General features: G+C 43.8%; 1 protein-coding gene across 1 annotated transcript; it reads right to left on the bottom strand.

The window, feature by feature from the left end:
* Positions 1–10,789: 10,789 nt before the first annotated feature.
* On the bottom strand, positions 10,790–123,346 carry ELAVL1 (ELAV like RNA binding protein 1). Its single transcript, XM_073324407.1, has 6 exons — positions 123,239–123,346; positions 68,043–68,226; positions 49,969–50,072; positions 43,166–43,319; positions 37,280–37,505; positions 10,790–22,417 (listed from the first exon to the last, which is right to left on the bottom strand). The coding sequence occupies exons 2-6, from the start codon at positions 68,212–68,214 to the stop codon at positions 22,093–22,095; spliced, it is 981 nt and encodes a 326-aa protein (XP_073180508.1). The 5' UTR covers positions 68,215–68,226; positions 123,239–123,346; the 3' UTR covers positions 10,790–22,092.
* Positions 123,347–131,413: the final 8,067 nt, after the last annotated feature.

The following is a 131,413-nucleotide window of genomic DNA, read 5'->3' as shown; positions in this document are numbered from 1 at the left end:
CATGAATGTCCTTGTGAGAGAGAAACCTGAAAGGTACAAATTAGCCCATGGAATGAGATGCACTGTCCTAGGGATGGGGGTTCCACGACCACCGCTCCCAAGAGAAGGAGGCGGGTGGTGGTGGTCGGGGACTCTCTCCTCAGGGGGACTGAGTCATCTATCTGCCACCCCGACTGGGAAAACCGAGAAGTCTGCTGCTTGCCAGGAGCTAGGATTCACGATGTGACGGAGAGACTGCTGAGACTCATCAAGCCCTCGGATCGCTACCCCGTCCTGCTTCTCCACGTGGGCACCAATGATACTGCCAAGAATCATAGAATATCAGGGTTGGAAGGGACCCCAGAAGGTCATCTAGTCCAACCCCCTGCTCAAAGCAGGACCAATTCCCAGTTAAATCATCCCAGCCAGGGCTTTGTCAAGCCTGACCTTAAAAACCTTTAAGGAAGGAGATTCTACCACCTCCCTAGGTAATGCATTCCAGTGTTTCACCACCCTCTTAGTGAAAAAGTTTTTCCTAATATCCAATCTAAACCTCCCCCACTGCAACTTGAGACCATTACTCCTCGTTCTGTCATCTGCTACCATTGAGAACAGCCTAGAGCCATCCTCTTTGGAACCCCCTTTCAGGTAGTTGAAAGCAGCTATCAAATCCCCCCTCATTCTTCTCTTCTGCAGGCTAAACAATCCCAGCTCCCTCAGCCTCTCCTCATAACTCATGTGTTCCAGTCCCCTAATCATTTTTGTTGCCCTTCGCTGGACTCTCTCCAATTTATCCACATCCTTCTTGAAGTGTGGGGCCCAAAACTGGACACAGTACTCCAGATGAGGCCTCACCAATGTCGAATAGAGGGGAACGATCACGTCCCTCGATCTGCTCGCTATGCCCCTACTTATACATCCCAAAATGCCATTGGCCTTCTTGGCAACAAGGGCACACTGCTGACTCATATCCAGCTTCTCGTCCACTGTCACCCCTAGATCCTTTTCCACAGAACTGCTGCCTAGCCATTCGGTCCCTAGTCTGTAGCTGTGCATTGGGTTCTTCCGTCCCAAGTGCAGGACCCTGCACTTATCCTTATTGAACCTCATCAGATTTCTTTTGGCCCAATCCTCCAATTTGTCTAGGTCTTTCTGTATCCTATCCCTCCGCTCCAGCGTATCTACCACTCCTCCCAGTTTAGTATCATCCGCAAATTTGCTGGGAGTGCAATCCACACCATCCTCCAGATCATTTACGAAGATATTGAACAAAACCGGCCCCAGGACCGACCCTTGGGGTACTCCACTTGATACCGGCTGCCAACTAGATATGGAGCCATTGATCACTACCCGTTGAGCCCGACAATCTAGCCAGCTTTCTACCCACCTTGTAGTGCATTCATCCAGCCCATACTTCCTTAACTTGCTGACAAGAATACTGTGGGAGACCGTGTCAAAAGCTTGGCTAAAGTCAAGAAACAATACATCCACTGCTTTCCCTTCATCCACAGAACCAGTAATCTCATCATAAAAGGCGATTAGATTAGTCAGGCATGACCTTCCCTTGGTGAATCCATGCTGGCTGTTCCTGATCACTTTCCTCTCATGCAAGTGCTTCAGGATTGATTCCTTGAGGACCTGCTCCATGATTTTTCCAGGGACTGAAGTGAGGCTGACTGGCCTGTAGTTCCCAGGAACCTCCTTCTTCCCTTTTTTAAAGATTGGCACTACATTAGCCTTTTTCCAGTCACCCGGGACTTCCCCGGTTCGCCACGAGTTTTCAAAGATATGACCTTGAGTGAATCACTGTGGACTACGTGGCTCTGGGAAGAAGGATAAAGGAGTTTGAGGCGCAAGTAGTGTTCTCGTCCATCCTCCCCGTGGAAAGAAAAGGCCTGGGTAGAGACTGTCGAATTGTGGAAGACAACGAATGGCTATGCAGGTGGTGTCGGAGAGAAGGCTTTGGATTCTTTGACCATGGGATGGTGTTCCAAGAAGGAGGAATGCTACGCAGAGAGGGGCTCCACCTAACAAAGAGAGGGAAGAGCATCTTCGCAAGCAGGCTGCCTAACCCAGTGAGGAGGGCTTTAAACTAGGTTCACTGGGGGAAGGAGACCAAAGCCCTGAGGTAAGTGGGGAAGTGGGATACCGGGAGGAAGCACAAGCAGGAGAGTGAGAAAGGGGAGGGCTCCTGCCTCATACTGAGAAAGAAGGACGATCAGCGAGTTATCTCAAGTGCCTATACACAAATGCAAGAAGCCTGGGAAACAAGCAGGGAGAACTAGAAGTTTGGCACAGTCAAGAAATTATGATGTGATTGGAACAACAGAGACTTGGTGGGATAACTCACATGACTGGAGTACTGTCGTGGATGGATATGAACTGTTCAGGAAGGACAGGCAGGGCAAAAAAGGTGGCAGAGTTGCACTGTATGTAAGAGAGCAGTATGAATGCTCAGAGCTCCGGTATGAAACTGCAGAAAAACCTGAGTGTCTCTGGATTAAGTTTAGAAGTGTGAGCAACAAGGGTGATGTCATGGTGGGAGTCTGCTATAGACCACCGGACCAGGGGAATGAGGTGGACGAGGCTTTCTTCTGGCAACTCATGGAAGTTACTAGATCGCAGGCCATGGTTTTTATGGGAGACTTCAATCACCCTGATATCTGCTGGGAGAGCAATACAGCGGTGCACAGACAATCCAAGAAGTTTTTGGAAAGGGTAGGGGACAATTTCCTGGTGCAGGTGCTGGAGGAACCAACTAGGGGCAGAGCTCTTCTTGATCTGCTGCTCACAAACCGGGAAGAATTAGTAGGGGAAGCTAAAGTGGATGGGAACCTGGGAGACAGTGACCATGAGATGGTTGAGTTCAGGAACCTGACACAAGGAAGAAAGGAGAGCAGCAGAACATGGACCCTGGACTTCAGAAAAGCAGACTTTGACTCCCACAGGGAGCTGATGGCCAGGATCCCCTGGGAGAATAACATGAGGGGGAAAGGAGTCCAGGAGAGCTGGCTGTATTTTAAAGAAGCCTTATTGAGGTTACAGGAACAAACCATCCCGATGTGTAGAAAAAATAGTAAATATGGCAGGCGACCAGCTTGGCTTAACAGTGAAATCCTCGCTGATCTTAAACACAAAAAAGAAGCTTACAAGAAATGGAAGATTGGACAAATGACCAGGGAAGAGTATAAAAATATTGCTCGGGCATGCAGGAGTGAAATCAGGAAGGCCAAATCACAATTGGAGTTGCAGCTAGCAAGAGATGTTAAGAGTAATAAGAAGGGTTACTTCAGGTATGTTAGCAAGAAGAAGAGAGTCAAGGAAAGTGTGGGCCCCTTACTGAATGAGGGAGGCAACCTAGTGACAGAGGATGTGGAAAAAGCCAATAAAAAGGGCTTTTTTTGCCTCTGTCTTCACGAACAAGGTCAGCTCCCAGACTACTGCACTGGGCAGCACAGCATGGGGAGGAGGTGACCAGCCCTCTGTGGAGAAAGAAGTGGTTCGGGACTATTTAGAAAAGCTGGATGAGCACAAGTCCATGAGGCTGGATGCGCTGCGTCCGAGAGTGCTAAAGGAGTTGGCGGATATGACTGCAGAGCCATCGGCCATTATCTTTGAAAACTCACGGTGATCCAGGGAAGTCCCGGACGACTGGAAAAAGGCTAATGCAGTGCCCATCTTTAAAAAAGGGAAGGAGGAGGATCCGGGATACTACAGGCCAATCAGCCTCACCTCAGTCCCTGGAAAAATCATGGAGCAGGTCCTCAAGGAATCAATTGGGAAGCACTTAGAGGAGAGGAAAGTGATCAGGAACAGTCAGCATGGATTCACCAAGGGCAAGTCATGCCTGACTAATCTAATTGCCTTCTAAGATGAGGCAACTGGCTCTGTGGATGAGGGGAAAGCAGTGGACATGTTGTTCCTTGACTTTAGCAAAGCTTTTAACACAGGCTCCCACAGTATTCTTGCCAACAAGTTAAAGAAGTATGGGCTGGATGAATGGACGATAAGGTGGATAGAAAGCTGGGTAGATTGTCAGGCTCAACAGGAAGTGACCAATGGCTCCATGTCTAGTTGGCAGCCGGTATCAAGTGGAGTGCCCCAAGGGTTGGTCCTGGGGCCTGTTTTGTTCAATATCTTCATTAATCATCTGGAGGATGGCATGGCTTGCACCCTCAGCAAGTTTGCAGATGACACCAAACTGGGAGGAGAGGTAGATATGCTGGAGGGTAGAGACAGGATACAGAGGGACCTAGACAAATTAGAGGATTGGGCCAACAGAAATCTGATGAGGTTCAACAAGGACAAGTGCAGAGTCCTGCACTTAGGACGGAAGAACCCCATGCACCGCTACAGACTAGGGACCAAATGGCTCAGCAGCAGTTCTGCAGAAAAGGACCTAGGGGTTACAGTGGACGAGAAGTTGATATGAGTCAACAGTGTGCCCTTGTTGCCAAGAAGGCCAATGGCATTTTGGGCTGTATATGTAGGGGCATTGCCAGCAGATTGAGGGACGTGATTGTTCCCCTCTATTTGACATTGGTGAGGCCTCATCTGGAGTACTGTGTCCAGTTTTGGGCCCCACACTACAAGAAGGATGTGGAAAAATTAAAAGACGTCCAGCGGAGGGCAACAAAAATGATTAAGGGACTGGAACACAACGTATGAGGAGAAGCTGAGGGAACTGGGATTGTTTAGTCTGCAGAAGAGAAGAAAGAGGGGGGATTTGATAGCTGCTTTCAACTACCTGAAAGCGGGTTCCAAAGAGGATGGATCTAGACTGTTCTCAGTGGTAGCAGACGACAGAACAAGTAGTAATGGTCTCAAGTTGCAGTGGGGGAGGTTTAGGTTGGATATTAGGAAAAAAAATTTCACTAGGAGGGTGGTGAAACAGTGGAATGCGTTACCTACGGAGGTGGTGGAATCTCCTTCCTTAGATATTTTTAAGGTCAGGCTTGACAAAGCCCTGGCTGGGATGATTTAGTTGGGGATTGATCCTGCTTTGAACAGGGGGTTGGACTAGATGACCTCCTAAGGTCCCTTCCAACCCTGATATTCTATGATTCTATGAATGTTCCTCTGGATTAAATCTGTTCACGGTTACCGGAGGAGGTACCAGTCAGTTTTGGAGAGATCTAGGTGCTGGTGGATGGTACCAGGTAAGAACTTCTTTAAAAGAGGCCTTAGTCTTTAAAAAGTCCAGTTTTGGTACTGATGGGTCCAAAGCTTGGGGCTCCTGAACAGCAAACTTCTTGGTACTCAGATTCTCTGTATCTGGTTTCTTGGCTTGCACCTAAGAAGTCTTTTACAGCCATGCTGACACCTTCGTACCGTGTCCAGTGAGAGCCGTGGTGGTACCTGCAGAGGGATGTGAAGTCTCCCTGCTTCCAGATCTAAGTGGAGACTCCTCTCTCCGTTTAGACTCTGTTAGGAGAGTGGGGTCTCTTATGTTTGGTTGCTTTCAGCAAGACCAAAGTTGCCCCCTGATTTTTGTAGGTTGAAGCCGGAGCTGATGACGTCTCTGGAGAACTTTACATAGCTCAGTCTGATTTACCTGCAGGTGGGGCATGGCAACTCAGATCCTGCGGGTCTAAGGGAATGCTCCATGAGGAGCGGTTTCAGGTGGTTTACCCTCCATTTTCAAGATCTGCTCTTAAAGAGACAGCAGATCTTACACTTGGACAGGATGTGAGGACAGCAGAGGCAGCTGGAGTGCCCATCGCTGAGGGGAAAAAGACCTGTGGCAAGTCTAGCAGGGCTTGAAACATGGGATCTTGGCCATACTGCTAGGAAAGACAAACAAAAAGGCCTGAGAGAGAAAGGGGCGCCCCAAAGGAGAGGGGGAAAGCAGGAACGGAGAACCCCCCTTTCAAAGCACAAACTAAGAATAAACTAACAACCAAAAAACCTAATTATAAAACAGAGTAAAAGGTGCAAAAGAATAACTGCATCAGCTAGATACTGGACGTTACAGAACTCTACAAGCTGCAGGTCATTGAGAAGCAACTGGAGTGGCACAGGTCCATTCCTCTTCATGTGCGCTCTCATCAGAGCACAGGGTGCTGTATAGAGCAGGCACAGACCCGAGGGTACTACGAGCATAAAAATCTCAGAGTGCACAGGCACGCATACATCCTCAAGGGGAGCACCCATAGGGGCGATAACTTGGAAGATATGAAATGTTAGGTGGTTTAACTTGACATTTCCTTACTTTTGAGAGTTCACGTCAGGTATGCAGTGTGTTGCTTCACAACAAAGTGTTTTCTGTATTATTCATATAAATCCTTTCAACCTCATCCCAGTCTCTCTTTGGTTTATTCTCAATCCTCACTTTTTACATGATACCTACATTTTTATTGTAAGTTCTTCAGGACAGGGATCTATTTTATTTTGCAAGGTGCCCAATGAATGAGATATTAACTACTCCTGGGGGAATACTGAACCACTGTGCATGCGCATAATTCACAGGAAAAGGTACAAAAAAGGGCAACAAAAATTATTAGGGGTATGAAACAGCTTCCATATGAGGAGAGATTAAAAAGACTGGGACTGTTCAGCTTGGAAAAGAGAAAACTAAGCAGTGGGGGGAACATGACATTGGTCTTTAATATCACGAATGGGTGGAGAAAGTGACTACGGAAGTGTTATTTACCCCTTCCTGTAACCAGGATCCACCCAATGAAATTAATAGTCAGCAGATTTAAAACATAAGGAAGTACTTTGGCATGCAACCGACAGTCAGCCTATGGAACTCATTGTCAGGGGACGCTGTGAAGGTTGAAACTATAACTGGCTTCGAAAAAAGAATTAGTTCATCAGCCATGATGGTCCGGGATGCAACCCCATGCTCAGGGTGTTCCTAGCCTCTGACTGCCAGAAGCTGGGCATGGACAACAGGGTATGGATCAGCTGATAATTGCCCTGTCCTGTTCATTCTCTCTGAAGAACCTGGCATTGGCCACCATCAGAAGACAGGAAATTTGTCTAGATGGACCACAGGTCTGACAAAGTATGGCCGTTTTTATGTTATTTTAAAAGACGGAGAGGGGCTGGAATGGATTCTCCAACACAGACTCAGTGCCTTCCCGTTCCTCTGCTGCAAGAGGTATTAATTCCTCTGCATCAGTGACTATACAGAAATCACACTCCCAGTGCTTCCAAATTACTCAGCATGGTGCTTTTCATAGAATCATAGAATATCAGGGTTGGAAGGGACCTCAGGAGGTCATCTAGTCCAACCCCCTGCTCAAAGCAGGACCAATCCCCAATTTTTGCCCCAGATCCCTAAATGGCCCCCTTAAGGATTGAGCTCACAATCCTGGGTTTAGCAGGCCAATGCTCAAACTACTGAGCTATCTCTCCCCCACACAGGAATGGAAGCGACACCAGCTGAGCGACTGTATGGGTAGTCGTAGGGGTCTTCATGCTGAGACTAGTGTAGCAAGTGCTGAGGCTTACTTCTGAACTGCACGTACTCTCCTCAGATCAAATAACACCCTTACTATACCAAGAGGTGAAAGAGCTCTGCCTACAGCTACCACCCAGGCAATCTCAGCACCACCCAGGGTAGGCAATGCCTCTTGGAAGCAACGCCTCATCAGATGAGCCAGAATTCATCACCAACATCTTGCAGTCTATTTTGAGACAGAACTAAGGTTGAAGTAGAGGTAACAGCTGGCAGGATCAAAAGGCACTTGCTATGAGAAGCTTTGTGTCTGGCTGGCTCCAACAAGGAGTTTGGGGTAAGGTTCTGGTAGGGCTATGGTGTGACAACTGCTGGGGCACAACTGACCAGCAAGGTGAGGGTGTCTCACGCTAGCCTTTATTACCTCAGCGAGCCAAAAATAATTTGGGGTAACGTATTTCTGCCTTGCCCATATGGGGAGCACAAGACAAGGGTGAGAATCCCTGGTATCTTGAACAGAAGCTACTTACTTACTTTCCAACGATATAAACTGCAATAGAATCACATGCATCTTCACCTTTCCCATTAAGTGAGGGATACATGGTGGCAAGGGTCCTTCACTCAAAAAAGAATTAACAGCTGGAGCTCTACTGTCGGCCACTCCCACTGAGCAGGGATGATGTCCATCACTCGCTGCTCTTAATACTCTATAGCTATGGAAATTGTTGCTGAGTTATGCATTGCAGAAGAATTGCTCCATGAATTTATTATATACCTTAAAAGAACAAGAACAAAAAGACAAGTCATTTTCTTTTCCCAAACATCCTGGTGGCTGCCAGAATGAGGATGCTGCTGAACCCATTTCACTAAATGGCCCATAATGGGTGGCAAGACTATTGCAGCCCTTTTAGAAGGTGGAATTATGATGCAAATATCTATTAATCCCAGTTCCTGTAATCTTCTGGATAAAAAGCAAATTAAGCCAGCTTTAGCAACAGTCCCACAAACTGGAGAAAGACTGGCTTTTCCCTGGTATACTCTTTGTCCTTCTCAGTCAGGGGCCTAAGAAAAATCACCATTCTCTTCCTTGCCTAACACCCCCAACCCAATAACTCCTGATCCAAAGCAGGAGTTGGAGATCAGATGCTCAAGCAGGCATTAGTTACATCAAATCCACCATTACAGATAGTGACACTGGTAACTGTCAGGACTGGTGCAATGTATAGTGAGGGTGCTGAAGTCCAGATCAAAGGCTTCTACATCAAAGAAGACAGCAGCACAATAGCACTCAAGGTTACAACCTGCCTAGATGACAATTTGATGCTTTGAGGCATTGAGGGTATGTAAAAACCCAAGACAAAATTGAAAACATATGCTCATGAGATCAGATCAGACAATATCTCCTGCTGTTGCCTTTGAGAAACCCCATGTTGAGGTAACATCAAACATAATTCAAAGAAGAGTAATTGGAGGTCTCAACAGGGGAATACAGAAGTGCTTAGCAATAGCCATGAATAAAGAGATGACTGATGCCCGCTTGGTGTAGACTCTGAGGTATTTAGTAGATGATGCCATAACTGAAGTCCATTTTCTTAAGTTACCTGTGTGGCTGGTGGATGCACTGAGGGTCAACATGACTCAGGGACACCAACGGAGGGAGTCATATGACAGCAGTTGTCATGAATACAAACCCTCAGTATCTTGGTTAAACCTTAACTCTACCTGGTTGGGACTTGAAACTCTTGAGGCTCATTTGGGCCAGCCATAAGTCAACCTTAGTTAAGCTAATGCAGGCAGCCAGAATGCTCATTCTGGGATTCTTCGAGCACAAGGTGCACCCCAGTCAGTTATGTTCTGTGCCACGGCAGATGAGGTCAGTCAGGGTCACCATTACCTTCATGGTACTTCTGGAAGTTGTTGGGTTGTCTTCCTTGATCCATTCCTGCGGTAAGAAAGGATTAAAAAATTAAGACGGTCTAGGCAGCATTGGTAAAAATAGAAAGGGTCAAAGATAGGGAGAAGATGCCCAAAAGAGCCAAAAATAATTACGTTGAAGGCTGCCAACTCCCTGAGGAAACAACAGCACTTTCCTTTATGGGACAAGGACATGGATGAAAGGGAAGCCCCAAGAAAGTAATGACACTTTCCAGTGAGTCCCTTTAAAGCAAACTCACAGAAAGGTTATTTTTCTGCACCAATTAGTAGTTATTTTAGAGCAAATGCAGGGAGAGGAGGGATTTTAAATATTAATTTTTTATCCCACTGCCAATTCTCATTTGACATGCTCATTAACCAACACTGCTATGGTGTGAGAATGACTGACTACAATAGCTGAACCTACAGAAATAAAATAGGATTTTTTTAAGGGTATACAGTACATCTGCGGTAGCCTAGACTGAGCCTCCTGAGAGATACCGCACAGAACAAACAGTCTGGGAGAAAAAGTGATAGGGTGAGCAGGGAACTTTCGAATTCAGGGCACCTGCAGACCAGAACTATCTCTGAAGTTAGAGTAGCCCAAACAGGCTGCTCTAATTTACAGCAGTTTTACCCGGGCTGACCTGCAGCCCACAATCTCTGGAGTAGCGAGTGTTACAAGCACATGCTTTCTTTCCGTGGCTCCCGACATCACCCCTATACCAGGGCCTCGGAAGGGGGGGCAGCCTTGGGCTTCTTTTATTTGCCCTATACGGTTCCTGTGCCAATAGAATTCTCTTCTGCATTCCTGCAGCCCCTTCATGGTCTTTATATGATGCCTAAGGAGCATTCAGATGCTGTAACAGGGGCCACAACTTATTCCAATATGTTTTAAAGGAGGATCAGTTGCAATCATAGAATCATAGAATATCAGGGTTGGAAGGGACCCCAGAAGGTCATCTAGTCCAACCCCCTGCTCAAAGCAGGACCAATTCCCAGTTAAATCATCCCAGCCAGGGCTTTGTCAAGCCTGACCTTAAAAACCTCTAAGGAAGGAGATTCTACCACCTCCCTAGGTAACGCATTCCAGTGTTTCACCACCCTCTTAGTGAAAAAGTTTTTCCTAATATCCAATCTAAACCTCCCCCACTGCAACTTGAGACCATTACTCCTCGTTCTGTCATCTGCTACCATTGAGAACAGTCTAGAGCCATCCTCTTTGGAACCCCCTTTCAGGTAGTTGAAAGCAGCTATCAAATCCCCCCTCATTCTTCTCTTCTGCAGGCTAAACAATCCCAGCTCCCTCAGCCTCTCCTCATAACTCATGTGTTCCAGTCCCCTAATCATTTTTGTTGCCCTTTGCTGGACTCTCTCCAATTTATCCACATCCTTCTTGAAGTGTGGGGCCCAAAACTGGACACAGTACTCCAGATGAGGCCTCACCAATGTCGAATAGAGGGGAACGATCACGTCCCTCGATCTGCTCGCTATGCCCCTACTTATACATCCCAAAATGCCATTGGCCTTCTTGGCAACAAGGGCACACTGCTGACTCATATCCAGCTTCTCGTCCACTGTCACCCCTAGGTCCTTTTCCGCAGAACTGCTGCCTAGCCATTCGGTCCCTAGTCTGTAGCTGTGCATTGGGTTCTTCCGTCCTAAGTGCAGGACCCTGCACTTATCCTTATTGAACCTCATCAGATTTCTTTTGGCCCAATCCTCCAATTTGTCTAGGTCCTTCAATGAAGTTAAAAAAAATTAAACATTAACAGATAGCTACATAAATAGCAATAGACTGAGGAATGCCCCAAATCCTATTTTTTTATTAGTCAATAACGTTTTCTATTATTCTAGTTCAGGGTGAAGCAGCACATTCTCTTTATTAAAGTGCTCCAGCTAGAGCTCCTGTAGAAATCCAAAATCTTATCTCAGATTTTACTTTTTTGCCTGCATAGTATATTGTTCTGAATTTTCCATTTTAACTGAAACAATCTAATTTTAACTCAAATGTGTCAAGTTTAGTTTGAAGAGTTTTTATTGTAAAGAAAATCTTCTCCAATGAGCTGTTAGTAGAGGAGCGTGGTGAAGAAATGGAATCAGATTTCTGTTACGCTAATTTAACAGCTTCTAAACCAGGCACAGGAAAAAGGTAATTGTAGTGGGAAGTGAAGAGAAAGAACATATCTACTCCTCAAATTAACAACTCACTTGTATTTACAGTAAGAAAATGTGAAAAAGTTATCCTACAACACAACACTTGTTCCCTTTCTGCCTGATTTTGGAAGCGAAATAATAAAAGGATAAGGTGTTTACAAGAAAAGAAAAGAGGTACTTCCTTAAAGTCAAGAAATTGGAGAGGGGAAAAAAATCTCTTAAAATAGAAGAAACTTCTCTAAGGCAGACCTTACTGCATGGGATTCCAAGTGAATACTTGGAAAAAAAAAGACACCAGGAGACTTGAGAAAACAAAAATATTTACCTCCCTTAAAACAAAGAAAATATTTATATATCTATACACACACACACGAGCAAGGTGACAAGAGCAATCAGGTGGGCAGGACCAGATGGAAATGTTCCTCAGCTGGTTTCTGAAGTAGCATTGGGTAGGAAATTAGTGGAGCTTCTAATGCTGTTCTCTTAGGGTCCTCTGGGCTAGAATCTAATGGAAGATGACCCCAGCTGATTCTCTGCAGTAGCTCAGATGGCATAGGCTCTGAAGAACCTAGAAAGGAGAAGCATGGCAAGTGTCTCCCTCTTCTGGGAACCCTGTATCAAGAGAAACTCCATTTTGGAGTTAGCCTCTTTATCTAGCCTAGAAGTCGTCTCTTCTTTGAGTCCAGCAGTACGCTGCCATTTGTGTGAGGAGGGGTATACTTGGCTTAACTGTTTTGTGTTAGCAACTAACGCGCAAGTAAGGTAAGTCATCAGCTCTCTGTCCTCCATGAATTTTTCCATTAAAAAAGGGCAGAAAACTCATCAGTTAAAATCAACCTGAGGAAGTGGAGTTTACCTCCTCAGTTCATTTTACAAGCTTAGTTCAATGTGTTGCAGTAAACAGAAGAAGCTTAGCTTAGGCTCTAAGCAGGTTAGAGCTCAGGGAAGATCTAAACCCCATTTAAATATACTACACCCAATAAATGGGATTTAGATTTGTTTCCAGTGTTGTCTTTGTATAACTTAAGTTGTATTCAGTATCTTGTTACTCTTTGGTTGTCAGTAGAAAATGCTTTCATAAGCATAGTGTGAAAAAGTTAATTTCAGCATGATCTACAGTTTGCCACACTAATCTGATCACCATCATAGGCAGGAACAACTCTGAAATCCATCTTCCAAACGGGTCCAAATTATCAAAAGCAACATGCCTGATTCTTTGTGTCCCTGCACGTTGTATAGTCATTAATAGAAAGTAAGTATAAAACAGTAAGATTCTGATGCAGCAGTGTTTACACCCACTTTCCACTGAGATAAATGATTACACAAGATGCAGGCCAATGGAGATTCAGAGTCTATGTCAAATGCACAGGTCTCAGAGAAGAAAACATTTTGTCTCAGAAAATCAAAAACAATGATTTCTCTGTCTGAAAAGCAACGTGAACGTAAGATGTATGCCAAATCTCACCAGATGCTGACTTCAAAGGGCAAGGCTTTCTGGCAGTGAAGTAATAAAAAAATGACTGTTCCAGTTGAACACACAGTATGTTCAGAGAAAAAAATGAAAGCAGGGTGATGTGACTTAACTGAAAAGAACACACACTGGTCTACTCAGTGAACCAAAACTTTCAGGGAAGACTGTATTAAGTGACCCCTTTGGAAAGAAAGGCCATGAGTGTGTAAAACCTAGATGTTACCACTGCCTCATAGAAAAGGCAACATTTAGAAGTGAGGCAGGGAAAGGGATCAATTGAAGTTCATTTCACCTTCCCATCTGATTTGAAGACGGGGTGGAAGGTTCTCATTTTCAGGTAGAAAGCTCCTCAAATTTTCAAACTTAGATTTGCAATTCAGACTATGATCTGGTTAAAATAAAAATCTTTCAGCCAAGGTAACCGCCATCATTTGGTAGAAAAACAACAACATTTTACCTGAAAAGTAAAAAGTAAACCAGGTGTCTTATTTTAATTCCCACTCTGTTGATAACATTACAAGTACTAAAAATCAAAAAACTGTGGTAACCCTGATTATCTCATTTCATGAATGAACATAATTCAAATGCTTCTGAAAAATGTCACTATTCCAATAAATTAAATTAATGTACAGTGTACAACAATAATCCAATTCCTGTGGAGAAAACAGGTAAGTATTTGAACAATTCACTAAATATTACATAAAAGCCTTAATTGTGATTTTATATTTGAAAATACATTAGTTTTCATTCCAGTTCACTTAATAACATAATGAAAACATTTTGAACAAGGGTTTAATAAAAATAGTAATGAACATGTGGTAAAAAAACAAAAAACCCTGTTACAGATAATTTACTTAATATTTTTAAAAATTCTGAAAATGGAGTAAAACATTTTTGTGTTTTGTTTTTATTAATTTTGAGAATACCATTTAGAAAACAGAATGCTGGTAACTCCACTCACACGGTTCCAGAAAATTGATTCTTCTTTCATAGGTCCTTTAAAGATTCAATGTTCTTGAATATCAAAACTCAGTTGTTTTGTTGTTTAAAAAACATTGCTAAGAACTTCCAAGAATATGAATCAAAATGCAAACAGAAGTTGGACTTTGCACATTTCTGCAACTACTACTAAAATAATTACATAAACACTCTCAAAATAACACAATGGGATTCAACTTCATTTTAGACATTTGGAAAGCAGTGTCATACTTTATTTTAAATAAACCCATGTAAAAACAAAGTTAAAATGAAAAATGGTACCTGAAAAATAAATTATTTGATATAAAACAAATCAATAACTTAAAAACATACTAATATACAAAATGATTAACGATATAGTGTACAGTATGGGAAACAATTGATAAAGCCTTCTGTCCCACAAACAGATTACTTTATAAACAAAAGGTTACATAAGTTAAGGGAAATGAAATCAGTAAATAGACTAGAAGTACAATGTTATTCAAACTTACTGGTCAAATAAAGGTTTATCCCAACTTATGATGCTTCAAATGTCTCAAGTCATTTTCTTCTTAATGACCAAGTGAAAAAGTTTAGCTTTATCACTGAAAGGTTGTTTAAAAATGTTTAAAAATAAACAATAGTTAATATGAGAATGAAATTTCTAAAATATGAACATAGTAACAATATTTCAAGATTTCAGGTGGCTGTTCCACTATTACTGAATTTCCATCATCAACAAAAGAATTTAGTGTTGAAAATTCCACTCAACAGAAAAATATTTCTAGTTAAAATTGTCCTTGTAAATCGTTTACCAAGTGTGATATACAACAGAGAATTGCAGCAAGATTGAACAAAGCAACAACAAGTTTTAAAGGCAAAGCCACTCACTGGATGCTTTGTGTTCTGTTTTAGAGATCATAAAAGCTTTAACATCAATTGTGTTTTTATCATGCACAGGGAAAAATATACACCTAACTTTTTATTAAATATATTTTACTACATATGAATGCTACAAAAAACCGTACAGAAAAAATAATGCTGTACCTGATTAGAACTAAGACAAGAAATTTAGAGAGAAGTTAAACTTCAATTTTCAATTCTATTGGTTATACTTTGGACACACTAAGTTGTGCATTACACAAGTACCTCAACTTAAAAATGGAAGTGGGGTCATTGTGTTTTCTTTGAAATCCATGTATTTTCATAATGTAGCAGAAACCCAGTAGCATATACTATAGATCACAATGCTTAGCCTTTTGATCAATATATTGATCTATCAATCCTACGGTGCTGGGATTTCCCAGCATTAACAGGAAGTGCAGACATAATGTTCAGGAACCTGCCTTCAGCACGGCAGAAGACTCTTCTGCCAACAAATATAGAGATTAAAGAAAATGTGGTACACACTAAGTGACAAATTCGGTCCTTGACTAAATGAATGCAACTCCACTGACTTAAAAGGAGATGTGCCTGTCCATAGTAGGCGTGAATTTGGTCCCTTCTCCCTAAAACTAATTGTTAGGAGCCCCCTCCCCCAAAAATTGAAATGGTGTAATAAGGTGCTTGTTCAACAACAATACAAACTTCCCATTTTGGAAGTCAAAATTCGGTAACCTTATCTCAGAGGTAGCATTATGACAGAAAGCCCTATGTGGAAGGTGCTCTGTGTTTTACTTTTGAGAATTACAGAAAACCATGACATCATCACCAATATTTCATTAAAAAGTTGTGCATTTTTAAAAAAAAGTTTCCACAAACTAACATTTTACAGGTAATTCTTAGAAGTCCTAATTCCAATAAGCAAATTTTTGTTAGAACTAATCAAGTACATTTGGGGACATCCTTATAAAATTAATTAGAAGTACATATTATTCAATTATAAACTGTACATATTTAACTTTAATCATTCCCGTTTAGCATATATGGAAGCCGAGACCCTTTTCTGAAATTTTTGAAGAACCTCCATTTTATTGCCTAACCAGAACATTAAACATAAAATTATGTAACTGCTTATAAGGAGGCTGGGAAATATTCACATTTGAAATTTAGCATTCACAAAGACTGGATTTCATTTTTACGAAAAAGTGACATTTTAGTTGAGGCTTAATTCAATTGCTGAAAGCTGTCTCTATAGTAATAGCTACAGTATCTTATTCTAAAACTTTGAATTGCTTTGTAAAAATGACATTGCTACAACTTTGCATGCTCCTATAAAAACAATGTTAAAAACAGCTGACTTACAAACCTTTTGGAGTAAAGGTATTCAAACTCATTTGGTCACCTGCAATAAAGTAAATGACCATACACTGACCACCTACAATTAACTGCAGTGAGAAATTCATATCCTATTCCAAGGACTTGAATACCTCAATATTTTCAGTGTGTTTTCTGATACTATCATGATGCAGATGTGCTGAAAAAAAACAAAAACAACCAAGGGGAAAGAAAAAAGTTTAGACATACACCACTGAGGGGATATTGCCCTGGAGAATGATTCCTCCTACTCTTCCCCTTCCATCCCCAGCATGATCTTGAAATTCTTCACAGTCCCAAACCAAAAGAATTGAAGAGGAGGGGTTGCCATAAGCTCAGGGGCAGGAGGCATCATGACTGTTTTGGCTCAGTACCACCCCCGTCCATACCTCATAGTAGAGTGGGGGCACAGGATCATAAATGAACCAAAATCTTATGATGCAACAGCTTCAAGGATAAAGATACCCTCCTGCTTACTTTAGTGCATGGGAATAGTTTGCAAATAGGAGAATCAAGGGGTCAATATATTTGGAACAGACTAAAAACCACTACGGGAAGTTGCTTTAATTCATCTCAGTTCATAGCTTTCATGATTCTCAGTATTATTCTGTTGCTGCCAGCTTATGTGAAAGAGTTGTATTTATTTTTGCATCTTGTACAAAAGCACATAGCAGCATTATAATTTTATGTATTTATTTTTTGCTTTTAAAGTGAAATTCCCTGTGCTACTGACCAACACAAGCCTATAGTGAAGGCTAAAGTGGCACACGGGCCTTGTTGTTAACCCTTGTACACAAGGGTGAATGCAATCCATAATGGGATCTTGTGAAGCAAACAAAAAGTGAATTGTTGGAGGGTTTAAGAAATATTACTTATATTAATATAAGTAGATGGACTGGGAAAAGCCAGTTTCTGAATACTTTTTCAATTCATTTGAATTCTTTTGAAAACATTGAATTTTACCAGATTAAAATATTTAATCTAATACTTTTAAAAAATGTCTTAACAATAGCTAAAGCCCAGAACATTTTAATGGAGTTTTAGAAGTCATTCCATGGTTATAATTAGGATAGTTTTGCCTTACCTATAAAATTGTCTCATCTTGGAGTGAAACTCCACCAGTCATGCAAGAACTGCCAGGTAGCCAGGCCCATATCAAATTCTGGAAGAAGCCCTATGCAGACAATGTGTTTAGTATCCAAACTCTGGCCGTACAAGAGCCTGATTGGAGCAAAAGCCCCAAGAAATGCTTGGAAAGATGAACAAATACAAAGAACAGGTAAACAGAAGGAATGATGCCAGACCGGCAAAGGTTCCCATCCAACTGAAATTCCAGGATGAAGGACAGAGTGGCATGAAGAGAAGTGTACACATCTATGAAAGAGCATTAATGCAAACAGCAAGATCAGTCATCCAACTCTGAGGGAAGGTCTTCCATGCCCTCTGTACGATTTCTATCAGCTGAGATGAGTACCCAAGGTTCTGAAGGATCATCCTTGTCAGTATCCAAACAGTCAAAAGAGTGTTACAGGAGCAAAGGCAAACAACTGTGCTTGATCAATAGGAAAAGGAATCCACCTTCCAAAACCCAGGAACCTCTGTTTGGGGAAGAATGGAGGTAGCTGAATATTGTTAAATGAAGCAAACAGATCCACTTGTGGGTAGACCCACATAAAAAAGGTCTGTAGTATCACTGATTTGTTCTATTGATGTTCTCACTTGTCAGTCCCTTTGAGTATGCAGGTTGCCTTGAACATAGGTGGATATGAATTAAAAATGGGCTCATTTTTGGAGATTATATAAACTGCAAAGATTCTGTTTTCACATTCAATCAGAATGGCTGGTGAGTAGAGGTAATGAAGAAAACCCTGTGCCCTCCAGACCTATTGTCCTTTGTTCCATGGAATTTAGATTCTTAGCTTCTTTGAACTAGAACCCTTGACACAGTCTGTGACCCAAGTGCACACTCCATCCTTTGAAACCTTGTAAATCTGGTGACAGAATTATCCTGGAAACAGATTACTCTAATAGCACATTGCCCTTTAATAGGGATTTCTTATGTAACACCACTGGAGTGATGTCTGGACCTGGAGAAAAAGTACATTAAGGATCCCAGGGAGTCTTTCCAACTATCTCAGAGAGAACGAAGGCCAGAAGAATTCTTATATGTAGTGCTACTCATTGTAGTTTGCCTGCTATAGAGACTGATCAGGATAAATTGGTTCAGCAGGCACGACCTGACAGTTTCCTTTATCTTACTTGCCTTCTGTGTCTGATGAGAAATGTATCATGCCTCTGGTGTGAAAACAGGCCCCTACATTAACAAGATTTTGAGAAGGAATAGGGAAGTTCATGAAGCCAGAATCACGGAAAACAGACAAAAGCAAATGGAAACATAGATGTGCCATCTGAAAGGTATCTGCATTACTTGGTCATCCAAATAATGAAATCTGTGGATGCCCTCTGTCTTAGGGATGGGTATGATGACGGTTATGATTTTTGTACACTCCCTGAGGGATAAGAGGCCAAAAAGTACAACTGCAATGCTGGAAGTGGTTGGTCCAGGTAGAAATGGAAGCGTGTGGTAGGCTGGATGACTGGGCACACCAAGGCATGCACACTTCTAAACCACCAAGCAGAAGAAATCATTGATTTACCTTATTAGAATGGAGAGTGTTAAGAGTGCAGGATTCAGGATGGAAACAGAGGGACTGAGAGAAAGCAGGTCTGGTATGGGTCAGAACTAGCCATCCGGTTAGTTATCAAAAAGTAATGTGAACACATGCCTCAATTTCTCTCCACCTGGGGAGTCAGATTGGAGTTGTTACGGACAGCGACAAAAAAGGACTTTGAGAACAGTCTCTCGCTAGATATAAAGTGGCCTATAGACTTGGAGGACTGAAAGGGAGATTTGTAGCTTTATCTGTCTCGCATTATCCCCAGAAAAATTAAATGAATGTACCTCTTCCTGATTTGCTCCTGCCTAGGTGAATGGTAGTTTGCTCAGGTGAATGGCCTCATTGACAGATTAAGGGTTCCCCCCAAAATTGCTAAAGGAAACTTGGACCAGATGCGTTCTAGAAACAGAGAGTCTGCATCCCCAAGTGTGAAACCAGGACGTTGTGTCTCAGTCTTACTGAGCAGAGGTGTATGGGAAGGAAAACATCAAAGCAGCCAACGAAGGAGAGCGATGTCAAAGTATTCGAGGATAGTGCAAAGAGTTGCCATTACTCTGTTTTAAGAGCAAGGTTTGGCAAGCTCACAACAGTGAAGCTTTTGATGTGGCTGCATGGGCCAATGCAGTTTTAATGATTTAATACCACAAAGGCATCAATCTCATTTTAAAGACTGGTCTGTGCAACTATCTACCATGCCCTTTACAGCAGCAGCCCTGCTCCCACTAAAATGTTTCTTAGTGAGCCATGAGATGAAGGGAATTACAAGGAAGGTTCTTGGATCTTTAAAAACTGCACTCTCGTGGAGGAGTCTAGGGCTGGTAAAAGAGTTGATGGGACACAGTGAGAGGACTTATTTAAATAAGAACTTCAGATTTAACATGGAGATAGGTGTAAAGTAATCCTGATACAGCTGCTGAACCCCCCAAAACTAGTATCTCGCCACAGGATACAGGAAAAGAAGGACTCATTGGAAGGAAACACGAGTGATGGAGAGGAAACACTGGAAATAGCAGCCTGCCCAAGGAGGAGCTCATAGAGGGCCCACTGTTTACCTTTTACCTGGTGGCAGCTGCTGGTTTTGGAGGACATTATCCTACAACTGTCTGATGCTGACTGTGCTTCTCAAAGGTTTGGGGCATGGAATAAATGGGAATGGCAAAAATGGAAAGATAGCACACATTAGGCAGCAGAAAGCACTTTAATATACTGCACTAGAGCTAAGGCAGCTCACTCAACATTGCTAGAGCTCTTGGAAAAGAGCTCTGCTCTTGCTGGGCTCTCCTGAAGCCAGCAGAGAGAGGCTGTGTACAACCACAAACAGCCAATCATTAGGGCAGTAAATGACCGGCTGCTGACAGCAAATAGTGCATGCTGCAGATTAAAGGAAAGGCCAACAGCTGACTGAAGAATGAGTAAAGAACCAAACAATGAAGTATAGGAAAGGAGAGCACAGAATTCCAGCGCCAGCACAGGACTGAAGGCCCTGATGTTGAAAAAAGAGAAATCATAGTTGTGATGCAAGATAGGATCTTAAAGAGCCAATGTTTGGGCACCATACAAACAAAAACAATTCTGCATGAGACTGCCTCCAGAATCTGAAATGACTACTCATTAGCTCTTTGGGATTGGCACAGGTTCACTCAAAAGAGAATTGCTGACAAGTTGTCCCAATTTCTGCATTTCCTCTGAACTCTGGTGACAGAACACAGATAATATTCTTGCAATAGTTTGTCAGGTGAAGTCCCTACTCATGCTCACTAACTATGTACCTACATGCCTTACATAGCACATTTTTAATAAAAGAAATATTGTTCAGTCTGTCTACAAAGCAACATATGTGTGTTTAACTCAGTGTCTGGCACATACTTTCTATGTGACACATTTATTGTAATGCTTTTGTTTTCACACAAATATTTTCTCCTACTGATCTGTCAAAAGGACAGATTAATGGATTTTAATTTTAATGAAGACTTGTAGTACTTTAAAGCAATACTCTTAATATTGGACACTTTGTGCAATACTTGGCAAAAAAAATAATATAAAATAAAAAACAAAACAAAATTCGAGCAAAACAAAATCAAATTTAATGGTCTTAAATGCAAAAGTAAAAACAAACAAACAAAAAACACAAAAAAGCAAAAGAAAATTAACAAACAGAACAACTCAAAGTTTCAAGGCAGTCTGCAGAAAACTTGGGGGATTAATCTTTAAATCTACAAATCAGTTTTTTGTTAATATCTAACTTGCAAGTAGTAAGTACTTTTCTGCTGAGTGTTCAATAAGTAAAGCTAGTTGTCAAAACAAAATCCTATTAAAATAGAAAAATCTAGCACTCGTTAGAAGGGATGCGAGAAATACAATGCTCAAATGTTTATAACTGTTTTTACAAAATGGAACTACCCTTAGGAATTCAAACTATAATGATCTTTGAAACTGAATAATTATCTTGCTGCATTACAATGTACCAGTAAGTAGTGCATCATGCATTAAATATTTGGACAGAAGAAATTCAGTTTGATAAAGTAAAAAACATATTCACACTGTTTTTGGAGTTTTGTTTTGACTCTGAAATCTTCCGAGTTTCTCTGAAACTCTTTGGTCCATTCCTATGAAAAACTGGGCTTAAAATTTTTTGTAAAACCTTTCGATTTGACAACTTGGCCACTGTTCAGTGCGCAACTTACCTCATCAATGGTGTTAAAAGTTATGCTGGCATGCTACTACTTACAAGACCTGCATGTTATGAAGTCTAATCCCCAACTAGATGTAGCAATGAAAATCACTTTAAAAAGCAATGTACTGCCAACATCAGTATTTCTCAACTTTTTTACCAGGCTATTGGGGACTGAGGGGAGGACCACACTAACAGTGTCCACTTGATAGTTTAAAATAAAAAAAAAAAAAAAATTAAAAAAAGTTCCAGTTTTTGCAGACAATGTTCAATAGAACAAATGTTAGTCTCATAAGTGAAAGCATGCTCCAATTTTACCACCATCCAGAGGGTCTAGTTAATGCAATCTACTTAAGATTTTATGGTTTTTTTAATATATATTTTTAATGAAATAACTTAAAGGAACTTAAAATTGGTCTAACATTGTGGGATTTCAAACATTTGAACATGTCAGTTGCATCCCAGAGTATAAAAACCTTTTTCACTTCTCATTTAGACTAAGACAAACACTTGTGAAAATTGGCGCAAAATGAGTTTTACACTAACAAAAATGTTTTAACTTCTGTCACTCAATTATCTATTCCATACAAAAAGCACGAGCAAGTTATTTGTGGGACTTGTTGGTTTTGAAGGAAACCTGTAAGATTTTGTCCCCCAGGCGGTAGCCATTAAGACTTGCTATGGCCATTGCAGCTTCTTCATAGTTTGTCATGGTCACAAAACCAAAACCTTTGCACTTGTTGGTGTTGAAATCTCGAATAACTTTCACATTGGTAACCGCACCAAAGGGGCCAAACATCTGCCAGAGGATTCCCTCATCAGCATCTTGACCAAGGTTGTAGATGAAGATACACCAGCCAGAAGATGCGTTTCCTGGAACATTTACACCAGAAAGCCCACTCATGTGATCTACACCCATAGGAGAGAACCTAGCAAATAAAAAGCACAATATTTCATGTAAAAGTTCAATACAATCAAGCAAATTAACTTGAAAGGGAAGCAACTGAATATTTTCTATATAAGCATCAAAACTTCTAGTCAGAGTGAAATGTTTCACCTTCCCCATTTATCATAGGACAATCAAACTGGCAGCTGATCGAGAGAAGAGTTAAATTCAGCAATGTGTCTACATTAATGGGTAACTACATAAGAACAGATAGGCAATGAAAGAGTTGCCTGGTGATGTGACAATCAAACAGGATATACAAGGCTGGTTTAGATACTCACATACACTATTAGGGATGACTTAGGGCAGCAATATGGAACTACTCAGTGCTTAAAAATAGGCCAAGAATCCCTCCCCTACGCCCCAACCAGCCTTAAATCAACTTATCTTTGTCTACAAGGGGCTTGTGCCCAATTCCCTCCTAGAGCTGATCCTGCCTTTACAGCAGTGTCTCGGGGTCTCGCCAATCAAAGGGGTTTCTGTGGCAGCAAACACAGCTTGAACCCTTCTCCACCATAAAGCAGCAGCGAAACACTCCTGCTCCCAACTGGCTGCAAAACTGACGACAGGCAGACACCTCGTAGTCCCTACCACAGTAGGCAGGGAACTACTAGAGTTTCCCTAGAAAGTGCACATTAGCTGGAATAAGCCCCAATTCCTAGGTACACCGTTAATGTCACTTCCAGTGTATTCTGATTTAATTTTGGTAACACATTTGCATAACTGATCATGTTTATTTCCAGTAACTAATCATTTCTAATTTATTAAATAGCCACTTCTGTTTTTAAATATTGATTGTAAAGTTTCTTCTGCCAAATATAGATTATCTATGAATGTATAATTTAAAAATAGTACTTCTTTTTTAAAATGTAAATCCAATAGGGTTGAGTCTACTTTCATTTACACCCATTTTACACGAGTAAAACTCCAGTGACTTCACTGGAGTGGACTCCTGATTTACACACACATGAGAACCAGACCCAATATGCCTGTCCTTCCTCACCCCCAATATACATTTCTCCCCTTCTTTCTCTCCCCCAGAATCCGGTCTTGACTCCTCCTGCACAATGAGCCAGAGGCATCTCAGAATTTCTGAACCTTTGCTCTTTTCTGTTTTGCTTTTTTCTTTCCCTCCCCAACCAACATCCCACACCTTTAGCTATTTCATCCCCCACTTCTATTCTGACTACCTAGGAAATTAAATCAATAAAATTATTTTAATGAAGCATTAGGGTTGCACAGTTAAGCACTCAAAAAAAATCAGCAAGTGTCAAAGTTAAGGCCAAAGGCACAATTTTAACTGTGATCCCATGCACTTATATATTTAACAATCTAAATTTGCGGTTCCATGTGACTCCAGAACTACTGTGTAGTATTATGCTATAGCTGAGAAAGTTGTTAACCTACTAAAAGCACGCTGAAGCATGCAAGGCTTCTGTACATTGGTAGTCCACACATTAAGTGCCCAAAACAAACTCTCTGATATACAAAAATTGCACTTCTTGTACAATTCTTTACTGAGCAGATCCAAGTGATCTGATGACTATCATCTTATATCCCATCAAGCAGTTCTCACTTTAAAAAAATAAAATAGTTTTTGTTTTCGTGTGTGTGTTACGTTTCTGGTTCTTCGAATGAGAACCTTGAGATTTCATTTGTTTATCCAAGTCTTACTTGGAAGGAGAAGCCTATTTTCCTATAAATCATTCTTTGAAGATACACAATCTTGGGTTCCTGCAGTCAGTGCTTTATTGCACCCCTTGCTGTCAAACTCAGATGCCTCCAACCCTCACCCAGCATTCTAACCATTGGTTATGGTCATGGCAACAAGTGAAAATACTCTAAAGAGGAGAAAAACCAACTTCCAGTGGTGAACAGGGTGGATAGGCTAATGTGTATATACGCAACAACACCCAGCTCAGATTCCTCACTCTTGAGACTAAAAAGCTACAGAGATGTTACTAAAGGAAACTACCAGGAGAACTGCAACAAGCATTTTCTGTAAACAAACATGGACAACATGTTTAAAATTAAGAAAAAGCAGAGTGGGATACGATGCACCCAAAACCACAAGAGAGTATAAACAGACACATTGCCAAACAAAGGCTATGCAGTGTTGTTGTAGCCGTGTTGGTCCCAGGATATTATAGAAACAATGTAGGGAAGGGAATATCTTTTACTGGAGCAACTTCTGCTGGTGAGAGAGAGAAGCTTTCGAGCATACAGTGACCTGCTAAGCTCACAGCTTTAATATTCTGTGGCCAAGACTTCCACCAGTGTACAAACAAGTATTTCTTTTTATCAGTGTTAAATTCGCTGGCTTTTAATTTTCCTGGTTGCTCTCTTGTTCTAATATTATGAGGCAGGATAAATATTAAAGCTTCACTTACCTTCTCTATACCATTCATTATTTTACATACCTCTGTCATGTCCTCTCAGTCTTGTTTCTAAACTAGAGATCTAATCTTTTCAACACCAAAATCCTTTCATACTTGCAAACATTTTACTTGTCCTTCCCTAGATCCTCCTATTCTAGTTGCATCTTTTTTGGGATGACATGACCAGAACTGTATATAGCATTCAATGTGAGAGTGTTCCCTCAGTTTACATAATGATGATACGATGGTTTCAAAATCACTCTATTCTTTTATCATAATTTAATGACTAGTTTGTTTTGACCTCATCTGCACACTGAGCAGAGGTTTTTATTGAGATGTCTCCAACGTCCAGATCTTTTCTTCTGAGTGGTTACAATTAGATTCTAGCCATGGGTAGGGAGGACAGTCCATCCTTTACCAGATGGGTGTTGACAAAACCTTCATGTTGCAGGCTTTCCAGCCTGAAACAGTGAACGATGGGTCAGAGAGCAGTACCAAGTGAAATAAGAGCATTCAGTAACAATGTGCTATTGCTTTGCCTAGAACAGCAGTTCTCAAACTATGGGGAGGGCCTCCCAAGGGAGGCACGAGCTGTGTGTTTTTTCTGATTTTTGTAGAGCTCTCGGTCGGCCCCAGGATGGCTGGGGTTTGTGCAGAAGGGCTGTATGCTCCTGGGAGATGGGGAAATGGGACAGCAAAGGGGCTAATAGGGCTCTCCTTTTCCCCGCCCCCCTCAGTCCCTCACCAGGAAGTAGCCCAGGCTATGGCTCTCTCCTCCTGCCCCCAATCTCTCACCTGAAGGTGGTGGGGCTCCAGCTGAGAGCCTAAGGTGGCAGCAGCAGCCGCGCAGAAGTAAGGGTGACAATGGGGCACTAAGTCTGCTGTGAAAAGTGATATTGACAAATATCACTTTTCACATTGCCAGCCTTACTTTTGTGCTGATGCTGGCGTGGCGCTGCCTTCAGAGCTGGGTGCCCGGCCAGCAGCCGCTGCTCTCCGCTCTGCCTTCAGAGCTGGGTTGCGGTATTTGTACTTGTGGGGGAGGGGAGGGGCCTAAACGACTACCGACAAAGACGGGGACGGGAGCTGATCAAGTAAGTTTGAGAACCACTGGCCTAGACAGACCAAGTTCTGTTGAAGTGAAGCTCTTCTCTGTGGGCTCTCCATTCCATGCAAGATGCATCCACAGTAAAAAATAGTTACTAACCTCGCATAACTGTTGTTCTTCGAGATGTGTTGCTCATGTTCATTCCAATGTAGGTGTGCACTCGCCACAAGCACTGCTGCCAGAACGTTTTTCCCCTCGGTGATATCTGTTGGGTCAGCTCTAGTGCCCCCCCATAGCACCAGTATATAGGGCCCCGCCACCCCTTCAGTTCCTTCTTGCTGGCCAACTCCAACAGAGGGGAAGGTGGGGTGATTTTGGAATGGACATGAGAAACATCTTGAAGAACAACAGTTACAGGAGGTTAGTAACTGTTTTTTCTTTGAGTGCTTGCTGACATTCATTCCAATGTAGGTGACTCCCAAGCAGTTGTGCAGGTGGAGGGATCAGAGTTGGTTGGCATGCTGATTGTAGCACCGCTCAGCCAAAGCCTGCACCATCTCTAGGTTGCTATATGATGATGTAGTGTGATGCAAACGCATGGACTGACCACATGTCACTGCTCTACAGATAATTGGAACCTGCATCAAACACAGTAGATGATGCCCGAGTTCTTGAAGAATTGGCTGTCAACTGAGGATTGGGACCTTCGCCAGGTCATAGCATGTGTGGATACAGGAAGTGATCCACGATATTCTCTGGGCCAAGACTGGATGGCCTTTCATTCTGTCTGCGATGGCTACAAACAGCTTTGTGGACTTCCTAAAGGGTTTAGTCCTTTCTATGAAAAACGCTTGCGCACATCTCACATCCAGTGAGTGGAGTCTCTGTTCATCCCTATTTGCATGTGGGTTAGAATAAAAGACTGGCAGAAAAATATCCTGCTTACTATGAAATTATGAGACAACCTTTTGCAGAAAGGACGGGTAAGGCCACAATTGTATCTTGTCCTTGAAGACCATGTAGGGTGGCTCAGAGGTATGAGCTCGGATCTCTGAAACCCTTCTGGTAGAAGTAATGGAGACTAGGAAGGCCACCTTTCAAGACAGATAAAGCAGAGAACACATTGCCAGCAGTTCAAATGGGGGTCCTGTTAGCCTTGCCAGCACCAAATTGAGGTCCCAAGGAGGTAGTGGCTGGCATACCTGTGGGTACAGCCATTCCAGCCACTTAAGGAAATGGCCACAGACTGAGTTTGAGAAGACTGACTGCTGTTCACCCACGGGCAAAAGGCTGAGATTGCAGCTAGATGGACCTATATGGATGACACCATTAGGCCATGCAGCTTTAGGTGGAGTAGATGTTCCAGAATGAAGGGCAGTGATGACTTGGTAGGTGAAACACCCTTTTGTGCTGACCAGATAGAGAAATCTCTTCCACTTTGCCAGATAAGTGGCTATATTAGATGGCTTTCTGCTCCCTAAAAAGCACCTAGCAAACACGCCCGGAGGAAGCCAGTTCTGCTGAGTTCAGCCATGGAGCTTCCATGTCGTGAGGTGAAGAGATCTGAGGTTCAGATACATAGATGTCCATGATCTTGAGAGATCAAATCTGGAAACAGTGACAAGCTGACTGGTGTATCCACCGAGAAATCTAGGCATGCGCTGAGCTAGTGTTGAAGCAGCTAGGCTATCAGGATCAGACGTGTCTTGTCACTTCTGGCCTTTAACAGGACCCGGTGTATGAGAGGGATGGAAGGGAAAGCGTAAAAGAGCTGATCCAAGGGATGAGAAAGGCATCTGTGAGCAAGCCTGGGCTTAGCCCTAGGAAGGAGCAGAACTGAAGACACCTCCTGTTGTACTTAGTTGTTTACAGGTCTAACTGGGGAGTTCTCCACGTCTGGAAAACAGCGTTCATGACATCTGGAAGAATTGACCACTCATGATGGTTGGAAAAGGATCTGCTCAGATGATTCGCTAACTCATTCTGCGACCGTGAGAGGTATGAGGTTTCGAGGTGGATCGAATAGGCTATACAGAATTCCCACAGCCTCCTGGTATAAGGGCGAAGAGTGCACTCCGCCCTGCTTGTTCATATAAAAAATTGCTGTTGTGTTGTCTTTGAGGAACACCACGCAGTTGCCCTACAGGTGGGGCTGGAAAGCCTGGCAGGCTAGGCACACCATCCCCAGTTCTCTCGTTGCTCATCAATATGAGGGTTCTTCTGGTGACCAGAGGCCTTGAGTTCTGAGTGTTCCCAAGTAAGCCCCGCATCCCACTGCGAACACCTTTGTGATGAGACACACTGACAGTGGGGATCTCGAGAATGGAATTCCCGCACATACCATCCCTGGGACCAGTCAGCAAATGAGGGAGGAAATCACCGACAGGGAAAGCGAGAACATCTTGTCCAGATGATGTCGACCCGGTATGTATACTGATGTTAACCAAGATTAGATCATAGAATATCATGGTTGGAAGGGACCTCAGAAGGTCATCTAGTCCAACCCCCTGCTCAAAGCAGGACCAATCCCCAATTTTTGCCCCAGATCCCTAAATGGTCCCCTCAAGGATTGAACTCACAACCCTGGGTTTAGCAGGCCAACGCTCAAACCACTGAGCTATCCCTCCCCCCAATAAGAAGAGACCTCCAGATACTTTCCCAACATAACACATGACTGTTTATCACTCACCTTTCTTTACAGCTTGTTTTCAATCCATGTGACTGAGCTCACATCCAGGCCAACTTGATTCCATTATGTAAGTAAGATTTCATAGAATCACAGAATATCAGGGTTGGAAGGGAGATCTAGTCCAACCCCCTGCTCAAAGCAGGACCAATCCCCAATTTTTGCCCCAGATCCCTAAATGGCCCCCTCAAGGACTGAACTCACAACCCTGGATTTAGCAGGCCAATGCTCAAACCACTGAGCTGGAGAGGTCTGAGTCACAGTCTTGCGTGTTGTACTACGTAGGTGCACGATGCCTTATGCCCCAAGAGCTTTAAGCAGTTTCTTACAGTGGTAATGGAGTGACCTCTCAGACTCTGAGTGTCCCTATAGCTCTGAACCTGTTTTCCTGGAGAAAAGCTCTGGCCTGGATCAAGTCGAGGACCTCCCCTATGAATTCTATCCTTGGAACCAGACAAAAGTTGGATTTTTGCATTTTTAATCAACAGTCCCAGGTCCTGGAAAGTTGACTTTACATTTGCCTGCACCTGGTCCTTGGTCCGACCTCTGATCAGCCAGTCGTCTAGGCAAGGAAAGACCTGAACCCCTTGTCTCCTCAGAAAGGCTGCAACGACTGTCAAGCACTTTGTGAACACAGAAGGAGCTGCTGACAGGCCGAAGAGTACTGTAAATTGGTAGTGTTTGTAGTTTACAACAAACCATAGGTACCTTCTGTAGCCCCAAAAAATAGCAATATGGAAATACGTATCCTTCAAAGGGAAAATTCACAAGCTAAAACAAAAGATAACCTAACGTGCCTTGCCTTGTTTACTTACACTTCTGGTAAAATCAGAGACTCGTTTCAGGATTGTTTGGAGGAGATGTATTTCCCTGACCTGGTGTGTCTCTGCCTCCTGAGAGAACACACAGAAACACAAAACAAAAACCTTCCCCCACAGATTTGAAAGTATCTTCTCCCCTTATTGGTCCTTTTGGTCAGGTGCCAACCAGGTTATCTGAGCTTCTTAGCCCTTTACAGGTAAAGGAGGGATTTTATGCTACCCTTAGCTGTATGTGTATGACAGGCGGGTGTATGCAGTCCTAGGGATTTAAGGATGACTATAGAGTCCTTTAAGCTATGCAGTTTCAAGTCTGTTTGCTTTGAAAAGAGGGATTTGCCTTCAAACTGAACGTCCTCAATTATCTGCTGTACCTCATAGGGCAACCCGAAGATTGAAGCCATGAGCTTCGCCTCTTGATCACTGCAGAAGCCATGGAGCAGGCTGCAGAGTCTGCCGTATTCAGTGCTTCCTAGAGGGATGCCTTGACTGCTAATTTCCCCTCCTCCACTCAAGCTCAGAACTCACCCCTGGAATCCTGCGGCAAGAGCTCCCTGAATTTTGCCATTACACTGCAGGAGTTGCAGTCAGACCAGTCCAGGAGCGCCTGAGGGCTGGCGATCCTGAGCTGGAGATCTCCTCTGTAGTAGATCATTCTGCCAAAAAGGTCAATTTTTTTGGCATCTTTAACCTTGTGAATTGGCCCTTGCTGTCCCTGTCTCTCCCTTTCATTCACTTCTGAAACAATCAGTGAGCCCACTGTGTGTAGGGGGGAGGGTGGTGGTGGTGGTGTGGTATGACCAAAATTCATACCCCTTGTCTCCATCCTCTTAGCAGTAGGTTGGCAGGATCCAGGAGTCTGCCATGGAGCATTTACAGGCTCCATGATGGCACTGTTCGATGGCAGGGCACCACCCATGACGGCCCTGAGGCTGCTAAAATATCCACTAGGGCGTGGGAGGATTCAAATCTCCTCTGCCTGGATACCCATCTGAGGATGGGTTTGGGCACCCATCCTCAGGAGGCTCCTGGTGCACCCTGTAATCATCTTGGGTGGACGCCATAGCTCCACCTCATCTAGAAAGCAGCAGCAGCCTGCACTGGCCCCTGTACTTCTCCCTCTGCCCCAGATGGGTCCCGTGGGGGAGAGTCCTGTAGTTCAGTACGGGCTCAGCACCGGGGACTGATCCCCGTTCTGATGAGGATGGTGGGGAAGCTCTTGACTCATACACCAGAGCTACCTTCTGGACTGGGGGCCCTGGATTGGCTGGAAAGCCCAGGGATTCCAGAATGGGCACTGCAATGGCATTTTCCACTGTACCAGCGGCCAGGCTATTGGCAGCATGCCGTGGTTCATGTCAGCGGTAGGGTGCTGCTGTTCGGAGTGGTGTCTGCTCCCACACAAGGCATAGGACTCCGCTTCTGAATTGGAGTCCGAGGAGTCATTTCTCAGCGACCGAGACGGAGCAGTACCAACTGGTGCCGAAGAACGGTGCCAGGAGGGAGGGAGGGATATCAGCTCTGCACTATCATGACTGGCTTGCCCTTCGACAGTCCTTGTTTCTAGTGCTGCTACTGTTAATTACTAAATGGCCGGGGATGGCAGCACCAGGACAGATAGTAAGTCACTTGCTGCCACAAATGCCCCCGGCCTTGATGGGTAGTGCCAGGGCTGTTGAACCCCAATGGCCTCCCTTGGCAGGGAATCCAATGGTATCGGATTCAATGGCTCCCTTCCCGGGGCCAGAGTCAATGGTACCGTTTACCCTGCTAGCGTCTGAGGGGACCAGCATAGGTCGCACTATCAACATTTCTATGGCCCATAGACCTTGCAGTTCGAGAACGCCCCAGTCTCTCTCTGCTTTTTCCTTGGCATCAGCGATACGAAGCAGTGGCAAGAGTCCCGTGCTGGAGTTGACTTCCTCGACGCCGGTGATGCGTGTTTGTGCCGGGAGTCCCGGGCCGTCAGTGCGGAGTCCTTCCTTGGTGCCGGGGAGGTGGAACAGCACTGTGCTTCCCTCAGAGACACCAGAGTACGTTTCACCAAAGTTTGAATGCTTGGTGCTGAGTCCCCAAGACTTGGCTCCAAAGGGGGACTGAGCGCTGCCTCCATGAGGAGGAACTTAAGCCCTGTCCTTCTCTGTTCTGGGTCTGAAACTCCTGCAGATCCTGCACGTGGGTCTCTCCCAGACACACAAGGCAGCTAGCATATGGATCGCTAACTGGCATTGATTTGTGGCACGATGCACATAGTTTGAACCCCTGGGACCAAGGCATATCCCGGTGCTCAGGGAAGGGCTAGCCCTGCTAAGCTGGGTTCGCTGACTACACTACGAAACAAACTGAACTTAACTCTAAAGGGTAACTATTTACAATTTTACAGAACCAGTCCTCTTAGAGCAGGTATTAACAGAACTGCAAGCGAGCAGAAGTTCCAGTGACCATCATGGGCGGTAAGAAGGAACTGAAGCGGCAGTGAGGCCCTATATACTGGCGCGACTCCAGGGGGCAACAGAGCTGACTCGATGGAGATCACTGAGGAAAAACACTTTCTGGAGCCAGCATTTGGGGTGAGCACACACCTACATTGGAATGGACATAAGCAAGCACTCAAATAAGAACTACACATTTGTTTAGATGAATTTGGAAGCCCTGACCAGATTTCTATTGTCCCTAGAATGGTATCAAGGACAGATGCCCTCCAGGCCTATGTGGCTTCCCACTGAGGTTGCAAAAACCAGTGTGTATGAATACTAATGCAGCCCTCAGTCCCAGCATTTATAACAGTTCCAGCTGATACTTGCTGGCTAAGGAAAACTGTTACACTTACAAGGTCATGCATCCCATGTTGGGACAGGAAAGATCCAACTCCAGAACTCAAGTGAAAGAGAAACAGATTCTTGGATCCCTTTCATAATGTTCTTTGATCAGATAATTGTCAATACGAAAAACAAACATGCACTCTCATCCTTATAACATTTTGGGCCCAACCAAACACCTACTGAAGTCAATGGAAGTTCTTTTATTGACTTTAACAGACATTGCATCAAGCACCATGAATGTACTCTGCATCAAAGGCAGCTCGTATACTCAGAACTAGTACCATTATTCTCCTAGAATAACTTTGATACAAATCTAGTGGTTGAGATGTAGCCCCTTTGTGCAAGTACATATCCGTAAGACTTTTCAACATACTCTATAGCCATTAAATTAACATGTCTACAATTAATCTGAATCAATAACTAAAGCTAATACTTCTGCAATTTAGGAACTACAGAACTTTACTGGCAATGTTGCTGTAGAAAATACTGATATCAGTGGATCTTAAGAGCTTAACAGAAATGCCAGCACCAGCCCCTGTGAAAGCTGCTACTTATCAGACTGCCAGGATTAAAAATGAAGCAACAGGATGGCCAGCTAGTCAGTAATTCTATTAGTTTCTGCTCTCTTTTTCTTTAGGTCCTTTTCCATTTTTGTTCTTCTGTCTCTGTCCTAGAATTCTGGTAATGCTGGAAAGTGCTTTGAATGAAAGAAAATTTACTCTAATTAAACTGAGAATGCAAATACAATTAGAAAAGGAGTACTTGGAGCACCTTAGACTAGACTAACAAATTTATTTGAGCATAAGCTTTCGTGAGCTACAGCTCATTTCATCGGATGCATGTAGTGGAAAATACAGTGGGAAGATTTTAATATACACAGAGAACAAGAAACAATGAGTGTTACCATACAGACTGTAACAAGAGTGATCAGGTAAGGTGAGCTATTACCAGCAGGAGAGCCGGGCGGGGGGTCGGATGGGAGGGAGGGAACCTTTTGTAGTAATAATCAAATCAGCGGCACTGCTATGGGTACCCACATGGCCCCACAGTATGCCAACATTTTTATGGCTGACTTAGAACAACGCTTCCTCAGCTCTCGTCCCCTAACGCCCCTACTCTACTTGCGCTACATTGATGACATCTTCATCATCTGGACCCATGGAAAAGAAGCCCTTGAGGAATTCCTCCATGATTTCAACAATTTCCATCCCACCATCAACTTCAGCCTGGACCAGTCCACACAAGAGATCCACTTCCTGGACACTACAGTGCTCATAAACGATGGTCACATAAATACCACCCTATACTGGAAACCTACTGACCGCTATTCCTACCTACATGCCTCCAGCTTTCACCCTGACCACACCACACGATCCATCATCTACAGCCAAGCTCTACGATACAACCGCATTTGCTCCAACCCCTCAGACAGAGACAAACACCTACAAGATCTCTATCAAGCACTCTTACAACTACAGTACTCACCTGCTGAAGTGAAGAAACAGATTGACAGAGCCAGAAGAGTACCCAGAAGTTACCTACTATGGGACAGGCCCAACAAAGAAAATAACAGGACGCCACTAGCTGTCACCTTCAGCCCCCAACTAAAACCTCTCCAACGCAACATCAAGGATCTACAACCTATCCTGAAGGACAACCCATCACTCTCAGATATTGGGAGACAGGCCAGTCCTTGCTTACAGACAGCCCCCCAACCTGAAGGAAATAGTCACCAGCAACCACACACCACACAACAGAACCACTAACCCAGGAACCTATCCTTGCAACAAAGCCCATTGCCAACTGTGTCCACATATCTATTCAGGGGACACTATCATAGGGCCTAATCACATCAGCCACACTATCAGAGGCTCGTTCACCTGCACATCCACCAATGTGATATATGCCATCATGTACCAGCAATGCCCCTCTGCCATGTACACTGGCCAAATTGGACAGTCTCTAAGTAAAAGAATAAATGGACACAAATCAGACGTCAAGAATTATAACATTCAAAAAAAGAAAAGGAATACTTGTGGCATCTTAGAGACTAACCAATTTATTTGAGCATGAGCTTTCGTGAGCTACCGCTCACTTCATCGATGAAGTGAGCTGTAGCTCACGAAAGCTCATGCTCAAATAAATTGGTTAGTCTCTAAGGTGCCACAAGTACTCCTTTTCTTTTTGCGAAGACAGACTAACACGGCTGTTACTCTGAAACATTCAAAAACCAGTCGGAGAACACTTCAATCTCTTTGGTCACTCGATTACAGACCTAAAAGTGGCAATTCTTCAACAAAAACACTTCAGAAACACTCCAACGAGAGATTGCTGAATTGGAATTAATTTGCAAACTGGATACAATTAACTTAGGCTTAAATAAAGACTGGGAGTGGATGTGTCATTACACAAAGTAAAACTATTTCCCCATGTTTATTTCCCAACACCCCTACTGTTCCTCACACGTTCTTGTCAACTGCTGGAAATGGCCCACCTTGATCATCACTACAGAAGCCCCCCCATCTGCTGGTAATAGCTCATCTTACCTGATCACTCTTGTTACAGTGTCTATGGTAACACCCATTGTTTCATGTTCTCTGTGAATATAGAATCTCCCCACTGTATTTTCCACTACATGCATCCGACGAAGTGAGCTGTAGCTCGCAAAAGCTTATGCTCAAATAAATTTGTTAGTCTAGTCTAAGGTGCCACAAGTACTCCTTTTCTTTTTGTGGATACAGACTAACATGGCTGCTACTCTGAAACCTGCAAATACAATTGTAATCCTGTTTCTTACCAAATGTTTTAACAAAGCAAGCAGTGTTTGTTTTTTAATTACTCTATGATCCAAATTTTTATCTATTAAATGCAGACAATTAACACAAGAGTGGCTTGTGCCTCAGATATCAGGTGAATAGAATTTTTTTTATCTCCAAGACATTTCCTCTATAATAATGCTGAATGTCCATCTGACGACATAATGAAAAAGACACAGTCATGAACACCTTCAAACATCACTTATGAAGGCAGATGCTCTTACTGTCATACTGATGACATCAAAGGACGCTCGTATGTGAGATCCAGCTACTCTTTGCTATAGCCCCTTCCTGCAACCGTGCTCTTGAGGTGAGGACGGAAAGAACAGTTACTGACATCTAGAGGCAGAGATATGTTCTATGTACCTGCCTTTGACAAAGATGGAATGCTGGAAGGAAGTGAAAATACCTCCTTTACTTCTGTTCCTAGAAGGAGATATCTTCCACTGTTGTTCACAGTGTTGGCCCCAGGACATTAAAGAGACAAGCTGAGTGAGCTAATATTTTTTTAGTGGACCAATTTCTGTTTGGGAAAGAAAAAAAGCTTGCAAAGCTTTTGTTCAGGTCCTGTGTAAGCTCAAAATTGTGTCTTTTACCAAGAGAAGTTAGTCCACTAAAGGATATTACCTCACCCACCCTGTCTCTAGAATAAGATAAAATTGTCCAGATACCTAAAGATGGGTCGCATTACAAATATGGTATCTCAGTTTGAGTCTTAAAAAGCCTCCAACAATAAAGGGGGTGGATTTAACCTCGGATCCTCTTATGGGCTTTGTTACCTCTCTGCTTCACAGTGAAGATACTCTGGTCTCAAAAGATTCCTTCACATCCCTTAGCCGAAGTTAGTCCTAATTGTTTTCATCCAATCCTTCAACTAGGTGCCCCATGTTATGATGTCAACTCAAGAGGTGGAAGCACTGAAGCTTCTGGGGCATATGTCCACATTAGCAGCACGAAAACCATGACATGCCATTAATTATTAAGACCAGTTCCAAGTGCAGTGCAGAGGAGTGCAGGAGCTTTGAGAACATGGATGACTCCAACTACTACTTGTGTCAAGACATTGCTTCATTACACCGGACTGACACAAAAACTTTAGTCCTGGACATAAGAGAAGAGGACTAAACTGAGAACAGCCTAAACACACAAATGTTGTTCAATCTTTAAGTAACACAACCTTTAAATAACACAATTATAATTCACTCAGATTAGAAACTCTTTAGGGCAGGGATCATTCTTTTATTAAGTATTTGTACCGTGCCTAGCACAGTGCAATTCTGGTCCACGACTGGGGCTCATAGGTGCTACCACAGTACAAATAACTAATAAAAATTGTTTAATAGTTCTAAGTTCAATGTCCTTGGGGGAAGGATCACACCAAAAACTAGTACAGTAACACTACATTTGAGGAGGGAAAGAAGGGAAATGTACTAAAAAAGAAGATCCTTAAAGAAACCCGCGAAAAAATTAAGGTTCTTAGACTCAACATAAAGGATACTTAATCACCTCTCAAGCAAAGGTAATAAAATAAAATGATAAAATAGTTTCTTTTCCAGAAGTAACTAAGGAAGATGCTTCTACAATTAAGCATTTTTAAATCAGCAGGTGCAGATAACTTGCATTTAAGAGTTTTAAAAGACTTGACAACCGATGTTAATTTTTAATAAAAATGTTGTAAAACTGGAGAAACTTCAGGACTGTCAATATTTTTAAAACAGAAAACAGGATGACTGATAATTATGGGCCAATTAACCTGATAATGATTCCCAGCAAAATAATGAAATGACTTATTAAGGATTCTAACATTAAAGAATTAGAAGATCTAAGTATAACTAACACCAATCAATATGGTTTAATGAGAAAATATGTTGTCAGACAAACATGATATAGTTCTTTGACAAGATTACAAGTCTTGTTAAAATATCAGCCTGCCAAGGTGTGATACAATGACAACAGAAGTTGGTCCATTACCCTGGGACCAATACGGCTACAACACTTCATACACTTTCTCACTATGTACTACTTTGTGGAACTAGAAACTTTACTTGATTAGTTGCAACACAGTTTTCTATATAGGTTATTACTTTGATCATACTCTACTTGAGCAATTTTTAGATACACACACACACACAGAGAAATACACAGTGCATTATTATTTATTCACACATGCTAGGACAAAGATATTTATTACTTTACAGTTGAAACAGTGCAACACTTTCCCCAGTGGAAATGAGTGTGACAGAATAGGCCTTAAATGGATTATTCTTCCTAACATACCTGAATCTTTGCGCCTGGTGATGAACTGGCCCTCCAAATCGTCTAGCTGGTGAATGATACAGCTGTGATAACAGTGCCACATTTTTGTTCTGGTTAGGATTGGCTGCAAACTTCACAGTAATGGGTTCAGAGGAACCTGGGGGTTTGTGACCATTGAAACTTGTAATTGCCTCTTCTGCTTCTGACCTTTTGTCAAACCGGATAAAAGCGACCCCCCTGGACAAACCTTTTAATCAAACAAACAAAAAATGCATTAAGGATAAGCTCAAAACAATTTTCCAAGTGAAAAAACAAAAATTAAAGTACTTCTAAGGTCATGGCTTTAAGTTCTACAGTTTTACTGGTGGTTCTTCAACAGGATGAAATCAAAATATTTAAAAATAATTACAAAATTAAACACAAATGAGCACATTTACTTCAAATATATAATGATGATGGTGGAGCAAAACACATTTATAACATGTTAGTTCATAGTCCAAAAAAAATCAAAAACTGTACAAAGTACAAGTGTTCTAGGAAACCCACTGTCAATTGACATTAAATGAAAAATATTTCAGATCAACTAAAACGTTTTCAAAGGAGAAATGCAAGGTGACTATTGGGCTAAAAATCATTTTTTATTTTTGCTCAGTTCTGTTACTCAAAATATCAAGAGACCTAAAACTGAAAAATAATTTCCAAACAGGAAATGAATGCATGCTGATGACACACCATTTCACAGATTCAAAGGCCAGAAGAGACCATTGTGATTGTCTAGTCTGATCTGCTGAACACATGCCACAGAATTTCACCCAAATCAAGTGCATTAGCTGATCGCCATATTTGGGGTTGGGAAGGAATTTTCCTCCAGGGCAGATTGGCAGAGGCCATGAGGGTTTTTCGCCTTCCTCTGCAGCATGGGGCACGGGTCACTTGCTGGAGGATTCTCTGCACCTTGAAGTCTTTAAATCATGATTTGAGGACCGCAATAGCTCAGACATAAGTTAGGGGTTTGTTAACAGGAGTTGATGGGTGAGATTCTCTGGCCTGCATTGTGCAGGTCGTCAGACTAGATTATCCTTATTTGTGGTTAAGCTAGAGCCTCTCTTAAGACATCCTATTGTGATTTAAAGACCTCAACTGATGTCAACTCCATCACACCCCCTCAGAAATTTTTCCAATGGTTAAATTACTCTCTTTCAAAAGTTTGCAATTAATTTCCAATTAGATTTTGTCTAGGTTCAACTTTCAGCCACTGGAGTTTGTTAGGCCTTTGGTAGATAAAAGAGCCCTGTAGTATCAGAAATCTTCTCCTAACAGTCATAAACTGTGATCAAGTCATCTCTTAACCCTCATGGTGGTAAGCTACATTGAATGAGCTTCTTAAGTCTCTCACTCTAAGGCAGGTTTGCCAGACTTAGAATCGTTCTACTGGCTCTTCTCTGAACCTCCCCCCCCCACTTTTTTAAAAATAAATGTGCACAGGTATAGTAACAATAAGAGTCTGAAACATTTATATAGCATTTATTATATGCAGACTGGAAAATGTTTTTTAAAAGGTGGGTATGCATTATCTCCATTTTACAGATGGAGGAAACGGAAGCGTAGAATGTTTAAGTGATGTAATCAAGGTCACGAAGCAAGTGAATGTGAGAGCTGGGTGGAATCCACATCTCCCGCTTCCTAGTACAGTTATGGTTACATTATTCTACTTGATGCATTCAGAGCCTTTCTATTCAGGAGCTTTTGCCGCATTCATTGATGATTTTAAGTACATGGGACTGAAACAGAGCATGGCCCTTACCTCAGTCTCTGCACTAAGGAAACACTGTGTAGCTTTGAAGTGCCTGAGTTAGGTATATGTTCTTGTTCTTTCCCGAGCGTAAAGACTCCACTTGGGTAGCACCAACAATGACACTAGCCTCTCCAGTTAGCTGTGAAGGAGCAGTGCCATGAACATGTTATGTTACTCTATGATCTTCCATTTGGGGGTTTCCTCGCACCTTCATGCATCTGGTACCAGTTATTGTCAAAAACAGGAGACTTGACCAGATGGACCATTAGTGAGATCTAATTTGGTTATGTTCCCACATACACCCTGCTCCAGCCAGAAAAGATATTCCTATGCTAGGGGAGGAAGAACACACTATATCCTCGCAAAGGGGGTCACAGCAGCTGCATCTCCTAGCTTCCAGCGGGCACTATACCAGTCTGATGCACAGTCTCACTTCTCTTCTACTCTGTGCTGTGCTCCTTTAGTCCTCTCTCCTGCCCTACCTAAGTTACCATTTGAAATAGATCACCTATAATTTACTTGCTGTATAAATGCACTTGGACTTTTATTATTTTTAATACATTGTTCAATTTCCCTTCTCTTGTTTATCTTCATATTACATGCTTGTCTAATTCAGTTTGTAAACACTTCAGGTCAGGGCCTTATCTTTTAATCTCTAAAGACCATGTAAAGTTATGGCACTATATACAGGTTTGCTAAAATTAACATTGTCCATACTGTTCTATGGGACATAGGAGAAGAAACTACACAGGAAAATTAAAGAATTACATCCTAAGGGACAAGGTCTTCTCATGAGAAAGATTAAAAATTGGTTATGTGACAACCAAGTTTAATACACAGCTGTTGCTTAAAGTGCAGAAAAGTTATTAATGAGGCACTATAAGAGCCAGTATTTAAGACCAACACGACAACTGCAACATTTATAACAGCTATAATTGAAAAGGCTGGCCATTTCTATGAGAAGCCCCTGTTTTCAAATACTCAACTTTGAGAAACTATTACACACTGGAATGAAGTTTTCTAGGACTGGTCTCTATTTCAGGGGATGTCAGATTAAATAGTTTCACTGTCTTTGTTTACAAGGAGAACGAGTGCATGGGGGAACCTCCTCCATTATCAAAATGTGACTATTTTTGGACAGATCTTGCTCCAAAACAACTGGGAGCAGAAAGCTGGAATTTGGCAAGAGAATGAGGCGCATCCGACTATTCTGATGAAAAATTATTTTGACTGGTCCAAGTTATGAGGATCAGAAAACTACATTTTTGTACAATTATTTAGCAAAGGTCTGCACGTGTAATTTTTACCCATATTTTAAAAGGGAAGGAAGGCTGTGCTGCACATGGCATGGCTAACTTAGTTGTACAATCTGTACAAGATATTTCCTGCGACAGCTATACAGTTAATGTCATTTAGGGTTCAAACGGTGCACTTGGGTAATCCTTCATGAGTTGCCATCTCCAAAATTCAACCTAGATGGAGCACTATAAGATGAGTGCAAAACTGGTCAGAAAACCATTCTGAGAGAGTAGTTATCAGTGGTTCACAGTCATGCTGGAAGGGCATAATGAGTGGGGTCCCGCAGGGATCAGTTCTGGGTCCAGTTCACCTCAATATCTTTATCAATGATTTAGATAATGGCATAAAGAGTACACTTATAAAGTTTGCAGACGATATCAAGCTGAGAGGGGTTGCAAGGGCTTTGGAGGATAGGATTAAAATTCAAAATGATCTGGACAAACTGGAGAAATGGTCTGAAGTAAATAAGATTAAATTCAATAAGGACAAATACAAAGTACTCCACTTAGGAAGGAACAATCTGTTGCACACATACAAAATGGGAAATGACTGCCTAGGAAGGAGTACTATGGAAAGGGGTCTGGTGGCGATAGTGGATTACAAGCTAAATATTAGTCAACAGTGTAACTCTGTTGCAAAAAAAAGCAAACATCATTCTGGGATGTATTAGCAGGAGTGTTGTAAGCAAGATACAAGAAGTAATTCTTCTGCTCTACTCCATGCTGATTAGGCCTCAACTGGAGTATTGTGTCCAGTTCTAGGCGCCACATTTCAGGAAAGATGTGGACAAATTGGAGAAAGTCCAGAGAAGAGCAACAAAAATTATTAAAGGTCTAGAAAACATGACCTACGAGGGAAGATTGAAAAAACTGGGTTTGTTTAGTCTGGAGAAGAGAAGACTGAGAGGGGACATGATAACAGTTTTCAAGCATGTAAAAGGTTGTTACAAGGAGGAGGAAGAAAAATTGTTTCTTAATCTCTGAGGATAGGACAAGAAGCAAGGGGCTTAAATTGCAGAAAGGGAGGTTTAGGTTGGACATTAGGAAAAACTTCTTAACTGTCAGAGTGGCTAAGCACTGGAATAAATTGCCTAGGGAGGTTGTGGAATCTCCATCATTTGAGATTTTTAAGTGAAGGTTAGACAAACACCTGTCAGGAATGGTCTAGGTAATACTTAGTCCTGCCATGAGTGCAGGGAACTTAAGGTTGTGTGAGCAACCCTTAACTTTGGCTATTCCTGACCTGAGTGTTGAACTAAGCAACGCTCAAAGAATAATAGAATATTAGGGTTGGAAGACACCTCAGGAGGTCATCTAGTTCGGCTCAAAGCAGGACCAACCCCAACTAAATCATGCCAGCCAGGGCTTTGTCAAGCCGGGCCTTAAAAACCTCTAAGGATGGAGATTCCACCACTTCCCTAGGGAACTCATTCCAGGGCTTCACCACCCTCCTAGTGAAATAGTGTTTACTAATATCCAACCTAGACCTCCCCCACTGCAACTTGAGATCATTGCTTCTTGTTGTGTCGTCTGCCATCACTGAGAACAGCCTAGCTCCATCCTCCTTGGAACCCCCCTTTGGGTAGTTAAGTCTGCAATCAAATCTCCCCTCACTCTTCTGCAGACTAAATAACCCCAGTTCCCTCAGCCTCTCCTCGTAAGTCATGTGCCCCAGCCCCCTAATAATTTTTGCTGCCCTCCACTGGACTCTCTCCAATTTGTTCACATCTCTTCCGTAGAGGGGGGGACCAAAATTGGACATATTTATCGTAACTTTCTCTCTTAAATCTCATTCAGTATATTCAGAAGTGACAAAGAAAACAGTTAGCAAGTTTGTGAAGCTTGTTGATAAAGCTTTTGGTTAGCAGTAACTGGAAAGGACCTTGAGAAACTCCAGATATACTAAAGTGCAATGAGAAATTATGAAGATCAATTTCAAGTTGATTACAGGTATTTAACGAACAAGTTATCCTCTCACATAAAATGATAGCTATTATTTAGCAGTAAAATCTAGACTATCTGTGAAAAGTGCTTTCTTGCTTCTCCTTGTCCAGCAGCTGGGGTCGGCAGTGCAGACTCACAGAGTGTGATTGGCACAACTTTTGCAAACCAGATAGCCACATCAGATGTTCTTGGGTTGAAACTGGAGTTTTCATTCTCTTAGGCAGGCTACCTGACACACCTGACAAGCCCCCATTGCCCAACAGAGGTACAGAGGTGAAGCAGTATGCCTAAGGTCAGCTGCAGAAATGGGAATAGAACTCAGGGCTCTCGTATCCCAATCCTATACCCTCTCCACTGTACCATGCTGCCTCCCTTGTGAAAAAGTAAAGGTAACAAAATCTGCTTCAGGTTGCAAGCTGATCTTCTACAGTGATGAAGTACTGCATAATCAGATAGTTGTATTGTTCTATGTCAAGCACCAGGAATGGACAATTGGTGGGGTCAAGATACTGAATTTGGCAGACCAAAGATCTGATCTGGTATAGCCAAAGATCTGATCTGGTAAAGATCTGATCTGGTATAAATCCTGTGTTTTTAATACCATTCTCAATTTACAGAGAATAATCTACAAAATGGACTCTAAGTCATGTGTTTCAGAAAAGCCCCCAAAACAGGGATGTTTGCCATTCTAGTTCTATATTTCTGGGACATAGTGATCAATACCAAATTCAACAATTAGTTTCTGAACATATATAAAAATTACCTGGAAAATTAAAAGTTAATTTTAAGCACCAATAATCTTTGAAAGAATGAACATTTCTGTGTATCCTATATAGTCAAGTTCTTAATATCTAACATCACTGTGCATACCTGTAGTTTGATCCACAAGTACACGCGAGTTGATGATGCGGCCAAAGCGTGAAAACATATCTTCTACATCTTTTTGTGTCATTGTCCTTGGTAGTCCACTAATATACAAGTTAGCATCTTTGATAACTTCAGAACTTGGACGAGCGTACGACACCTTCAAGAGAAATTTTTTTATGGTATGTGAAATTACATGAATGATTTGCTGTGTTATAAGACACCCACCTAAAATCCTTCTTTTGTAATATAGGCAATTTTCCTACAGTAGTTTCATAAAAGGAAAAAAAGATTGCCAGCATATAAAAAGCAAGCAACAAAAGTGTTTTTTTGTGTTTGATTTAAAAAAAAAAAAAAAGAAGATACACAATCCTCTTCACTATTTGACTCTACTGACAATGAAACCAAGGCCCTGTCTACACTGGGAAGTTTCTGCACAGTAAAGCAGCTTTCTGCACTGTAACTCCCGAAGTGTACACATTGCCAAGCCACTTAGTGCGCAGAAACTGCACAGTTGGAGCGCTTAAAAAAAACAAGCACTCCAACGAGAGGCATAGATCCTTCTGCACCAGAGAGAGCACTGCGGTACCACTATAGACACCATGGTTGATTACAATGCTGCGATTGGTCTCCGGGAGGTGTCCCACAATGCCTGTTCTCACCTCTCTGGTCATCAGTTTGAACTCTATTGCCCTCAAGTGACCAACCCTCATCCCCACCCCGTAAATTCTTCTGGTCTTAGCGTATCTTTCCAAGTGGCCATGCCTGCTCCATGCACCAGGGGATCCCCCGCTTGGTGCAATGCTGAGCTGCTGGACCTCATCAGCATTTGGGGAGAAAAGGCTGTCCAGACCCAGCTGTGCTCCACTCGTAGGAATTATGATACCTATGGACAGATTTCACAATGTAAGACAGAAAGAAGACATGACTGGGACACGCAGCAGTGTAGGGTAAAAGTGAAGGAGCTGCAGAATGCCTACCATAAGGCACAGAAGGCAAACCACCGCTCCAGTGCTGCCCCCACAAGCTGCCAGTTCTACAAAGAGCTGGACGCAATACTCGGCTGTGATTCTACCTCCACTGTGAAGACCATTGTGGATACTTCAGTGGGTCGTGTGCCAGTCGAGAGTGGACCGAGCCAGGAGGAGGAAATCTTGGACAAGGACATGGAGGGGGACCCAGAGGTTGAGGATGACTAGGAGGCCAGAGATGCATGCAGCCAGGAGCTCTTTTCTACCCTGGAGGAGGCTAGCCAGTCACAACTGTCATAGACTGGCAAAGCACAAACAGGAGAGGAGGCCCTTGGTAAGTGGATCTGATTATGGGAATCGCTGAAGCGAGTTGTTGGGGGCAGGAGGGTTGCAGTAAGCAGGCTTGTCTCCCACTGCATGCCTAGTCTCAGCTGCGGAACAGCCTGCTGATTGACTCCCTCACTTCATGGGAATCTGCCTCAGATCTTCAGGAAACTCTCGTGGAGATACTGGGCAATCCGCTGCCACAGGTTCTTCGGTAAAGCTGCTTTGTTTCTTGCCCCATTAATGGTCACTTTCCCACGCTCTGTGCCATCACGGGGGGGGGCGGGGGGGACCATTGCTGCACACAGGTTAGCTGCACAGGCACCAGGGAGGAAGCCGCAGGCTTGGAGAAGACCCCTCCCTTAATTCCCTGCTCACCCTCAGCCGTGAGATATCTTCCATAATGATCACATCCTGTGGAAAGTGTGGGGACAGGAATGATTATCAGGCCCCCCCTACAGTGCTGGCTCTCCAAGAGCCATATGCCCAGAATAGAGCAGGGTCCAGGACGAGTGATTTACCCTGCCCCTGTGGCTACTCACCATTCTGGGAGTCTTGTGGCTTGGCTTGTGTGTGCTTGCCTGGGGTCAGCCAGTTAGTGACAGGTGCGTGAGAGTACTGGCTTTGTTTTAAATCACTGAATTAGTGTTGTCTGTGTTGAAAACAATACTGTTTCTGTAAAATGTTCCGTTTAAACTTCACAAAGATGACCTTGGGAGCCTAGCCTCCCTCTTTGTTATTGGCGGCCGAACGGCTGCACAGAATTAGAAAGCAGCCAAGAAAAACTAAGGAAGATTTTCTGCGTGATGTTATGATGCACTCCACCGCCGAGAAACAGGAATTGAAGGAGTGGTGAAACAGCGCGAAGAGGGACCAAAAGGAGAACACAGAACGCCAGAATGAAGCCGCGGAGCGGCTCTGAAACATTATGGAGCACCAAGCAGACATGCTCCAGGCAATACTAGCTCTGCAAACCGAGCAACTCTGCGCGCGCCCGCCCTCCCCTACAGCCGCTGTCACAAAACTCTTTCCCATGCACTCCCCAGACATCGCCAACACACTCTTATCAACCTCCTCGCTCAAGTCTATACCCGCAGCATTCCACTCCTTCCCCTCACAGTCCAGCACTGTGGACTCCCACTACACACAGCACTCAAACACCCATCCCTCTGCAGTTTGGCCCTGCTGAAGTACAGCACCTACTTCATTGTACTCCAAAGGAGAAGGCTGGATATGATCCCTGGACATACTCAAATCTTTAGCTGTCCTGGGATGCCTCCTCCCCCTGGGACCTTCCCTTCCCCCATCCCCCACTCCTAATTTTTGCTTGTTTGACTCTCCTTTTAATAAAATAATTGTGATGGTTTGAAAGCAATCTTTATTCTATTAACTGAAAGCAAAAAGAGCACTGCAAAACAACATACAATTATGTTAAATCCCCTTATTGCATCATGTGCATTAGTCACCTCCGAGCATTAAAAGCATTACAAGCACTGCAATCCTGAGCATAGCAACAAATATTAGTGGCTTTCAGCTTCAAATTGCTGCCTCAAGACATCCCTGATCCTTATGGCCCTGCACTGTGCCTCTCTAATAGCCTTGGTGTCTGGTTGTTCAATCTCAGCCTCCAGGTGCTGAGCCTCTGTGGTACAACCCTGAGTGAAGTTTTCACCCTTCCCTTAACAAATATTCTGGAGCTGTGATAAATTAAGCAGGGGAGGGAGGGAGAGGAAGGGGGGGTGCTCCCTTTTATGGGCACCCAGCCAACCAGTTAGCTATTAAGTTCCTCTTGGTGGCTGTTCTCTGCTTGCTTTACCTGTAAAGGGTTAACAACGTCCCCCAGGTAAAGGAAAGGGAGTGGGCACCTGACCAAAAGAGCCAATGGGAAGGCTAGAACTTTTTAAAAATGGGAAAAAAAGCTTTCCCTTTGTCTCTCTGGTTGTTCTCTCTTGGCTGAAGAGACAGGGACAGCAGGAATGCTGTGTAAAGTTTGAACCATGTATGAAAAATGATCTTCCATACCTAGAAGGATTCATTGGGACAGGGAATGTTTAGATAGATGTGATCAGATTTATTTCTCTATTTTGGGTTGTGGATTTCCTCTGTGATAAGCTCAGATATTTTTGTTTTCTTTTGTAACGTTAAGCTGGCCTCCAGGGAGCCATTCCTGGTGTTTAACCCCTTTCCAGTTGCTTTATAAAATCAAGCAATAGCCTGATTTTCCAGATGTGTTTCCTTTCTTCTTTTTTAATAAAATTTACCTCTCTTAAAAAACCTGATTGAAAAACATATGCACAGACCTTACCCTTTAAGACACAAAACCAATTAGCTGGTGGCAACAGCTGGATTTCCCTTTTGTTTGTTTTCTCTCTCAGCTTTCCCAAGGGAGGGATGGAAAAGCCAAGGGGCCTTAGGGAAAACTTCAAGTGAGTTTTTCCGGGATTTGCAAGAGGCAGTTTTTCACTTGGGTGGTGGCACTGTTTACTGAGCCAAGGTCAGAGCAAAGCTGTAACCTTGGGAGTTTAAAACAAGCATGGGGTGACAAGTATTAATTTTTAGAATCCTTGCAGGCCCCTACCTTCTGCGCTCAAAGTGCTAGAATGGGGAATCAGCCTTGACAGAAGCGTATGGCACACGGCTATATGCATAGGAATATTGTCATTGGTCAGGAACAGCTTTCCATAGAGGCAGCGCCAGCGGGCTTTTAAATGGCCAAAAACACACTCCAGTGTCATTCTGCACTTGCTCAGCCTGTTGTTGAACTGCTCCTTGCTGCTGTCAAGTTGCCCCACGTATGGCTTCATAAGCCACGGCATTAAGGGTAGGTGGGGTCTCCCAGGATCACAATGGGCATTTCGACCTCCCCTACAGTGATTGTCTGGTCTGGGAAGAAAGTCCCTGCTTGCAGCTTCCTGAACAGGCCAGTGTTCCAAAAGATGCGTGCGTGATCCACAAAAGCGCCTGGAGAACCATTGAGAAATACCCCTTGCGATTAAAGTACTCGGTGGCTGGGCAGTCTGGTGCCAGAATTGGAATATGCATGCCATCTATCGCCCCTCTGCAGTTAGGGAAGTCCATTTGTGCAAAGCCATCCACAATGTCATGCACGTTACCCAGAGTCACCATCTTTCAGAGCAGGATGCGATTAATGGCCCTGCACACTTCAGTCAACATGAGTCCAATGGTAGACTTTCCCACTCCGAACTGATTAGCAACCAATCAGTAGCAGTCTGGAGTAGTCAGCTGCCACAGTGTGATTGCCACGCACTTCTCCATTGGGAGGGAAGCTCTCATTGTTGTGTCCTTGTGCTGCAGGGCTTGGGCGAGCTCATCACAGAGTCCCATGAATGTGGCTTTCCTCATCCGAAAGTTCTGCAGCCACTGCTCATCACCCCAGATGTGCATGATGATGTGATCCTAACATTCAGTGCTGGTTTCCCCAAGCATAAAAACGGCACTCCACTGTGGTCCTATACGAATACCACAAGCAATCTCATGTCATAGCTATTATGCGTGGTGAAATCAATGTCGCACTCCTCTTGCCTTTGTAGTTTAAGGAATAACTCCACTGCCACTCATGATGTGCTGGTCAGAGCAAGCAGCATACTGGTCAGCAGTGCGGGATCCATTCCTGCCCAAATAGGCAGGGCGTGCAGTACACAAACCGTTGAAAGACAGTGTTGAATGCGGACGGAAGCGCTGGGATGCGAAGCAATGCATCACGGGTCACTGGTACGGGACCCAGGATGCCCCACAACCCCCTCTACCTTCCCACAAGTCTTAGTAGCAGAAAAGAAAGAGGTGCTCTGTGGGATAGCTGCCCAGAGTGCACCGCTCCAAATACTGACGCAAGTGTGAACATGCTACTGCGCAGGCAGCTGACAGTGTGAGCACTCTCTGAGCGGCGCTGTAACTGCCGGCACTGTAACTTTGCCAGTGTAGACGTGCCCCTAAGTGGCATCATTACTCTGATGAGCCAACTACAGGCCCAGCATTGATCCTGCCAACTGACATATAATACACTGAGCAGCCCCAATGTGAGCTTTGCTTCGTGTATCATATCTTATTTTGTAATAATTTCAGTGCCTACTAAGAACCAGTAACTATATTCAAGCAAAAAGAAAAGGAATACTTGTGGCACCTTCGAGACTAACCAATTTATTTGAGCATAAGCTTTCGTGAGCTACAGCTCACTTATCGGATGAAGTGAGCTGTAGCTCACGAAAGCTTATGCTCAAATAAATTGGTTAGTCTCGAAGGTGCCACAAGTATTCCTTTTCTTTTTGCAAATACAGACTAATACGGCTGTTACTCTGAAACCTATATTCAAGCACAGAACATACCAATTGAAGAACTCATGACATCAATACAGGCTTTAGCACCTGAGTTAGGGACAGTTAACCAGCAAAAATACACCTTTTATCCTTCTTCAAACCTTCTAGTACAGAAAAAGAAAGTTACAGGCAAATATTTCAGCTGATCTGAGAGTCTATCCTTTTCAGGACAATGGTATATATACATTGTGCATGTCTTTCCTTTGTTTTAAGGCAGAGCTCATTGAGTACCTGAGATTCACATGAGTTCAATCCAAAAGCCAGGCAACAATCTGGAATAATCTTACCTACTGTGCACAGACACCACAGTCGTCACCATATGGCATTGAGATAGAACCCATGACCTGCCAGTAATTATGTACACCAGGGGTATGTAAATTGGCACCTAGATACTATAGTGATGGGTGCTCTAAAAATGGAGAGAGAGAGAGAGAGAGAGAGAGAGAGAATATCTTTGAAAATAAAGCTATTACAAAAGCTGAGGTGTTTGACAGCTCATTCCACTGCACGGTTCCCCTATAAACACCCTGTTCCCAGTTTCTGATGCTCTCTGATGCACAGCATTCACTCAAGAAAAGCAAATGACAAAACAAATATTTATCTGAGCATGGAATCTAAAACATCTCAGACTTATAAGAACTTCTTCCAATGTAAGTTACCAATATAATTGACAAATAGATTTGCAAAACAAATGGGCATGACTTGAGCTGCCTACTTGGGGTGGCTATTGTGCTTTAGAGTGGTATCAAAGAGACAGATACTTTGGGAACTCAGAGAAAAAAGTGCTGAATACTTGGCAATCCACACTTAATTCAGGGGCAGCTGCTGGGTGTCCAGCATTTATGAAAATCAGTCCAAAAGCCCTCAAAGCAGTTTTAAGACAGTAATGAAACAACAAAATGCTAATTATAAGTTTTCAAAATAATTTATCTCACCAGCTAAGCTTTTCAAACATTTTCTTACATCAAAAGAAGCACTGCTTTAAGTTATGCAAGATGCTAAACCAACATCCATTCTTGAGCTTTTAATCTTGCAAGGCATATAGAAGTCGAAAAGGAATTGGGGAGACAACTTACTAGGAGAATGCATTAAAGTTTTAGAAGACAGAGTTCCAGTTAACTGTTCTTTATGTATAAGTTACACTTTTACAATATTAAGCTTTAAAATCCATGCTTGTTACCTTGATTGTTTTTGACTGAAGTCTCAGGCCATTCAGTGTGTTTATTGCTCTTTCAGCATCTTTAGCACTCACATAGTTCACAAAGCCATAGCCTAAGCTGTGTCCTGCATGAAAGAACATTTTTTTACATTAATCCTGATGAATAAAAAGGTGTCACTGGTGAAATACAAGTATTTGGTCTACAGATGACAAAACTTCACCTAAATCATACAAAAACTTAAGAGCTTTTCCAACAACTCCAGGTTAAGTTACTCAGGTCTGTCACATATCATGTGGGAAAAAGAAAAGGAGTACTTGTGGCACCTTAGAGACTAACCAATTTATTTGAGCATGAGCTTTCACGAAAGCTCATGCTCAAATAAATTGGTTAGTCTCTAAGGTGCCACAAGTACTCCTTTTCTTTTTGCAAAGACAGACTAACACGGCTGTTACTCTGAAACCTATCATGTGGGGTGTCTGATGTAATGCTCACCCATTTGTCACTTCAGACGTGTGTCCTTGAGGCTAGTGCATCTCAGATGGCAAATGTAGAGCCTCAACAATACATTCAAGTCTGAAACAATGACTCAGTACCCTGTTTCATCTGCAATCACAATCAGCAACTATTTTGTCCCCTGGAACAGATCCTGACATGCAACATTTTCTGATTTCACTTCTTATTGTCTCCCCTCTACCCTTCAAAAGGGTGCTTCAAAATCTGTGAGAGAACAGTTAAACTTCATGCAAAAACAAATGAACCAAGTGCTAAACTAAGTTTATAAATATACAAAGTTTAAAAAAAAAAAAAGTAGCAAGTGAGAACGTTTGGCAAATGACCATGCACCAGAAAAGTCACAAGATTATCCGTTTCCCTGCTGCTGCAGCAACTCAATCCTCCATTCCTGGAGGCAAGAGTAGAGAAAGAGGGCTATCTTTCACACCACTCTTATTATTTCGTTAAATTTGTCATTCTCTGTATGTAAGGGTGGAGAAAACCTTAGGTCCAAGTTGGTTCATGCCCTGTCTCTTAAAACAAAAACAGCCGTACTTCTCTGCAGGTATATTACTGGATGTTCATGTCCATCCTTTTCTTAAATTATTCTTCACTCCCTCTTAAGTGTTTGAGAATAAAAATTCAATCTTTAAATCATCTCAGACAGTTACTCTGAAGAAATGTTTCAGAGTAGCAGCTGTGTTAGTCTGTATTCGAAAAAAGAAAAGGAGTACTTGCCACTGAATGCATCCGATGAAGTGAGCTGTAGCTCACGAAAGTTTATGCTCAAATAAATCTGCTAGTCTCTAAGGTGCCACAAGTCCTCCTTTTCTTTCTGAAGAAATGAATTCTCAGACAAACATTCTTTCTCCAATTTCCCCAAATGCCAGCTCCCAGCTGAAGTACCAAGTACCAAGCCTACTTTAGGGTGCAACATCCTTGTGGTTAGGGACTGCCACCAGATATATAACACTGTAGTGGGGCATCTGCCCCACTCCTGGAGAACAGGGGTTAAAAGCAGCCAAGCTAACCTGATTGGGGAAGCAGCCACAGCTGTGGCCTGCTCAATTAGCGCCCAGCTGGTCCTGATAAGAGGGCTGTGGGTAAGAAGCTGGAGGAGTCTCACTCTAGCCCTGGAGTAGGATGGGCTAGCTGCCTGAGAGGAAGGTACCTGAAGCAGAGCAGTATTGGGGCAGGGCAAGAGGAGCTAGGGAGCTCCAGCCTGGTAAAACCCCAGGCTGCAGGCCTTGTTGAAGGCCTACGAAGAGGTACTGGGGCCTCAGAGGTGCAGCCTAGGAATAGGCAGAGGCAGCTGGTCCTAACCCCTTGCCAATGATGCGTGGCCATTACAGACTGCTGTCTGCCCCAGTGAGCGGGAGCTAGATGACGACTGGCAGTAGCCACCGAGGCAAGGCGGGTTTAGAGGGTTGGGGATTCCCCTGGGATGGGAGACCCAGAGAGAGTGGGGGTACTGCTGGGGCAAAACCCTGAGGTAAAGGGGCACCGGAGTCCAGGAGGGACATGGGGCCTGAGGCAGGCAAGACACCGGCCTGCAGAGGGCGCTCTGGGCTGGACAAGAGCTAATCCCCAAGACGACCAGCAGGAAGCACCACACTGGTGAGTCGTCTCCTCGCTACAAACAAATTTTAAATTTTCTCAAATAATTTGACCTAAATACAGTGACTCTCCCTCAACAAAAATTCCCTCTCCCTGCTTCACAGTCAGAGCTGTGGGCTGTGATTAAGGACAACTAGGAAGAGATTGTATTATTTTATCTGACAGTCTAGAAGCTCTGCTTTGGTGGAAACAGTTTGGTTTGAGGTCACTGGGGAGAAGACATGGCTAAGAAAGTTGCCCCAGAGGACCTTCTTCTGAATCAGTCATTTTTGGTATGTGGGCTGGTTCCAAAGTAGCCATCACCAGGCAAAGAGGGAGCTCTGTACTGTCCCAAGGTGAGATCCCCTCCAGGACCCATGTATTATAGGAAAATTAAACCCTCTAGTATTATTTCAAAGTTGAATACACCAAAAGAATGCCATCTTCCTAGTACCTGCTCTGGACAATCTATGGATAATAGCAGTGGACTCTAAATCATCAATCCTCTCAAAAGTACCAGTACATCCACACAAGGATGCATGAGATGAACTAACAGCAATATCAAAGAACAGAAGGAATCTCGAGGGCTATAATGATTCAGTGATTATGAGGAGTGCTCGGAGTAACTATGTATGATATGGGGCTAAATGTAATATACAACTACAGCACGGGAGGATACAAAGATTTACAGTGGACCTGTGACAGAAAGCAGACAAGAGGACAGATGTTTTTAAATGTATATGGTGTGGCTATACAGATGGCAAAAAAATCTCTTGACTTCCACTATAGCATGTGCAAAGTCCTGATCAATGGATTCGGTCTGATTGCAGATAGACTGGTTAATGCAGACTGACTTCATCTGATTGCTGATGAGACTTTCTCTAATTTGGAGGTAACCTCTGGTTACTTTACAGATAAAAGTCAGAGGCAGACTGAAGTCTCCATATCTGAGATAGGGTCTGGGAAGAGATAAATACCAGGTTCTCTCTCTGGTTGAGTTTTGGTCTGTATCATGCACTGGTAGAACTTCATGCCACAACCTGTTATTTGGGTCTCAGTCCTTCTTGACTGGTACAGACCACCAGAGAGATAGGAAAGGCACACAACTGGATCCTTCACAACTGGAGCATGCTAACACCTCCTTTGAAGAGCAGAGTGTTTAATGCTCTATAGGAAGCATGTTTTCAGCTTCTGTCCAGAAACCCACCTCAAAGCAGACTATCAACTAGTACCTAATCTCTTACCTTTAGCAGAGATTATGGAAAAGGTTACAGTAAAACTAATTTCTCAGTATCTGGAGCTCCCTGCACCTTGCTGATCAGGGTTCCAACCTAGGTACAGAGATTGCACTTCTGGTGTTGGTTAGCAATTTTCTCTGGGCAAAGGATAAAAATCCGTAATCCTTGTTATCAGCTCTGCCTTCAGTACCACAGATCGTGAAGTGTTATGGCAAGTCAACAGGGCTGCTCTTTAATGGCTGTGTTACTTTTTGTGGCAAGATCCTGAGGGCTCTTTCATGTGAAGTATCGCAAAGTTCTATGATGTCAATCAATGAACATGCTAAATGAGTGGCAAAGTAATATGGCCCTAAATATTTCAATATATTGATGATAGATTTTTTGCCATTTCCTACAGCTCAGAGTGTGAAGTTCAGCATCTTCCCTAGCTCTGGACAAGATTGGCTATGGATGAGAGTGAGCTGGATGAGACCTATTACAGATAAAAATGGAATGATTATAGTGAGTTAAGGGAGGCAATTGGAAGGGGTGGCTTATGTCAGATCCTCTGAAGGTGTCTGGACATAACTGGTAGTAAAATTAAAAAATTAAGGGTCTGGTTAAATTTCCAACTGCTGCTAGATGCTCAAACAAAAGCAGTGACCAAGACACCCTTTTCCTACCACTGGCAATGGGGTTGCATCCTTCCCTCTCAGATGAAGACTTTGCCACTATAGTCCATGCCTTTGTCACCTTTAGATTGGACTTCTGCAATGTGCTATACACATAGGTTACATCTTAAATCATTCACAAGCTAAAGCTAGTGCAGAATGTTGCAACTCGTTTGTTAAATGGAGTATCTTGCTGCAAGTACATGATGACAGTGCTCCAGGACCTATCCCTTGGCTCCCAGTTGCTGATTTTGAGTTTTAATGCCATAAATGGGTTGGGATCATCCAACATAAAACACACTTCTTTCCTTGTGCAATCCTGCAGTAGTTGTGATCAGCAGAGGCATATGAACTAGAGCTCCCTAGGTACAGAAAAGGGAGCTGTTCACAGACCACCCGCTCTGAGGGGAGCGAATTACAATGTCAAACCATCTCCTAGTTCCAAACAGCCTAACTTAACTGACCTTTAGGGCATGCTGGAAAGTATACTTTGAGCAGGCATTTGGGGAGAGCTGAAGTGATTAGGGAAAGTGTTTATTTAGGGACAAGGAGAGGGATGGGGGACAATTTATTTAATTTATAATAGGTCTGCAGGTTGGTGATAGTATGTATGATATGGGGGAGGGGAGAATGACTAGAATAGAGAATACACTACTGTATTGATTTTGTAATGGTTTTCATAGTCTATTTGTAGTTGATGGAAAGGATAGCAAGACTCTGAATAGACCATCTTGTGTGTATAATTAAATCCAAATACATTAAAATTAAATAAAAAGCAAAAGCAAATATACCCTTTCTTCAGCTGAATCATTAGCCAAGCAGAGCATGCATGAAAGTTACAATTTTAGATAAAGTATTACACTCACAAACACCACACAGAATATCTTTTTTGTTGTTGTATTCATAACAAACTCTTTCATAAAGTGTCTTTCCTTTTGCTACATACAACTTCATTCCCTTCTACCCTAGGTATGCTGTCTAGGTACCTGTTTCTCTCCTCCCCCTCTTCACCCCCTGCTCTTCCTTGGATGCACTGCTTGAGTTACTACGTTCCTTCTCCCTTTTATATTTCTCTCCTGCTGTTGGTAGAAACTCCAGTCCCACAGGTGGCTCCAACAGGGGAATGGGGCTCGTGTTAGTTTTTCCTCTTATGTAGCAGAGGTCCCTAATAGAGGCATCTAGGTCAGATCCTTCTCTGCCCTCCTCCTCTCCATTTGCTTTTAAATGTCTCCTGGCTTCTCTCTTCAATGAGCAGCCTAGAAGTAAAGAGACAGTAGGATTTGTGACTAATCAATTCTTGCCAGAGCATTTGCCCAATAGTTCACGGGCTAGTTTGGGAACAGGTGATACAGATGTCTGGTAGTGATGCTTCCTTTAAATTAACAAACGTTAATGTCAGGTTTCAGAGTAGCAGCCGTGTTAGTCTGTATTCACGAAAAGAAAAGGAGGACTTGTGGCACCCTAGAGACTAACCAATTTATTTGAGCATAAGCTTTCGTGAGCTACAGCTCACTTCTTCGGATGCTTATGCTCAAATAAATTGGTTAGTCTCTAAGGTGCCACAAGTCCTCCTTTTCTTTTTGCAAATGTTAATGTGTGTGCTACATTAGTCATGAGTCCCTAACCAGAGAGGGCTCAACAGTGATGGATTTGTAGCTACCATTCGCTCTTCACCACGGGCCTCACAGGGTACATCCACACTGCAATAAGAGACTGGGGACATGGCCGCGACTGGCCCAGGTCAGATGACTCAGGCTATGGGGCTATAAAATTGCAGACGTCTGGGTTTGGGCTGGAGTCCGAGCTCCGAGACCCTGTGATGGGGGAGGGTCTCAGGGCCCAGACATCTAGGCTGCATTTTTTAGCTCCACAAGCACAAGTCATCTGACACAGGCTCAGAGACTTAGTGCTGTGGGTTTTTCATTACAGCGTAGACATACCCCTAGTGGTTACAAGTTCTGCTGGCAAGCATCTAACCAGCAGGAGTACTAAGGGGCAGGACTCACAGCTCCTCCTCCCTGTTATCTGCTCTTCTTGCCTCAAGTGAACCATAAGAAATATGACACTAAAGGCAATATTTAGGGGTTATAATTAATTATAAACAAACAGGTTATAAAAATAGGACTTACAATAGGTGCAAAGGAAGAAAATGTAAAATTTGTTCTATTTGACCAAGCATAAGCAACAGAGAAAAAAAACAACAAAATTTGCGCAGAAGAGAGTCTGCCCAATGCTTACTCATTGATTTCAACCACTACAGCTTCATGTAGGACACAGGCAAAAATAAATGCTGCCCACGCTTGCCAACACACCCTGGTAGAACCAGAACCATAGATATTAAGGTCAGAAGGGACCATTATGATCTAGCTGAAAGCCAGCAACTAGAAGCTATATACTCTTCACTTCACTAGTGAAGCGGCTCCACTTGGCCTGGAAGAAACGCCTAGTGGACTCCTTCCTGCTGCTCAAGAGGTTGTCTTGCACTTCTGATGAACACTCTCATTCTAGAGAAGATGCCCATCTAAATACCACACTGTGAGGTGAAGTGTCTGCTGATCAGGATGTCTGATCTTCCTATTATGTTGCGTTAGCAGCTCAGGGAAAGTGGGGATGGGAAGTGGAGGGCAAGCTGACATGGTTTCCCAACCTTCTCTGCAGAACTGTCTGGCTCACAGTAGGGCAATCAGGATTACCACTGCTCTCTCCTGCCCGATCTTGTGGAGTACCCATAGCAGGAATGGTGGTGGGGAAGATGTAGTTGATCTAGTCTGACCAGCAGAGAATGAGTGCATTGCAAGTGGAAACCAATACCTCTCTCAGTGCAGTATGTGCCTCGGGGGAGGCAAAGAGATCCCACGTTGCAGTCTCCCATTTGTTGAAGATGTCGCTTACTATGGTATCGTGGAGTTCCCACTTGTGATCGATCACGAATGGTCAGCTGAGCGAATCTGCAATCACTTTCTGAGTCCCTCGAAGATAGGCTGCAGATAAAAGGATCTTGTGGACGATGCACCAATATCACAGACTGACCACTTCACCAGAAACAGAGCCGTTAACTTCATGCCCCCTTGTTTGTTGATGTAGTAAACAGTGGCAGTGTTGTCCAGCATGATAAGACCGTGATGGGAACAAATGGATAGGAGAAATGCTTGGCATGCCTTCCTAACAGCTCAGAGTTCTAGAATGTTGACTTGCATCCTGAATTCTTGAGGGGTCAATGTTCCCTGCGTTATGCAATCTCCCACCCTATGCGGGATGTGTTGGTAATGACTGTATTGTCCGGGGAGGATGGGAGAAAGGGGACCCTCACACAGACCTGTTGGATATTAGGTAAACCTTTTTCACGAGGAGGGTGGTGAAGCACTGGAATGCGTTACCTAGGGAGGTGGTAGAATCTCCTTCCTTTGAGGTTTTTAAGGTCGAGCTTGACAAAGCCCTGGCTGGGATGATTTAGTTGCGGATTGGACTAGATGACCTTCTGAGGTCCCTCCCAACCCTGATATTCTATGATTCTGTGACCCATCGGGGCCTGTCCACCACTGGAGGGAAGAGTGTACTTCAGTAGAAACCATCAGTATCAGATCCATGGGTGAGTAAACTCTCTGGAGCCACATCTAGGAGGCAGCAAAGGTGGAGGTGAGCCAAGGCAGTGATGTATGTGCCCAAGGCCATATGGCCAAAGAGAGATAGGCAAGAGAGAAGGACCACTGACTACTCGGGCTACGAGTTCCTAAGAAAGACTACTCGGGCTACAAAAGACTGGACTACGTTCCTTGGTAGCTATGCTTGTGCTATGACTAAGCTGATGGAGGCCCCTATGAATTCTAGGGACCATGTGGGGTCCAAAGTTGATTTTTCAACATTGATGATGACCGTATGGGTTGAAAGGAGTCTGAGTAATATGGAGGTAGAAATCAGGACTTCATCTCTGGACCACGCTGCTAAGAGCCAGTCATTGAGATAGGCGTTATGGGGTCCTTGTATTCCCCAGAGATAGGCCTCCCTGATGGCGAAAGCTTTTCCACTGAATGCATCCGATGAAGTGAGCTGTAGCTCATGAAAGCTTATGCTCAAATAAATTGGTTAGTCTCTAAGGTGCCACAAGTCATCCTGTTCTTTTTGCGGATACAGACTAACACGGCTGCTACTCTGAAACCTGGGAGCAGTGGTGAGTCCAAATGGCAGGACCCTGTATTGAAAGTGCTGAAGGACTACCGTAAACATCAGGAACCTTCGGTGGGACAGATGGATGTTCATGTGAAAATAAGCATCCTGCACATGGAGAGCCATAAGCAAATGCCTTCTTCTAATGATGGGATGATGGCTGCTAAGGTGACCATATGAAACTTGGGTTTTGCAGATGAATCAATTGAGACTATAGAGATACAGGATTGGGCTCCACCCATCCTTCTATTGAGGTATCAGGAAGTAAGTTGAATAGAAAAGTCCAGAGGAACCCACTATCGTCCCTCTTTGTAGTCAGGAGGCCACCTCCAGGGCGAAGTTGCTGTCATGAGTAGTCCTTGAGGAGGGATGGGGAAGGGGGCTGTGGATGAGGTAGCATAAAGAACTCAATCGTATAGCCATATTGGATGACATTTAGCACCCACTTGTATGTTATTGCACTCAAGCTTGTAAAAGAGTGCTAGACGACACTCAAATGGGGTGGTGTGGTTGTATGGCAGCAGGCAAGGTGGCTGACAGCTCTCTAGAGTTCCTCAGAAATACCTCTTCTGTAGGGGTTGCACCTGGGAGGAGGAAGACTGAGGGTGGTCCTGGAGGATGAGATTTTTTTAATCTTCTGGAATCAGGTCTGTTCCTGTTGTGGAAGTTTCTCGGCAAAGTCCTTAAATTTTCTGTAATTCAGGAAATTGTATTTGGCAAGTAATGCCTGATCATTTGAAATCCTATATTGAAGGCTGACTGAAAAGAAGACTTTGCAGCCTGAAAAGTCCAGTTGCTTGCCCTCCCTGCTGGATGGGGTGGAGCATGGATGCTGTTGCCTAGCCCGTTCTGTCGCTGCATGGACCACAAGTGAATTGGGAGGTGGAGGTGAGAACAGAACTCAGACTCCTTGACTGGTACAAGTATCCTTTTCTGCCCCCTTTGGGGTAGGTGTACATGGGGCTGGCGTATGCCAAATTGTGTGAGCTGGCTCAAGGATGGCATCATTGTTTGATATCGAGGCCAAGCAGAGTCGACCTAAGAGAAGTATATCCAGCAGCTTATGCTGAGTGTCTTGGATCTCCTTCTGGGGAATGTGAAGCTCTCCAGCCACCCCACGCAGGAGATCCTGGAATTCCTGGTAGTCATCAGAAGATGGGCAGGACATTGAAACCACTACTGCATCAGGAATCATAGAATCATAGAATCATAGAATATCAGGGTTGGAAGGGACCCCAGAAGGTCATCTAGTCCAACCCCCTGCTCAAAGCAGGACCAATTCCCAGTTAAATCATCCCAGCCAGGGCTTTGTCAAGCCTGACCTTAAAAACCTCTAAGGAAGGAGATTCTACCACCTCCCTAGGTAACGCATTCCAGTGTTTCACCACCCTCTTAGTGAAAAAGTTTTTCCTAATATCCAATCTAAACCTCCCCCACTGCAACTTGAGACCATTACTCCTCGTTCTGTCATCTGCTACCATTGAGAACAGTCTAGAGCCATCCTCTTTGGAACCCCCTTTCAGGTAGTTGAAAGCAGCTATCAAATCCCCCCTCATTCTTCTCTTCTGCAGGCTAAACAATCCCAGCTCCCTCAGCCTCTCCTCATAACTCATGTGTTCCAGTCCCCTAATCATTTTTGTTGCCCTTCGCTGGACTCTCTCCAATTTATCCACATCCTTCTTGAAGTGTGGGGCCCAAAACTGGACACAGTACTCCAGATGAGGCCTCACCAATGTCGAATAGAGGGGAACGATCACGTCCCTCGATCTGCTCGCTATGCCCCTACTTATACATCCCAAAATGCCATTGGCCTTCTTGGCAACAAGGGCACACTGCTGACTCATATCCAGCTTCTCGTCCACTGTCACCCCTAGGTCCTTTTCTGCAGAACTGCTGCCTAGCCATTCGGTCCCTAGTCTGTAGCTGTGCATTGGGTTCTTCCGTCCTAAGTGCAGGACCCTGCACTTATCCTTATTGAACCTCATCAGATTCCTTTTGGCCCAATCTTCCAATTGGTCTAGGTCCTTCTGTATCCTATCCCTCCCCTCCAGCGTATCTACCACTCCTCCCAGTTTAGTATCATCCGCAAATTTGCTGAGAGTGCAATCCACACCATCTTCCAGATCATTTATGAAGATATTGAATAAAACCGGCCCCAGGACCGACCCTTGGGGCACTCCACTTGATACCGGCTGCCAACTAGACATGGAGCCATTGATCACTACCCGTTGAGCCCGACAATTTAGCCAGCTTTCTACCCACCTTATAGTGCATTCATCCAGCCCATACTTCCTTAACTTGCTGACAAGAATACTATGGGAGACCGTGTCAAAAGCTTTGCTAAAGTCAAGAAACAATACATCCACTGCTTTCCCTTCATCCACAGAACCAGTAATCTCATCATAAAAGGCGATTAGATTAGTCAGGCATGACCTTCCCTTGGTGAATCCATGCTGGCTGTTCCTGATCACTTTCCTCTCATGCAAGTGCTTCAGGATTGATTCTTTGAGGACCTGCTCCATGATTTTTCCAGGGACTGAGGTGAGGCTGACTGGCCTGTAGTTCCCAGGATCTTCCTTCTTCCCTTTTTTAAAGATTGGCACTACATTAGCCTTTTTCCAGTCATCCGGGACTTCCCCGGTTCGCCACGAGTTTTCAAAGATAATGGCCAGTGGCTCTGCAATCACAGCCGCCAATTCCTTCAGCACTCTCGGATGCAACTCGTCCGGCCCCAGGGACTTGTGCACGTCCAGCTTTTCTAAATAGTCCCTAACCGCCTCTATCTCCACAGAGGGCTGGCCATCTCTTCCGCATTTTGTGATGCCCAGCGCAGCAGTCTGGGAGCTGACCTTGTTAGTGAAAACAGAGGCAAAAAAAGCATTGAGTACATTAGCTTTTTCCACATCCTCTGTCACTAGGTTGCCTCCCTCATTCAGTAAGGGGCCCACACATTCCTTGGCTTTCTTCTTGTTGCCAACATACCTGAAGAAACCCTTCTTGTTACTCTTGACATCTCTGGCTAGCTGCAGCTCCAGGTGCGATTTGGCCCTCCTGATAACATTCCTACATGCCCGAGCAATATTTTTATACTCTTCCCTGGTCATATGTCCAACCTTCCACTTCTTGTAAGCTTCTTTTTTATGTTTAAGATCCGCTAGGATTTCACCATTAAGCCAAGTTGGTCGCCTGCCATATTTACTATTCTTTCGACTCATCGGGATGGTTTGTCCCTGTAACCTCAACAGGGATTCCTTGAAATACAGCCAGCTCTCCTGGACTCCTTTCCCCTTCAAGTTAGTCCCCCAGGGGATCCTGGCCATCCGTTCCCTGAGGGAGTCGAAGTCTGCTTTCCTGAAGTCCAGGGTCCGTATCCTGCTGCTTACCTTTGTTCCCTGCGTCAGGATCCTGAACTCAACCAACTCATGGTCACTGCCTCCCAGATTCCCATCCACTTTTGCTTCCCCCACTAATTCTACCCGGTTTGTGAGCAGCAGGTCAAGAAAAGCACCCCCCCTAGTTGGCTCCTCTAGCACTTGCGCCAGGAAATTGTCCCCTACGCTTTCCAAAAACTTCCTGGATTGTCTATGCACCGCTGTATTGCTCTCCCAGCAGATATCAGGAAAATTAAAGTCACCCATGAGAATCAGGGCATGCGATCTAGTAGCTTCCGTGAGCTGCCGGAAGAAAGCCTCATCCACCTCATCCCCCTGGTCCGGTGGTCTATAGCAGACTCCCACCACTACATCACTCTTGTTGCACACACTTCTAAACTTAATCCAGAGACACTCAGGTTTTTCTGCAGTTTCGTACCGGAGCTCTGAGCAGTCATACTGCTCCCTTACATACAGTGCTACTCCCCCACCTTTTCTGCCCTGCCTGTCCTTCCTGAACAGTTTATAACCATCCATGACAGTACTCCAGTCATATGAGTTATCCCACCAAGTCTCTGTTATTCCGATCACGTCATAGTTCCTTGACATCACCAGGACCTCCAGTTCTCCCTGCTTGTTTCCAAGGCTTTGTGCATTTGTATATAAGCACTTGAGATAACCTGTTGATCGCCCCTCATTGCCAGTATGAGGCAGGAGCCCTCCCCTCACAGACATTCCTGCCTGTGCTTCCTCCCGGTATCCCGCTTTCCCACTTACCTCAGGGCTTTGGTCTCCTTCCCCCGGTGAACCTAGTTTAAAGCCCTCCTCACTAGGTTAGCCAGCCTGCTGGCAAAGATGCTCTTCCCTCTCTTCGTAAGATGGAGCCCGTCTCTACCCAGCACTCCTCCTTCATGGAACACCATCCCATGGTCAAAGAAACCAAAGCCTTCTCTCCGACACCATCTGCGTAGCCATTCGTTGACTTCCACGATTCGACGCTCCCTACCTAGGCCTTTTCCTTCCACGGGGAGGATGGACGAGAACACCACTTGCGCATCCAACTCCTTTATTCTTCTTCCTAGAGCCACATAGTCCGCAGTGATCCGCTCAAGGTCATTCTTGGCAGTATCATTGGTGCCCACGTGGAGAAGCAGGAAGGGGTAGCGATCCAAGGGCTTGATGAGTCTCGGCAGTCTCTCCGTCACATCACGAATCCTTAGGAGAGGATGATGGGAACTTCTCGTGTTCCAGCAGTACCTTCTGAGCAGCTCATCTTCCATTACAGGTTCCAAACATCAACTCAAAAGCACCTCAGGTGGTGAAATAGGTGAAGCCTCCCTGACAGAATGGACAGGTTCTGAGGGAAGGTATTAGGGCCATGATCCCCAATAGGGACAGTAGGATGGATCCAGAGGGTACTGAGGAGGGCCCCATGGAACAAGGAAACCAGTGGCAGCTGGAGTGGAGAATATGGTCACAATATAGAAGGCCACAGTGGGTACTCGTAGTGGCGGGAAAGGATGGATGGTCCCTAACCCTCATCTAAGCCCTCTGAAGACAAAAACTTGGGAGACCAGTTCCATTGGCAGTACCATCGGAGCTAGCAGAAGCATGTGCATTGTTGGAGTGGTGGGCGAGGAGTGCCTCAGATGTGGCATGTCTGAAGTAGAGGGCTCCAGAAAGCGCGGGGACCTTGATTCTCCCAGAACAAACACTTCCTGGGGCTCTGGCACTTTTCCCAACCTCCCTGGCACCAAGAGAACTTTCTCAGTCCCTGGAACCAGAGCAGTGGTCTTTCTTGGAGGTTATGGCTCTCTGGTTCTGAGCGATGCTGATGTTGACTGTGTGCGTGTGTCCACACTTGGTACAGGCGGATCAGTCTATTCATGCAGCTGCTTTTCATGCTTGTGCACTTTAGGTTGCACTCTGTCCCCATGACTAACTCATGGAAGGAATCTCTCCCTTCTTAGGTTTAGAGGAAGACTTACTGCCGTGCTTATGTGCATGCTTCCTTACCTCCTGACTAGACCACGGCGCATGGTTCACAATGGTGGTACTGCTGGTGCCAGCCTACGACTTCATAGTTGAAGGCACACCGCTGGTAGCCTCAGGTTGATGTACAGGGAGGTTGCCTGGCCAGGGTCAAAATGAGGTCTCATGGCAACTTCCATGAGGTACTTCCAGAGATGGAGAGTCTGGGTATGGCTTGGGAAGAAGTGGCAGATACTGCACCTGGATGAAATGTGGGCTTCTTCCAAGCAGTAGATGCAGCGTTGATTTTCGTAGCTGACCAAGAAGGAACATGGGCAGGAGGCACTGATTTTAAAGTCTTGGGTTCTCTGCATAGTCCAGTACCCGCACACGGGGGGCTGGGGTGGGTATGGTGGAGGCGTTTCCACTGGGACTAAAACATCCCAAAAAGGAACCCTGATTCTACTAACAAACTAAACTACTAAAACTACTATAAAACCAATAGAAATGGTAAAACTCTTTAAAACTATGTTCAATTGTGTTTTTTGTTGTTGTAGTAGTAAGTGCATCACATGCAAGAGGACACTAATAGTTCCGATCCAGACCATGTTGCAGTCAGAAGGAACTGGAGACGTGATCGGTTCTGTCTGCCCTTTATCACCTCAGACAAAACCATGAGGCAAGCCACAGGCGCATGTGCAGATCAACAAACACTACCACCTGAAAAAAAATCTCCAGATCCAAACACATGGGGCACATGCATAAGCCCTCACTGAAATACAATAGGGTCCATCACTCGAAGAAGAACAGTCTTTTCAGTTTAAAGCAGAAAAAAAGCCTTTGATGACAAGGAGGTTCACCGATGACTATCTTTGTATAAGTTCTCTAAACAAAAATTAATTTTTTGTGATTGTTAATATTATACTTGTGGTAGAGAGATTTGTAAAATTGCAAAACTACTTCCTAAATAAAGAGTTATTTTAAGGGGGAAATCATTTAAAATTTGCCATAAAGGCTGCCCCTTATTCCTTAATTTTGCCCCAATGATATGACCACATGCTATTTTCTTGCCCCACAGAATCTGGGCCTTAATCAATGCCTAAAATACATAGTAAGGCTATATCTACACTACAGCTTATATTGGCATACCTTACGTCACACAGGGGTGTGAATAAACCACCACCGAGTGACATAAGTTACACTGACGCAAGTGCTCGTGTGCACAGTGCTATGTTGGTGGGAGACCTTGTCTGAAGGTTAGCCATGCCCCCAATGAGGCAGTTATCTGAAGCCCTCACCCCACCCCTGCCTCATTCAAAGGTGTGTAACTAATAAAGCAGGGGACTGCAGGAAGAGAAAGGATGGGCTTGTGCTTTAGGAAGTGAATTGGAGCTGCTTCTTCAGGAAGTGAGCAAAAGTAAGATCATCCTGGACAGACATTGCCTTTGTCTTCCTCCTCAGTGGATATTTACATAGCTTTTGAGGAATCAGCCCATCACACTCTAAAGAGTCAATCCTTTTCAGCTCTATCCCTTTGCCCCCAGTCAGGTGATAGCCTGAAACGTTGTTAAGGGGGGCTGGGACAGCCTATGAACCTTGGGCAACCACCGACAGGAATTATACCAAGACAAGGGTGTTACATATCCATAAAGAGCAGCACAAAACAGGCTACAGGTACAGTTTTCTGCATGAAACCAGGAGAAATATCCATGGTGCCCAACCTTCCAACCAAGCCAGCCACCAAGAGCTTCAAGTGTGATGTGACAATCAAATAGCACTTGGAACTTCAACCTCCTTTGAGGAGTTAATCAAACATCAAAGCAATGCAAAGGCTCTCAGGACAAAACCCTCAGACCAGACACTCCGCACATAAAGTCAGATGATTGCTTTGAAGCAAGCACAGAACCATAACCACTCCATCAGAATACAGAAATTCAAGATGAGTGCTCCATCTAGTTCAGTATCCTGTCTCGAAAACTGAAGCAGCTGGGTTTGGCCACAAGATACAAAAAAACCCTAACAGATATGGGACAACCTGCTCCCAGGGAAGAAATTTCCTCCTAAACCCCAGAAGTTAGAGGTTGGCTTATGCCCTGAAGTAGTGGTTTTAGATACTAGTTACTAAAACTTTGGAAAGTAACTCTGGATGTTCCCCTCTAGAAAAGCAGTTCCTTCTCTACTTGGGCACAAGTAGCTTAAAAGCCATTAAGCTCTGGGAAAGCATGGCCATTTTGAAAGAGAAAATTGCTTAAAACAACTAATTTCTTCAACAGTACATAAAAATCATTGCCAGTTATCCTTGTAATTATATGGAAAAATGTAACTAAAGACAACCATTTGTTAGTAAAAATGGTTCAAAAAAAGAGATACTAAACAGATTAGTTATTTATAAAATTTTATTTATTTAAAAAGGGACAAAGATGCATTCTCAGCAAAATAAAGAGTTAGCAGACGCCTTAGCAAAAGTGACCACGATCTATTTGCTGTGTGAAAACAGAATACAGTCCCAGCCAGTAATATAGACTCTTGGCATTGTAAAAGGGCCAATTTCTCAAAGCTAAAAATAATTATATGCAATACTGACAGAGCATAATGCTTCAGTTAGAGGGGCATCTTGGCTGAGAGCATATGAAAGATAAGTCAGCATGCAGCAATCAGCAAATGGAAAAAGGGGAAATGGATTGCAATGAATATAAACTAGAAGTTAAGAACTGCAGTTGACTCAAAGGAAGCTGAAGGTACCAATGGAGTATCAATGGCTAACGGGTTAAAGGACAGTACGGAAGAATATTTTTAATGAATCATGGAACAAAAGAAATCCTAACACTTATACAGATCTTCTTTACTAGATTGAGATGGTAAAATAGTCAATGATGCACAGAAGGTAAAAGCATTTGGTTAATGTTTATTCTGTATGAGGAACAAAACTAGATAACGTATCCACCTCATAACAGCACCATTCCAGCAGTAACCAAGGAGGGTGTTAAGCAGCTTCTACTAAAGTTAAAAACTTTTAATCAACAGGATTAAATAAAAACTACCATCATAAGGAGCAAAGATCATCTTCCAAGCGTTAACGGATGCCTTACGTCGTCTCAAATATGCATGTAGCACCAATGTCTGTGCAGCTGCTGCTCACAGATCCCACCCCGTAGCTGCTTGGGAAAGTAATGAAACACAGTCAACTATTGGAGCTATTCATAGCAAAGGATGATCCAAAAAACACAAGACAGATTAGGGGAATAGAGTAGCAGAAACTCCACACCAGATCCTCCAGAATCGGATGTAGTGGTAGTGGAAAGGGAAGAAGGGAGGGAAAAAGTCTCTAAAGTTGCAAAACTATTTCTGGTGTAGGTTTCAGAGTGGTAGCTGTGTTAGTCTGTATCAGCAAAAAGAATGAGAGTACTTGTGGCACCTTAGAGACCAATATTTATTTCTGCGGTAGTCCCCTGTTCTCACATGCATGCTTTCTAAAATATTCACCTTTTGCACAAAATTTTACATGCTTCGTCTCTAGCAAAACTGACATTCTATAAAAATATTAATTTCTATTCATGAGGATAACTCAGCCACTGAATTTTGAAGCTTCAGACTTGGTATGTAAATAGGCCTTAATGAACAATATGGGCTTTACTAATTTTGAAGAAGAGAGTAAGAATCTTTGAACTGCAGGATTCACCAAGTGCTGTAGAAAAATTCCATTAGGGCTGTTAGCTGCATGCTTAGACATGGGTGTAGGCAAACATGCATCCACAGGCAGTTAGCTGCACAGCTACTTGGTTATAGGAATTTACAACCTCACCTGCTGAAGCAGGAGATTGAAAACTCAAAAGATTCTGAACAAGGATGAGCAGAACTTGTAAAAATAGGAAACTGCTTAGCGTGTCAAAAATTACAGTACCTTTATACCCTAACCACCTCATTATTTCCACACCAAGAAGCTGATAAAGGCTCTGCTAGTGAACCTTGTTAGCTAATAAGATGAATAGGTGTATCAAGAAAGTTATGGCTCTGATGACATTATCTGAATTTCAAAGAACCATCAAATTCCACAAGACTAAGCAGCTCTGTGTTTGTTATTTTTCCCTGAGCCCCATCCTGCCTGCTTCCTTAAAGAACTTGGGAAGTTAAAATGGAATTAGCATTAGAGCAATGTTAAGGTCACAAAATAAAGCACTCAAATAAGAAAATTCCTTAAATTCCTTTCTCCTGCAACAATATATAAGGCACGTTGCACATGTAGCATTTTCCTGTTTTGAAGACTCCGATTGTTTGCACAGTCTACATCGCAATTTATTCAATAAGGCCAAGTTAATATTTCAGAAGAATTTACAGATTGAATGGACCTGTTCACACCAGGGTCTGAATTAAGTTAATGAGTTGCACCTCCTAATCCAAGAGATGAATTTAGCCCCTTCATTTCTGAAATGTCTTGGACTTTATAATACTTTATTTCTTAATCTTAACATTGCATTAAATCTAGTTGTGTTCATTGCTGGTAACTGCAGACAATATACACAGATATTCAAAATATCTACTTGAATTGCATTTAGTCAAGGGTTTGAGCAAGCAGTCTACCAAAAAGCAAAAATTTGTATAGACTAGATTATACCTGCAACTTTGTCCCGAATAAGTTTAGCAGATTCAACTTCGCCAATACTGCTAAATAGACTCCGTAACTCATCCTGCGTCATGTTTTGAGGGAGGTAGTTCACGATTAAATTTGTTCTACCAATATCATCCCTGCAATCTTCAGCCATGTGATCTTCATAACCATTAGACATTTTATAAAATATCTGCAAAGAGAAAAAAAAAGTCACAAATAAGGTCTAAATCTTCATTTTAAAATAAATTGAACTTTCTCTGCCTGTATTCAATTGAAAGCTTCAAGTAACTATTTCAAAACTATATATTATCTTTAGTTCTTAAAGGAAAACTCCAGTATTTTTCAAAAAATTCCAGACTACTTCATTCTGTCAAGCTAACAAACCTGAACCACTGAAAAGAACCCCAGATGTTCACTTCAATAAATTGGGGGGGAAACAGGAGTGAAAATATATTTTAGGTACATTACAATGTTTTTCCAAATCACATACACAAAACTACGTTAAAAAAGTTATTATAATGCATATGAGCAAGGGGCTGAACACAGATTGCAGGAGTGACAGCTTCACCCAATGTAACAGGAAATCTGTGGCAGAGACTGAAACAGAAGCTAGTTCTCTTGGGTTCCAGTGAAGTGTCTTAACTTCAAGTTATTTTCTTACAAACCTCTGCCTTATACACTGTCCAGCCTTTATACAGAATGAAGCATGGGTGTTGTAGAAATGACAGCATGTGATCACATGAAGACTAATAATTCATAATACATACACAAGAGGCAAATTACATAAGATTGCATAAGAACCTTAATTCTGGCATTTCCTAGTTTCGGGCTTGACTTTGAAGCTCAAGCATGCTTTTAACAGAAGTGGTTTTTTTATTATATTTTTTTAAGTTTAAAAAAAACCTGAAAAAATGCAAAAGTTTCATGTGAAGTCATACTGACCTCCTCACCCAACTTAACACATCAGAAGGACTTGAATCCAGAACTTTTAAATCCACGACAGAGATGTACTTACCTGAGCTAAATGAATAACTGGTCACAATATCAGGCTGTTACCCACTGTGTGGGCCAGCTACCAAAAGAGCAGGGATTTACACAACTATCTGGGAATATTGAGAATTAGGATTGCCAGGTTCTATTCCTGGCTCAGGAGGGAAATGGGGCCTAGAGGTTATAGAAAGCCCAGACACACACACAGGCCTGGCACATTCATTCTCAGAAACAAAGTAGTTAGATGGCTGAGACTTGGTCTGCAACATTAGAGACAAGAGTCCTTGTGGCACCTTAGAAACTAAAATTTATTTGGGTATAAGCGTTCATGGGACATAACCCACTTAGTTGTTTTTACTGATACAGACTAACACAGCTACCCTTCTGAAATTAGAGACTAGATTATTTTCCCAGCTGTTTGAAATGATCTTGTGCAACTCTCAGAGGGGGGAGATTATACTTCCCTGCGTTCTAAACTAGGTGTTACTGAGTTACAAGGCCACATACACAGGCTGTGAAGTGCACAGAATTAGTGGAAGAATGGGGACTAGAACTCAGAATCCCAGCTCTCAGCCTAGCACTCCTTCCCCTATGCCAAAAGGGCTGCAACAGCTCCTACTGAACAGGGTGATGCCTAAGCAGATGGTTATTTAAAAACAAGGGGCATAAAGAATACTCTTAAGTGATGGAGGTCCCTACTGTACACAACTAAGAATTGGTGCACTGGCATAACTTTACGTCTGGCCAATTACAATATTTTCAAAAGAAAATCTATGTCCATGAGCACACTCATACGGTTATTAAATCTTCGCTGTAGAAATTAAATTCCAACTTCAACTTACCAAATCACTCCCATCACCAGTTATATAAAGCAGAACCAGTCCCTTTTGGTCACTATATATTAGCACTCTTTTTTATTGCATCCTACACACACATTTTGTAACAAGTTACATCAAAAAAAAGTTCCTGATTACACAAGGAACCCATCAGCATACAAGATTAATTTAACCCAGAGTACGGTACTATGTTAAACTGGAGTTCTAGATGGAAATATGTACCACCACCACCAATTTTCAGGACCCTACACTTTGGACAGCAAACAGATGCAAAATTTTCCACCCCTGTAGTCCTGCCAGGCTCCATATAAACTTATGAAACTACTGTACCTACAGACCTTCAACATTCAAAATTTGTGTTACGGTTGTCACCATGGAATCAGAGTACCTTGATTCAATACATTGATGTATAAATAAGGTACGCAAACACCCACCCTGCAAGTGATATCATGCGCTTCACACTAGATTTTTCTAATACCTTCCTTCCTTCGCAGTATAACACCCTCATGCCAGCCACTGGAAGTGTTGAAGCCATTTTAACCTTTTAGCCAGTGATCTTATTTCTTTTAACTTCAGAAATACTAAACTCCATACACTCTCCTAGTTTGGCTACCCATAGGCTTTGCATTCTTCAGTCTGAAGAGAAAGGTATACCACGATCGAATGCCTAGAAGTTGAAGCTAGACAAATTCAGACTGCAAATAAAGTGCACATTTTTACCAGAGCAATTAAACATTGGAATAATTTATGAAAGGTCATGGTGGATTCTCTATCAGTGATCATTTTCACATCAAAATTAGATGTTCATCTACAATCTCTCTTCTAGGAATTACTTTGGGAAGTTCTATGGCCTCTGTTATACAGGTCAGACTAGATCCAATGGTGCCTCTTGGCCTTGGAATCCACTGAAAGAGTTCCACAACAAGCCTATGTTTCATTTACCCTTGTAGTTCGGATTCAAATCTCTATTACCGCAACACTGAAGGTCAATTCTCAGGATGAATGAAAATTTTCACTCACTTTTTAAAAAGTTCAAGTACTATGGTTAAAATATTTTTTTTAAATACACATATAAAATAAATGAGATATCACATTTTGTCTTAAAATTTCTATACGACACAACGTGGGTGAGGTAGTATCTTTTATTGGACCAACTTCTGTTGGTGAGAGAGACAAGCTTTCGAGCTTACACAGAGTTCTTCCTCAGGCCTGGAAAACGTACAGAGTGTCACAGCTAAATACAAGATGCAACAGATTGTTTAGCATAAGTAGCTGCATTTTGATCCATTGAAATACATGTAACAAAAATGATTAGGGGTATTAACAGCTGCCATATGAGGAGAGATTAATCAGACTGGGACTTTTCAGCTTCGAGAAGAGATGACTAAGGGGGGGGATATGATTGAGGTCTATAAAATCATGACCAGCGTGGAGAAAGTAAATAAGGAAGTATTATTTACTCTGTCTCATAACATAGGAACTAGGTGTCACCAAACAAAATTCAAAAGCAGCAGGTTTAAAACATACAAAAAGGAAGTATTTTTTCACACAATGCACAGCCTTGCCAGAGGATGCTATGAAGGCCAAGACTATAATAGGATTCAAAAAAGAACTAGGTAAATTCATGGAGGATAGGTCCATCAATGGCTATTAGCCAGGATGGATAGGGATGGTGTCCATAGCCTCCGTTTGCCCGAAGCTGGGAATGGGTGACAGAGCTTGGATCACTTGATGACTACCTGTTCTGTTCATTCCCTCTGGTGCACCTGGCATTGGCCACTGTCGGAAGACAGGATACTGGGCTAGATGGACCTTTGGTCTGACCCGGTATGGCCATTCTTATGTTCTTATGATCACTCAAGGTGAAGTGGCCTGTGAACACTCCTCCAGTCACAGGAGGGAAAGGAAGGGTGGGGCGGGGGGAAGAAGGCAGCTAGGAAAGGTGGTTAGCAGGTTACAGATTCTTGTAAGCAGCCATAAAACCAGTGTCTTTATTCAGCCTTATTATTTATTTATTTATTTCCCACAGTATTCTTGTCAGCAAGTTAAGGAAGTATGGGCTGGATGAATGCACTACAAGGTGGGTAGAAAGCTGGCTAGATTGTCGGGCTCAACAGGTAGTGATCAATGGCTCCATATCTAGTTGGCAGCCGGTATCAAGTGGAGTACCCCAAGGGTCGGTCCTGGGGCCGGTTTTGTTCAATATCTTCATAAATGATCTGGAGGATGGTGTGGATTGCACTCTCAGCAAATTTGCAGATGATACTAAACTGGGAGGAGTGGTAGATACGCTGGAGGGGAGGGATAGGATACAGAAGGACCTAGACAAATTGGAGGATTGGGCCAAAAGAAATCTGATGAGGTTTAATAAGGATAAGTGCAGGGTCCTGCACTTAGGACGGAAGAACCCAATGCACAGCTACAGACTAGGGACTGAATGGCTAGGCAGCAGTTCTGCGGAAAAGGACCTAGGGGTGACAGTGGACGAGAAGCTGGATATGAGTCAGCAGTGTGCCCTTGTTGCCAAGAAGGCCAATGGCATTTTGGGATGTATAAGTAGGGGCATAGCGTGCAGATCGAGGGACGTGATCGTTCCCCTCTATTCGACATTGGTGAGGCCTCATCTGGAGTACTGTGTCCAGTTTTGGGCCCCACACTTCAAGAAGGATGTGGATAAATTGGAGAGAGTCCAGCGAAGGGCAACAAAAATGATTAGGGGACTGGAACACATGAGTTATGAGGAGAGGCTGAGGGAGCTGGGATTGTTTAGCCTGCAGAAGAGAAGAATGAGGGGGGATTTGATAGCTGCTTTCAACTACCTGAAAGGGGGTTCCAAAGAGGATGGCTCTAGACTGTTCTCAATGGTAGCAGATGACAGAACGAGGAGTAATGGTCTCAAGTTGCAGTGGGGAAGGTTTAGATTGGATATTAGGAAAAACTTTCACTAAGAGGGTGGTGAAACACTGGAATGCGTTACCTAGGGAGGTGGTAGAATCTCCTTCCTTAGAGGTTTTTAAGGTCAGGCTTGACAAAGCCCTGGCTGGGATGATTTAACTGGGAATTGGTCCTGCTTTGAGCAGGGGGTTGGACTAGATGACCTTCTGGGGTCCCTTCCAACCCTGATATTCTATGATTCTAAGAAAAGGAGTACTTGTGGCACCTTAGAGACTAATCAATTTATTTGAGCATAAGCTTTCGTGAGCTAAGCTGTAGCTCACGAAAGCTTATGCTCAAATAAATTGGTTAGTCTCTAAGGTGCCACAAGTACTCCTTTTCTTTAGGCTGAATAGAGACTAACATGGCTGCTACTTTGAAACTTGTCACTTAGGTACAGTCTCTACATCTGTATTCCAGATGTAGCTACCTATCGCCACGGTTCTTTAATAATAATAAAAAACCTCCTTTCAGAGTAACAGCCGTGTTAGTCTGTATTCGGACTGCAGGACAGTGGGGTGGGAGGAGGTATTGTTTCATATTCTCTGTGTATATATAAAGTCTGCTGCAGTTTCCACGATATGCATCTGATGAAGTGAGCTGTAGCTCACGAAAGCTTATGCTCTAATAAATTGGTTAGTCTCTAAGGTGCCACAAGTACTCCTTTTCTTTTTGAAAAAACCTCCTTGAATTCAAACAATGGAGGATCACACACATACACCGTACGTACGAAGTCACGCTGTGCAGATGATGCAATTTTGTAGAAAAAATGGTATCATTCATGCTGTCTGGGATCCTGGGAGAAAAATTAAATAAAATGGGGCTGTGCTGGCAAAGAGTTTGAGAACCCCTGAAGTCTGGGAAATTTTGAAGACTTACAATCCTGTTAACTTCTCTAAAAAGAAAAGGAGTACTTGTGGCACCTTAGAGACTAACAAATGTATTTGACCATAAGCTTTCATGAGCTTATGCACAAATACATTTGTTAGTTTAAGGTGCCACAAGTCCTCCTTTTCTTTTTGCGAATACAGACTAACACGGTTGCTACTCTGAAATCTATTCAGCCTGTAATTTTTGGTGCCTAGAAGAGTTATGGATTCAATTAAATTCTTTCACAGTGAGGACACCACTCATATTACCACATCCCCATTGACACTCATAAGAAAAAAGAATTGACTTGACACCACAGAGCAGACAAAACCACACCCTTGATCATTACATTGATTACATCATGAAAGAAATTGACTGAAATCCTTAAAAAACATCTCATACACCAGGATCTCGCCACCTTTGAGAGGACAGCTATATGGTCCCTGAAGTCTAATCTGGTGATTAGATTATCTAACCACATAGTGATCAAACAATCTGACAAAAGGAATGCCATCATAGTCCTCAACTATGGGGACTACATTAACAAGCTCTCCAAAACCCACATACTATAAAGCAGGGCTTTGGAGCAGAGCCCACAGAGCAGCTCCGGAGCTATGGAGCTGCAGGTTTTTGCCTGGAGCTGGAGCAGAGCACAGCTCCAAAGCCCTGCTATAAAGAACTCAAAGCAGAGTCCATGCTGCAATTCACCCAGGAATTTAAGGACCTCAAATCCTTCCTGAACAACTCCAAGACAAACTCTATAAACTCATCCTCCCAAGGGCCTACCCCAGGGACCTTGTACATGCTTCCCAAGATACATAAACAAGGGAACCCAGGCAGACCCATCATACCTGTCCACAGCACTCTTACTGAAGGAAAATCAGGACTCATAGAAACCATCCTGAAACCACTCATCACAAAAAGGACCAGCTTCCTCCAGGACACAAGTGACTTCCTCCACAAACTCCACAACATTAACAACTTTCCCTCAGAACACCATCCTTGCCACCAAGGATGTCACTTTTCTATACACCAACATTCCCCACAATGACAGGATACCTGCCTGCCTCAAATATTTCCAATAGACAACATGCAGCTATCCACCCCAAACACATCGCCAAACTCATCTATTTCATCCTCATTGTTGTTGAATGTAAAATGGTTATCAAACATTTTGTCCAAACCATGGGAACAGTTCTCGATACTAGGATGACTCCACAATATACCAGCCTCTTCATGGCCAACCTTGAAGAACAATTTCTGGACAAATGCACTACAAAACCAATTATATACCTGAGATACATAAATATTTTCGTCCACCATCCATCCATCCGTCTCTCTCTAGGACACTTCCACAGGATTATCAACTTCCTGACCACCACAATCGCCTTCAATAATGGAATCCTACAGACAACTATGTATTACAAACTCGTGGATCACCACGCCTACCTTCATAGATCCAGTAACTACCCCAAACATACCAAGAAATCTGTTCTGTACAGCAAGGCACTCTGATACCACAGAATATGCTCAGAGGATGAAGTCCTGGACGTGACAGGTTCGGTCACAGAGACCCCCTTGAGGCTGTCACCGACGTGCTGGAATTACCTCTAAGCCCATTAAGCTTGGGACTCCAGAACCCTGCTTTGTTGAGACAGACATGCCAACCTGCTGCAACACAGACCCAGGTCTGAACCACACAACCAAAGCTGCAGGCTTTAACTGAAAGCCACTCAGCAGGTTACCTATCTCCAACACCCAGTTCCCAATGGGATCCAAACCCCCAAGTAAATCCATTTTACTCTGTTTAAAGCTTATACAGGGTAAACTCATGAATTGTCCATCCTCTATAACACTAATAGATATGCACAGCTATTTGCTCCCCCAGATATTAATCACTTACTCTGAGCTTGTTAATAAGCAAAAGTGATTTAGTATAAAAAATAGGATTTAAGTGGCTTCACATAATAACAGACAGAACAAAGTAAGTTACCAAGCAAAATAAAACAAAAACACACAAAAGTCTAAGTCTAATACATTTAAGAAACTGAATACAGGTAAATCTCACCCTCAGAGATGTTCCAATAAGCTTCTTTCACAGACTAGACTCCTCCTTAGTCTGGGCCCAATCCTTTCCCCCAGTGCAGTCCTTGTTAGCTCCAGCTCAGGTGGTAACTAGGGGATCTCTCTTGTTCTGTTCCACCCCCTTTTAGATCTTTGGCACAAGGCGGGAATCCTTTGTCTCTCTCTGGATTCCCACCCTTCCTTCTAAATGGAAAAGCACTGGGTTTAAGATGAATTCTAGTATCATGTGACATGTTCACATGTGAGACTTCGTTACCCACTGGCTGGCACACAGTTATATAGGAAGGCTTACAAGTAAACAGAGCCATTTACAACCACCTGTCCTAGTTAATAGGAGCCATCAAGATGCCAGGCCACCATTAATGGCCCACACTTTGCATAGTTACAATAGGACTTCAGAGTAATACTTCAAATTTCTGGCTTCGGATACAAGAACGATACATTCATAAAAATGGGATGAACACACTCAATAGATAAGCTTTGTAATGATACCTTACAAGAGACTTTTGCATAAAGCGTATTCCAGTTACATTATATTTACACTCATAAGCATATTTCCATAAAATCATACGGAGTGCAACATCACACTGGATACATACCTTAAAAAGGCACTTAAAACTGCCTTCACCACACAAAGGACACTCCACCAGAGAGTAGACTGAATCATAGAACAGGCCACCCAAATACCCCAAGAGAACCTGCATTAAGATGGAAATAAAACCCACTCCAACTGCACACCCCTAGTTGTCACCTACCACCCCACACTGAAACCTATATGGGGTAACAAACAACTATAACCTATACTTAATGGGGACTTCATCCCCCCCCGACCAATCTGTCCTGAACTCCATCTTCTCGCCTTCAACCAACCCTCAAACCTCTCCAAGCTCATCATCGGAAGTAAGCTCCCCATAGACCAGGATAGACCAACTCAAAGGAGCACCAGACCCTGCCAGAACAATACATGCAACCTGCAGACATATCTTCATTGCTACAATGATTAACAAATCTCTAAGGTGCTCAGGCACCAGAACAACATGTACAGTATACCTACGCTGATTTAGTAAGTTATAGGGACAACAAAATTGGAGGATTCAAATGATTAAATGGGAAAAATTAGCACATTTGATATTAATGCTCAAGTGTCCACCACCAAAGCACAAAGAGAACTTTCATCCATCAGCAGCAAAAGCCAATAAGGAAAAGTCTTGTCAAACCCTTTTGACAGGAAAACGCTTTATAGTAAGTGGCAAAAATCTTTGTTAAAACAGAGTTAGAGTTGTCTGGTGATGTCTCATGCCCTTGCAGAATGTTGAGTTCAGAAAAACTCAAACTTCTGAAAATCAGGAAGTACAGAAAAAAGCCCACACATTTTAGTTTTCCCCCTGAAGCTGGCAATAATAGCTACTGGGAATTATCTAGATGCATTCCAAACGCATTCATTGTGCCAGGTGTAGCTTCACTGAATGGGGGGGAAAGTAAGTTGGAGCAGCTTGGAAGAGCTGTGATTGTGATACGAGATCTGGGGCTGAGCCCCCATTGTGCGTGATCGAAGGAAAGAAGTGCATGTGTACCTTGAGGTTTCAGTCTCCATTATGCCAGTATAGGATTGTGTAGGTTGTGTCAATAGCAGGGCACCCTTACTAAGGGTACTGTCAGTAGTGAGGTGGGATATGAGAACAGGCTGTGGATTTATTGATGGGCGGGAGAAAGTATTAGGGTTAGGCTCTATCTTATGTACAAGTGTAAAGAGGCGATGAAAGGATAGTATTCTGTTGGGGGAGTAGACTCGGTGTTTGAGCATACAGCAAGCACAGGTAGCTACTCTCCATTACAGTGAAAAGGCAGCATGGGAGTGTGCATGTTGTGGGTGTATTGGGGCAACACCCAAAGGGCAGAATTCAGGTTATGTGGGCATTTACCTTAACGCTGCTTCCTGGCTTTCAGAGCTTTGAATTTTACAACTTTAATAATACGAGGAAATTAAATGGGAAAAGCCTTTATTAATGAAGAGTTAAACAGAAAAAAAAAGTGTGTTGGTAGGAGCTAGTGGTCATTTCTAGACAGCTGGAGTTCTCACCTTTGGTTTGCAGTTGATATGCTACTGGTCTATGTCCCAAAACCTTAGATGACTTAGTAACTTTAAGCATGCGTGAGAAGACTGGTGTGTCTCTCCTTCACCCCCTGCCTCACCATTCCCCCCAGTATGTAGCCCCCCCAATTGCCACACTTTCAGCTCCCCATCAAGCCAGTAGTTGGCAATACAATCCATTCATATGTAAGAAGTTGCTTCTTACTGACCCCAGCCCTAAGCGGCTGGACACACATATCACAAGGCAGCGGCTTACTGGAAGGCTGCATGCTACCTTGGTTAGGTAGCCTAAGCTGCACCTCTCACTTCCACTTCTTACCTTCAGCTGAGACTCCTGCCCCTGCTGCAGTCAGGCTTCCCCAGCCATACCCCAGATCCACCCAGTCTGCCACTCCTCCAAAAAGAGCCTCTCCCACACACTCTGGCGGCCCCCCACCATTACCTCCAGCCCCGGTAGCATCACACCTCCCACCCCAGATCCTCGTCACATGGAGGGACACAAAAAGAAGCTCAGACACCCCTAGAGGAGCAAGGTCCTCCAGGTCCCAGAACACACAAGCAGACAAGGAGAGGGGCTCAGTCCCTCACAGAAATGTAGGGCTCCCCCAAATCCCAGCATACACACGAAAGGGCTCTCAGCCTTGTGACCCTAAGCACCCTGGATTCACCCCCTACATGCTACTGCAATGATATCTGTACAAACGATGCCTTGTAAGGTGTTAGTTTTCAAATGATAACATTGGTGATTAATATCATTAAAAATGTACATATTGACACTATGAGTAATTATGAATACTCAATTATATTATGCTTTGAAGTCTGTATTTGGACAAAGTAGAAACAGGTCTGCCCAGGTCTTGAATACAAATGAACCAGGGAGACCAGTGACAATGGAATTGCAATTTATATATACAGTAAACAAAACCATCAAAGCTCACAAGGTGGTTGGGGAGTTAGCATGCCTGGATCATAAAGAATTACGTATTCACTTGTCTAACCGGCCTGGTCCTCAGGCAGACAATGAAGGTATGTTTACATAAAAGGTAAACAAAGCCATCTAGCTAACAGGAAGAGGTGACAAATCAACTAGCTATGGCAGTTGTTCTCAACTGGGGGTACATCAACTCATCTAGATATTTAGAACAGGCTACATAAAAAAGCACTCGTGAAGTCTGTACAAATTAAAATTTCATACACACAATGACTTGTTTATACTGCTCTATATCCTATCCACTGAAATTACAGTACAATATTTATATTCCAATTGATTTATTTTATAATTATATGGTCAAAACGAGAAAGCAAGCAATTTTTCAGTAATCGTGTGCTGTGACACTTTTGTATTTTTAGAACTGATTTTGTAAGCAAATAGTTTAAGTTAGGTGAAATGGGGTATGCAAGAGAAACCAGACTCCTGAAAAGGTACAGTAGTCTGAAAAAGTTGAGAGCCATTGACCTATGGGGGATGGAGAGTGCACGCCCAGGAAGCCTCCCTGCTTCTTGAAGCATGGTCAATGAACTTTAAGAGATATGCTTTTCAACGATTCACCGCACTATAAAAAAGAGAGGCAGTCAACCCCTAAGTTACCTTTCATCTTAAGATGCCAAGGGAAAATCCTTTCTTATCCTTTTTCCTCCTCCTCATACCTCATCCCTCACAGCAGAGCCAAACCCCTTTTCCCTATTACCACCTACTCTTGCACCCCTAATCACCTTTGCCCTCTCAAAGAACATTCACATGTGCAAGTTACTGTCTTTTCAAAAATAGTTTCAGTGCCTTCTGAATATTTTGCTGTACTCAGATTACATTTTTCTGAAACAAGAAAAATTAAAAGAAAACTTTATAGATGAACTTTAGCAATATGCCTCCCAACCTTTTCCAGATTTTTGCCCCAGGTGAAACTTGAACTGAATGACTGACTCAGTGGGTAGGTTAAGAGGACTACTGCAGCAGTTCCCAAACTGGAGGTCAGTCACATTTTGCTCCAAACGCAGCGATCTCATGGTCACAATGGAGGATCACACACACATACACTGTACATACGAAGTCACGCTGTGCAGATGATGCAATTTTGTAGAAAAAATGGTATCATTCATGCTGTCTGGGATCCTGGGAGAAAAATTAAATAAAATGGGGCTGTGCTGGCAAAGAGTTTGGGAACCCCTGAAGTCTGGGAAATTTTGAAGACTTGCAATCCTGTTAACTTCTCTAAAAAGAAAAGGAGTACTTGTGGCACCTTAGAGACTAACAAATGTATTTGACCATAAGCTTTCATGAGCTTATGCTCAAATACATTTGTTAGTCCAAGGTGCCACAAGTCCTCCTTTTCTTTTTGCGAATACAGACTAATCACGGCTGTTACTCTGAAATCTGTTAACTTCTCTGTGCATGTTCAGTGCAATCTATTAGGAGTGAGACTAAGTACATGAGGCAGATGACAAGCTTAACAGGAGAAGAAAAAATTTTTCCAAACATTTTAATTTGATTTTCCCTAGAGGGCTGGTGGGTGCCATGCACTCTGCTGGGGTAACCTTTGAGCAGTAGAAGCTCTGGTGTGATAATCTGGTTTCATCTCTATCCAAGAGCAACAAATGTGCTAGAATCTCTCAACTTGGAAAAAAAAAGGGGGGGGGGAGGAGAGGAGGAAGGAGGGCTGTATCTCAGAAACCCCTTGGTCAAATAGCTCCAAACTGGCTCACTAACTGAACCCCCACTGCCATGAGGCACACCAAATTCAAGGCAATTGGAGTAACCATGTAGATTTTAAAGCACTCAGAAGAGTTGAGCTTTAAACAGAAACTTGGTCTTAACCTTAACAGTTCAACCCAAGAAATGCTGCGTGCCAGAAGATTGGAAAAAGGGAACCCTTCGGAGCGTACGTTGCTATCCACTGAATTCTACCTCCTGTGTATTGTTATACACATCTGTTGGCACTGAAGGAGTTGTCTTTAAAGAACACCACACAGAAACTGGAGAATTGGTGCCCTCATTGCGCAAAAACCATAAAGAAAGACTTGATCCCTTCCTTTAAGGGTTTAAAGCTAGATTAAGACAAGAAACAAGTGAAAGTAAAAACACAATAGGAGGGAATGGGAGAAAATCAGATTACACAGTCACAACAGTCAATGTACACAATTGGATTCTATAAGCTTTTTGCTAAACCTCTATTTTTTTCCCCATTTTTTTTTTGAAGATGTGGTTTAAGAATTTAATTGCATATGAATATCAGACACTAATATTTTCACTTTTAAGTTATTACACAAAACTGTTTTGTATTCCACAGTTAAACACACCTAAGATATTTACATAATTTGACGCTTGGGAGTTAAGTTTGTATTGAAACAAGTTGTTCCAAATTTTTGAACTTTTTATAACTTGAAAAGTAATGTATTTGTTGAAAGCTATGTTTTGCAGGTCAGAGTTAAATTTTAAATTGGATGTCTAATGTGACATTTCACATGACTATATTTTAGAGAATAAATTAAACTTTTCCCAAATTACCCTGATGGACTGTTTCCGTATTTCAATGCTGAGTGGAGAGGAGAGTCAGGAAGCAGAATGACTCGAAGATACTGCAGCTCACTTCTCCTTTGGAGGGGTGTACATGTGCAGGTAATGGGATAAATGGACAGACTGAAGACATTTAAGAGATAAACTAGAAAGTAGGGAACTGAGTAAGAGAGAAAAATAGATAAAGTAAAGATTAATAAGGAAAGAAAGATAGAAGTACTGGTGGGCAGAGGTAAAGTACCACTAAAAATAAAACAGTGCAAGAAGAAATACACCACGTTATGAAATGTGGAATGAAGTCAAGAAGTTATAAAGCAGCAGATATGCGGTATGCTACACTTTATAAAATGTATTAATTAGAAAGCTAATCAACAATCTATGACTAAAATCCGTACACAAATAGTACACCACCAATTATATTCCTTAAAACACTGAGCACAAATATTTTTCACTTTTGGTAGCGGGCTTGTGTGTATGCAGGTTACAGTCTTTAGATCAATGATATTCAGACTGAGGTTCGCAAGTGACTCTTTAATGCGTCTCCTGTGGCTCTTTGAAGCAAATGGTATCAAAACACTGTGATTTAATTATTAACCAATCCAAGTTATTAACTAATCAGAATGCTTTTACTATGTTATTAACCAATTGTAGTTGATAAAATAATAATACTTGGGTAGTCATTTTGCTGTGAGTATATATAACTAAATATTTCCCCTCTCATACTGTTTAAATATAAATATATAGCACTATAGTCAATGAAACAATGAAGTCACACTGCTGTGGCTCATTGGGTAATTTCAAATAACTAATTTGGCTCTTAAACCACTGAGATCTGAGTATCACTGCTTTAGATCATATTCCCCACATCCCAGAACCCCAGCCTCATTTCAGTGCACAGAACGGACAAGACTCAAAAGCTCAACATTCCATATTTCTTTATCATCTTTTCAGTCTGTGGTCTCACACATTCTTTACTACAGACCGACCAAACTCTGCTCTGAATATGGAACTTAATTTCTTCACAGGCTTTTCAGTGACCTTCATCAGTGTAGTACCAGCACCTCACAGATATGAATTTGTCTTTACAAGGTAGGGAAGTCATCCCCTTTTCACAGATGGGAAACTGAGGCACAGACTTTGAGGTCAACATTTGCATAAGTGTCCACTAATTCTGGATGCATTGCTAACCAAAACATTCAACCAGAGACATTTGGGGCCTGATTTTTCCAAAGCACTGAACACCTGTAGCTTCTTTTGACTTCAACCAGAATAGAAAGCGCACCATACTGGAAATCAGACCTTAAGTGTTTCAGACGCCCAAAACACAAGGAACACTTTGGGTACATCTGCAAGAGAAACAAGCCCTGCAGCAAAGCTGTGGCTCACTCAGGTCAGCTGACTTGAACTCCCAGTGCTGAGGCTGCAGGGGTAAAAATTGCTGTGTAGACATTTGGGCTCGGGCTGGAGCCCAAGCTCTGGGACTCTCCACCCTCGCAGAGTCCCAGAGCTTGGGCTCCAACCCAACACCAAAATGTCTACATAGCAATTTTTCAGTCCCAAAGGCCAAGCCCCATAAGCCTGAGTCAGCTGACTTGAGCCAGCTGTGGGGGTTTTTATTTTTGTTTTTTTTTTAATCTGTGTTGATCAGCAGTTCTCAAACTTTTGTACTGGTGACCTCTTTCACATAGCATGCCTCTGAGTGCCACCCCCGCTTATAAATTAAAAACGCTTTTTATATATTTAACACCATTATAAATTCTGGAGGCAAAGAGGCGTTTGGGGTGGAGGTTGAAGGCTCATCACCACCTATGTAATAACCTTGTGACCAGCTGAGGGCTCTTGATCCCTTGTTTGACAACCCCTGATGTAGATATACCCAGAGTTTCCAACTCTAACATTCTGATTTGATGTTGAATATGAAGTATATAGCAAAGCCAGGGACAAAGCCCAGGTCTAAATCTAGTGCCTTACTGACAAGATCATCATTCCTCATTCACAATATACCTGCCAAGTTCTGCTGTGAATGAGGCAGGGGTCCTATGACCTAATTACACAAAATTTAATTCAGTCAACTGCGTGATTTGAATGAGTAAGAGTAATTCTGAGGGGAAAAGTAGTATGTGAAAATATAATTAAAGTTGATTATGCACAGGCCCAAGGAGCTGAATTACAGCTACAGAGGCAACCTTAATTCTGGCATTTTCTAACTTTTGGGTACTTGACTTTGCCATCTTAATGTTATTTCAATCTAGAATTTTTGTACAAAATATCATTTTCAACTGAGGGCTTGTTTACACTTAAAACACTGCAGCTGCGCTGCTGTAGCACCTCAGCGAAGATTCGGCCTATGCCGACGGAAGATCTACCTGGGGATTAGAAAGTACCAGAATTAAAACCTTGGTTGTGGGGTTCAGAGGTATTTGTTCTATAATCCCTGTGCTAACAATTGCCTGTACTTCCTCTGTTAATAGTCTCTCATAAGAAGAGATCCCACAAGGTAGGAGATGGTGGTGCTGCATAGTGATTGGATAAAGGAAGGGCTTTAAATTAGACATTATAGCCTTCCTTTACTCTTTCTAAAACATCTGTCCATAACTGTTTGGTTGGTAGCTATGTGCATGTTTAAGGACGCAAAAGAAAACTATTCCCTGCCCAGGGAATCTAAGTTTCCCCCACCCCTTTATCCATGGAGGGGGAAAGATTGAAAGCCTGGCCTAGAGACTTTTGCGGTACTGCTACTATAACCAAAGAGCTTGGAAGAGTGTGCACATTAAATCAAAAAAATTACTCCTGTGAGATTTGATATAAATTTGTCCAACTTCTACAGACTGCTTGACACAAATGAAATACTACAAATGTGTGACATTAGAAGAGAACTTGAGACAAGAACAGCACTAAGGGAGCTGATAAATACAGAGCGATTAGCAAAAAGATCAAGAAAGGAATGAAGGTGGCCAAGGAGATATGGATTAAAAAACAATGCTCTAAAATTGAAGAGAATATTGATCATAAAAATAGCAAACGAGCCTTCCAGGTTGTAAAAGATTTGACGAAGGACAGATGGACCAAAGCTAATGCAATTCAACACAAAGAAGGGAACAGTCTTACAGAAGAAAGGGACATCATCAATAGGTGGACAAACTACTGCTCTGATCTATATAACCACCAGACAAATGGAGATCCTAGTGTCTTAGACAGCCCAGATTCAACAGAGGAGAATGACTGTCCAATACTAAATGAAGAAGTGGAGACAGCTGTGAAATGACTCAAGAACAGAAAGACGTCCCAGTCGAACTGATGAAATTTGGAGGAGAAATAGTAACAGATGTACTCACCAAGATCTGCAACAAGATCTGGCAGAACGGTGAGTGGCCCTCCAAGTGGACACAGTCACTAATCATCACTCTGCCAAAGAAAGGCAACCTGCAATTGTGTCAAAATTACCGGATCATAAGCTTAATTAGCCATCCCAGCAAAGTGATGTTGAAAGTCATATTGAACAGATTGAAGCCGCAAGCGGAGAATATAATCGCTAAAGAACAGGCTGGCTTTTTGTGCTGGAAGAAGTACCACAGAACAGATTTTCAACCTTCGTGTTCTATGTGAGAACACTTACAACACCAGCAGGACATCTATCGTGTCTCTGTTGACTTCAAGAAAGCGTTTGACAGAGTATGGCACGAAGCTCTCCGGGGAACCATGAAGTACAGTGTTGGTCGTAAGCTTATTCTTACCATTAAACAACTGTATGCCAAGGCCAGCAGTGATGTTCTTGTCAGTGGCACAATAGGAGAGTGGTTTCGCACCATTGTTGGAGTCTGATAAGGCTGCCTTCTTTCACCCACACTGTTCAACATCTACTTGGAGCGCATAACAACTGATGCCCTAGAAGATCACATACACAGAATCAGCATGGGGGGTGGGGGTGGGGCAAGCGAACAATTTTAAATCTTCGGTTCGCTGATGACATTGATAACCTGGCAGGCAGTGAAGATGAACTTAGCCTTGTGAAACGATTGGATGAAACCTCTGCAAAATACGGCATGGAAATCAGTGCAGAGAAAACCAAGCTGATGACAAACAAATGTGACGGGATCAGCTGACGTATCACTGTCAGTGGACAAAAGCTGGAGACAGTGAAACAGTTCAAGTATTTGAGGGCAATCACTGATGAAGGATCCAAGGCAGAAATTCAGGCAAGAACTGCGCAAACAGCAACAGCGGCAAAGCTAAAGCCAATTTGGAGGAATAAGAACATCTCCCTGGAATCCAAACTGAAACTGCTGCATGCATTGTCATCTCCATTTTTATGTGTGTGTGAGACATGGACTCTTACAGCAGAACTTGAACAGAAAATACAGGTAGTAGAGATGAGATACTTCTGTAAAATCCTGGGCACCTCCTACTTCGACCATGTCACTAATGAAGAGGTCCAATACGCTGGGTCATATGAACACCTCCTGATGACCATGAAGAAGCGCAAGCTGAAGTGCTACAGCCATGTAACAAGATCTGGCCTATCCAAGATCAGCCTCCAAGGGTCAGCACAGGGGACGAGAAGAAGAGGTAGACAGAAGAAGAGATGGATTGACAACATAAAAGAGTGGACAGGAATGGACTTCGGAGACTCAAGCACCAACACACAATCATCAGGGGTGGAGACAATTGGTTGACTGCTCATTGATGATGGTGCCCAATGACCAATGCGATGATGGGAGTTACGACACCACCACCACCACCACAATGGTTTGGACGAAAGGAATTTTGCCAGTTGCTGCAGCCCTTCTAATATAGGCAAGGAGACTTTAGTTTTTGATATTATGAGATCGACCACCAAGGCTAGACATGAGGTCTCCTCCAAAACTGCCATATCAAACAATTCAATTTCATTAACTGGATCCTCAGATGGAGATAGTGTTGCTATGCTGATGCTGTAATAGGGAAATGAGCCTCTCTGCAACATCACGTTGAAAGTCATCCTGTGGAGGTCCCTCTGGGTAATCCTCTTCTGAGAATATCTCCTGTTCTAATGGAGGGACGGGGAAGGAGAGGAGACTGTGCAATTCTTGGATCTGAACCTTTTCCAACACAGTTTACACACATGAGATCTACCAGCACTGGAGAGTTTAACCTTCTAGTCTCGTAAGAGTAGAGAGAAGGAGTTAGACAGTATGGCCAGGACATCCAAGGCAGCATAGGCCAGTCCTGCCAACAAGTGGAATATGTAGAAAACACTCAAAGAAGAACCTTCAGATTTACACCTACAGGCCTCTATCACCTGCGCTAAGGAACTCTGTTAGAGAGTAGCAGTTGTAGGACACTTTCTGTGGACTATCCACTAGCAGAAAGCTGAGACATTTTGCTAGACAGAAGTACAATCCTGAGAATCAGGATTTCTAGGCTCTACTCCTAGCTCTGGGAAGGGAATGTAGTCTATTGGTTATGAGCCAAAGTTTCAGTCCATCACTAGCTACTATTTCAGAATAACAGCTGTGTTAGTCTGTATTCACAAAAAGAAAAGGAGTACTTGTGGCACCTTAGAGACTAACCAATTTATTTGAGCATAAGCTTTCGTGAGCTACAGCATACTTCATCGGATGCATACTGTGGAAAGTGTAGGAGATCTTTTTATATACACACAAAGCATGAAAAAATACCTCCTCCCACCCCACTCTCCTGCTGGTAATAGCTTATCTAAAGTGACCACTCTCCTTACAATGTGTATGATAATCAAGGTGGGCCATTTCCAGCACAAATCCAAGGTTTAACAAGAACGTCTCGGGGGTTGGGGGGTAGGAAAAAACAAGGGGAAATAGGTTTGAATAGAGACTGGGAGTGGCTAAGTCATTATGCAAGGTAACCTAAGTTAATTGTATCAAATTTGCAAATGAATTCCAATTCAACAGTTTCTCGCTGGAGTCTGGATTTGAAGTTTTTTTTGTTGTAATATAGCAACTTTCATGTCTGTAATTGTGTGACCAGAGAGATTGAAGTGTTCTCCGACTGGTTTATGAATGTTATAATTCTTGACATCTGATTTGTGTCCATTTTTTCTTTTACGTAGAGACTGTCCAGTCTGACCAATATACATGGCAGAGGGTCATTGCTGGCACATGATGGCATATATCACATTGGTGGATGTGCAGGTGAATGAGCCTCTGATAGTGTGGCTGATGTTATTAGGACCTGTGATGGTGTCCCCTGAATAGATACGTGGGCACAGTTGGCAACGGGCTTTGTTACAAGGATAGGTTCCTGGGTTAGTGGTTCTGTTGTGTGGTATGTGGTTGCTGATGAGTATTTGCTTCAGGTTGGGGGGCTGTCTGTAGACAAGGACTGGCCTGTCTCCCAAGATTTGTGAGAGTGTTGGGTCATTCTTCAGGATAGGTTGTAGATCCTTAATAATGCGTTGGAGGGGTTTTAGTTGGGGGCTGAAGGTGATGGCTAGTGGCGTTCTGTTATTTTCTTTGTTAGGCCTGTCCTGTAGTAGGTGACTTCTCGGAGCATTTCTGGCTCTGTCAGTCTGTTTCTTCACTTCCGCAGGCAGGTATTGTAGTTGTAAGAATGCTTGATAGAGCTCTTGTAGGTGTTTGTCTCTGTCTGAGGGGTTGGAGCAAATGCGGTTGTATCGTAGAGCTTGGCTGTAGACGATGGATCGTGTGGTGTGGTCAGGATGAAAGCTGGAGGCATGTAGGTAGGAATAGCGGTCAGTAGGTTTCCAGTATAGGGTGGTATTTATGTGACCATCGTTTATTAGCACTGTAGTGTCCAGGAAGTGGATCTCTTGTGTGGACTGGACCAGGCTGAGGTTGATGGAAATGGTTGAAATCATGGTGCAATTCCTCAAGGGCTTCTTTTCCATGGGTCCAGATGATGAAGATGTCATCAATATAGCAGGGCCTAATAACATCAGCCACACTATCAGAGGCTCATTCACCTGCACATCCACCAATGTGATATATGCCATCATGTGCCAGCAATGACCCTCTGCCATGTACATTGGTCAAACTGGATAGTCTCTACGTAAAAGAATAAATGGACACAAATCAGATGTCAAGAATTATAACATTCATAAACCAGTCGGAGAACACTTCAATCTCTCTGGTCACGCGATTACAGACATGAAAGTTGCTATATTACAACAAAAAAACTTCAAATCCAGACTCCAGCGAGAAACTGTTGAATTGGAATTCATTTGCAAATTTGATACAATTAACTTAGGTTACCTTGCATAATGACTTAGCCACTCCCAGTCTCTATTCAAGCCTATTTCCCCTTGTTTTTTCCCATTCTCAAACTGCTGAACCATTTTTATTAAAAAAAAAAAAAAAAATTAAGTTTGACTTGTGGTACATGTCAAGAATGGAAAATTTCCAACCAAATGGTTAGTTTGACAAAGTCATAAGCAACCAAAGAGGATTCTATCAAGTTTTAAAAGAGCATTTTGCAAATTGGCTAGGAACCCTAGAGACTGTGGTAGAGTACATATGGTTTAAATATAAACTAGCTGCAATGCTTGTCTCCCTTGGATGAATGAGAGCAGCAAGTGTTCAGAATTCAGAGGCAGATAAAATAGTTATAGGAACTTCAATCTGCTCGTGTTTTTAAAGACTTGGACTGTCTAAGATTCTGCCTGCTCCCCTTATGTCACTGAGATACATTTATAACCTTATTGCAATCATGGGGTTTGTCCAGGAGTTGCCTAATTTCAAAAAGGCTAACAAGTATTAAAAAGGTCACTTATTCCATCATTTGGAGCTATTTATTCCACAAACAAATGAAGAAAATTAATGATCTCATACAGTACACAGTTGTGTTAACATCTTAGTGTGCTCCTTGCTAGAGCTTTAACATTTCCTAAATCAGTACATGAAAACTTTCAATCCAGTGCATTCAGCTCCAGGCTTCATCATCCTTTTAGAGTTCTAAATAATCATAGAATCATAGAATATCAGGGTTGGAAGGGACCCCAGAAGGTCATCTAGTCCAACCCCCTGCTCGAAGCAGGACCAATCCCCAACTAAATCATCCCAGCCAGGGCTTTGTCAAGCCTGACCTTAAAAACCTCTAAGGAAGGAGATTCTACCACCTCCCTAGGTAACGCATTCCAGTGTTTCACCACCCTCTTAGTGAAAAAGATTTTCCTAATATCCAATCTAAACCTCCCCCACTGCAACTTGAGACCATTACTCCTCGTTCTGTCATCTGCTACCATTGAGAACAGTCTAGAGCCATCCTCTTTGGAACCCCCTTTCAGGTAGTTGAAAGCAGCTATCAAATCCCCCCTCATTCTTCTCTTCTGCAGGCTAAACAATCCCAGCTCCCTCAGCCTCTCCTCATAACTCATGTGTTCCAGTCCCCTAACCATTTTTGTTGCCCTTCGCTGGACTCTCTCCAATTTATCCACAATCTTTCATAATCTTTCAGCCCATTTCATTCAAGTCTGCAACTTAAATCCAAACATTTCAGTACCAGTGAAGTAAAGCCTGCAGTCCAGCAAGATCATCAAGAACAGTTCTAAGAATGCTCCCCACAGTTTCCTCACTGTGAAATGGGCTAGGCTCCTCCCCCGCCCACCATCCACAGTCTTTGTCAAGTAGCCACTCATAGTTTCACAGAGTTTAAGGCCTGAAAGAACCATTAGATCATCTAGTCCGACCTCCTGTATATCACACAGCATTAAATTTCACTCAGTTACCCCTATATAGAGTCCAAAGCATTTCAGTCAGGGTGTATAAATCAATTTTTTATTAACATTTTTATAGGTTTTTCTTTTTAAAAAACTGTTAAAAAGAAATCTGAATTGAACACAAAATATTAAGGCCTAAATTATAAGTCTCTTAAAACATGTAAATAAAAAAAAATAAATATGCTGAATCCATGGGCTTCAATCAAAAGACTGTTTTTCTATATAAAGAAAAAAATCAGGGAAAAAACATCTTATTTTTGAGGTCAAGCTTTATCAATACGGCACGACAGGTTACGTACTAAGGGCTTGGATCCTGTGAGGAACCTGGGGTAAGAGACTGGCAAAGTCATCACAGACATTGGGACACAGCCTCTGACTCCAGGAGACACCATCATGTATCTCATCAGTTTCAGAGTAGCAGCGTGTTAGTCTGTATCTGTAAAAAGAAAAGGTGTACTTGTTGCACTTTAGAGACTAAAATTTATTAGAGCATAAGCTTTCGTGAGCTACAGCTCACTTCATCGGATACGCTCAGTGGAAAAATCTCCCCACTGTATTTTCCACTGAATGTATCCGATGAAGTGAGCTGTAGCTCATGAAAGCTTATGCTCTAATAAATTTGTTAGTCTCTAAGGTGCCACAAGTACTCCTTTTCTTTTTATCTCATCAGTATCATTCACTGAGCCACCGGAGGGGTGCGGGGGGTCTCATACTTCTATTTTATAGCTTCTCCCTACCTGAGGTCTGATTAGTTAGTTCTCAAATTATGAATATTACTTCACCCACCATGGCAACTTGCTCTTCAGCTTATGGAAAAAACCCCTCTGTTACCCAGTAACTACCTGCCCTCGCTTCTGTATGGTTCTGGGCACTTCCAAGTAAATGGCCATGCTCAGTCACCTTGTAGCCTATACAGATATAGATACAAACAGAAAGCCATTCATTTCTCAACTGCCTCCCTCTCTGTCTGCAAATATATACAACACTGCAGAGCAAAAGGCATGTGGGTTACACAAGCAGAAGTCCTGGACTGTTAGTGCTTTTGTTTTTCTGTGGGTAGGGGAGTTATATAATGAAACAGAAGGACCAGAGTGTGCAAAAAGAAAAAGCAACAACACTGATGTCAAAGCAGGACACTGGGATGAAGGGACAAGATTCTTCAGAGTGCAGACTATAGTGTCGATTCCAACACTGGGAATTGGGGTGGTGGAAAAAAAACCTGTCATGGTTGCAGTTCTTAAAATGGGAATATTTCCAAGGAATTCCTGTACCTTTGGACAGAAGAGAAGCATATCAAATGTAAACAGTACAACAAAGATGTTGTCAGAATCAAATCACGTTATGAAAAATGCTCTTCAGAAGGCAATGACTTTGCTGACAATCTGGATCAAATGGTTACTAAACTTATTTTTGCACCGCTCTTATGGACTGCTTACCATGCTAGTAAATGGTAACTTAGATCATCATAAATTTGTGTTTTGGGTTGATGAATGCATTCATCTATAACTGGTATGTTAGTTTGTTGTGGGAGTATCAATTACATGTTTACCTACACTGTTGGACTGCTGAAATTATTTTTTATTCCTCAATATAATCAAACATCCTAGGTAGAAATTTCCTGTTTAAAAGTAAAGTTTTATTAGGATTTATGAATTGTAACATTTAAAAATAAATTTCCAAGCTATGTGGTAAGGGCAAGAGATAAGGGTTTAAACAGATTTAGATAATACTTATGAGTTGTTAATTAATATCCCTATAAAACCAGGCTTAAAGTTCTCATTTAAACAGTGGTACAAAGAGCTGGAGTAGGAGGAATCTTTCATTTACAAGCTCATTTTTTTAAAGCAGGACACTGAGTAATAACTCAACGAGAGAGTGACTTTTTTAAAAAACACCATTTTGTTTCAGAGTCTAGCTAGGTATAACAAGTTATGAATGTCCATCACCTCAAGCTCCACAACTTCAGAGCCATCTTCTGATACCACCAGTAGCGCTGCAACTAAACACACACATCCAACAATAAATTACCTGTATCAAAAAAGAGATACTTAATCATCCAGTAAAACAGATGATTTCATAATCAGGACCAGCAAATTCCAGCAAGACTCCACAAAGGAAAAGATTGCTCAGTTCATTTATACAACAATTTCTCCCTTTTATCTTGTTGAGAACAAACATTTCGCAGGCATGGTTCAATCATTACAACTAAGCTATACTCTACCCAACAAAGCAAACGTTGCAGGATACAGCCTATGAGAAGAAAATCGAAAAATGTGCAAAAAACATTGACAGAAAGTTCATTAATCTGAGTCTTGATGGGTGGAGCAATGTACACAGTGATCCAGTAATATGTGACTGACAACAGAATATGGGGTTGTCTCTCTTACAGAACCTATATATATATATATATATCTGGAATGCCTATACAGCAGAATACCTAAAATAAGTAGCAGTAAAAACTATAATAGACTGAACAAAAACTCAAAGTGTCAAGTGAGCAGCTTTGTCAGACAATGCTCCAAATGTAGCAAAAATAAGAAGAAACCTAGAAGACAATTAAAGGAACCCGAAACTTGTAGCATATGGGTGTAATTATCATTTAATATATCTTTTAGCCAAAGACTTAAGTACAACCTTAGGAATAAAAGAAAATGTTGTTGAAATTGCAAAATACTTCCATAACGACAACTTCACTTCAGCTACACTGAAGGGAGCAGAAAGATCCAACTAATTCCCCCCCCCCCCCCACAAGATGAACAATGGAATTTAGTGGTTGACTGTTTTGAGCTATTTTAAAAACTGGTCTATTCTGATGACAATTTATGAAGAAAATTGTGACAAAATAAATGGAACTACCATAGCCAAAGTAGCCAACATCAGGTTAAAGAGAAATGTAGAAGATAGCTGAATATACTGAAACCTATTTTCCTAGCCTGGAACAAACTGAAGACAGATTGCTGCTCTATTGCTGATGCTGTCGAAATCTGGAAAGAACATCAAGAGACACTGAAGAAGCAAATACCCAACACCAAAGTTAAATTGCATACAGTAAAGAAACAGACAGATTAAGCACTTATTCCACCTCATTTTCTTGCCAATATTCTCAATCCAAAGGATAGATAACTAAGTGATGGAGAAGAAGATGCTGCTGCTATGGTTCTAATCACCACCCATCAATCACACCAACCATAATAAATTTCAGGGCTAGAGGTAAACCATTCAAGCAGTACATGTTTGAAAGAAAATCACACCACTGAACTGGCAGAAGTCACTAGCTAAGTGTAATAGGCTGTACTCCCCACAGCAGCCTGAAAGATCTGAATTAGGCCAGTTGGGCCCAATTATCCAATTAAGCTGCAAACTGATATAGGCAGAGAGCGGGGGAGAGGGGGCACTAATTAGAAGGAAGCTCACCTGTGAGGGAACAGGTGGGGCTTCCTTAAAGCTAGTAGGCTGGCAAAAGAGGGGAGCAGGGAGAAAGCTTACAGTCTCTCCCCCTGAGGTAAGGGAGAAGAGGAGGAGAGAGACCCATGAGAAAGGGGATAGGAACCCATGAGGAAGGGTTTGTCTAGCTGGCCTTTACAGAGGGGTTTGGCTAGGAAGGCTGATGAAGGAGAAGCTTAAAGAAGCATGACAGGAGGTAGTCCAGGGAAGAGAACAGTATGGCTAGTGAAGTCACAGACCCGAACAGCTCGCTACAGAGCCTTGGACTGGAACTCAAAAGCAGAGAGTGAGCCTGGGTTCCCCTACCATCCACTGCAGGGTAGTATTGCTTGGAGCAGTGAACAAGGCGACTGCCTGGGTCACTGCTTGACTGACCATCAGGACAGTGAGCGTGAGGACTGCCTAACACTGTTTGTGCAAAGGAACTTGGAAGGACTCCCACTCCCCATCCACCCCCCACCCCCAAGGGGAGGAAAAAAAAACAAACAAAAAAAAACCAACAGTGGCTAGAGGGCCAAGTCACAAAGCAGCCATACTGCAACTCCGTGAGTGGGAGAAGGAGCAGCTGCAGCAGTGGAAGAAATAGGGTGCTGAACTGGGCAGAGCTAGTCTCCGAATCGCCAGAAGGAGGTGCCACCTAGCAGTGTGCAGAGCACCCCATGACACTAAGGACCTGGAGCCAGAGTTTGTTGAAATGCTAAGCCAACTTTTCACAGCAGGAGCATCTTCTGAAGGCACAGAAAGAATATTTTCCTCAGTTGAAGTAATACACTCAAAGTTGAGAAATCAATTTGGAGTTGAAAAAGCCAGAAAATTTGTCTCTTCCAGTCTCTGAATGAATAAAAATTAGGAGGGAGGAGAGGAGATATTTTAAAAAATCTGAAGGACAGCTTAAGTAATTTAGGAGACTGTTGTCTCACTTTCAAGAGAGACTTATGCCCAAGTGAAAGTGACTGGAGCATATTTGAAAATTTACCCAAGCTGATCTGAAATATCAGTTTAATTCACTGACTACAGTTAATCTGTTCCTTTAATAAATCATTTAGGTGCAAATGTGAACAGATTATGTATACAAAACATTTAATGTTATATGCTGCTGTGTTTAATTAAATTCTAGTTACCATCCTAATGCAGTTTGATATAAACTAGGACCAAAAAGTTAATTATCTCATAAATAAGCAATATCATTCACCAATTTCTAAAACTAAAAATGTACAATTAATAAGAATCTGAAAATATTAAGTTAAAAAATGTCTTAAATAAAAAGGTACAGTTATAGCGTACACTCCTAGGTAGCAAAAGGATGTACCAAATCTAGTGTAAAGGCTCTAGTATAAATCAACATGTTTTAATGGTTGTATCAGTCAATGAGAATGCACCTCTCTCTACAAAATAAAAGTAGTACAAATGAAAAATTGATTAAAATTGAGGCTTTCTACTTGATGACTTAAATTTTAAGTCACCTTGGTTTAAATCAATCCATCCTGATTTCAGTCCTCACAGAACTAAACTGTTTTGTGCCCCACGCAGAAATCAGGAGAGAATGAGGTACTACCAATGCCCAAGACACCAACAATGACAGGGAACTGATCAGATGAGGTATACCCAGATTATTCTGGCAGGCAAACCACACTCCATGCTGCAGAAGAAGGCAAAAATCCCCTAAAATCCCTACCAATCTGAACTGGGGGAAAATTTCTCCCTGATCCCAAATCTGGCAATGAGTAGGACCCTGGGCATGTGAACAAGACATGCCAGCCAGGCAGTGAGAGCCACATCTGAGCTATGGCTCTCCTCATCTTGTGCTTACCTCCAGCTGTGAACAGTCTGATGCTTCTGAAGACAAAGAAAAACCTAGAACACATCTGGCCAATAGTGTATCGGGGGGAAAAAAGTCCTTCCTGAACCTACAAGTGTTATGATCAATACAGGTGATCCCATACTCCCTATGGTCTATGGGTTTTTTTGGTCTTCCTCTGCAGCATAGGTCACTTGCAGGTTTAAACCAGTGTAAATGATGGATTCCCTGTAACTTGAAGTCTTTAAACCATGATTTGAGGACTTCAGTAACTCAACCAGAGGTTAGGGGTCTCTTACAGGACTGGGTGGGTGAGGTTCTGTGGTCTGCAATGTACAGGAAGTCAGATTAGATGATCATGATGGTCCCTTCTGACCTTAAAGTCTATGAACACAGATTCCAGCGCTTACCCCACTAAAGATTATTCACCCATTTGACCTGGGATACAGGTATGGGAGAGAGAATTGGCCACCTCTCCAACTTGGGAGGGTGAGAAGGAGAACATTTTTGCCTCAGTACTTTAAGTAATGGGATGAAAAAAAAATAGATCAAGGAATCCCTTCAACTTGATTTGGTAAGAGTAGAAAAATCTACAACCCTTCTCACCAGTTAAGGTGAGGGAGAGAAGAGAGAACTTTGCAGGAAGCCATTGTTCCAAAACAGAAGGGGGTGGGGGAGTGCACGTGCATAGGCATGGCAGGTATTTCTGTGTGAGGACACTGAAACTGAGTGGAAGTGACATCAGGGTAGAAAAAACTAGAGGAGCGGGGTGGCAGAACGAGTGGAGTAGCGCAGAAGGGAGAAGAGGGGACACTAAATGATCAGAGGGAACATAGTGCAAGTTTTTTTTTATTCTCAGCAGCAGTAGGAAAGTAGAACAGCAGGTCCTCTACTATCCATCACACACAACCTTCTGCAGAAAATAAAAGCTGCCCCTCAAAACGTTTCAACCAGTTCCTTTGACTGCACAGGATGCAAAACTTTATAAAGAAATGCCAATACAAGATTAACATAAAAATCTGACAGATGGAAGAAAATAAAGATAAGACACCTTAAAAAAGTAGCCTTCAAAAAACTACACAGAAGGCAAGTGAGAATCCTGGAGGGCATCTTGTAAAAGGTTCTCTTTAGAGAAGCAGAATTAGAGGCATGTAGTTCTCCCCTCGCTAAAATTATTATCCATGAGTCACACTCCTGCAAAGTTAAATAGTTTGTGGGATGTCCCAAAAGGAGCATAAGGGAAAAAAGAGTGTACCAAAAGACTGTTGAAGTTCTTTGTTAACATTGAAAGCATTGTTCACGACTCCATAGCTAGGGATAAGTCAAGTTTTACACTTCAATAGGACTAAACTCCTGGTTCACAGTTTAAAGAATTGTCTCCAAATATGACATAATTAATCTTCAGAGAACAAGTGAATTTTTTAGGTCATCTTCTGGCTAAAGTTTTTCCAGAACAAATACTTAGGTTTTGTTTTGTTTTTTTTAAATTCAAACAAACACTTGTTCCCTCTCATTATTTCTGGCGTGAAAGTATGTATACATAAATATTGAAAAAATTAAAGCACTCAATTATAACCGTTCCTATTGTTATGTGCTGAGGCAAATAAATGGGGCATCTCCACTTGATCTCATTCATTCTGGTAAGAGTTTGCGGTAGCTCACCAAAGTCGATGGAGTTAGACCAGTAAAACCGAAATCGATCTTGATACTTAAACTCCCACCCATAACAGTTTCAACTCAGTGATCATAAACACGAGCAAAGCTTCACTTAATTGCAGAGATACAAAAAAAAAAATTGCCAAGTTTACATTCATAGAAAGGCAGATGTCAAAATTCCTACTTAGACAAATATTCTAAAGGCAATTACTCTTTTGAGGATTTTACTCCTAAAGTTTTGTTCAACAAAGGAGGTACATTTTTGGCATCCTGTTTTGATATAATATTTTAAACGGGTACACAAAGTGTGCATACCAGTCAGTTATGTCAAAAGAATGTTTAATCAATCTTTTAAAATCAAGCAGTAGACCCATATAAATAGTTCCCCATCTTTTAGGCATGACCTGGCAGATTCTAGGGCTATGCTTGAAAACTAGCCACTGAGTTTTGCTCTTCCATTAGATCACTGGCTTGCTCTTCTACTATGCCACCTGAAAGGCAAGAATTTGTATTTGTTAAATCTGCTGTTTAAAAAAAACTACTTTTCATAAGTTTGCTTACCAGAATTTACATAATGGCTAAGGAGGTAGCAAGCTAGGAACAGTGGTGCAAGTTAAAATCCATTTCTTACGGGTAAGGGCGGAGGAGAGGGGCACCAGCTAAAAGGGGGCATGTGACCCGCCATGTGACTCCTCCCAGCCCAGAGCCCCCATGCACTCCCTGTCCCATGTGTCCTCCTCCTGCTGCGCCAGAGACTTTGGAACAGCAGCGAGAAGAGGAGCAGAACTTGGGGGCGCTGGGCAGCCCCACACCAGCAGCTCCTCCTGCGCAGTTCTACCACCCCCCAGCCCCGCCCTTCCATGTTGTCTGCACAGCAAAAACCCCGCCAGAATCATAGAATATCAGGGTTGGAAGGGACCTCAGGAGGTCTAGTCCAACCCCCTGCTCAAAGCAGAACCCATCCCCAACTAAATCATCCCAGCCAGGGCTTTGTCAAGCCTGATCTTAAAAACCACTAAGGAAGGAGATTCCACCACCTCCCTAGGTAACACATTCCAGTGCTTCACCACCCTCCTAATGAAATAGTGTTTCCTAATATCCAACCTAAACCTCCCCCACTGCAACTTGAGACCATTACTCCTCGTTCTGTCATCTGCTACCACTGAGAACAGTCTAGATCCACCCTCTTTGGAACCCCCTTTCAGGTAGTTGAAAGCAGCTATCAAATCCCCCCTCATTCTTCTTTTCTGCAGACTAAACAATCCCAGTTCCCTCAGCCTCTCGTCATGTGTTCCAGTCCCTTAATCATTTTTGTTGCCCTCCGCTGGACATTTCCCAATTTTTCCACATCCTTCTTGTAGCGTGGGGCCCAAAACTGGACACAGTACTCCAGATGAGGCCTCACCAATGTCGAATAGAGGGGAAAGATCATGTCTCTCGATCTGCTGGCAATGCCTCCACTTCTACATCCCAAAATGCCGTTAGCCTTCTTGGCAACGCGGGCACACTGTTGACTCATATCCAGCTTCTCGTCCACTGTAACCCCTAGGTCCTTTTCCGCAGAACTGCTGCCGAGCCATTCCGTCCCTAGTCTGTAGCGGTGCATGGGATTCTTCTGTCTTAATTGCAGGACTCTGCATTTGTCCTTGTTGAACCGCATCACATTACTTTTGGCCCAATCCTCTCATTTGTCTAGGGCCCTCTGTGTCCTATCCCTACCCTCCAGCGTATTTACTTCTCTTCCCAGTTTAGTGTCATCTGCAAACTTGCTGAGGGTGCAGTCTACGTCATCCTCCAGATCATTAATGAAGATACTGAACAAAACAGGCCCCAGGACCAACCCTTGGGACACTCCGCTTGATACCAGCTGCCAACTAGACATGGAGCCATTGATCACTACCTTTTGAGCCAGACAATCTAGCCAACTTTCTATCCACCTTATCGTCCATTCATCCAGCCCATACTTCTTTAACTTGCTGGCAAGAATACTGTGGGAGACAGTGTCAAAAGCTTTGCTAAAGTCAAAGACTAACACGTCCACTGCTTTCCCCTCATCCACAGAGCCAGTTTTCTCCTCATACAAGGCAATTAGAGTAGTCAGGCATGACTTGCCCTTGGTGAATCCATGCTGACTGTTCCTGATCACTTTCCTCTCCACTAAGTACTTCAGAATTGATTCCTTGAGGACCTGCTCCATGATTTTTCCAGGGACTGACATGAGGCTGACTGGCCTGTTGTTCCCAGGATCCTCCTCATTCCCTTTTTTAAAGATGGGTACTACAGTAGACTTCTTCCAGGTCATCCGGGACCTCCCCCAATCACCATGAGTTTTCAAAGATAATGGCCAATGGCTCTGCAATCACATCCGCCAACTCCTTTAGCACTCTCGGATGCAGCGCATCCGGCCCCATGGACTTGTGCTCATCCAGCTTTTCTAAATAGTCCTGAACCACTTCTTTCTCCACAGAGGGCTGGTCACTTCCTCCCCATGCTGTGCTCTGCTGCCCAGTACAGTAGTCTGGGAGCTGACCTTATTCGTGAAGACAGAGGCAAGAAAAGCACTGCGTACACTGGCTTTTTCCACATCCTCTGTCACTAGGTTGCCTCCCTCATTCACTAAGGGGCCCACACTTTCCCTGACTTCCTTCTTGTTGCTAACATACCTGAAGAAACCCTTCTTGTCTTAATATCTCTTGCTAGCTTCAACTCCAAGTGTTGTTGGATCATATTAAAGAAGTTCTGTATTAAAATCACAAATGAGTTTGATTCCCCATAGTTTAAATTCCAGGGTAATTACTAATTAAGAGGTCTCTTGGTTTTTGGTACTGTTTCTCCCCCTCTGTGTGTGAAACTTGGAAGCTGCTAATTGTGTTAGTACATTCTAAGACAGAGTCTGTTCTCAAAGCAATTCTTTGTAACTACTACTCACACAGAGAGAGACTCAAAGCAATACTCTGTAACAACAGAAACAGCACCCAGAGACTCCCCGCCCTTTTGTTGTATTCGTCTCGCTTTGTTAACAGTTGTGATTAAAATGGAGAGAGAGGATATATGTGGATGGATGCTTGGTGTGGATAATAACTGAATGATCAGGGAGGCGCCAGCCTAAGAATCCAGTGTCCATCGGCTGAAGGGGTCAAGTGGAAATAACCAGAGGACCCCCGGAGGGCAGACTGGAATCCATTCAACAGCCTCAAAAATGGGAGAACCAAAGAACAAGGTAACATCTGGCAGCACGGAGCCGTCAGGAATGTGCCATCTGCTGATTGATTCAGCAACAGCATGATGTAGCAATTCCCATAGACTGGCATAGGAAGAAATTCCTATAAAAATGGACTCTAGAAAGTGAGAACTTTGGGGTCTGATTCTGCAAGCTAACTTCCAGGAGCATCAGATGAGCATCTGACAAGGCCCTGCTCCCTCCTCATGTCCAGGCCACCTGGCCAGTGGTTTGGCATGAGCAACTCTAAGGCTGGTAACTATGATAACAACCTTACAGAACGTACATACGTACGTACGTACGTGTGTGTATAAATAGGAAACTGAATGGAACATTATAGCTATGACTGACTATGATTCTTTCTGTAGTCACAATAAATGTGCCATTTTGCCTTTTCCCCTTTAATAAGATCCTGCTGGCTTTTAATTTTATTGGTATAACAGTGTGATTTGGCCTTCCTGATTTCACTCCTGCACGCCTGAGCAATATTTTTATACTCTTCCCTCGTCATTTGTTCAAACTTCCACTTCCTGTAAGCTTCTTTTTTGTATTTAAGATCAGCAAGGATTTCACCGTTAAGCCAAGCTGGTCGCCTGCCATGTTTACTATTCTTTCTACACATCGGGATGGTTTGTCCCTGTAACCTCAGTAAGGATTCTTTAAAATACAGCCAGCTCTCCTGGACTCCTTTCCCCCTCACGTTATTCTTCCAGGGGATCCTGCCCATCAGTTCCCTGAGGAAGTCCAAGTCTGCCTTTCTGAAGTCCAGGATCCGTATTCTGCTGCTCTCCTTTCTTCCCTGTGTCAGGATCCTGAACTCGACCATCTCATGGTCACTGCCTCCCAGGTTCCCATCCACTTTTGCTTCCCCGGAGTGCAGGGCTGGGAGCAGTCTACTGCAGCTCTTTGCAGCACGATGATATTTAAAACGCTTCAATTATTTGACCGACAAAAGTTTTAACAACAAAAAGTGCAAGCGTGGACAGTGCTTTGTCAGCAGGAGACACTCTCCCCCAAAAACAAAGCTACCACCCATCATTGGTGGTGGTTTTATTTTGTCTGTCAGCAGGAGAGCTCTCCGGCCGACAAAGAGCAGCTACACTGCGTGCCTTATAGCTGCCAGGCTTTAGCGGTGCAGCTGTGCCGCTGCAAGCTGCAGAGCGTAGACATAACCTTATACTGGATAATAATTGAAGCGTTTTAATATCATGTGCTGCAAAGAGCTGCAGTAGACACATTAAAGACCGGGTAGAATTAGTGGGGGAAGCAAAAGTGGATGGGAATCTGGGAAGCAGTGACCATGAGTTGGTTGAGTTCAGGATCCTGACGCAGGGAAGAAAGGTAAGCAGCAGGATACGGACCCTGGACTTCAGGAAAGCAGACTTCGACTCCCTCAGGGAACGGATGGCCAGGATCCCCTGGGGGACTAACTTGAAGGGGAAAGGAGTCCAGGAGAGCTGGCTGTATTTCAAGGAATCCCTGTTGAGGTTACAGGGACAAACCATCCCGATGAGTCGAAAGAATAGTAAATATGGCAGGCGACCAGCTTGGCTTAATGGTGAAATCCTAGCGGATCTTAAACATAAAAAAGAAGCTTACAAGAAGTGGAAGGTTGGACATATGACCAGGGAAGAGTATAAAAATATTGCTCGGGCATGTAGGAATGTTATCAGGAGGGCCAAATCGCACCTGGAGCTGCAGCTAGCAAGAGATGTCAAGAGTAACAAGAAGGGTTTCTTCAGGTATGTTGGCAACAAGAACAAAGCCAAGGAAAGTGTGGGCCCCTTACTGAATGAGGGAGGCAACCTAGTGACAGAGGATGTGGAAAAAGCTAATGTACTCAATGCTTTTTTTGCCTCTGTTTTCACTAACAAGGTCAGCTCCCAGACTGCTCTGCTGGGCATCACAAAATGGGGAAGAGATGGCCAGCCCTCTGTGGAGAAAGAGGTGGTTAGGGACTATTTAGAAAAGCTGGACGTGCACAAGTCCCTGGGGCCGGACGAGTTGCATCCGAGAGTGCTGAAGGAATTGGCGGCTGTGATTGCAGAGCCATTGGCCATTATCTTTGAAAACTCGTGGCGAACGGGGGAAGTCCCGGATGACTGGAAAAAGGCTAATGTAGTGCCAATCTTTAAAAAAGGGAAGAAGGAGGATCCAGGGAACTACAGGCCAGTCAGCCTCACCTCAGTCCCTGGAAAAATCATGGAGCAGGTCCTCAAAGAATTAATCCTGAAGCACTTGCATGAGAGGAAAGTGATCAGGAACAGCCAGCATGGATTCACCAAGGGAAGGTCATGCCTGACTAATCTAATCGCCTTTTATGATGAGATTACTGGTTCTGTGGATGAAGGGAAAGCAGTGGATGTATTGTTTCTTGACTTTAGCCAAGCTTTTGACACGGTCTCCCACAGTATTCTTGTCAGCAAGTTAAGGAAGTATGGGCTGGATGAATGCACTATAAGGTGGGTAGAAAGCTGGCTAAATTGTCGGGCTCAACGGGTAGTGATCAATGGCTCCATGTCTAGTTGGCAGCCGGTATCAAGTGCAGTGCCCCAAGGGTCGGTCCTGGGGCCGGTTTTGTTCAATATCTTCATAAATGATCTGGAGGATGGTGTGGATTGCACTCTCAGCAAATTTGCGGATGATACTAAACTGGGAGGAGTGGTAGATACGCTGGAGGGGAGGGATAGGATACAGAAGGACCTAGACAAATTGGAGGATTGGGCCAAAAGAAATCTGATGAGGTTCAACAAGGATAAGTGCAGGGTCTTGCACTTAGGACGGAAGAACCCAATGCACAGCTACAGACTAGGGACCGAATGGCTAGGCAGCAGTTCTGCGGAAAAGGACCTAGGGGTGACAGTGGACGAGAAGCTGGATATGAGTCAGCAGTGTGCCCTTGTTGCCAAGAAGGCCAATGGCATTTTGGGATGTATAAGTAGGGGCATAGCGAGCAGATCGAGGGACGTGATCGTTCCCCTCTATTCGACATTGGTGAGGCCTCATCTGGAGTACTGTGTCCAGTTTTGGGCCCCACACTACAAGAAAGATGTGGATAAATTGGAGAGAGTCCAGCGAAGGGCAACAAAAATGATTAGGGGACTGGAACACATGAGTTATGAGGAGAGGCTGAGGGAGCTGGGATTGTTTAGCCTGCAGAAGAGAAGAATGAGGGGGGATTTGATAGCTGCTTTCAACTACCTGAAAGGGGGTTCCAAAGAGGATGGATCTAGACTGTTCTCAATGGTAGCAGATGACAGAACGAGGAGTAATGGTCTCAAGTTGCAGTGGGGGAGGTTTAGATTGGATATTAGGAAAAACTTTTTCACTAAGAGGGTGGTGAAACACTGGAATGCGTTACCTAGGGAGGTGGTAGAATCTCCTTCCTTAGAGGTTTTTAAGGTCAGGCTTGACAAAGCCCTGGCTGGGATGATTTAACTGGGAATTGGTCCTGCTTTGAGCAGGGGGTTGGACTAGATGACCTTCTGGGGTCCCTTCCAACCCTGATATTCTATGATTCTAAAGAGCCACTTGCGGCTCACAAGCCTCAGTCTGAGTATCACTGTTCTAGAGCATAGAGAATGAAACAAGAATCCCTCCTGGAGGCAAAAATTCCAAGAAATAAGGTTTTTAATGTGTGGCCAGAGCATCTTTTTAGACGCTTTGCAAGCATCAGTGATGGAAACGTCTGAGACAGACCATGACTGCAGCCCTGCCTTGAACTGTGGAAGTCACATGACAACCATTTCATTTCAAGAGAGACAGGAATATAAAAAACATTCTGACAGGTTTCAGAGTAACAGCCGTGTTAGTCTGTATTCGCAAAAAGAAAAGGAGTACTTGTGGCACCTTAGAGACTAACTAATTTATTTGAGCATGAGCTTTCGTGAGCTACAGCTCACTTCATCAGATGTAGCTCACGAAAGCTCATGCTCAAATAAATTGGTTAGTCTCTAAGGTGCCACAAGTACTCCTTTTCTTTTTGAAAAAACATTCTAACATCCACTTAGTCAAGATCCTTTTGGGAACAGCATTGGATAACAGACTAAAGCCCTTCGAGAATTTAAAAATAGAACCGAAGTACAAGAGGACACCAGAATGGCCACAGGAACTCTAACGAAGAGAGAAACTCAGCTAAGTCTTCAATACCACTTTATCGTTTAAAAAAAACTGGGGCTGAAGCTAAAGCCTGAACAATGTAGCTTCACAGGGGCCCCTGTGGCATGGGGTCCCAGGTAATTGCCCTGCTTGTTACCCCTTAATGCCGGCCCTGGCTTTTACATGCAGAAAACCAGTTATTGTGGCACAGGTGGCTCATGGAGTTTTTATAGCATGGGGGGGAGCTGAGGGGTGTTCAGAAAAAGGAAAGGTAGAGAACCCTTTCCTAGATCTGAGACCAGACTCTGCCAAAGCCAAATCTCATCAAGCTACCTACAAAAGATATGATGAAGGAGTTACCAACCAGTTACTAGAATTCTACGTTAGAGTCCTGACTTTGCCTATTCACACACTTGTGAAATACATGTCCCCAACCTCATTTCCTTCCAGCTGCACTTGTTTATGGACATAGGAACCCCAGTGTCTGGTTCTGATTCAAAACACCTACATTCTGTTTCTCCCAGTAAGATGGGGCATATTTACTGTTTGCCAGGAAGGATTAAATTTCCTCCAGGATCTTTCCTGTTACTGAGGAGCTCAAGAGCACTCATGTTTAGGGGAGTTAACCTTCAAAATTAGATTTTTAGAACAGGGACAGACTGTAGTCTTATCAAACAGTGCTCAGGATTCTTGAGCAGAGGTGACCGGTTCACTTGAAGGGGGAGAAGGGGGATCTCTGCCTCAGGCAACAGTGTTCTGGCAGGCTGTTAGTGATCCTATTGGGATCCACTGCTAAAGGATCAACCCCTCAGCCTAAGGGGGGAGTCCACAGGACCTGGAAACCAAGTAATTCTGGGGAACAACTAATGAAATAACAGGGATAGGAGTGCAGTCAAAGGGTCAAACGAAGGGAACCAGGTGGGAACACAGAGCAGAGAACCATGGACAGCGCCCACTGCTCCTCAAAGGCATCAAGAGAGTCAGTGGACGCTGTCCAGAGGAACTCTGCCCAGATACGCGAATGGACGCAGGATCAGAAATAGACCCCACAGTCACAGGAAACTCCATCAGCCAACCTCCTCACTCTGGTTTTATAGATGGCCATTTTAGCCAGGGCCAGGAGAAGGCTGACCAGGAGGTCCCATGACTTTGTGGGGCCACGGATAGCAAGTGCATAAATAAAAAGGTGAGGGGAAAAGTGCAACCAAAATCTTAAGATGTCTAAGAGGAGCCGAAATACTGGGAGTGAGCTAGGCTGCAGCCCCTAAGTGTGCACCAGGTTTCCCGCACACCGCAAAAGGGGCAGGTGTCCGGGATGGGGGTGAACCATGCCAAGTACACACCCATGCTCATGGCCCCGTGAAGGAGTTGCCAACTGATATCCCTGGCAGGCCTCGGGACCAAGGTGGAGTAAAGGCTGGCCCACCGGGGCTCCTCACCCTCTAGAGGTGGCAGGAGGTCCCGCCACTTTGTGTCTGTGAGGGGGGTGAGGAGATGAAGGTATGGAGCACTAGCGCGTACAGATGATTCCTTGGCGCGGTCTGGAAGCGGACTGGCTGCAGATCATGCAGCCAGCTCACAGTGAAGGGGTGGGGGGGGCGCCAGTTGGGTCCACGGGTCAGGGGCCAGATGAAAAGGTCTGGAGGGCCTGGGGTGGAGGGTGGGTGGGGCTTGCCCTCTCTCAGGACCCTGTTGAGGTAAACCCGAGCAGCAGGCGGCAAAGCGGCCCTTACCTCCTGAAGTACGTGCCGGGGGTATGAGGCCAGGAGAGCCCCATGCGCTGAGCGAGCGTCAGGGGATCCAGCCAGTCTCCCTGATCGTAGCCCAGGAGATCTCCAACTCTGGTGACTTCTGCCAGGACCAGCCTCTGGCGCGCAGAGTGGGACTCCGCCACCTGCACACGGAGCTGAGGGTTGCGTACCAGGGGCTCCTTGAGGAGATCTGCCCCCATGGACCTGGTCACTGAACAGTTTCCAGGTCCGGAGGAGGTCCTGGTAGAAGACCGGCAGCCCGAGAGGTCTTGCGGAAGGCCTCTCGGATGGAGAAAAAGAAGCTGCCGGTCATACTGGAGTCCTCGGAAGCAGAGCAGGAAGTCGTACACCAGGCTGCTAGTGATAGAAGGCAGACTAAATACTTAACCTTTAGAAAAATCTTGTGTTATTTTCTGCCTGCAGAAATTTTTCTGTCTTCGGACCCTTTGGCTTCTGCTGTTGAGTCAGAGTGCCCAGTGCAGGGGATACTGGGCTTCTTCCTTTTGAAACCAGCCATCAACATGAACAATTTCCAAAGGAAGACTTTTCTTTTTCCCCCTTATATGAATGTTTGCCAAATGCTTGGTGCTAGGATGGTGAGAGCAAACCCAACAACCACAACTTCTAGAATGTTTGAGTCATGCAGCACTTCGATGCCTGTAGACATTCACTCATGAGGCAGCACCTCTTGCCACTATATCACCTGCACCAAAAGTAGACTGGGTCTGCATCCTCATGAACTAGCTTCATAATGAATTAGCTTCATAAGCTCCTGGTATTCCTCTATTATGCTCTAATAAATTTGTTAGTCTCTAAGGTGCCACAAGTACTGCTGTTCTTTTTTCTTGGAGAAAAGAGGCTCAATGAGGGTTGAGGCCTTCTTACCAAGATCCACCTGATCTCTGGCCAGGAAGATTTAGTAGACTGTGGCACACAAGTTTACTGGTCTGATTGAAACCACTTCTGTTTATATCTCAGCGTCACCATTTAGGATTCTGAGACACAACAGGTTGAACAAAAATTATTGTAATGGCCACCTCCATCACCAAGAGCTTGCAGGGAGGGAGGAGGGGGAAATCAGAGATTTAACCAGTGGCATTCTCATGGAGGATGGACTTTGTACAGCTACCTCATCTTGAAGGTAGTCAAAGGATTCACCACACCCTCTCCAGCTAGTCTAGATTAAGGTACCTCACATTTGAGGGATTGAGACACTGCAGAACCCTGGAGAGATTATAAATCACAATTTGGCTGTCAGACAGCTGCTGTAAGAATTGGAAGTAGGTAGGGTTCTTTCCTGAAGAGTCACAGTCTTGTACAGGCAGAGTCCTCTAGCTCATCACTATTCAAAATGAAGCTCCCATCACTCTAATAGTTAATTTACCTTCACTCAAACAGCTCCCTTTGTTTAGACAACTGAGGGCAGAAGGGCCTTGTAGCACTCCAAGTGCTCTGCTAAGCACTAACGCTAGCTGTCCTAGAGCCCTCAATGCAATTGTGCCAGCATCAAGGCCAGAGTTTCCTTTCCTTGGCTTTGGTGCAAAAAGCACTCTGACTGCACTCAGATCTGACATCTGGTAACAGAGGGCCTTAAAACTGGTACTGGCTTCATCGCAGGCTCACAGAACACCCAGAAGTGTTTGGGCAAGATTGAGGAGCACAGAATGGTTCCCCAAATGCAGAAGGGGCAATCCAAAAAGCTTAAAACAGGAGCTGCCTAGAATACAGGGTTTCAACTGAAACATGCTGGGGAGCTGTTGACTTTTTGCATCTTCACCTCTTATGCGAAGCTTCATCTTATCCAGCAAAGTGAAGCTCAGGATCACAGATGACATATAACAAAGCCATCTGAGTGATGAATATTGGTGGGGGGAAGGGACTCCTACATTGATATAGGTGGCACTGGAACCAAGTTCTGATGGGTGAGCTATCATGGCCAACTCGAGTTTCAGCTCCAAGGGTTTACCCTTTTAAGTACACCGGCTGACCTCAGGAGTCTTCCTGGGCTGCCGAAAGGAGAGCTTCAGTCCTCTGCAAAGAGCTCCTCCTGTTTCTTCAGTGCCATGGTGACACTTGCTGACATGTCACCCATGCAAATCACAGAGGTAAACACAACCAACTTGGCCATCTGTACTAGACACTGTTCTACCACACAAATTTTGAACCTACTGAGCAGTCTTCCTTGGAGGCCACACCTGAAATAAAACAAACAAAAAAAAAGAGATACTACTGCAAGACAGGAAGTGCCAGACCAATGAACAATCACCAGAGAGAGACTGATACCGAATCAGTGAGGTGCCTAGACTCCAACACTAGTGTGCCAAGAACAACGTTACAATCAAGCATGGCTAAAGAAATAAAAACCTCACACTGGAGTAGCTGTGAAAGTCTAAAACACTAAGGCACTTGAATGCTGACAAATCAGGGAAAGCACTCACAGCAAACCCCTTACATATAAAAACAGGTCTAAGTGAGGCAGAGGTGGTTCTGCGGAAAAAATAAGGTAATCATAATTAAATATTTTATCAGAACATACACTCAGGGGGCAGAATTAAGGTTACAACCATAATTCTGGCATTTACTAACAATTCAGTGCTTGACTTTAACTTTAGTGGTTCCTTTAACAGTTTACTTTTCATATGAATTCCCAATTAACGTTGCAGCTATAACAGTTGTTCTACCAAGTTGCAGTTATGTATGCATTCTCCAACATACATTGAGATTTCATTTTTCTGTATTTTATTCTTCATCTTTTTCCACCCTGTCTACCACCTTTGTATGTTGGAAGTACCTGGATACGCCCGATTGATTGACTTCAGCTAAAGCTCATCTTTCCTTTCACAAATTATTCAAAGCCTACAAAAGTTCTCCCTGCTATTTTTAAAACTACTGAAAGAAGTTTGTAGTACAGTTTAAAAAGTAAAACAACCACAATTGCTTCTGCAGCCTATCACCCAAAAAGAGACAGAACACCAGGCCCAAATTGAAGACTTATTTAATGATCACAACAATCTCATCTCCACTGCCTCCAACCCTGATAGTATTTTCCTGGGACGCAATGTGCATATTCTCCACCAGTTGTGATTTTTCCTTCATCCCATTTCTCCCCCCTGTGCGCTGGCCTGAATCCCCCTCATGCAAGTCCTCCTCTTCAGGCCCTCCCATCACCAAACACATATCATATGCCTCTCATTCTCTCCCTGGCATGGATTCCTCTCCTTCTCTCTTCCCCTATCCTCCAGAGCCTAGACACACTCAACTCTTCCCCATCCTTTTCACAAATGTCCACATAAACTACAGATCAGTGAACAAAGAGAAAGCAGCAGACGTATATACTTTATCATATTTGACAAAATGCATCTCACAATCTTACTCATCATTCATTCAACTGGCCTGAAAATCATCACACATTGAAAGCTGACTGAAGAAATGGAAACAAAACATTCTAATAAGTGGCAAAGCTCTTGTGGAGGTGAGATTACAGATATAGGATCACCGGATTTAACATTAACAAAAAAGAATCTATAAAGATTAGAAACATAGGAAGAAAACAAACATGGCTTGGAAAAATGCAAATAAATCTAAAATACATCCAATAGGGAAGAGAAACCTGGAAGTCAGCAATGCTGATCAAGACCTACGGGTAAGTGGACAGCAAATCAGACATTAGAACTCATCTACAGTATCATTAATTCTCAAGCCCTTTTATAATGTAAGATTACAAGCAAAGAATCTTTAGCCTTTGTATCGACTCTCACTAACCATTAGAAAGCAAGGAAATATCCAATTAAGGGGTCATTCTTTAACATACCACCCTCATTCACACTTCACAACTCAGTATCATGCACCTCTAACATGTATACACAATATATAACACTACAAACGCCCTGGACCTCAAAACCTGAACTCCAACTACATAGCATATGCTTGTAGACATCTCTTTACTAAATTATTCTATTGCGTGTTATGCGCACATGAGGGAAATATGAGGTTGGAATCAAGCTTGTACATTCCATGCAAGTGTTATTAACAGAGAACTTGGTGTGAATATTGTGTGCCTGCACATTTTAGAGATGCACGGTACTTTGTGATTGATAGGAAATGTCAGAGCAGGTAAACATGAACCATGGCTGTTAACGAAGGGTGGATCAGTAAGTGTTACATTTAATAAGTTTAGATTGCTTAAGGGGTTTTTTTGAGTGATAATTTCCATAGGTTTTATGAAGTGTGGATGTTTGACGGGGTATCAAGAAAAGGGAAGAGCAATTGGGGAGAGGAAATGTGCACATCCCCTATAGACACTATGCAGTCGTTTCCCTCCCTTCTCCCATGCTAAGTAGGTACAGGGTTCTCTCCTGGATTACTGCCCCACAGAGGAGCTCTTCTCTTCCGTTATTTTCGTACCACATAATGCTCATTCTGCACACTGGTTCCTGGCACTATTAGTTTCCTTACCAGGCATTCTAAGGAAAAGAAAAAGTGAGAGCATCAGAATAATAAATAATAATAAATAATAATATGCCATCATGTGCCAGCAATGCCCCTCTGCCATGTACATTGGTCAAACTGGACAGTCTCTACGTAAAAGAATAAATGGACACAAATCAGATGTCAAGAATTATAACATTCATAAACCAGTCGGAGAACACTTCAATCTCTCTGGTCACGCAATCACAGACATGAAGGTCGCTATCTTAAAACAAAAAAACTTCAAATCCAGACTCCAGCGAGAAACTGCTGAATTGGAATTCATTTGCAAATTGGATACTATTAATTTAGGCTTAAATAGAGACTGGGAGTGGCTAAGTCATTATGCAAGGTAGCCTGTTTCCTCTTGTTTTTTCCTACCCCCCCCCCCCCAGATGTTCTGGTTTAACTTGGATTTAAACCTGGAGAATGGTCAGTTTAGATGAGCTATTACCAGCAGGAGAGTGAGTTTGTGTGTGTATGGGGGTGGGGGGGATGTGAGAAAACCTTGATCTATGCAGGAAATAGCCCGACTTGATTATGTAAAGAGTTGTCACTTTGGATGGGCTAGCACCAGCAGGAGAGTGAATTTGTGTGGGGGGGTGGAGGGTGAGAAAACCTGGATTTGTGCTGGAAATGGCCCACCTGTTGATCACTTTAGATAAGCTATTACCAGCAGGACAGTGGGGTGGGAGGAGGTATTGTTTCATGATTTCTGTGTGTATATAAAGTCTGCTGCAGTTTCCACGGTAAACATCTGATGAAGTGAGCTGTAGCTCACGAAAGCTCATGCTCAAATAAATTGGTTAGTCTCTAAGGTGCCACAAGTCCTCCTTTTCTTTTTGCGAATACAGACTAACACGGCTGTTCCTCTGAAACCTGTCAGAATAAAGACAGTGGACTTCAACAAAGCAGACTTTACCAAACTGAGAGAACTGGTAAGTAACCTCCCATGGAAAGAAAATCTCAAGGGAAAAAAAAAAAAGAGCTCAGCAGTTTCTCAAACAGACAATATTAAAGGCACATCAGCAAACTATACCAATGCAAAGGAATGAAAGGAAGAGGCAAATATGGCACCCTCAAGAGCTCTTTAATGACTTTAAAAAAAAGGAATCCTGCAAAAAGTGGAAATGCAGAAAAATGCTAAGGATGAGTACAAAAATTGGCACCGCAGAGACTTGGTGGGATAATACGTGTGACTGGATTATTTGTATAGAATAGTATAGCTTGCTCAGGAAGGACAGGCAGGGGAAAAAGAGAGGAGGTGTAGCCTTGTATATTAAAAATGTATACACTTGATAGAAATAGGAGACAGACTTGTTGAAAGTCTCTGGGTAAGGATAACGCGTAAAAACCAAGGGTGATGTCATGGTAGGGTGTACTACAGACCATCTAACCAGGAAGAAGAGGTGGACAAGGCTTTTTTTAAAAAACTCCAAAGCACAGCACTTGGTGGTGATGGAGGATTTCAACTACCCAGACATCTGTTGGGAAAGTGACACAGAAGGGCACAGATTATCCAACAAGTTCTTGGAATGAATTGGAGACAATTTTTTATTTCAGAAGGTGGAGAAAGCTACTAGGGGAGAGGCTGTTAAAGAGACGTTATTAATAGGACAAGAGAAAACTATCCCACTGCACTGGAAAGATAGGAATTATGGTAAGAGACCACCCTGGCTTAAAAACAAGCTCTTCAACTATCTGAAACTCCAAAAAGAAAAAAAGGTCTTACAAAAAGTGGAAACTAGGTCAAATTACAAAGGATGAATACATATATAAAAAAAGTACGTAGGGACAAAATTAGAAAGGCCAAGGCACAAAATGAGATTAAACTAGCTAGAAACATAGAAGAGTAACAAAAAAAACATTTTACAAATACACCAAAATCAAAAGGAAGATCAAGGACAGGGAAGCCCGTTTTTCAATGAGAATGGGGGGGTGGGGAGGGGACAGAAAATATGGAAATGGCAGAAGTGCTAAATGACTATTTTGCTTTGGTTTTCACCAAAAAGACTGAACATCTATCATAGTGAATGCCAGTGAAAATGAGGTAGGATCACAAACTAAAATAGGGAAAGAACAAGTTAAAAAAAAGTTTCCAAGTCACCAGGGCCTGATGAAATACATCGCAGAATACCCAAGGAGCTGACTGAGGAGATATCTGGAGCCATTAACGATTATCTGCAAAAAAGTCACAGAAGACGGGCAAGATTCCAGAGGACTGTAAAAGGCAAATATAGCGTCAATCAATAAAAAGGGAAATAAGGACTACCTGGGGAAATACACACCAGTCATTTTAACTCCAGTGCCTAGAAAGATAATGAAACAAATAATTAAGCAATCAATTTGCAGACATCTAGAAGCTAATGTGGTAAGTAACTGTCAACATGGATTGGTCAAGAATAAATCGCATCAAACCAACCTAACAGCCTTCTTGGACAGCGTAACAAGCCTCGTGAATGGGGGGGGGGGGAGCAGTAGATGTGGTATATCTTGACTTTAGAAAGGCTTTAGATACTGTCTCACGTTACCTTCTCATAAACAAACTAGGAAAATATGACCGAGATGGAGTTGCTATAAGGTGGGTGCATAACGGGTTGGAAAACCGTTCCCAGAGAGTAGTTATCAGGAGTTCAAAGAGAAGCTGGAAGGGCAAATCGAGTGTTGTCCAGCAGGGATCAGTTTTGGGTCTGGTTCTGTTCAATATCTTCATCAAGGAATTAGACAATGGCATAGAGTACACTTAAAGTTTATGACAGGTTTCAGAGGAACAGCCGTGTTAGTCTGTATTCGCAAAAAGAAAAGGAGGACTTGTGGCACCTTAGAGACTAACCAATTTATTTGAGCATGAGCTTTCGTGAGCTACAGCTCACTTCATCAGATGTTTACCGTGGAAACTGCAGCAGACTTTATATACACACAGAAATCATGAAACAATACCTCCTCCCACCCCACTGTCCTGCTGGTAATAGCTTATCTAAAGTGATCAACAGGTGGGCCATTTCCAGCACAAATCCAGGTTTTCTCACCCTCCACCCCCCCACACAAATTCACTCTCCTGCTGGTGCTAGCCCATCCAAAGTGACAACTCTTTACATAATCAAGTCGGGCTATTTCCTGCATAGATCAAGGTTTTCTCACATCCCCCCCACCCCCATACACACACAAACTCACTCTCCTGCTGGTAATAGCTCATCTAAACTGACCATTCTCCAGGTTTAAATCCAAGTTAAACCAGAACATCTGGGGGGGGGGGGGGGGGTAGATGTTCTGGTTTAACTTGGATTTAAACCTGGAGAATGGTCAGTTTAGATGAGCTATTACCAGCAGGAGAGTGAGTTTGTGTGTGTATGGGGGTGGGGGGGATGTGAGAAAACCTTGATCTATGCAGGAAATAGCCCGACTTGATTATGTAAAGAGTTGTCACTTTGGATGGGCTAGCACCAGCAGGAGAGTGAATTTGTGTGGGGGGGTGGAGGGTGAGAAAACCTGGATTTGTGCTGGAAATGGCCCACCTGTTGATCACTTTAGATAAGCTATTACCAGCAGGACAGTGGGGTGGGAGGAGGTATTGTTTCATGATTTCTGTGTGTATATAAAGTCTGCTGCAGTTTCCACGGTAAACATCTGATGAAGTGAGCTGTAGCTCACGAAAGCTCATGCTCAAATAAATTGGTTAGTCTCTAAGGTGCCACAAGTCCTCCTTTTCTTTTTAAAGTTTATGGACGATACCAAGCTGGGAGAGGTTGCAAGTGCTTTGAAGGATAGGATTAAAATTCAAAATGATCTGGACAAACTAGAGAAACTGTCTGAAGTAAAGAGGGAGAAATTCAATAAGGACAAACACAAAGTACTCCACTTAGGAGGGCACAACCAGTTGGCACACACACAAAATGGAAAATGACTGCCTAGGAAGGAGTACTGCGGAAAGGGATCTGGGGGTCATAATGGACCACAAGCTAAATTTGAGTCAGTGTAACACTGTTGCAAAAAAAGCAAAACATCATTCAGGGATGTATTAGCAGCAGTATTGTAAGCAAGACACAAGAAGTAATTCTTCCGCTCTACTCCGCGCAGATTAGGCCTCAACTGGAGTAGTGTGTCCGGGTCTGGATGCCACATTTCAGGAAAGATGTGGACAAATTGGAGAAAGTCCAGAGAAGAGCAACCAAAATGATTAAAGGTCTAGCAAACATGACCCATGACAGAAGATTGAAAAAATTGGGTTTGTTTAGTCTGGAAAAGAGAAGACAGAGAGGATGTGAAAACAGTTTTCAAGTACATAAAAGGTTGTTACAAGAAGAAGGGAGAAAAATTGTTCTCATTAAACTTTTGAGAACAGGACAAGAATCAATGAACTTAAATTGCAGCAAGGGCAGTTTAGGTTGGACATTCTGAAAAACTTCCTGTCAGGACAGTTAGGCACTGGAATAAATTGCCTAGAAAAGTCGTGGAATCTCCATCACAGGAGATTTTTAAGAGCAAGTTAGACAAACACCTGTCAGGGATGGTCTAGACAATACTTAGCCCTGCCATGAATGCAGAGCACTGGACTAGATGGCCTCTCGAGGTCCCTTCCAGTCCTACGATTCTATAAATAGAATAATACAAGCATGTAGGGACAAAATAAGAAAGATTAAGGCACAAAAGAAGTTACACCTAGCAAGGGACATAAAGGACAGTAAGAACTAAGAAGAGGTTTTTTTAAATACATTAGGAACAAGAGAAAGGAAGGAAAGTGTAGGTTCTCTACTGAACAGGAAAGGAGAGCTAATAATAGAAGACGTCCCACAGAAGGCTGAGGTGCTTAATAACTATTTTGCTTCAGTCTTCACTAAAAAAAGCAAACGGTGACCAGATACTTAACAAAATTAATATTAACAAGGGGGAAGGAAGGAACACAAGCCAAAACAGTGAAAGAACAGATTAAAGAATATTTAGGTAAATTAGACGTATTCAGGTCAGCAGGGTTGGATGAAATGGACCCTAGGGTACTTAAGAAAGTAGCTGAAACAACCTTGGAATCATTACTAATTATCTTTAAGAACTCACAGAGGACAGGGAGGTCCCAGAGGACTGGAGAAGAGTAAATGTAGTACTTATCTTTAAAAAGAGGGGGTGAAGGAAGAGGACCTGGGGAATGATAGACCAGTCAGCCTAGCTTTGATACCTGAAAAGATACTGGGACAAAATATTAAGCAATCAGTCTGTAAGCGACTGTAATCAGTCGCTTACAGACTGATTGCTTACATTACAGATTACCTAGAGATAACAGGGTTGTAAGTAAAAGCCAACATTGATTTTGTCAAGAATACAACAAGCCAAACCAACCTAATTTCTTTTTCTGATAGTATTACTGCCTTGGTTGTTGGTGGGGGACGGGAATTCCAAGAAGAAAAGAAAAGATGTAGACATGATATATTTGGATTTTAGAAAGGATTCTGACAGTCCGATGGGACATTCTCCTAATGAAACTAGGGAAACATGGTCTAGAAGAAGCTCTACAAGGTGGATGCAAAACTGGTTGAAGGATCATACCCAAAGAGCAGTTACCAATGATGTGCTGACAGACTGGGATGGCACATCTAGTGGGGTGACGCAGGAGTCTGTCATGGGTCCAGTACTATTCAGTATTTTCATTAATTACTTGCATAACAGAGAGGAGAGTATTCCTATATATAATCTGTGGGTGACACCAAGCTGGAATCGGTTGCTAGAACTTTGGAGGACAGAATTAGAATTCAAAACAACCTTGACAAATGGAGAACTGGTCTGAAATCAACAAGACAAAATTCAGGACAAACAAGTACTACACTTAGGAAGAAAAAAAAATTAAATTCACAACTATAAAATGGGAAATAACTGCCTAGGTAGAAGTACTTCTGAAAAGGATCTGGGGGTTGTAGTGGATCACTGCATATGAGTCAACAAGCTGCAAAAAAGGTGAGTATCATTCTGGAGTGTACTAACAAGAGTGTTGTAAAACATGGGAGGCAACTGTCCCACTTACTCAGCACTGGTGAGATGTCAAATGGGAGTACTGTGTCCAGTTTTGGGTACCACACATTAGGAAAGATGTGGATAAATTGGAGACGGTCAAGAGGAGAACAATTAAAATGATAAAAGGTGTAGAATAGCTGATCTCTGAAGTCACGTTTAGTCTAGAAAAAGTGGTAACCTGAGTTTTCAAATATGTTAAAGGCAGTTATAAAGAGGACAGTGATCAATTGTTTTCCAAATCCACTGAAGGTATGATCAGAAGTATTGGGCTTGATCTACAGAGAGAGATATTTAGGCTAGATACTAGGAAAAGCTTTCTAACTATAAGGATAGTTAAATATTAGAATAGGCTTCCAAGGGAGATCATGGAATCCCCAACTTTGGAGTGTTTAAAAGCAGGTTAGTCAAACACGTATCAGGAATGATCCAGGTATATTTGGTCCTGCCTCAGTGCAGGGGAGCTGAACTAGCTGATTTCTCAAGGTTCATTCCAGAACTACATTCCTATGATTCCAGACTGTAATTTTTTTTCGAAGCTGTAATTTGGCAAACTAGACTCCTCTCCTGGAAAGCTTCCTTATTTTGCCATCTGTGGGCCTGGGTGTGACATAAGAATGGCCATATACATCAGACCAGTGGTTCTCAACCAAGGGTACGTGTATCCCTGGGGGTACTCAACTCATCTAGATCAGAGTTTCTCAACTGGAAGGTTGCAGCCCCCAGGAAAGGTGGGGAGGTCACAGGACAGGTTTAGGAGGATTGCAGATGCAGAGCTGGCATTAGGGGATGGCAAGCAGGGCAAATGCCCAAGGCCCCACACCACAGTGGGGCCTTCAAAGCAAGTTTACATGTTTCAGTCCTGCCACTTGGAGCTCAGGCTTCAGATTCGGCTCAAGTATCACACTGAAATGGAAGTACAATATTAATACTCCAATGGATTTTATAAATATGGTAAAAATGAGAAAGTAAGCAATTTTTCAGTAACAGTATGCAGGGACACTTCTGCATTCTTATGTCTGATTCTGTAAGCAAGTAGTTGGGGTACGCATTACAAATCAGACTCCTGAAAGAGGTATAGTAGTCTGGAAAGGTTGAGAACCACTGTGTTAGACCAATGATCAATCTAGCCCAGTGTCCTGTCTTCTGACAGGTTTCAGAGTAGCAGCCGTGTTAGCTCACGAAAGCTTATGCTCAAATAAATTTGTTAGTCTCTAAGGTGCCACAAGTACTCGTTTTCTTTTTGTCTTCTGACAGTGGCCAATGCCACTTGCTTCAGAAAGAATGAACAGAATAGCGCAACTATTGAGTAATCCATCGCATCATCCACTCCCAAATTCTAGCAGTCATAGGCTAGGGTAACCTAGAGGATAGGATTGCATCTCTGACCATCTTGGGTAATAGCCATCCAGGAACTTATCAAATTCTTTTTTAAAAACTTACAAGATCCTTCACAACATCCCCTATACAGATTGACTGTGCACTGAGTGACATAGTACTTCCTTAGGTTTGTTTTAAACCTGCTACTTATTAATTTCATTGGGTGAGCCCTGGTTCTTATGTTATGTGAAGGAGTAAATACGACTTCCTTATAAACTTTCTCTGTACCATTCATGTTTTTATAGACCTCTAGCATATTTCCCCTCAGTCATCTCTTTTCCAAGATGAAAAGTCCCAGTTTTTTTAACCTCTCCTCATATGGAAGCTGTTCCATTCCCCCTAATCATTTTTGCTGCCCTTCTCTGTATCTTTTCCAGTTCTATATTTATTTATTGGAGCCAGGGTAACCAGAACTGCACAGAGTATTCAAGCGGTGAGTGTACCATGGATTTATATAGTGGCACTATGATTTTTCTGTCCTATTTTCTATCCCTTTCCTAATGGTTCATAACATGGTTAACTTTTTTGACTACCGCTACACATTGAGCGGATGTTTTCACAGAACTACCTATGATGATTCCAGGATCTTTCTTGAGTGATAACAGCTAATTTAGACCCCATCATTTTATATATACACACACATATAAACACACACACACACGGGATTATGTTTTCCTACATGCATTACTTATATTTATCAATACTGAATTTCATCTGCCATTTTGTTCCCCAGTCACCCAGTTTTGTGAGATCTTTTTGTAACTCTTTGCAGTCAGCTTTGGACTTAACTACCTTGAGTAGTTTTGTATTATCTGCTAATTTTGCCACCGCATTGTTCACCCCTTTTTCCATATTGTTTATGGATACACTGAACTGTACTGGTCCCAATACAGATCCCTGGGGACACCACTATTTACCTCTCCCCATTCTGAAAACTGACCATTTATTTCTATCCTTTGCTTTCTGTCTTTTAATCAGTTACTGATTCATGAGCGGATCCCTCCTATCCTATGACTGCTTACTGTGCTTAAGAGCCTTTGGTGAAGGACCTTGTCAAAGGCTTTCTGAAAGTCCAAGTACACTATATCCACTGGATCACCCTTGTCCACGTGTTTGTTGACCCCTTCAAATAATTTGAATATATTGGTGAGGCATGATTTCCCTTTACAAAAACCACGTTGACTCTTCCCCAACATGTTGTGTTCATCTGGGTGTCTAGTAATTCTGTTCTTTACTATAGTTTCAACCAATCTGCCTGGTACTGAAGTTAGGCTTATCAGCCTGTAATTGCCAGGATCACTTCTGGAGTCTTTTTTAAAAACTGGTATCACATTAACTATCCTCCAGTCATCTGCTACAGAAGCTGACTGAAGTGACCGATTACATACCGCGGTTAGCAGTTTTGCAATTTCATACTTTAGTTTCTTCAGAACCCTTGGGTGACTACCATCTTGCCCTAGTGACTTATTACTGTTTATCAATTTGTTCCAATATCTCTATTGACACATCCATTTGGGACAGTTCCTCAGATACGTTACCTAAAAAGAATGGCTACGGTGTGAGAAACTCTCTCACATCCTCTGCAGTGAAGACCAATACAAATGATGTATTTAGTTTCTCCACAATGGTCTTACCTTCCTCGATCATCCAGTGGCCCCACTTCTGATGTACTTAAAACAAAAATTACTGTTAATTTTTGTGTCTTTTGCTAGTTGCTCTTCAAATTCTTTTTTGGCCTGCCCAATTATACTTAACTTGCTAGAATTTATGTTCCTTTCTATTTTCCTCAGTAGGATTTGACTTCCAATTTTTAAAGGATGTCTTTTTGCCTTTAACCGCTTCTTTTACTTTGTTGTTTAGCCACGGTGACAGTTTTTTGCTCCTCTTAATATGTTTTTTTTTAATTTGAGGTATACATTTAATTTGAGAAATTACATCCAGTTCATAAAACCAGACTGCACGGTAGGAAGGCTGATGATAGGGTCCAGAAGACAAGACAGCAGGATGGAAGAGGCCACAGTTGCCATCCTGACCTTCCCAATGCTGAAGAAATATGATGTGGAAGGTCAGAAACATCCCTCTCCTGCCCCCCACCTAATAACTCCTCTAAGTGATTTCTAGGATTAAGAGGCCAACTTGGAATTCTGCAGAAGTTTAGCACTAATTAGCACTGCTGCCATCTCCAAGGCTTCCCCCCAAAGAGTAGCATAGTCAGCAGAAAGAAGCAGGTTGTAGAACTGGGTTCATATCTCCCCTTCAGTGCCTTCTATAGCACAGCTCTGCCACTGTGTCAAAGATGGTGATGCTTGACATAAGAGAAACCTTCAAGCACAGATGTCTCCTACAGGAGCTGTAGACAACTGTTGCCAGGCAAGACTCCCACTCTCAGTATGGGACATTAAAATAAAGGGTTCATTGGGGAGAAAGGCATATCCCGATCCATCCTATATCCTCCACTACTACTTCCCCCCGCATCCCTAATCAGCGCCTTTCTTGCCTCCAGCTCCACCCCGTGTCAGCGTAGGATAGATCGGGCACTATCTCTGCCTGCCAGATTCCAAAATTGCTCCCTGGACATGCTCCCTCCTCAGCACAAATTTCAGTTGAAGAAACCTGAAAATACAGTCCCTCTACCCATGTGGTGCTCGCAGCGAGGAAGAAAAGGAAGCAGGGATATGAGGGGTAGTGAGCAGTGTCTTTCCCAGCTGCACTCCTCTGAGTTCAGACTCAGACAGCAACCTATCTTTGGATCAGTAGCCACTACTGTCAGACTGATAAATCATAGATGGTTCATCAAACTTAATTATGCAGGGGAAGCTGAGAGTAAATAAAGGAAAGCAGGGGTATTGATGGAAGTGAGGGATGATAAACTGGTAATGCCAGTGCATCAAACATCCTGAGGATGATCAACTACAGGGACTGCCTGGGGAGTAGGGCTCCCTGACTGTCTCCTACAAAGAGCGGGAGGAGTTTTAACTTTTCCTCTGGGGTCAGCATAGTTAGTAAGTAAGTTTAAAAACAGTTATATATCACCAACATTGAATGATACAAGAATCAGTATGTATGTGAACATATGGGATCAGCAGTGTGGGGTTTCTAGGTGCCAACGTCATTTTTAGGGCTTGTTTACACTTAGAAGTTTACCAAAATAGCTATTCTGCAATGGTTGTTTCAGTGTAAGCCCCTGTGTGGATACTTATTCCAAAATAAGACTGCTCACACAGGGCTTGTGCCAATGTAACTATTACGGAGTAATTATTCCAGAATAGCAACTTCCATAAACTTTCAGGGCTTCAGATAGTAAGGGCCCATGAAAATCAGATATCTGATACAACCTTAACCATGATACCACTAACAAGTTTCCATAATACATCTCTGCCCTGAAGTTCTTACAATCAACATAGGAATCAAAGACAAGGGGCAGAAAATCACTTTGGGAAACAGAGGGTGAAGGTTCCTGGGTCTGCTTAGAAAGCTGAGTTTTAAAGGAAAGAGGGTGAGCTTCTGGCAGATGAAGACAAGATGTTCCAGCTATAGAAGATAAAAGTGATAGAAGGCACAAAACTAGGAATGGGGAAAGGAGACACAGGTTTGAAGAAGGCAAAAGGATGAGGAAACAGAGAGTGAATAAAAAGACAGAGATGGTAGGGGTTAAAGGCAATGTAGGGCCTTCTATGAAGAATATGCTCCTTTTATGTATTCAGACACAGGAAGCGAAGGAAGGATCACAGTAACATTAAGTCACAGGAAAGGAAGATGACTTTGGCAGCAGCATTTCAAACAGACTGGAAGGAGAAGAAACAAAAGAAAGAGAGGCCAGACAAGAGATTATAGCAATAAAGGCAGAAAGTGACCAGGATACGGACAAGGGTTTTAGCAGTCAATACAGGACAAATTTTAAAAGAAAGAAGCAACAGGTGTTAGCAAGAAAGACAACATGGGGCAGAGTAGAATAAAACATCATAGCAAGATTACAGGCTGAATCACAAGAAAGAGTGGAGTTATCAATGGAGACAGAAAAGAGAAATTAGGAGAAAAGATGAGAAAGTCTACTTACCAGTAACTAGTTTTGAGTAGACTATCAGTAAACATCTTCATTACTGGAATGCAGGGTGCATGGGCCAGCAAGAAGTTGAGATAGTGGCTGGACACCCAAGATGTCAGCATCAGCTAAGTATGCTAGAGTGGATAGGGGGTGTGGAAGTGTCATGAGTATATAGGGCTACGGGGTGATAATGAATGTATAAGTGGTGATGAAGTAAAAAAGAGGAAAGTATACAGAAGAAGCGAAAACAGAGAACTGAAGGACAATGGCAGACAGAAAGAGGGGAGTATGAAAAACTGTTCAAAGGAACCTGAGTTGTCAGCAACTCTAACCAATTGTATGGCACTCCAAATATTCAATACAGCATCCAAGGGCAAGATAGGGAAGAAAAAGAAAAAAAAATATCACAAAAATCAGGTGGATTAAGTCATCAACCATGTCAAAGGCAGCAAAAATGAATCATAAGAGAACACTCTATATGACCCAGCCCCTTACCCCTTATTCTCCACAATATCAACATATCCAAGGCCCCATGACCCAAAACATTCCCCCATCTGCTTCTAACAGGGCACAAAACACACACTCCCCACATACACTTCATCATCCATCACCCTGCATCAGAAGGAGACACAACACTCCCTCTCGCCATGGGGCAGCTCCAGGTACACACTCTCTCCACACACATTCTTCCCATCACCCAGCTCACTACACATACAGGTAGTCAGTACACTTGGCTTTACTCGAAAGATCTCTCACCAGAGCAACCTCACTGACAGTAACACGGGGGGGGGGGGGGGGGGGGGGGGGCTAGTATAGCCAAGGTCTCCCAAAGTCTCTGGAATTTAACAGGATGTGGGTAACCTTACCCAGAGCAGGTCTAACTTATAGTGCTGATGTTAGCGCACATGGGATCCCTGTCCACACTCGTACTCCCACCAGCCAGAGGAGCTGCTCTAATCTTGCCAATAATGAGAATTTAAAAAAGAAAAGAACACGATGTAGACAAGCTCACACCCGCTGCCCATGGCCTGCATCCTGCACACCCAATACCACTGCAACCGGCTCCACTTCCCGCTCATGATGTGCCGCCGCAGGCCAGGGCCTCCCCCACCCCAGGCCCCGGCCCCGGCCCCGGCCCGCCCCTCCCCCCACAGGCCCCGGCCCGCCCCTCCCCCCACAGGCCCCGGCCCGCCCCTCCCCCCACAGGCCCCAGGTCTCCCCCGCAGGGCCAGGCCACAGCCTCGCTCTCGAGCCCAGCCTGGCCCGCTCCTTCCACCGCCAGCAGGCAAGTCCGACCTAGCCCCAGCCTCGCCGCACGCCTCGCCCAGCCTGGCCTCACCTGGCGGCGGCTCCGGCAGGGCCTGGGCAGCGGGAGGCGAACAGCTCCGCAGCGCGCAAGACAAGCCGCTCGCTGCGCCGCCTGCACACGCCCCCGCTCCGCCCACCGAGCCCCATTGGTTACTTTGCACACGTGGCCGGCGCCCCATTGGAGCAACAGCCAGTCCGTCAATCGTACCCCCGGGGCGGGCGCTCGCGGCGGGCGGGCGCGGGGCGGCCGAGGCCGGCGGCGGGAGGGGGGAGAGCGGGCCTGGCGCGAGGAGGGGCGGAGCTGGGCAGGGCGCGGAATCACCTGGGCTGCCGCCGCGGTGGCCCACGGGCCCCGTTTCTCGGCGCGGGCTCTGTGTCCGGGCGCGGGAGCTGGGGGAAGGCCCCGTCCCCCGTCCCGGCCGCCTGCTCGGTTCGTCCACGTAGCCAAAAGCGGCTTCCAGCCCTTGGGGAGCGTGTCCAGGGGCCCGCGGGCCGCGAGCCTCGGCCCGGCTTTCTGCGGCCGGGCTGGGGGAGCAGAGGGGGTACGTGTGTGCTCGGAGAGCGGCGCTCCGGCCGCGGGTTTGATTCTGAGGGGAAGGAAACTCTGTCCACTGAGTGAAGAAGAGAGGGTCCGCTCGCCAAGCGGGTGTCCGTGCGGTCACAGGCGGCCCAGGTACGGCTGTCAGCCGAAAGGCGAATTTTCCTTCGGAATCTGTAGGTTAAAGAAATGGGGAAACGGGGGGACGAATGAAAGGAGAAAAGAAAAGCCAGGCTCCAAATACAGGAGTAAAAGGCTCACAGGGGCAGAAGGCTTCAGAATGACCGTTTGGGCAGGTTTCAGAGTAGCAGCGTGTGAGTCTGTATCCGCGAAAAGAAAAGGAGGACTTGTGGCACCTTAGAGTCCACGGCATGCACCGGATGGAGTGAGCTGTAGCCCACGGACGCTGATGCTCAAATAAATTTGTTAGTCTCTAAGGTGCCTCAAGTCCTCCTGTTCTTTTTTTAGTGTGGACAATGGATACTGATGTTCACCCTTCCTCTGCTCCCAAGCATTTTTGGGCAAAGCAAAATCATGGGCACCCTAAGCACTCTTTCACAGAACCTGGCAAGTAGGAGTCTTTCTGCCTTTCAGGCCCCTGTTTGGCCTGGCCCCAATTCTACTTGCAGAGATGGAACAAGACTCTTAACGCTCCCTGGCTACAAATGTTCAGAGCAATAGGGTCGTAAGGGTGAAAAGCAAGAAGCTGGAATCGTTGAAAAACTCTGGCTGTATTCCCTGATATCAAAGGACATGACTGGGTGAAATGATCCCTTTGTGTGTGGGGCCAATATCAAAACACAGGACACAAAGATAAACAGATTGTTACAATAAAAGTCAATGTTTTTGCCCTGGTATGTCTACGGTGAACATGAGACTTGCTATACCCCAGAAACTCAGCTGGCCTGCTCTCCCATGTGGGCTTAGAGCACTTTCTGCAGTGAGCTTAAGGGGCATAACCATTCAGGATTTTTATTCTCCTAAATCCCTCCATCCTCCTTAATACAATTTGGAGAAAACAGTTATCTTGGATACCTGCACATTTCATATAGTTAGAGGCAGTTGGCGCTTTGAATTTGTGGTTAGCCCCAGTGCACAGAATCTGTGAGGAGTCCTGGTGTCTTAAAATGTCGCCGATGCTACAGGAAAGAAATGTATTTTTTTAATCAATCCAGTGTCATTCAGTGGTATACCTCCTACAAGAAAGGAAATTCCGTGCATGACAAATGTAATTTTAAGTCTTCAGGACTGTAGATAATCTAATATACTTGGCAAGGTTCAATGTGGCACACATTGGTCAGACTCTAAACAAAGGATGCCAGAAAATGACTAGTATTTCACATAATGTGAATTTTTTTCTCTTTCATACATAAGACATGTAACCTCAAATTCATGATTCTGTATTACTGATGTAAATAATTTACAACTGTAAATATGAGTTAATGCAAAATTTGTGCTGAATGAAGGTAAACTTTGATCTAAAGAGAAGGATGTAAATTTAAAATATACTGACATAATCACATATATAGGCATATGTGTGACATACTGGTATATACATATGTGGAATTACTTTATGCACTTAGGTGATTATTATTTACCCTATTATTCTGGAACATCTGAACAATCAGATGCGGAAAGTGCACAGATAATTTATTCAAGCCGTCTTGAATTTTAAGAAATTCAAGTTTTTTCTTGTGTCAAATGCTTTGTGTAATACATGCCCAACATTTTTTGAGTAATGTTACCCCGCTTTACAGTCTAGGTGCCCACTGAATCCCATTCAACTGTTCAAACTGTAATGGGCCACTCTTTAATCTCCATGCTCAGCACTATAAGAAACTGATGTGTGGGGCAGCCCAATCTCTGTAACAGGATGGAGAACACACTATCAAAGAGAAAGTGAGGGGAAATAACATCATGTCAGAGTTTGGCAAAGAGACTACTTATTGATGGAGGGGAGAGAGAGCACCGCCTGTCCTTTTTTTCTCCTCTATGATTGCCATATGTACATTGAGCCAATGAGACTCAACATTCTGTAAATTCCAACCTGTTAGGTCCTGAAATACCTTCCAAAGCTCTGTAAAAGATGCTAAAGATGTTGGGACATCTGTCATTGCCTTCTTTCATTATGTGCCAACTACAGTGTCACAATTTTGTCACTCACAAGCACGACAATCTTCTGGTATTCTTGGATTTTCTGGAATTATCCTGATTTTAATGGAGCAAACCCCCATGACTGAGAGCAGAAGGTTCACAGGTCTCTATAATCCTTTTGGGCCACTAAACTTTATCACATGGCAATGCTACTTTGAGTCTTGATGATGATTTTCATGTCATAATGGCACTTCATATCGCAATTATGTTATAATATAATATAACATGCTATTTCAGTGCAAAAAGCATTGTGTTGTGTAAAGGCGTGACTATGATTTGAAGCAATGCCACCATTTTACTGCACTGTGTTATGTTTTTTAAGAAAGTGTGATGCTGTTTTGAGGGAATGTTTTCATTTTGTGTTGTGAAGTTCTGATGCCATATGATGACACGTCTGTGCAATGCCTTCGTGTTGCATTAGGATATGGCATTTTTTAAAATGTGATGCTAGTTTGTCACAATGCAATTACAGATTCCTAGTCTTTAAGGCCAAAGGGACCATCATGATCAACTAATCTGACATGCACATTACAGACCACAGAACCTCACCTCCTGAAATAGGCAATTAACCTCTGGCTGAGTTACTGAAGTCCTCAAATCTTGATTTAAAGACTTCAAATTACAGAGAATCCACCACGTACTGTAGTTCACACCAGCAAGTGACCCATGCCCCATGCTGCAGAGGAAGGCAAAAAAACCCAGAGTCTCTGACAGTCTGACACAGGGGAAAATTCCTTCATGATCCCAAATATGGCAATCAGTTAGACCTTGAACATGTGGGCGAGACCCACCTGCCAGACACCTGGGAAAGAATTCTCTGTAGTAACTCAGAGCCCTCCCCATTTAGTGTCCCATCTCCAGCCATTGGAGATAATAGCTAATAGCAGATGCAGATGGGCCATATGCCATTGTAGGCAACTTCATCAGACCATTCCCTCCATAAACTTACCAAGCTAAGTCTTGAAACAAATGAGGGTTTTGCCCACACTATTCCCCTTGGAAGACGATTCCAGAACTTTGCTCCTCTGATGGTTAGAAACCTTTGTCTAATTTCAAGCCTAAACTGGTTGATAGTCAGTTTATATCCATTTGTTATTGTGCCAGCATCGGCCCTTAATTTAAATAACTCCTCTCTTTTCCTTGTGTTTCTCCATCTGATGTATTTATAGAGAGCAATCATATATCCCCTCAGCGTTCCTATTGTTAGGCTAAACAAGGCCAAGCTCTTTTAATATTCTTTCATAAGGCAGGTTCTCCATTCTTCTGATTATCCTAGTAGTCCTTCTCTGCACCTGTTCTGAATTCATATTTCTTAAATATGGGATTCCAGAATTGCACACAATATTCCAGAATAAGTCTCACTTGTGCTTTGTACAATGGTAATACACTTCCCTATCGCTACTGAAAATACCTGGGCTAATGTGCATTTTTTGGATTGCATAAGCCTTTTCCACAGCCATATCAGCCTCACCCCGTCTTGTGATGATGCAATGTAGTGACATTTGGCACAACTCAAACATGTTGAATGATGTTATGTTAACCGTGGCGCCCCTCCCAGCATTTCCCTCCACCAGCTCTGCGATTGTCCCTCCCCCGGCCCCTAGGACATATGCCCGGGCGGCAGCAGGCTCCCCTCTGCCTGCCGCCTCGTCATCTCGCCCCCCCTCTGCCTCCACCACCATCACCAGCAGCCGAGGCCCTTTCCCCGCCTTGACCAGGAAGCACGGCGTCCGTTGCCTCCTGGTGCCCGCCTCGCCCCACGTGGAGACATACGTGCAGGCATTGGCGAAGGTGGTAGGACCCACGGCTATTGTGGCGGCCTCCAAGATGTATGGGAAGGTCGTTTTCTTCTTAGCCTCGGAGGATGCCGCCCAGGAGGCGGTAGAGAGGGGCCTGACAGTGGGGGGGGGGGGTTTGTCCCCCTAGAACCGTTAGAAGACCTGGGCATTCGCCTCGTCCTTACCTCCGTTCCTCCCTTCTTACCCAATGCTGCCCTCTTACCCGCTCTTTCCACCCTGGGGAAACTTGTCTCTGTCATTAGCCCTCTCCCGTTGGGCTGCAAGGACCCCACCCTCCGTCACATTTTTTCGTTCCGCTGGCAAGTGCAGCTTCTACCACTGGCAGGGGCGCGTGACGGAGAGGCGCTTGAGGGGTCCTTTCTAGTCCCCTACGAGGGAGCCCGCTATCGGGTCTTTTATTCTACCGGAGAGGCTCGGTGCTACCTCTGCCGTTCAGCGGGGCATGTCCGCAGAGACTGCCCTTTGGCCCGGGGGGGAGGGGCACCCGAAACCCCCGAGACCCGGCAGGACATCGGCCCCGTCGCTGCCGACGCCCCTGGCTGCCCAGCACCTGAAACCAACCCTCCTACTCGACCCATCGCTGCTCCCGTCCGGGCCCAAGAGATATCTTCCCTACAATGCCCGGGCGAGCAAGGGGTTTCCACCCTTGATAGTATCAATCCAACAGAGCCCATGGAGGAGTGTGTGGCAAGGATATTATCGGGTATAGGAGAGGGCCCTCCCCAAGGAGAAGCCCCCGCCCCTCATGTTGCCCCACTGCTACCTCCCCGAACCCCTAAACCATCACCTCCGCCCCCCGACACGACCCCTGCTAACCAGCCCCCAGATGACGCTATGGAGGGCTGGACCCTAGTCCAGGGGAAGCGAGGCAAGCGGAAGGCTCGAGCTCCACTGCATCCACCTGACGCGGAAGCCCCCCGGAAGACCAGGAAAGGAGGCACTGCTATCGAGCCTCCCGCCACGGCCACGAGCGAGATCCATCCGCTGGTGTCGGGAGGTGAAGACGGACTGGCATTGGAGGGCAGAATCCCCCCTCCACGGGAGACCCTCCCCTCCGAGACTTTTGAGGACGCCCCTTCTGCCTGGACGCTACCCGAACCCCCCGCGGACCCCGAGGCGGCCGTTGAGGCGGGCCCTAGAGGAGAGGCCCCCGGGGTGGCAGGAGTTGGCCTCTCCCCCATGTATGCGGAGATTGAGGCCCTAGATTTGACCCCGGTCACCCAGGGAGGGGATGATATGCTGCCGGCTGGCCTCGAGCTGGGCAGCCTTACCCCAGCCTCCCTTTCCCCATGCTCCCACCCCCTAATTGCCTTCCCGGGTGAGCACCCTGCAGAAGGCGGTCCACCACCTGATGCCATGGCCGCTAAGACCACCATGGAGCCAGCACCTAGCATTATTGGGAGCCCCCTCCCTTACCCCTTAACCCTTGACTCTGCTCAGGAAGCACTTTCCTTTAGCTGCTTGCCTCCTGCATCCCAGAGCCTTACCCCTGCCCCTGCCCCCACCCCTGCCCCTGCCCAAGGTCCCTCCTCCTGCAATGTTAATGCCGCCCCTGGGGTTATTTCCTTTCCGCCTTTTGCAGATTCCCCCTAGGGAGCAGTCTTTGCACTTTCTAGCCGCGACCCATTAGGAGTGGCAATTTTTTCCCTGCCATCCCGCTCCACCCCAAGGCGTGAAATGAATTTAATAACCCCAGCCTGTCAGACGCCCCGTCGGTGGTCCGCACCCTGTCTACCTGCCTTAGCGGACCACGAGGCTGTATTAAGAGGCCCATCAGGGAATACCTCGGGAATTGTAACCCCACCCCCCCATGAGCTGCGGCATGCTCTACGGAAGTTCCTAGAGCACACCCGTGGCGCCCGCAATAGGGCACAGCTGGCTCTTCAGCTATGGGGGGACTTTGATCAAATCCTCCAGGCCACAAGGGCCCTTATAAAGGAGGGCAGGGGGCAAGGAAAGCGCGGTGCTGCGGCCTACAAGCGAGCCCGCAGCTTCCGACGCGATCTACTCACCCACGGGATGGGTCATGGGTTGCTGTGCAACCCGCTGGGGGCCCTGAACCCCCCCGCCAATACGAGGCCCCCACCCCCCCAGCCCTCCGCATGACGCCTCTTATTATTGCGACCCTGAATACCAGGGGCTGTAGGATGGCTCTCCGCAGGTCCCAAGTGCTCTCTTACCTTCGGGAAGGGAGGTACTCTGTAGTTTTCCTGCAGGAGACCCATACGGACCCGGCCGCCGAGGACAGGTGGTGGCTGGAGTGGGGGGACGGGGTATACTTTAGCCACTTTGCGACCTGGCAGGCTGGAGTGGCAACCCTGTTCTCCCCCAACCTACGGCCTGAGGTGCTAGGGGTCAATGAGGCCGTGCCGGGCCACGTGCTGCACCTTTGAGTCCGTATGGAGGGGCTCGTGGTTAATCTTGTTAACATTTATGCCCCGCAAATGAGCTCCAGGCGGCCACAATTTTATCAGCAGGTGTCCGACTTTCTCGGCACCCTGGATTCGCACGAGTGCCTGGTCCTGGGCGGGGACTTTAACACCACCCTCGAGGAACGGGACCGCTCAAGGGCCGAACCGAGTCCGGCCGCTGCGAATATTCTCCAAGGGATAGTTGACCATCACTCCCTAGTGGACGTCTGGCGTGACCATCACCCAGATGACACCTCCACGTTCACCTTTGTCCGGGTGGAGGCCCATCGGTCACACCACTCTCGGTTGGACCGTATTTATTTATCCCGTTTCCATCTTTCACAGGCCCACTCCTCCGCCATTCGGCCGGCCCCATTCTCCGATCATCATTTAGTCGCTGTAACGGTCTCCCTCCGTGCAGAGAGACCGGGGCCGGCCTATTGGCACTTTAATAACAGCCTGTTGGAGGACGAGAGCTTTGTGATGTCCTTCCGGGAGTTTTGGCTGGCCTGGCGAGAGCAGTGGCGTGCCTTTCCCTCGGTGCGGCGATGGTGGGATCTCGGGAAGGTGCGCGCCAAGCTCTTCTGCCGTGACTACACTCGGGGCACCAGCCGACGGCGAAATGCGGCGATAGAGCAGTTGGAACGGGAGGTCTTAGAGATGGAGAGGCGCCTGGCTGCCGATCCCGAGGACCCATCCCTCTGCGGAGCGTGCTGGGAGAAGCGGGAGGAGCTCCGGGCCCTTGAGGACCACCAGACCCGAGGTGCCTTCGTTCGGTCCCGCATCCGCCTCCTTCGGGAGATGGACCGCGGCTCCCGCTTCTTCTATGCCCTGGAGAAAACGAGGGGGGCCAAGAAACACGTCACCTGCCTTCTTGCGGAAGACGGCACCCCCCTCACGGATCCGGCGGAGATGTGTGGGAGGGCCCGTGACTTCTACACAAGCCTTTTCTCCCCGGACCCGACCAATCCTGACGCTTGCGAGGTGCTCTGGGAGGAACTCCCCACGGTCAGCGTGGGCGACCGAGACCAACTAGAGCTGCCTCTCACCCTGGCCGAGTTCTCGGAAGCCCTCCGTCGCATGCCCACCAATAAATCTCCGGGCATGGACGGGCTGACCGTGGAGTTTTACCACGCGTTCTGGGACATTCTCGGCCCAGACCTAGTCACCGTCTGGGCTGAGTCCTTGCAGAGCGGGGTCCTCCCTCTGTCATGCAGGCGAGCGGTGCTCGCTTTGCTGCCGAAGAAGGGGGACCTCCGCGATCTACGAAACTGGCGTCCCGTCTCACTCCTTAGCACGGATTA

The sequence above is a fragment of the Lepidochelys kempii genome, chromosome 25 (assembly GCF_965140265.1).
Source record: "Lepidochelys kempii isolate rLepKem1 chromosome 25, rLepKem1.hap2, whole genome shotgun sequence".
NCBI lineage: Eukaryota > Metazoa > Chordata > Testudines > Cheloniidae > Lepidochelys > Lepidochelys kempii.
The sequence above is the reverse complement of the archived record's forward strand: the minus strand, read 5'-3'. Positions and strand labels throughout refer to the sequence as shown.

Bases quoted from the DNA above. Each gene is read 5' to 3' on its own strand.
- ELAVL1 (XM_073324407.1), bottom strand. From the start codon at position 68,214: ATGTCTAATGGTTATGAAGATCACATGGCTGAAGATTGCAGGGATGAT. The intron at 43,320-49,968 runs GTAACAAGCATG...TTTCTCTTGAAG, and splicing joins TTCAGTCAAAAACAATCAAG to GTGTCGTACGCTCGTCCAAG. The intron at 37,506-43,165 runs GTATGCACAGTG...TTTGATTAAAAG, and splicing joins ACTTGTGGATCAAACTACAG to GTTTGTCCAGGGGGGTCGCT.